This window comes from Drosophila navojoa, chromosome X (assembly GCF_054131105.1).
Source record: "Drosophila navojoa isolate 15081-1374.11 chromosome X, UAZ_NAV_1.0, whole genome shotgun sequence".
Lineage (NCBI taxonomy): Eukaryota > Metazoa > Arthropoda > Insecta > Diptera > Drosophilidae > Drosophila > Drosophila navojoa.
The window spans coordinates 8,560,157-8,670,841 of NC_142895.1; the positions used below are offsets into that span (position 1 = coordinate 8,560,157).

The following is a 110,685-nucleotide window of genomic DNA, read 5'->3' on the forward strand; positions in this document are numbered from 1 at the left end:
GTGGAGCTTAAATGCAGCTGCACGGATGACAGCGCCCGGATAGAAGAGCTACACATTGTAGGTTCATACGGTACAACTCCAAGGTTCCAAGGTTCCTAGCTGGGTGGTGTCTAAATCATACTTCACAGCCAGAATTTGGCGTTAAATTACACGACATTCATTCATTTTTCAATAATAATAATAATAGTAGTAGGAGAAAAACAACAAAATTATGTCCCATTTGCACCCGGCAATGTCTGTCTGCTCGCCAATGAGCCACGCGAAAATAAATTTAAATGTAACTAAAACTACCTCCGCCCAATATGGGAATCGAACCCCGGACCACACGTCGACCGTCATCGTGCCTACCAGCAGCGCCACCGCTCAGCTGTAATTGAGTGTGAACCAAATGCCATTTAGCAAATATAAAACACTTCATAATACATTTATCAAATACATTTTCCATGCAACTCTGAGCCCTGTGGCTCATGCATCATGTTGCATGATTTTTTGTTATCGAACCAGGCTCTCGCTGCCTATAAAAGGGCAGCCTTTTCAGTGTAGAATTCAGTCTGCCTCTGGTTAGCGCCGAGTGCAGACTCATTTTTGGAATAAATTTTTTTGGTATATTTATACCTTTTTGGTATATATAAATATGTTTTTTTTTTTGGGATGCATTTTTTTTTTATGTATTTTTTTTTTTAAATTTATTTTTTTTGGGATGAATTTTTTTTTGGGATGTATTTTTTTTGGGATGTATTTTTTTTGGGATGTATTTTTTTTTTTGGGATGTTTTTTTTTTCCATTTTTTTTTTTTTTTGGAGTATATTTAAATATATTTCTTTCCAGCCTTGGGCTGGGGCGACGGGATATGTACATTCTTGTGTCGCCTAATGAACGCAATTTAGTCGTACTTTTAATTCTGTTGTTGAACACATTGATTGTGTTTGCAATGAGAATTGGGATAGAAGACGTTCCATGCTTGGCGACAGGATATACATTATATCCCTGGTCTTTTTTTTTTTTTGTATTCCAAAGATTTTTCATTGGGGTTTGAGATCCTCATCCTCATCCCCGGCGGCAGTGATATTTTATATTCCTGTTTCGTCCAATGAATGCGATTTGGCCGCACTTAAAAAAGTATTTGTGTGAGAGCCTCCACGCTTTGGAAAGTATTTCTTTGGTAGCTGAGCACACTGTGTTCGCAATGGAGTTGTCTATAAGACGTTCCATGATTGGCGACAGGATATACATTATATCCCTGGTCTTTTTTTTTTTTTTTTTGTATTCCAAAGATTTTTCATTGGGGTTTGAGATCCTCATCCTCATTCCCGGCGGCAGGGATATTATATTCCTGTTTCGTCCAATGAATGCAATTTGGCCGCACTCTAAACACAGTACTTGTGTGAGAGCTGCCACACTGTGGAATGATGAGCACATTGATTTTGTTTGCAATGAGGATTGGAGGTTGGAGGTGTCTATAAGACGTCCTCATATGAGGATTGGAGGTTGGAGGTGTCTATAAGACGTCCTCATATGAGGATTGGAGGTTGGAGGTGTCTATAAGACGTCGTCATATGAGGATTGGAGGTTGGAGGTGTCTATAAGACGTCCTCATATGAGGATTGGAGGTTGGAGGTGTCTATAAGACGTCCACATATTCGGCGGCATCATTTTATTTAGTGGCTTTATTCGTATCCGTTGAGTCTTAATCTGCGTATTGCAAGGACAGATCACGAAGATACGGAATTGGGGGAGTTTTTAATGTTAAATGGTTTCTTCATCCAAAAGTTTTATTGGCTTGAAGTGTATTATATTTTGTCTCTTTTATCGGATTTTATTTATTACACATTTTTCCTGAATATAATTTTCGCTCCTGCGCCAATGCTACCAACGTACTTCAGATTGTAACCAACCCCACGGCATGCCGTGCCTTTTTGGCACGATACAGGTTTGACGAGCTTTCAATGTTAAATGGATTTGAGCGTATTTGTTTTTGGAGCGATTTATTTGGGATTCTCAACGTCTAAGCACATGTTCTCGGAGTATTTTTTTTTGGGATGTATTTTTTTTCATATATATTTTTTTTTTGAATATATTTAAATATATTTCTTTCCAGTCTTGGGCTGGGGCGACGAGGATATGTACATTCTTGTGTCACCCAATGAACGCAATTTAGTCGTACTTTTAATTCTGTTGTTGAACACATTGATTGTGTTTGCAATGAGGATTGGGATAGAAGACGTTCCATGCTTGGCGACAGGATATACATTATATCACTGGTCTTTTTTTTTTTTGTATTCCAAAGATTTTTCATTGGGGTTTGAGATCCTCATCCTCATCCCCGGCGGCAGGGATATTATATTCCTGTTTCGTCCAATGAATGCAATTTGGCCGCACTCAAAACACAGTACTTGTGTGAGAGCTGCCACACTGTGGAATGATGAGCACATTGATTTTGTTTGCAATGAGGATTGGAGGTTGGAGGTGTCTATAAGACGTCCTCATATGAGGATTGGAGGTTGGAGGTGTCTATAAGACGTCCTCATATGAGGATTGGAGGTTGGAGGTGTCTATAAGACGTCGTCATATGAGGATTGGAGGTTGGAGGTGTCTATAAGACGTCCTCATATTCGGCGGCATCATTTTATTTAGTGGCTTTATTCGTATCCGTTGAGTCTTAATCTGCGTATTGCTAGGACAGATCACGAAGATACGGAATTGGGGGCGTTTTTAATGGTTTCTTCATCCAAAAGTTTTATTGGCTTGAAGTATCCGTAGAGAATTTACCTGCGTTTTGCAAGGACAGATCTCGAAGGTACGGACTTTGGGGAGTTTTTAAGGTTAAATGGTTTCTTCATCCAAAAGTTGTATTGTCTTGAAGTGTATTATATTTTGTCTCTTATCGGATTTTATTTATTACACATTTTTCCTGAATATAATTTACGCTCCTGCGCCAATGCTACCAACGTACTTCAGATTGTATCCAAACCCACGGCATGCCGTGCCTTTTTGGCAAGGGCAGATCATGAAGATACGGAATTGGGGGAGTTTTTAAGGTTAAATGGTTTCTTCATCCAAAAGTTGTATTGGCTTGAAGTATATCTTATACATTTATCATCTATTATTGTCTATTTATTGAGCTAAACAAATATATCTGATTACCCGTGATTTTCTGGGTATTTGTTTGTACTTCCGCTGCATGAACCAATGAACGTTCGATATCCGTTGTTCTGGCGCGGAATCGTCTGTAGTTCCATTGGCATGGTTAGCGAGGAACATATTTGGGGGATCGTCTAGTATCCGTGGAGAATTTACCTGCGTTTTGCAAGGACAGATCTCGAAGGTACGGACTTTGGGGAGTTTTTAAGGTTAAATGGTTTCTTCATCCAAAAGTTGTATTGGCTTGAAGTGTATTATATTTTATCTCTTTTATCGGCTTTTATTTATTACACATATTTCCTGAATATAATTTACGCTCCTGCGCCAATGTTCCCAACGTTCTTCAGATTGTATCCACACCCACGGCATGCCGTGCCTTTTTGGCAAGGGCAGATCACGAAGATAAGGTTTCGGAGAGCTTTTGATGTAGTGAAGTTTGAAGTTTTTTTTTTTTTTATTTTTATTTTATTTATTTATTTTTTTTTTTGATACTGTGCATTATTGTCCATATATCCGTATTGTCCATAGTATCCGTATATAGCCGGTATAACCAAAACGGTTCAGCGGCAGACTTTTGGGTCTGGGGTGACTCGACGATTTAGTTATGAAAAGTGGAGAGGTGTTTTGATGTCTTCATATTGATTGAGGGAGACTATATATATTTTCAAATTGCTACATATATTTTTATTTATGCTCATAACGAAGCACTTAATTACGTTGCATTGATGAAGCGACCGACAATAGTATAAAAAGAAAAATCTTGATAGGGGGAAAAAGCATTTGGCTGCACTTGGCTGTCAGAGCGTGAAAAGATCACGGGTCGACTAGAATTTCCTGACGTTAAGCTGAGGTGAAATCCTGAGTAAGCTCTTTGGTTGGATTTGCGCAAATGCAAGTTGAAGCTTTCAGCTTCTGCGTCCTGGACCCTGACCAGCTTCCACACTGTGGAATGATGAGCACATTGATTTTGTTTGCAATGAGGATTGGAGGTTGGAGGTGTCTATAAGACGTCCTCATATGAGGATTGGAGGTTGGAGGTGTCTATAAGACGTCGTCATATGAGGATTGGAGGTTGGAGGTGTCTATAAGACGTCCTCATATTCGACGGCATCATTTTATTTAGTGGCTTTATTCGTATCCGTTGAGTCTTAATCTGCGTATTGCTAGGACAGATCACGAAGATACGGAATTGGGGGCGTTTTTAATGGTTTCTTCATCCAAAAGTTTTATTGGCTTGAAGTATCCGTAGAGAATTTACCTGCGTTTTGCAAGGACAGATCTCGAAGGTACGGACTTTGGGGAGTTTTTAAGGTTAAATGGTTTCTTCATCCAAAAGTTGTATTGGCTTGAAGTGTATTATATTTTGTCTCTTTTATTGGATTTTATTTATTACACATTTTTCCTGAATATAATTTACGCTCCTGCGCCAATGCTACCAACGTACTTCAGATTGTATCCAAACCCACGGCATGCCGTGCCTTTTTGGCACGATACAGGTTTGACGAGCTTTCAATGTTAAATGGATTTGAGAGTATTTGTTTTTGGAGCGATTTATTTGGGATTCTCAATGGCTAAGCACATGCTCTCGGAGTAGAAGACAACGCAGATGACTCGAGAGGATATATCATTTTGGATAGCATCGTTTTGGCTGAAAAGATCATCTACACTGACATCTTGGAGTATTCAAATGCTAGTCGCTGTAACAACAAACCGGAAAATTATTGATGTCTGTAATTATAGAGATTTATATAAAAATGTAAAAGAAAAATAAAATATAATATATATATAATATAAAATACAAAAACTAATGCTGACTTGGCTTATGTTTTAGTCTAAAACCGTTTAAAATTGTATCTTGAACTTTTTACAAATTACAAATTAAATGGCATATAGTTCTTGGGGTTGGGGCTTCAGATTGTTTGAAGCCACCCTTCTGCAGCTTGACTAAAAATTATCTCTGCTTATTAAAGGCGTGGTAAATTGGAAAAAAAACTAATAAACATGCATTAATAGAAATTATATTCATCAGAAAGTTTTATTTTATTTGAATGCAGCTACTCTGTTCTCTTGGGGGCTAATATTTTCAAAACTCTATTGATTGAATGTGGAAGATCTTTTTGAAGGCAATCATGTTGAAGAAGCTATTATTCAATATATGTATGTATATCTGTTATATATGATAGTAGCCTAAATGGGTATACAGTCTTATATTGCCAATCGAAATTTAAGGAAGCTTTCACATGGCTATCAGTCTTACTTAGGTTTGGTGTTTTGGGTTCGATGGGTGTGCTATTAGTGAACAATTTGCGGCCACACATTTTGCGTTCAGAAGGAAAATGGCAAATATTGAAACGAAAAAGCCGTGCAGAGCCGCAGTTGAAGTTGTGGGTAGCGTTCAGGTCTATGACAGCGGCAGCAAAAGTCGAGGGCAGCCACAGCAAGTAGGAGAAAAAGAGAGTGATATACATATGTATGTATATACATATATAGATATAGATAAACATACATATTGGTATATATGTATATGTGTGCGCTGCAAGCGTGCGATACGAGTGGGCGTGGCAGTAAGGCAACATGTTGCCTTACTGCATGTATGTGGCACATTTCCATTGTTGTTGTTGTTGTTGCTGTTGTTGCTGTTATATTGTTTCGAACAGGCGCATCAATTTCTGGCCAAGTTTAAACTAAATAAAAAGCAAATGCGGCTGGGTGGAGCAACGTCATGTGTACGAGCATAATATCAACTTTGAGTACACACACACACAAACACACACACACTTACACACACACACGTACACAGAGGCATGACTGAATGGAATGTGTTGCAGGCAACGGCAAGGATTCCCCCGTTGCAAGCGCTTAAGAAGTTTCAGACATGAAATCAATTTGTCTTCCAACTCCCACGAAAATAAAAACTGAGCCAAACGCCAGCGAACAGGCAAACGGGCAACGAACGAGCCAAACAACCAAAAGCCAAAACACAAAAAAAAAAAAAAAATAAAAATAAAAGTAAAAAAACAAAAAAATACCAAAATAGCCAAAAATTGCAAGCCAGAAAAAGCTAAAAAGAAGAGGAACACAACTGCAGAAACTTGGATGCTCTTTAACAGTAGATATATAGAAAATAAATATAAATAAGAAAAAATTAAAAAAAAATTTTAATTTAAATTAATAAAGTTATATCCATAAAAAATACTGCTAAAAAAAATTATTTTCCTTTTTAAACCATATATATATTTTCTATTATTTACAGCCAAATGTATGTATATATGTATATAGTGTTTGTAATACCTATCTCTTGTAATACCTAATGAAAAATAAACTTTAAATTTTCGAAATGTTTCTTTTTATTATTAATAGATAATCTATAGAATTTACTATCCAAATACAGGAAATAAATTGTTGAAATATTAATTCTTATAACTATAAACTTTTTTTTAGCTCTGGATTCAAATTTAATAGAAAATATCTTATCTGTTTAGCTAAAAATTTACTATGTGCTCAACATTAGATACTAAAAATTTTTACCAATTTTTTTTTTAAATTCTCGAAGTACTTTAACAAATTTTTCAGGCCTTTTTTCGCTTCCGAGTTTAGATTCTAACACTTAGCTTAAGGTATGACAGAGATATTTTTTCCACATTTATTTTATTAATCTTTTCCAGCACTTCACCGAAACATATTATAAATAGTTACTAAAAATATTCTTCAGTTAATCTAGGTTTTTTATGTATATTAAATGTGAGCTACTTTAAAGAGTTTCTATCTGTGATATATGAGTATTAAAGCGGGTGGGTAATTATGTCAGTAGAGCTAAATGTATGAGGAGCGCATGTAGCACTATTCATCTAAGTGCCTACAGTAGTAATTCGTTAACAAGAATACCAAATGTGTGGCTTAGCAGAGCTTTGCGCATTTTCCATGGCAGGGTATCAGATGGCAGGCAGCCAGCCAGCGAGCCAGCCAGGGCAGCAGTCATTGCCTCTACCAAAGGCAGTCATGTGGCAACACACTACACACACACACACACGCATACATAGACAGCACGTACAGCACATGTGGGTGTGGGCGGAAGGCGTGGCAGTGCAATAACTTGTATTTTAAGTTTACTCACTGCTGGGATTCGAAATTTAATTTCATAGTGCGATGCGTTGTTATTATTTTGCATAATAACATTTCTGGCAACTGCTCTGAAATACCCAGCGGTATCACACACATACCCAATCCGACTACGCCCCTGCGCCCCCACCGCCCCCCACCGTTTCAGCAGCCCGCACAGTCAACGGCCACTCTAACTATATCTAAGCATAGCTTATGCGTGCATTAGGGGTATTCCAGTGTGAGCTGATATACTTCACAGGTAGTTAAAGAGAGCTTGTCTTATGACCAAAAAAAAAAAAAGGTAATAGTTAGGCTGCTATTTTAATTTATAACTCAATTATTACAAATTTTTTATACCATGTTTTTCTGGTTATCTTCACTTTCAGCTAAATTCTTTCCAGCGAGTCACTAGAGTTCTTCACTAGAGTCACTAGAGGAAACGATGCGGAATCCATGCAATTTTGATGTCGATTTAACTTTTTGTAATCTTATTCAAATAATAATAATAATAATAATAATAATAATAATAATAATAGTAATAATAAAAATAATAATAATACTAATGATAAAATTGTTCATTAATAATAATGATAATATTAAAAAAAAAAAAAATAAATAATAATAATAATAATAATAACAACACTAATAAATACATAATAAAGTTTTTCATTTAAGTTTTACTTTAAACATATAATTTTCTAGTTCGAAATTAGTATATTAAGATTTTAAAAATTATTTTAGCTTTATAAATAAAAATAAAAATTTAAGTTCCCGATTTCACATATTTATTTTTTATTTTTTAAGTTATTGTAGTGAGCACCCTTAATGTTGGCTTGGGGTCCCTTTTTTTGGTTTTGTCATATTTTCTGGCTGCTTTTCCGGCTCAACGAAATGAGCCAAAGTTTGTGTGTGTGCGTGAGCTTAGCCGCCCCACTTGGGACTCTTCTCGATTGGGCAATCGCATCCGGGTTATTAGACGTGGCTTTGAGCCGATGGCCAACGATTAGAAGAAGGCTCAGCATGCGCCTTTTTGGCATTCGATTGGGCATTGGATTGGATCACAGCAAGACGTAATTAAGACGGAACTCCCCAACTAATTAAGCATTTGATTGGTTCAATAAACAGCGAAATATGAATGAGCCGTGTTAGGCAATCACTAAGACCAGACCAAAGCAGCTTTCTGAATTTTAATATTACTTGAACTAAATATGCGCTTCTTAAAAAGATCACGACGTCATTGGAATACAGATGTTGCTTTATATACATATGTATGTTTGAGAAACTTGACATAATGTTTTTGGCTGAAACAGAAAAACCCCAAAGCAGAAAAAGTAAGAAAAACTGCAATAGATTCCTATTTTAAGTGCAAAGGGGGTCACAAAACAAGCAACGACATGGCAGACACGGTCAGTGAAGCCAAGAGTCAGAGACGATAATAAAGCAAATGGGCTCCAGCACAGATGCTTCGCAGAGGCTTAGCGCGGCAAAAAGTGGAGCTTAAATGCAGCTGCACGGATGACGGCGCCCGGATAGAAGAGCTCCACATTGTAGGTTCATACGGTACAACTCCAAGGTTCCAAGGTTCCTAGCTGGGTGGTGTCTAAATCATACTTCACAGCCAGAATTTGGCGTTAAATTACACGACATTCATTCATTTTTCAATAATAATAATAATAATAATAGTAGGAGAAAAACAACAAAATTATGTCCTATTTGCACCCGGCAATGTCTGTCTGCTCGCCAATGAGCCACGCGAAACTAAATGTAACTAAAACTACCTCCGCCCAAGATGGGAATCGAACCCCGGACCACACGTCGACCGGCATCGTGCCTACCAGCGGCGCCACCGCTCAGCTGTAATTGAGTGTGAACCAAATGCCATTTAGCAAATATAAAACACTTCATAATACATTTATCAAATACATTTTCCATGCAACTCTGAGCCCTGTGGCTCATGCATCATGTTGCATGATTTTTTGTTATCGAACCAGGCTCTCGCTGCCTATAAAAGGGCAGCCTTTTCAGCGTAGAATTCAGTCTGCCTCTGGTTAGCGCCGAGTGCAGACACATTTTTGGTATACCTTTTTGGCAACTATAAATTTGTTTTTTTTTTTTGGGATGTATTTTTTTTTTTGGGATGAATTTTTTTTTGGGATGTATTTTTTTTGAGTTTTTTTTTTTGATGTATTTTTTTTCCATTTTTTTTTTTGGAATAAATTTAAATATATTTCTTTCCAGCCTTGGGCTGGGGCGACGGGGATATGTACATTCTTGTGTCGCCTAATGAACGCAATTTAGTCGTACTTTTAATTCTGTTGTTGAACACATTGATTGTGTTTGCAATGAGGATTGGGATAGAAGACGTTCCATGTTTGGCGACAGGATATACATTATATCCCTGGTCTTTTTTTTTTTTGTATTCCAAAGATTTTTCATTGGGGTTTGAGATCCTCATCCTCATCCCCGGCGGCAGGGATATTATATTCCTGTTTCGTCCAATGAATGCAATTTGGCCGCACTCTAAACACAGTACTTGTGTGAGAGCTGCCACACTGTGGAATGATGAGCACATTGATTTTGTTTGCAATGAGGATTGGAGGTTGGAGGTGTCTATAAGACGTCCTCATATTCGGCGGCATCATTTTATTTAGTGGCTTTATTCGTATCCGTTGAGTCTTAATCTGCGTATTGCAAGGACAGATCACGAAGATACGGAATTGGGGGAGTTTTTAATGTTAAATGGTTTCTTCATCCAAAAGTTGTATTGGCTTGAAGTATACATATCTTATACATTTATCATCTATTATCGTCTATCTATTGAGCTAAACAAATATATCTGATTACCCGTGATTTTCTGGGTATTGGTTTGTACTTCCGCTGCATGAACCAATAAACGTTCTATATCCGTTGTTCTGGCGCGGAATCGTCTGTAGATCCATTGGCATTGGTTAGCGAGGAACATATTTGGGGGATCGTCTAGTATCCGTGGAGAATTTACCTGCGTTTTGCAAGGACAGATCTCGAAGGTACGGACTTTGGGGAGTTTTTAAGGTTAAATGGTGTCTTCATCCAAAAGTTTTATTGGCTTGAAGTGTATTATATTTTGTCTCTTATCGGATTTTATTTATTACACATTTTTCCTGAATATAATTTACGCTCCTGCGCCAATGCTACCAACGTACTTCAGATTGTAACCAAACCCACGGCATGCCGTGCCTTTTTGGCAAGGGCAGATCATGAAGATACGGAATTGGGGGAGTTTTTAATGTTAAATGGTTTCTTCATCCAAAAGTTGTATTGGCTTGAAGTATGTCTTATACATATATCGTCTATTACCGTCTACCTATTGAGCTAAACAAATATATCTGATTACCCGTGATTTTCTGGGTATTTGTTTGTACTTCCGCTGCATGAACCAATAAACGTTCTATATCCGTTGTTCTGGCGCGGAATCGTCTGTAGATCCATTGGCATTGGTTAGCGAGGAACATATTTGGGGGATCGTCTAGTATCCGTGGAGAATTTACCTGCGTTTTGCAAGGACAGATCTCGAAGATACGGACTTTGGGGAGTTTTTAAGGTTAAATGGTTTCTTCATCCAAAAGTTTTATTGGCTTGAAGTGTATTATATTTTGTCTCTTTTATCGGATTTTATTTATTACACATATTTGCTGAATATAATTTACGCTCCTGCGCCAATGCTATCAACGTACTTCAGATTGTATCCACACCCACGGCATGCCGTGCCTTTTTGGCAAGGGCAGATCACGAAGATAAGGTTTCGGAGAGCTTTTGATGTAGTGAAGTTTGAAGTTTTTTTTTTTTTTTTATTTTTATTTTATTTATTTATTTATTTATTTATTTTTTTTTTTTTGGATACTGTGCATTATTGTCCATATATCCGTATTGTCCATGGTATCCGTATATAGCCGGTATAACCAAAACGGTTCAGCGGCAGACTTTTGGGTCTGGGGTGACTCGACGATTTAGTTATGAAAAGTGGAGAGGTGTTTTGATGTCTTCATATTGATTGAGGGAGACTATATATATTTTCAAATTGCTACATATATTTTTATTTATGCTCATAACGAAGCACTTAATTACGTTGCATTGATGAAGCGACCGACAATAGTATAAAAAGGAAAATCTTGATAGGGGGAAAAAGCATTTGGCTGCACTTGGCTGTCAGAACGTGAAAAGATCACGGGTCGACTAGAATTTCCTGACGTTAAGCTGAGGTGAAATCCTGAGTAAGCTCTTTGGTTGGATTTGCGCAAATGCAAGTTGAAGCTTTCAGCTTCTGCGTCCTGGAACCTGACCAGCTTCCACACTGTGGAATGATGAGCACATTGATTTTGTTTGCAATGAGGATTGGAGGTTGGAGGTGTCTATAAGACGTCCTCATATGAGGATTGGAGGTTGGAGGTGTCTATAAGACGTCCTCATATGAGGATTGGAGGTTGGAGGTGTCTATAAGACGTCCTCATATTCGGCGGCATCATTTTATTTAGTGGCTTTATTCGTATCCGTTGAGTCTAAATCTGCGTATTGCTAGGACAGATCACGAAGATACGGAATTGGGGGCGTTTTTAATGGTTTCTTCATCCAAAAGTTTTATTGGCTTGAAGTATCCGTAGAGAATTTACCTGCGTTTTGCAAGGACAGATCTCGAAGGTACGGACTTTGGGGAGTTTTTAAGGTTAAATGGTTTCTTCATCCAAAAGTTTTATTGGCTTGAAGTGTATTATATTTTGTCTCTTATCGGATTTTATTTATTACACATTTTTCCTGAATATAATTTACGCTCCTGCGCCAATGCTACCAACGTACTTCAGATTGTATCCAAACCCACGGCATGCCGTGCCTTTTTGGCAAGGGCAGATCATGAAGATACGGAATTGGGGGAGTTTTTAAGGTTAAATGGTTTCTTCATCCAAAAGTTGTATTGGCTTGAAGTATATCTTAAACATTTATCATCTATTATTGTCTATTTATTGAGCTAAACAAATATATCTGATTACCCGTGATTTTCTGGGTATTTGTTTGTACTTCCGCTGCATGAACCAATGAACGTTCGATATCCGTTGTTCTGGCGCGGAATCGTCTGTAGTTCCATTGGCATGGTTAGCGAGGAACATATTTGGGGGATCGTCTAGTATCCGTGGAGAATTTACCTGCGTTTTGCAAGGACAGATCTCGAAGGTACGGACTTTGGGGAGTTTTTAAGGTTAAATGGTTTCTTCATCCAAAAGTTGTATTGGCTTGAAGTGTATTATATTTTGTCTCTTTTATCGGATTTTATTTATTACACATTTTTCCTGAATATAATTTACGCTCCTGCGCCAATGCTACCAACGTACTTCAGATTGTATCCAAACCCACGGCATGCCGTGCCTTTTTGGCAAGGGCAGATCATGAAGATACGGAATCGGGGGAGTTTTTAAGGTTAAATGGTTTCTTCATCCAAAAGTTGTATTGGCTTGAAGTATATCTTATACATTTATCATCTATTATTGTCTATTTATTGAGCTAAACAAATATATCTGATTACCCGTGATTTTCTGGGTATTTGTTTGTACTTCCGCTGCATGAACCAATGAACGTTCGATATCCGTTGTTCTGGCGCGGAATCGTCTGTAGTTCCATTGGCATGGTTAGCGAGGAACATATTTGGGGGATCGTCTAGTATCCGTGGAGAATTTACCTGCGTTTTGCAAGGACAGATCTCGAAGGTACGGACTTTGGGGAGTTTTTAAGGTTAAATGGTTTCTTCATCCAAAAGTTGTATTGGCTTGAAGTGTATTATATTTTATCTCTTTTATCGGATTTTATTTATTACACATTTTTCCTGAATATAATTTTCGCTCCTGCACCAATGCTACCAACGTACTTCAGATTGTAACCAACCCCACGGCATGCCGTGCCTTTTTGGCACGATACAGGTTTGACGAGCTTTCAATGTTAAATGGATTTGAGAGTATTTGTTTTTGGAGCGATTTATTTGGGATTCTCAACGTCTAAGCACATGTTCTCGGAGTATTTTTTTTTGGGATGTATTTTTTTCCATATTTTTTTTTTTTGAATATATTTAAATATATTTCTTTCCAGTCTTGGGCTGGGGCGACGAGGATATGTACATTCTTGTGTCACCCAATGAACGCAATTTAGTCGTACTTTTAATTCTGTTGAACACACTGATTGTGTTTGCAATGAGGATTGGGATAGAAGACGTTCCATGCTTGGCGACAGGATATACATTATATCCCTGGTCTTTTTTTTTTTTTTTTGTATTCCAAAGATTTTTCATTGGGGTTTGAGATCCTCATCCTCATTCCCGGCGGCAGGGATATTATATTCCTGTTTCGTCCAATGAATGCAATTTGGCCGCACTCTAAACACAGTACTTGTGTGAGAGCTGCCACACTGTGGAATGATGAGCACATTGATTTTGTTTGCAATGAGGATTGGAGGTTGGAGGTGTCTATAAGATGTCCTCATATGAGGATTGGAGGTTGGAGGTGTCTATAAGACGTCCTCATATTCGGCGGCATCATTTTATTTAGTGGCTTTATTCGTATCCGTTGAGTCTTAATCTGCGTATTGCAAGGACAGATCACGAAGATACGGAATTGGGGGAGTTTTTAATGTTAAATGGTTTCTTCATCCAAAAGTTTTATTGGCTTGAAGTGTATTATATTTTGTCTCTTTTATCGGATTTTATTTATTACACATTTTTCCTGAATATAATTTTCGCTCCTGCGCCAATGCTACCAACGTACTTCAGATTGTAACCAACCCCACGGCATGCCGTGCCTTTTTGGCACGATACAGGTTTGACGAGCTTTCAATGTTAAATGGATTTGAGAGTATTTTTTTTTGGAGCGATTTATTTGGGATTCTCAATGGCTAAGCACATGCTCTCGGAGTAGGAGACAACGCAGATGACTCGAGAGGATATATCATTTTGGATAGCATCGTTTTGGCTGAAAAGATCATCTACACTGACATCTTGGAGTATTCAAATGCTAGTCGCTGTAACAACAAACCGGAAAATTATTGATGTCTGTAATTATAGAGATTTATATAAAAATGTAAAAGAATAATAAAATATAATACATATATAATATCAAATACAAAAACTAATGCTGACTTGGCTTATGTTTATTTAGTCTTAAACCGGTTAAAATTGTATCTTGAACTTTTTATTACAAATTAGACTTTAGACTTGTTGAAGCCGCCCATCTGCAATTTGCCTAAAAATTAGATGTATATCTTTGCTTATTAAAAGCGTGGTAAATTGGGAAAAAAAATACAATTAGAAAAAAAAAATTAGAAAAAAAAATAAAATTATTCTCTCTTTTCAGCTTTCTCTCTTTTTCAGCTTCTCTCTCCATATATCTTATCTTATTTCCTCTTTCATAATATTATTATAATATCCAAAGTAAAGCTCTAATTTTGTCCCGATTCAAAATCGTCATACAGCATTTAAGCGACTCGGCTCTAACATCACTTGCCAAAAAAATTAAATTTAAATAAAAATCAAAATAAATTTTATATTAATTTAAAGAAAAATTAAATATGATAAAATAAAAATAAAAATATAATAGAATAAAAATAACAACATGATAAGGAAAAAAATTAAAATAAAATAAAATACAATAAAAATAAACGAAAAAACGTATAAATAAATTTTATCTCATCCACTTTCTCTATCCATATTTCGGCCCTTACTCTCTGCGTTTTGCTGATTGGATGAGTGTTTCGATCTCTATACCTGCTGGCCACGTAAATTGCATTACGTATACGCAACGTTTGTCCATTAGAAGCTACTCTTGTAGGCCCACTTATTGAGCTCGGCAAATTGTTGTTGCAACTTCATTTTGTCGATGATTTAATATATTTTTTAATCAAACAAAAATATTGCCAACAAGAGGGCTTAGCCCGGGGTTGAGCATTTGTGGTGCTGTCTCAATATTTTATTGTTGCTTAAATCATGAAAACAAAATGTGCTCATAATAAAATTGAAGCAGCAGCAGCAACAGCAAAAGCAATGTGTAAACACATGTAATGCCTGGCCACATTGTTGCTTTCATTGTTGTAGTTGTTGTTGTTGTTGTTGTTAAGAGCAACTGCCGTTGTCTGTCTGGTAAACCAAAATTGTTGCTCGTTTTCCGCATGAATCACTTGCATCATCATCATCAGCCAGCTTCCTGCCCCTGGTCGGTGCAGCTGCTATGGCCTAGGCAAACCCTTTACAGTTCACATATGAAACCACAGCATTGTAATTGTGTGTGGGTGTGACTGACACACACACACACACACACGCACACACACATAACCGTTTCGCTGTGCACTTTGTAAGTAGCTTTTAATATATTTTGCCACAAGCCAGAAAATAAAAGCAAAAATAAATACAAAAAAAAAAAAGAACACAAATACATATATATAAAATCGAAAATAAATAAATAAAATATAAAAAAATATCGCTCAACTCTGCTGCCGTTGGTCTTTTATGTGTGCGTGTGTGTGTGTGTGTGTGTTTGGTGAAATTGGATTAAAATTAAAATACAAAATCAACAACAACAAAAAAACAAACAAAAACAAAAAAAAAGAAAGGAGAGCTGAAGAAGGATGAATAAAAGCTCACATGAAGCTGTTGCCAAAAGCGTAAAATTAAATGCAATAAACTATACACACACACACACCCACATATATATATGAAAACATGTGTATATAGGAAATGCCTTCAAGCCAAACTTCTGAAAAAATGTACAAATCTAAATAACCAGAATTAAATATCATTATTAAATATTCAATATACTGTTAACGAAGCTCATAAATATTGCAAAATAATAAATCAAAATAAATCAAAATATTAATATGAAACATTCTAGCAGCTTAAGGTATTTTGGCGCTTAGTTTATAGACGTTGGACGTACCATGGTGGTGGGCAGATGGGCGAATGGAGGGGCAGACATTGCACAGAACCAATATACTCTTTGCAGTTTGTATATATTTTCTTTCTACAATTACCACAAAATTTTCTGTACGCTGTGCGCTTCCAGTTCATAATTTATAGATAATTCTAATAATCTTTATCAAATGCTCTCTGTACTCTTTTTCTTTTTTTTTAGATAATCTTTGCATTCCTATTCTCTTCGGAAAATCTCAGAAGGGCATCAAGTCATAATTCAACTCACTTTTGTTGTTGAATTTCTAATAGTTTTTCAGGGACCGTCACGGTTATAATTTTTATAGCAAAAAATTAAAATATAAGAATTGTTTTTTGAGTGATTGAAAAAAAAAAAAAATATTTGTAATTATTAAAATTAATTTTTATGATAGAAATAAAAAATAATTTTTAGAGATTATTATATAAAAATAAAATCATATATTTTTTTTTTAAATTTGAATGATAAAAAATTAATAATAAGAGTTATGGCTTTATAAATAAAATATTCTACTGAATTTACCGTAAAAATAACCTATAAGTGTTTCCCTTCTCTTCTTGGGTCCCTGATTTTTTTTTACAACAAAAAAACTTTTTTTTTTAAGTTAAAAAAAAATTTCCAATATACAATAAATACAAAAAAAAAACTTTATTTATTTTATTTTTTCTTTACATAAATATGAATTGAAAATGAAAATAAAAAATTTCCAATATATTCTTATATTTTCTTTTTTTCTATGTAAATTTTTTAAGAAATTTAAATACCATAAATAAATATAAACACTTGCAAATAACAAGTAGCTATCGAATGTTTTGCTGTAATTTATTTCTTGCTCAAATATTTAATTTACACAATAATCATTATAATTATATTATTACACTCAGCTGAGGTTTTCTGCTTTCAATCCAAATTCGTATTTTAGATTCTTTCATCTGAGCTGAATAAAAACTTGATTGATTGACATACGATATTTGCGTCAGTTTGTCAAGTGTTGTGCTCACATTTCGCTTTGTCATTTATTTGAATAATTTGGAATACTTGTTGGCCTCTCTTGATAGTAGTATATCTGATATACATACATATATGTATATACATATGCATATGCCTATGATGTCATATTCGCAACTTATAATTGCCTTCATAAATATTGTTACTGCATTATTTATGCAGCGTGCGCAGGGCAAACAATAAAATAGTTTGGCCGGCCAGTGTACACTGTCAAACACCGACAAATATTTGCTAAATATTTGGGAATATCTGCAAACACAAATGCGAATATTGATTTGATTTATGATATAGAATATATTTCTGTGGCATCACGAGTGCGCGATTTCAGCTTGGGCTCGGCTCGATTCTGTTTGTGCAACTGTAGAGTTTTCTATCAATTCATATTTAATTTTTTTTTTCAATCAAATTTCATAATATTTCGTTTGATTACCAGCAACTGGCTCAACTAACTCTTTGATTTGGATTTGAACTCTGGCTAGTTAAATACAGTGAATCATAATATTAATATTATATATATTAATATATATATATATTTTTCCCGAACCCATTGTAAGTGGGAAAGCCGGGAATTATTATGTGTTTAAACTGGCTCAGAAAATTTTCGATAGGGATGATTCATATTTATTGATACGATTGAAATCTAACAAGATTATATTTATGGGTTTTGTGTTTGGTCCTGCCCTACACCTTAAATACGTCGGCTGTATTGTGTATTGTGGTATGAAGATCCATCTTCCTTTTTTTTACATATGATATTTTGTGTTTAGTTTTGCTTCAGCTACGAGTAGATTTCGATTTGAGGGCAAACTCTCTAACTTTACTTGGACTCATGAATCCAGAGTTTATTTTGGTTCTAGCTTTAGTGATAGAAACAAGGTTTTTTTCTTATAGGCAATTTTCAGTTTATCATTTTATGTGCTTCGCCTAGGCAAATACAACAGACATAAATATATACGTAATATTTATTCCCTGCCTTTATCTCTGCAAAATTTTCTATCCATAATCGATCCCAATTTATAAATATTATTTCATGCTCACGGAACTCAATCAATCAATAACAAATATTCTAATTTAATTTAAAAAAAAAAATCTCAATAAACTTCAATGTCAATGATTGATTGAATGACTGAGTCATAAATGCATTCCAACATTTGCTTTGTACTTGAAAATAATATATATTCAAATATGTATTTGAAGGCAAATATGGGTTAAGCTTAAGTTGACTCTGATTCTTAGCTGGAGTTTCTTATGCTGCTTAGGAGGTTAGCTTTGGCAGCGTAAGCAGTTTATATAGATTGTAGAGGAAATTCTTGCCCTATAAGCAGAAGATGTATATGAAATAATTTATATTAATTAAATATCTATAAGCTGTTAACCGCTAAAATACTGTTATATAATTTTTATTATTTTTTATTATTTTTTTATATATTTTTTTAAATTTTATTTATTTGTTTTTATTTTTTTTATTTTATTTTTTTTTATTATATTTATTTTTATTTTATTTTTTATTTTTTTTATTTCAAGCATACATATACTAAGACTTTTATCTGGGGTTTCTTGGGCTGCTTAGGATTTTAACGTTGTAATTCATTATATAGATTGCAGAAGAATTTTCTTCTCTTGCCTTAACTAGAATATTGAAAACAAAAATTTTTTGTATTCTCTATAAATAGTTAACCACAAAATAAAGTACTGTTACATGTTATTGTTATTTTTTGTTTCTATTAACTGTTTTTTTTTTGCCTACATTTACGCTCACATACCTTGACGCGAGAGCTGACAAGCGATTGAACCAATTAGAGACATTTCGTGGGTATTTCAATTGTTTTGGGTTTGACTTAATGCTGAGGCAGCTGTCAAACTGTCGGTCATTGCCATTGTCAGTGACGTTTGCACGTTTCGTTTTTTCCAGTGTACACACACACACACGCACACACGCACAACACGCAGCTAGGCAAAGTTTCTGCTGAGCTTTGCAGTTGCGCCACACAAAGTTGCGCTGACGTTTGCAACATTTTGTTGCTGTTTTTGTTGCATTGGCTCTATTAAACATTTAAACTAAGTGCAGGTCACGTCACGCACCACACACCATACTCCACACCAACACCAACTCCAACTTGGACGCCAACTCCTGCCACACTTAACTCCATCGAATCCCCCTAATTCGTCGCAATTACTTGCCAAATTGTTGCTGCCGCTGTCTTAAATTGTTGAAAATGTTGCGTTTGACGTTTGATCAGGCAGCTCTGATGGCCACATAAATTTTGATTTATGCCGCACACGCACACGCACATGCACAGATACATGCACATACGTACAGATGTATCCATCAGATACATGTGCGGCACGCGCTTCATTAATTTGTCATACGAAGCGATGCATAAAACAGATAGAAGTGCGGGTCAGGTCTATGGATATATCATTAAGCCAGCAGCCAGTTCATAATATATTTGCCCAGACATACACAAACAGTGAGCCAGCGAGGGAGGGAGACACACAGAGAGAGTGTAAGTGTGAGAGAGAGAGAGGGAGGGAGACACTCAGACGTACTCACAGGCACACACACACACACACTCTGACAGCAACATGCAATTAACAAGCCATTTGTGACATATTATATTTTATATTATATTGAATAAAATACTTTAATATGTTAAAAAGTTGCAGATAAAAATTTGCAAACATGCTTAAACAACTAAAATATCGAAAAGTTGTTCTTTATATTAAAGAAAATTTAAAAATAATACAAAAAAGCTTTAAAAATAAATAATGAACCACAAAAAAAAAAAATAACAAGGCTCAAATATATATATTATATTGAATAAAACATAAAAAAAGTTAAAAAGTTAACATAATGCAATCAAACTTAACGAATTAATAATAAGAATAAATAATAAGCTTAACAAATAAATAACATGTATAAAAATATATTCTATGAAAAAATATATATTAAGAAAATATTTTTAAATTTAAGAAAATTAAAAAATAATGTTAGCTAAAAAAAAAAAATCAATTAAAAATTAAAAATGATAATAATAAACATTAAAATGTATAAAGAATTTTGTTTGTTAATTTATGTTTTATTTGCAGTTTTTTATACTGTCAACAATAAGCGGAACTTTTGGGAAAGGTTTTGGTATTATTTTTAAACATTTTTTATTAAAAAGAAACATAATTAAAATATAAAATATGAGTGCTTATAAAATACATAAAATTGAAAACTTTAAGAAAAATATATGATATAAAATATATTCATTATTAAAAAAAAATTTTAAATATATATTGTGAAGCTATAAAAATAAATAAAAATAAAATAAATAAATAAAATTCAACAAAAAATAAGTAAGTAGACAAATTGTAAATATTTTAGTTTGATTACACAAAAAATGTATATAATATGATATTATATATCAAATTCTATTTGAAAGCAGAGAAAAAGTCTAGAATAGATCCTTCATATACCGTTTTCCTTATGAAGCCAACATATCTATAATCTATAATCTATGGGCAAACTCGGGCATAAATGTAAGCGTACAGCTGGGGTGGAAATTCTTTTATGTGCTGTGCTCTGTTGGACTGTTTGGGGGTAGGCGAGCAGGCTTGATAAGGAAGTTCGAGGGACTCGCTTCGTTGGCTCAGCTGTTGCTGCTCAGCATCATTTGAGTCGTTTTTTTTTTTTGGTTTTTGTTATTTTATATGTATTATTATTGCTCGCTGCTTGCTTGTGTTAACCTTGATGCCAGCGGCTGATCCGATTTCCGTTCAAGTTCCTTCCCCTGCCAGTGCACCCGCTGGCGCCTTGTCACTTTCACAATTTTCGCACCGCCGCCAGGGCAAAGCCGTGGGCGACAATTGAAATTATGGATTTTATGTGTCATAAGCTTTTATTGATGCAACAATCAAATATTTATGATGACAATTCCCGCTGACAATGATGACAATAAAAGTGCTTTTAGCAAAGATGAGCGCAAGTGCGAATATGTATGCAGCATTTGGCATTTAATATTGAGCAGCCGCTGAGTGCCTGGATACGATTTCCTCTCGCCTCTATTTTCTTTCAAGTTTATGTAATCGATGAGCATTTGATCTTTTTTCTTTCTCTTTTACTTTTCTTTTTGTATTTTCCATATATTATAATCAATTTAAAGATGCTTTTTGGGCATGCCGCGCAGCTTTACCTAGTTGAAGGCAGGTGTCTTTGGGGTCTTTGCTTATTGATTTTACTGTGCTTCTTCAAATGCTTCTCGCTTTAGTTTTTGTTATGCTTTGCTTTATTGCATTTTGCATTCGATTTTTTTGGCTCCACTTTTTCATTTCAAATTTACTTCTCTCTTTTAGCTTGGGCCAGTCTTTTTTGATTCGCTTCTCGTTTTGCTTCTTGTTGGCTCACTTCTCTCTATGCTTCTTGCTTTACCTTTTGCATTGTCGTCTGCCTCACAAGCTTTTTCCATTGAGCCTTGATATGTCTAAATTTCTCGAGTCTTCGTTTTACTTGTTACTTTCCTCTGATATGCTTCTCGCTCTCTCTCCTTTCCCTTTTGCATTTTTGCACTGACTTTAGGTTCGCTTCCTATTTAGTTTCTCTTCACTGGTCTTCCCACTTATTTTCAATTTCAGAAATTTGAGTTCAACTTCGCTTCGAGCTGCCTTTACTTCTCGTCTGGTACTTCTTGCTTTGCTTCTCTGCTTACTATCCCCATCTACATTTTCATCATTTTGCTTAAGTAACTCAACTTTACCTTAACTGAGCTTTACATATACTCCTGTAAGAGGTCTTAGATATTCCTCTAAAATCTTGCTCGACTACTATATATTTCTATTGAATATTTCTTTAATATGGCTTACATATTTTACGTCTATTACACATTTACGTTTAATTTAATGTATTGGATAGCTGCTTAAAGCACTCGGCTCAACGTGAAGCTCTGTTTGGGCTTTATTTTGGTACGGAATCGCCTCCCCCTGCTAGATTAAACAAGTTGCATGTGTAGATAAAACGCGCAGTTCCATATATATATGCTTTATATATACATATTTAGATATATAGTGGTATATATGTATGTACATATATAACTAGTTCGCACAGTCGCACTCTATAATTTATATAGACCAACACATATACACACACACACACACACACACATTCATGCGGCCACGTGGAGAGCGTGTCTTTTACCTGGCTTCCACAATTTAGCCGGGATTTTGCACATTGCCTTTGCCTGCATATCATGTAAGCGGACCCGTGTACGATTCCTTCCGCATACAGTTTACCAGTCTATCTGTCTGTCTGTCTGACTGTCCCTCTCTCTCTCTCCCTCTCTCTGTCTCTGTCTGTGTTATTCTATCCATATGCAGACAGTCAAATAGCGAAATATCTATGAGTGCATCCATTATCCTTAATACACTTATGCGCACTAATGTGCTCTACATTAATGTGGGAGAGCTGCTTGAAAATTTGGCTTCTATATTCTATTTTCTATTTTCTTTTCATACTCGCTCGCAAGTCAACAATGGGCATATTAGCTGCAGCAATTGTCTACCTCTCTTGGCTTAGACATTAAATCTTCTTAGGTTCGCTCAGCTATTCAAATAGGGGCATATTCTCTCAGCTTTCGGCTCTCTTAAATTCTTACCTGCATACTCGCTTACAAATAGAAGAAGGGTATATTAGTTCGTACAGCTGATATGTATATTATCGTTTGAGCCAAGTTGTTACTGGAAGAGGGGAAATTATTTGAGTATCATCTTTAAAGCTAGAAGTTCAGATAAATGTCGATAAATTATTGCTTATCGATTGGCTATCGATATACGAACATGGTATCATTAGCTTTTATAGAACTGTGAATGGGTATTACTTAGTCAGTAACATCAATCAAAGCAAAGTCTTTTACTTTGACTTGCACCCTCTCTCTCTCTCTCTCTTTCCCTCTATCTCTCTCTTCCTCTCTCCACCATTCATTCACTTGTCTCATATTCGGCCCACTTCAACGCCGACCTTTTGTACTGAGCATTTCGGCTTTCGGCGGAACAATAAGAAACAGCCGGTAGGGCAATGCATTGGCTCGATCTGCTTTGTGGCTGGGCAACATGTTGGATTTCCGTTTCCACTTTAGCATACCAGCTGGCAGTGGGCGTGGCTGAGCCCCATTGCCGCATAGACCGGCCGAAGTGCTTGGCAATTATATTGCGATATCCCAACTGGGCTGGCCGAGGCTCTGCCTGGGACTCGAGTCTCGATTCTCTGCGCAATTGCTTCGAAAATGCCGCGGTGCAACGCAATGTGCCGAAAGTTTTGAAAGGAGTTGAAGTTCAGGTTGCCGCTACAACTGGCCCCCAAATCGATTTGGCAAGAGCCGTTGGCCATTTGTGCAACCGTTTGGCCGCTTGACCTAAGATGTTGGCCAGCTGCTTGGCCTTAGCCAGCTGTGTGACAAGCAGTTTGATGACCTGCGGCTGGGATTATACATAGCTCTTATGTTGTTAGACAAACTGTTTGGCAAACCTACTGATCAACTCCTGCACTTGCTGTGGGTCTAACTGTTGGATAAACCCTTTGACAGCTCTTGAGCTCTAGTGAGGTTTTCAAATCATACTTTATGAAGTGATTCGCTGGCATATTTATACCATTTGCTACGACTTTTCTTACGGGTTAAGCAAACATTGTGAAGTAAATAAGCTTGAAAAACAATTTGACAAGCAGTTTGACCAACCTATCCAAATCTCACAACACTTAACGAGTTTGCCAACTGTTGCAAAACGCTTAAATATATTTGTATACCCTGAATTCATTGAAAAATGGGTAATCAGGGTATAATGGTTTTGTTAAAAGGATGTAACAGGCAGAAGGAATTATTGCAGACCCCATCAAGTATATATATTCTTGATCGACGAGCAAATTCGATAAAGCCCTGTCCGTATGAACGTCGAGATCTCAGAAGATATAGAAGCTAGAGAGCTGAAATTTTGTATGCATACTCGTGTATACCATACGCAGTATAAGTTTAACATATTTTTTCGATAACTCATTTAATAACCCTTTTATCGAGGATGATCCATAAATTGATGAAGTTTTTCCAGCCTAATTTGAACACTTTTAGACCTATAGACTTCAGATTTACTGTGTATATACATATGATGAATACAAACATTTTGCAGAAGAAATTATTCAAGAAATTATAGTATTATCCACTCTGGAGCGCAGCCCGTGCTCAGTCGCTGCTTACTGCGCAGTTAGCAGAGCGCGGGCTTATGCGTGCGTGTGGTTGCATATTGATGTATGTATGTGTGCATAAAAGAAGTGCAAAAGGATTAGAATATCAGCTTGAAGGGTTCAGGGTATCTCCTAGTCGAGCAGTCTCGGCTAGAGCCTTCTTACTTGTTCAATTATCAGCTTCATGTTTTGTAACTTTTTCCAAAGGGAAATACAAAAAAAAAAAGAAGAAAGAATATTAATTAAATTTTTGGTATATCGAATAACAATTGAACAAACGGTAAAACAGCGTGCTGGCTTTTTGACAAAAGTTACGCAAATGCTTGAAATTGATATTTGGCAAACGAAATCGGAGAGAGAGAGAGACAGGGAAAGAGAGAGGGAGAGAGAGAGAGTAGTGCAGGAAGATAGTGAGATGGCGCGCTGTAATTGCTTTTATAGCGATTCAGTTTTTATATTTGATATTTGCGTATTTTTATCATGCATTCGATCCAAAAATATTGTTGGCCCAAAGAGTTTGCTGATCAAACTTTTTGGCCAAATTTGTTGCCAACTGGCGAATGGCGACTGCAAAAACTGGAAATGCTTTAAACTGCATTTAAGCAGCGAAACGGGCGAGTAAATAAACCAGCAGAAGTAAAAAGAAGAAAAACAAATTAAATAAAATAAAAATAAAACGAAAGAAATTGTGAGCGTGGGGGCGTGGCAGGGCGTAGCAGGTGGCCTTTGTTGCAACAAAATTATATGCAGGCGCAAATATTTTAAATGTTAACAATAAAACATGCGCACAGTAAATAAATGCAGCACACGAGTGTGTGGCAGTGTCTGTGTGTGTGTGTGTGGCAGTGTGTGTGCACGTGTGTGTGTGTGTGTGTGAGTGGTGTAAACAGCGTTGCATGCAAACACAAACAGGCAAACAAGCGGCGCAGAGCCTAAAAGTATGCAACGCTTTTTGCTTCGCTAGCTCTCCCTTGACGCGCCCCTAACCCATGCCACGCCCCATCACACACTGGCCCTGTGCGGCCGTCCCAGCACGGGCGCCGCATTCGCATTCAAACAGCGACCGCTTAAAACACTTTACTATCGCATTTTGGAATTGTTCAAATATCTTTTGCCCACCTGCCCCAGCCTCTGCTTCGCCTTCTCCTGCTGCACTTGGTTGGGTGTGTGCGCGCCACGCCCACAGCTGTGGCACACGCCTTGCTACAAAACGATTAAAATTCTTAAATATTTGCGCCAAACTGACAGAAAAACAAAGAAGGAAACGAAAAAGTAAAACCGAAATGAAAAAAAAAAAAAAAAAATTCAAAAACACATTGAAGATGCGCCTAGAGCTGGGCTGATCGACAGGTCGATACCCTATAGGCATCAACAATCAACAAAACTTGGATTTGGCCAATGCCTATGATTGGTTTACTTTGATTATCCTGTTGAGCAGCAAGATCCCAATTTTCGAGCTCTACCTTTAAATAAATCTCGGGATCTACAGTAAAGCCAAAGCGTAGTCAGCATTAAATGGAAATGCTTAAAAATATATAAAATATTTTAAGTCTAGGCAAAGTCTAACAGCACATCAAGACTCCAGACTCAAGACTCCTCTTCTTTTGCCTAGTTTCACAAATTACAGGGTATGCAGCGAATAGAGGCAGAGATATATAGGCAAAAGATATATATTAAAGCCGGTCAGCATTTTTATAGATACTGCTCTACACACACTAACACTCACACACACACTCACACTCACACACACACACACACACATACACACACACTCACACACACACACATGTATATAAAAAGTATAGGATATAGTTTATATGAAGCTGCAGTTGGTCAACAACAGATCGCCAGCAGCTGGCGCTAAGCCGCAGTTTCTCTCTCTCTCTCTCTCTCTCTCTATCTGTGTGTTCATTGTTGTCATGTCAGCACACACACACACACATGCACACACATACGCGCACGCTTGTACAGCTGTGTTAATATTGACACCAAATAAAAGGGACTTGTTTGCCGGCTTTTGGGCAACTATTTAAATAAGGATCTGGTTACGCTTGCCTACAACAAAATGGCCAACAAATTGGCAAATAAACAACGGCAAAAAATTATATTTATAAATATGTGGCCAACAAATGATCGACTAAGTGATGCCCTGTTGAAAAGCGCAAGACGTAAGAATGCCGAAAGGCAAAGAAATCTTGGGATATGCATGGCAAAGGCCAATAGCTGTTGTAGCGTGGGAGTATCCTTGATGTCTTAGGAAGACTTATAAAATATATTATTCCACCTAATGTATTAGGTAAGAAATAAGTCATCCTCCACTCTTGCAGTCTCTGATTTCTATGCATTTTAACAGTTTATTTAAAAAATCTATGTCAAGGGAATATCCTTAATCTTTTAACAAGATTTCAAATTTGTTACCAGAGCTTGCAAAATGTTTTCAAAATCTTTCAGCTTCGGCGAGACCTTGGGGTCTCTTAGTTCGAGTTGATTATGTATACCCTTTTTTTTACAGGGTATTTCTTGTACCTGAGCCACTATTTGGAGACTTTAAATATATATATAGGGTATATAAAAGGGAAAGGAAACTTTATTAAATATTTTTAAACATTAAAAAAAAATTTTATATTTTATTTTTGAATTATTTGACCGCAGAAATTTCTGTATATAGAATGAAAAAGCATATATATATATATACATATATATATATATGCTTTTTCATATATATATTTTTTTTAGAATGTCCAGAATTAAATTATGATTTTTCATTCTATATAGAGAAATTTCTGCGGTCAAATAATTCAAAAAAAAAAAAAAAAAATAAATAAATAAATAAAATAAAAATAAAAATAAATAAATAAATAAATAAAAATTTTTGTAAAAATGTTTAAAAATATTTAATAAAGTTTCCTTTCCCTAATATATACCCTATATAACTTTTATTTTTGTCTATATGCTCCATCTATATAGCGAAAGTCTAGCAAATGTTATATGGACAGCCCTATCTCTCTATGCTTCCATTTCCTTTGAACGATGTCTCTATTTAGCCAAAAATGTGATAATAATTTACAGTCATCTCGTATGCCAAAAATCGCTCGAGCAACTCGATTTGCAGCTCAAAGATTGATGCAAATATGCGAAATTGAAAAAGTAAAAGGCTTGGATTGACGGCTGTTCATATTTGATGTGATGGAAGTCAATTGTGTCGATAAGTGTCGTTAGCAATCGGCTATGCACGACTGCGCCATACTCTGTTTGGGCTAGGCCAAGAGTTGAGAGTTAAGCGGGTATTCATGATTGAATATAAACATACATGGCATTTATTGGTATTGGTATTGGTATTGGTATTGGTATTCGCATAAAAATGGCAAACTAAATGAGAGCAAGCCCATAATCGAACAATGTCTATGAAGAGGATCTAATGCTGGGTCTCTAAATTTGAGGACAGCAGAGTTAAAGTCGTTTAGTCTGAAGAGAGGAAATCTAGTCGGCTATGCTGGAGACAAGTATGACAACCAATATACCCCATTTGCGCCTTGTCGTAGAGTGTATTATTCGGCAACTGTGCGTCAATCACCAAAAAATGTGCCCGTTGCAATGGCAAAAATGTTGCCAAAGGCTGCAATGAAAAAAAAGTGGAAACGAATTGCAACTGCAAGTTTTTACACATTTAACAGACACACACACACACACACACACACACAATGGACTGTGACAAACCATAAACACACACACACACATGCATATACACACGTGTCTTGATTATTGAAAAAACAGAAACCGCAAATGTTGTGGTAGGAGGCGACAGGCATTGCATGCCAGAACAATGGTCATTTGAGCTCGATTTGTTTCGAAAAACGTTATGTAAATACTCACACACACATATGCACAGAGAAATGCAAATCTACAAATCTAGCAACCAACAACAGCAACAACAACAACAACAATAGCAAAGAGAGCATGCTCTATACAAATATTCTACAGTATGTTTTGTTGGTCAAATGATGGTAAACAACAGCAACAACATTCATCTGTCTATCTACAGCAGATGTGCGAAATGGTGTGTGTATGTGTGTGGTTGATTGTGCGGGCGTGTGTGTGTGTTTTTTTTTATTTTAAAGTTGTAGCTACAAAATATGCACAAGTCTGGCAGAGTTATTTATATTGTATGTCGCACAAAGGCACAAATAAATATACTAGAAAGCTAAGCAGTGCGTTAACAGATACCCTGGAAATTGCTGTGTATTAGCTAGGCATGCGTTGACTAAGCAACAGCTGAAGCTGAGCTAAGGTAACTCCTCTTTTGGAGAGAGTGTTGCGATGCAGATGCCTTAGGTCTATGATTAATTTAGCGTTTTCTTGATAATTTCACATAGCCTCTAATACAAAACCTTATATTGTATTAGATAAGTTTAGGAGTTTTAGCAAACTGTAAAAAAATGTTTAAAATCTTACCTTCTTTTACCCTCGAGTTCAGTTTATTTACAATAATTGACTCGACTATCCGCCAAGTGAGGCTATATATCAACATTGCATAAAATCCAACGATCTGTCCCATGTTCAACGCTACTATCGACCCGTCTATAGTCTAAACAGCTCTAGTAGATCTCCATAAAATTTTTCTGTTTTGTATAAACACAATCATTTCCATTTCTAATCTCAAAAAATGAACCCACGCGAAGTTTAATGTTACTTAAATCAGGTTTGCGTTTTATAGGACATACATCCCAAGCTTGTCAGGTGTACCTCTTAAAGATCTTGAGATATGCAAAGGATTTCCATAGATCATACGAGATGAAGGCCAGCTTCTGTCACTCAAATCTTGTATATCAAGGCCAACACTTCCAAACAAACTCCTATTTAGTAATATTACCTCGCTTAATATTTCTTAGCCCACATCGCGTCAGCTTAATTTACAGGGTATTTCAGACGACAAGTGCAAAGAAACGAGTGCAAAATGAATAATTTGTGTGACAATGCTGCCTGAGCCTGAGCCGCAGTCGTTTCCTGTTTTGCTGTTGCTTTTCGGGCGAGAGAGTGTGTCCCAATGCAAATGGAAAAAATATCTTAACATTTGCATCTTTTACATTTCGCAATTGTTGGGCACGAGCAAGGGGAAATGGGGGGGTGGGACAGAGCACGGAGCTGGCAGTCAAAGATTTCACAAGAATGGAACCAGAGACAGAGTCGGAGTCAGAGTCAGAGAGTACTCGAATCTGAACCAGTTGGCTGAACTGGCAACTGGCAGCCAAATATTCAGAGAGCTAGTGGAAAAGTAGGCGGCATTTGGAGCATGGGCATGGCCTTAACTTGAAGCTGCGTCTCACGTTTGTCTAATAGTTGAAATTCATCTGCATAACCATGTGACTGAGTTAGCTATGCGTGTGTGTCTCTCTCTCTATGTGTGTGTGTGTGTGTGTGTGTGTTGATGTGTCTATGTGTGTTTGTGTGAGTGTCTGGTTTCACGCTGTATGCACTGCTAATGATTTGATGTCGTCTCCAGCGCAGCTCAAGCTCCTCAAACCACGCGGCCAGAGTTGCCACGGTGTCATGCGAGCGGGGTTGGGGGCACGAGCTAAATGAGAGAGAGGTGGTTGGAGTGCTGCTCAGGCTGGATGGAGTATGCCTTGCCGAAGACAACCTCGCCAACCATTCTGGCCTCGTCAACTGCATCAAATTGAAGTGCCTGGCAAGTCGGGACTTAATGCCAAAGTTGCTGAACTTTAATATAATCCAAGTTGATGGCAGCGCTGCCAGCGTTGCCAGAGTGTCAAATGTTTGCGCATGAAATGCTACACTCGGAGCAGAGCACAAAATAAGTTATATGTATACACACACACATATGCATATTACATACATATGTACATATGTATATGAAAAGAGTTGCATCTAGACATTTAATTGGCCTTGACTTTAAGGACGCTCTGGCAAGCTGTTCGCGAATTTCAACTTTTCGTTTCTATAAGACTTCGTTACGTGTCCGTGTCCGTGTCGAAAGCGCTTCAGCTGGTGCTTGAGCCAGTTCAAATGGAATTTACAAAGCCTTTTGCTAACAACAACTTGACGTTGTTCTCTTAAAGCGCATGCTAAAGTGTACATAGCCTATGGCTCATGTTTAGGTACATGTCAATAATGCTAGGTACATGTTAACATAATTATGTTAACGCCATGTTAGCGCTCGTCTAGCAGCTGTAGTTGTAGTTCATATCAAATAGCATGTCATATACAGTAAAGAACCATTAAGGCACATGCTAACAGTAAATGTTAAATAATAAATGTAATAAAGCCCACATCAAAAAGAATGTTAAGTACTATGTTACAGCCAGCTCACACCTAATGACTCTCCTGTTAGACTGTGTGTTATTTCCATACCATTTCAACGTAGTTCCATATATTTTTATCCATTGTAAATCAATCGAAATTCATGAATTGCCTAAGAAATTAATAATGAAGCAGCTTCCCACGCACCATAAATAATTCATTTTCCATTTCTTTATATATATATTTTTTCCATATTTATTTCTCATTTATTTTGCAATTATTTGTTTCAGTTTCAGTTTGTTCTGTTGTTGTTTATTTCATATTTGCTTTGGGTATTCGTTTCGCTACTGCTTGGGGCTGTGTTCATTGATCAGAGCTTACAATACAAATACAAACAATATTTTTTATATACATGGAAAATAGGCTAAAAATTAGAATTGTAAGAAGAAGAAGAAGAAGAGGAGAATTGCACCGATCTATGAATTGTGGCTGAGATTTTTAAGTATTTCTTTTAGTATTATATTTTTTTATTTTTATTTCCATTCATATTTTTATAGTTTTGTTAATTATTTTTTGTATCTGAGTATTTTGACTCTTGAAATGTTTTTTTTTTTTTTCGTTTTTTTTCTCTTTTAATTTTCTGTAGCGTAGACATTGAATGCATTACGTTTTTCTGGTATATATATATATGTATGTATGTATGTTTGTATGTTTCTGTGAGTGTGTGTGTGTGTTTGAGTGTATTTATATAGATAGATTTATCTTCTTTCTATGGATCTGTCACATGAAGAACTTAGTTAACTTTAACTTATCTTAAAATCGAGTATTTTTTTTTCAATTTCTTCGTTTTCAATTGTTGCTAAATTGTTGCTGTTATTTATACTTATATATGTAACTTTGATTTGCTATGCGATATCATTTATCTCAAAAAAAAAAAATCTTTATACATATATATAATATTGTATATATATGTCTGTATTGTATATATATTTAGTATATAAACTTGTTTTTTCTTAGTATTTGTAAAATGTATTTCTTGAACTCTCTCCCTGCCTCGCTGTGTTTCTCTCTCTTTTCAACTCTCACTCTCTCTCTCTATCTCTCTCTCTATCTCTCTCTCTCTCTCTTCCATTTCGCTAATACATTTGTGGTACGTATATTAAGTCAGAGTCAGGCTGATTTAACCGTTAGATTACTATATTGGGGCTGCGTATACCCTAGCGTATTGCCGAATCGTGTCACAAGAGTTTTGCATTATGTATTTCGAGTATTTTGCTATCCACATATATACACATAATATGTATCATGCATATACATATACATATATATATATATTTTTTTTTTAATGTAGGTATATTGAATATCGAACACACATACATACATTATCCATTGATATACATATATGTATATTTCTTTTATAATTGTTTTTGTTTTCTTTTTCTCAGATGCATTTTTGGCACATTTTCTTTACGTTTTACGGCAAATATTTTTACACAATATCAAACAGGGAGCTAAGCTGAAACACGCCTTAGATAGTCACACATGCACGCACACACATCTACACATAGACGTATGCGTGTGTGCATGTCCTTTGGGGAGAGAGCGAAGGAATTGGATTTGGATTGATTACCTAACAAAATAAAGCTGGGAGTTTCTTGGCATTTGCTCATGTCTCGATTGCACTGGTTCCAAATTAATTTCAGTAATTTAAATTAAAAAAAAAATCTTAAACTCGTACAATGTCCATACTAGTTCAGTTGGAGCAACTTAGCTGGTTCATTTAACATACTCTTTGATTGGCTTTTCGAAGAGCTGTCTTTGCGGTAGCTTGAGGTTCACTTGAACTTGTTCATTTGTATAGGTTGGCGCCATTAAATTTGTCAATTTAACTTGGTTCATATGAACTAGTTTTGATAAATTATAATATTTAATCCTGATAAAATAAAAAATAAAATAAAATAATAAAAATATAAATAAAAATTTATTTAGTATATTGAGTTTGCTCTTCGTAGTAGTTCATCTGGTGAACCAGTTCGCCAACTTAACAGTCTAACTGTCAAATGAAAAAATCTGAGCTTCAGCTAATGTAAATGGAACCAATTGCATTTCATGAACAAATGCGCGCAATGCGTTAACAGGATGTTAAGAACACTACAGGTGCGAATATTTACAATATATATCGTATCTCATAAATTGTATATAAATATTTATCATAAATATGATTTGAGCTGAACCGTATATATAGTATAACTAGTTGTATATACAGAGACCCCTAACCTACCCATTATGAAGTCGAACGAAAATGATAACAGAAATGCGACTTATAGACAAATATATGTATGAGGGGCTTTATGGGGCCAAGCTATGTTCGATTTTGGATTATCCAGTTGGGGGTTTTGTTTATCATATTCAAGATTATTTATAGTATGCATTTGATTGGGTCTTTAGTTTATTTTCGTTTTACTCTTGCAGAGTCTGTTGATAACTCAAGGGATACATAGGGTAATTGTACTTTAGAGAGATGTGCTGTTCGGAATGGTTTCCTTTGAATTGCTCTGATTATCGTTTATTAGTGTGAAGATACTCAGAGAAAATGAATCGGTGAGCAATGTAGCCTAGATCGTATACCAAGTACACAGCTGACTAGGGCTAGCCATATATTGAAATCCTAAAACACTTTTAGTGAAATTCTTCGCCACAAATCACCCACAGACAAATATCAGATAAGTATTTCAGACAACTCCATCGATTGTTTCTCAGCTCCAAGATCTGCAAATATTCCAATACACCTCTTTATATGATATCCAGTTGCTCTGCTAGAGTCTTTAAGCTTCGACGAGCCGAACTTTTGTTTGTTTTGCTTTGTAATACTTGAAGTAGCTAAAGCCTGTGGAACCGAGGGGAAAACACAGAGAGAGTAACATATGAACTTTGACATTTTCTTGCTGGTTTCGCTTTCTCATCTTATCTTAAATATTTAGTTAGCTTTTGGTTTTATTTTCTGTAACGAGGTAACATTTAAACGCGTTGTTTTTCAATTTCCATTTAATCTTAACTACTTACGTTTACATCAATTTCATTCTTTATTTATTCGTTTGTTTTTTTTTTTTCTGGCTTTCATATTGAAATATGACCAAAAACCTTGAGCCCCAAAAAAGAAAAAAATAAAAGAAAATATGATGAAACTCTTCAAACTTTTGTTCATGTTTGCCTGTGTGTATGTGTGTGTGTGTGTGTGTGTGTGTGTAGGGGGCGTGGCATATCCAATTTTGGCCATGCGTGTGTGTTGTCGTCTTTTGTTGTTGCCAGCGCATTCTTATAATTACAATTTAATTAAGCTATAATATGAAACGAGCTTTGCAGCTGCCGTCGCCGACGTCGACGTCGACTGCAGCCATTGTCCTTGTTGTTGCGCCCCCAGTCGAACCGTTGCCCTGCCCCCTTGCCACCGGCCCACTGCCATTTGCCAGCGCGTAGCAGCAGCAGCAGCCGCCGCAGCCGCAGCAGGAGCCGCACACATTGGCTGTGAATAATACAAATAGTGCCAATAGAAATGGCTTGATTAGCTGGCGCGCCGTGGCCGCTCCGCTGCCCATGTCCGCGTCCTGGCTGCGGTCCTTGTAGAGGCGACCGTTCTGATTGCGCGAGCCATCCTCGTGGCGGTTCTCCTTGAGCACCACCTCGTTCTTCTGCGGCATTCGAGACGTGGGACAAAAGCGTTTTGTTTCATTTCATATCAATATCATATGTTTGCTTACAAGTGTGTATGTGTGTGTGTGTGTGGTTGGGTGGGTGGGTGAACGTGTTGGTGTGTGCGTGAGTGTGCATTGTTTGCTTCACTTACCGTCACTTCGTTGAGATCCTCTTCGCGCTGCGCCTTTTTGCCGGGACGTTCCATTTCTGAGTTAAGGAAAAAACGCCAAAAGAAATGCAGTAAAAATCAATGAACTTGTTCAAGTGAACCGAAATAGTATTCATATATGAAAAAGCACGGCAGGAAACCTCTAACAAGCTAACTGGTTCCATCTAAAGATAATCTTAATATGATTCTGCTGGTGAGCTCAAAAAGGAACTAGTTTTAAGTTGATAGCTAAAGAGCTAAATACTTTATGAAAATGGAACAAGAACTAAAACAAACTAGAGAAGGTATCTGTCTAAGAAATCTGTCTAAGTAGACAAGGAACTAGAATGCAAATGAACTAGTTCCAAATACTAAGCTTATGCTATAAACTATTAGTTCTTCCACCTACAAAAATCAGTTAGACAGTGAACAGAGAACTACTGGAATCTTGTTCATGGCTACTCCACTAAAGAACTAGTTCTGATGGGTATTCAACAGCTGGATAGCTTACCGTATAGTCGTATGGTGCCTTCGGTGTCGCCAATGCTGTTCTTCGAGATGCATTTGTAGCCGCCAAAGTCAGTCGACTGCAGCCGTCGAATGTGAAGAATCATCTCGATGGCGTACATGTTGTTCTCCTTCTCGGTGAGGGCATACCGATCGCCGGCTATAATCATTTCGCCTGCAACGAAAGTCGAACATCAAATTGGGAATCGCCACATGCGAAATGCGAGGAAGCAGCAGCAGCAGCAGCAGCAGCAGCGAAAAGTTCACTTTGATGATGACATTTGTGCTGCCAGCGACGACAGCTCGTGCCGTGCTGTCACGTTTGCAATATACGTCAAATGCACTTGACAAGAGCCACACAGAAAAGCAACAAACAAAAAGGAGCAATACAAAGAAAAAAAAAATTGAAAATCGAGGGAAAACAGACGAACCGGCTAAGGGTTCCAGGCTCCAGAACTTTGTGAGCCAACAAGAAAATATTTGAGCATCGAACACGAACCAAATAAAGACAAATTGCGGCATTGAAGGGTTTATAAAGCTTCTGACTTCTTCCAATACTACTACACCCACTCTCCCTCTTCCTGTCTCTATCTCCATCTTTTTCTTGCTTTCTCTGTCTGGCCTCCAAATGGAAAATGCGCAAAAAACAGATAAAAGCTTCACTAGTAGAAAAAAATCTACAACCTAGAAATACCTTGTATATAGTTGTATGCCTTCAAGCATAATATATATTTATCAAATTATCGATATATCATGAGATTTATCGATTACAGTTGCTATGCAACTGAACCTAAGTTTATTGGATATTGATTATAATTCAACAGTTAATAAATCAATAAATAATATAAAATACATCGATTATTATCGATAAATATTATTATAGAGATTAATTGATATGCTGCTCATAGTCATATATAAATTGCGCTCTATATATCAAAATCGTATTAGATACAATTGTTTTCATGTGCTCGTGCAACAATCATCAATCAATCAATCACATTTCGATACTTTTTTTCCTAATTATTGAAATTGATCAACCTTACTTAATTGCTCGATAACTGCGTGCTCAGTCCGATAGACAATTGCTTTTAATGCTCACAGAATGGCAATGCTTGCCTGATCAGTGAATTACAGTGAGTTATCGATAAATTATCGCTAAGCTGCAAATGGTTTCGTGGCTTCGATGAGAGCTACCAAGTATCAGGCATTGCCCTCGTCAAGTTGCCCGTTTACAGGGCATGCAATGCGTAGCGAGTTATTTCGAAGAGCAAAAACAAAACAAAAGCAAAAGCAAAAGAAACAGAAGAGGAAGCGTAGGAAAATAAAGGAATAAAACGACAGCAGAGCAATAAGGCAGAGCCAAAGGACTTACCGTTCTCGCGCTGCCAGTAATTGATGGCCTTCGGTGATGCCTCCACGTTGCAAATTAATGTGACATCCGTTAGAACCGGGGCGCCAACCAATTGATTTGGCACTTGCACCAGCGGATGAACTGCAAAGTGATAGAGAGAGAGAGAGAGAAAGAGAGAGAGAGACAATGAGTAGTGAGTGAGTGTGAATGGGTTGGCTGAAACAAGTTGGTCAACATAATCATCGGGGCTGCCAATGGACTCCATCAGCTAAGCAACTAGTTGCGAGACCCTCGAGCGGCCAATTAACTGGCGAACTGGTTCCGAGCGTGAGCATCGCAATGCTGTGACTCGCATGCGAAATGCCGTTATTTGTTAATGGCAGCCACGTCAGCTGATACGTATTTAATTGAAAATGAATTATCTTGCTGTTAGCCCCAAACACGAAGCCAAACATTTTTTGTTCCTTTGTGCAGCCCTTTGTGCCGCTTGCACTTTGCTACTCGATGCAATCGAGCATATAAGCTGCTCTAGCGGTGGGTGAGAGACAGAGGGGCATTGCTTTTGAGTGTCCACCCATGCGATTCACATATTCAGCTAAGCTCAATTTGGTTTAACATACTGTTAACATTATATACACTGCTTAAGGCCCATTGCTAACATAGTTTATATTTAGTTTCAGCCACTTTTAGCTAACATAAGTCTAGCTTATGTTAAGCTTATGTTAACTAATTTTTCATTCATCGACACTGTTAATGTACTGTTAGTCACTTTTTGCTAACATACTGTTCAGTTCTATCAGCTGCATATAGCTCACATACTCTTAACAGCTTAACATGCTGTTACCATTATTTAAACTGTTTACGGCCTTTTATATAATATATTTAGCTTATATTTAGTTTTAGCAACTTTTAGCTAACCGAAATCTAGCTTATGTTAAGCTTATGTTAACTCATTTCTGGCATTCTTAGACACTGTTAATATACTGTTAGTCACTTTTTGCTAACATACTGCTCAGTTCTATTAACTGCATATAGTTCATAAACTCTTAACAGCTTTCAGTTAACATACGTATAGCTTCAATTGAGCATATGTTATTTTGATAACATTCGTAATATCCACTTCAACTAATGTTGATTTGTTTCTCACATAAATCGCAGTTGGTTAACATGACATTAACATTTGACTATGCAAGTCTTAGCTGCAGCTTACTCAGAGAGAATGTTAAGTTTATGTTAACTGTCCGCTATCATGCTGTTAAGCGGCCGCTGGCTCTACGCCAAATATTTTGCCAAATTTTTAATCCAGTTCTCGTTAACATTTACAACTTTGCTTAATTTTTTCTAGGGTATTTTCGTGCCCTGTAAATCTTTGCCGTTGCTCTGCTCTCTTCGCTCTTTTCTCCTCCCGTCTTCTCTTTTCGCTCGTGTCAGTTTGTGGTTTTTGCTTTGCAATTTTTCTTGCTCTTTTTTTTTTGTTACTCGTTTTTTATTTGTTTTCCGTTTTTTCGTGTTTGCCCTTTTGTTTTGTTGCTTTTGGCATTGTCTTGGGCTTTGCCGCTGACCATCATTGTTTTTGGCTTTTCAACTTTGGTTTTTTCATTTTTCTTGCTCTCATTTCGGCCAGCTGTCCGCCATGGCATGCCCAAATGCCCCCAGCCTGCCCCCTCGCCCCACTGCCCCGCCCGCTGCCGTCACTTTGTTAGCTGCGCCGTTGCATCGCTTGCGTTCAACCGTTCATTATTGGTCAATTTATTGGATTTGTGCATGCTTCAAGTGTGTGTGTGTGTGTGTGTGTGTGTGTGTGTGTGTGTGTGTATCTGTCATGTAGCATATGCCATGTGTTGTTTGTCTTGACTCGTGTTGTAATCCCTGCGCCATACTTGTGGCTCGCCGTTCCTTGTTGCTGTTGTTGTTGCTGTTTTCGCATTGCCCATCAACTTATTGAAAATGTAATTTGTTCTAATAGAGTTTTACAGCTGCTTCGACAGAGGCAGCAGCCTCAGCCTCAACTCCAACAACAACAACAACAGCAGCAGCAGCAACAGCAGCTGAAATTACAAAGGCTTACACGCGGCGTATGCGTAATTTGCTGTTGACTATTCTCAGTTATAAATTGATTATACGCGACTTGAAGCAGACTATGAAAAAGAGTATAAAGCAAGTGAAAGAGTAGAAATCAATCTTCTCTTTTTCAACAGAGTGAGAAACAGATTGAGAGATAAAAGAAAGCAAGAAGAGAGTTGTAGATAAAGATAGGGATTGAGAGAGTGAGAGCTAGAAAGACAGAGGGCAAGTGTGAGTGAGCGCTATATAGAAGAAGAAAGCAAAATGATAGAAATAAGCAGGTAAGGACAGTGGAAGAGGCAAGAGTAACGAGAGAGAAAACGAATGACAGACAGAGAGTAACGAAAAGTTTCGATATCTAGAGATATAGAGGGAGAGACAGAGAAAAAGAAAGTAAAGGGGAGACAGAGACAAGGAGAGAGAGACATAGACAGAGAGAGACATAGAGAGAGAGAGAGAGAGAGACATAGAGAGTGAGAGAGAGAGAGACATAGAGAGAGGGAGAGAGAGAAATGGAAAAAAAAGGATCGAGAGAGAAAGAGAGAGAGAGAAAGACAGAGAGAGAGAAAGATAGAGAGAGAGGTTGAACGAGGAAGTATAACAGAAAAATAACAGAAACATCATAAACAGGTGAGAAAGTCAAAAAATGTTAAGTAAGAGGAGAAGAGGGAGAGTAAAACGAACAGAGAAAGATAAAGAAATGACACTAAAATGCAGAAACGAATATCAAGAGAAAGCCTAAGAAGCAGAGGGGAACATGGAACACAGAAGAGCCCGTAGAAACCGTGAAAAAATGAGAAAGGAGAAAGGCAGATGGACACTGAAGAAAGCACTATCGAGGCAATAGCTCAGGCACCAAAGAAGACAACAAAGAGAGGTAAGGGGAAAGGGAATAGGTATATATTGTGGCATAAGCAATACATGTTTTTATTATATAAGAAGAAGAGCCAGCTGCTGTGGCAGCATGAGCCTAGCCGCTGTTAGAGCCATCAGTGGTGGGAGCATCGGTGGTGGTGCCCACACTCGTGCTAGATACAGTGGTGCTGGCGTTCGTGGTGCCACTTTCAGTGGTGCTACCTGCAGTGGTGCTGGCCTCGGTGGTGGTAGTGGAGTGTTTGCCGTGTCCGCCATGCCAACAATCTGGTCCATGACCGCCTGGACCACGACCACCAGGTCCAAAATACCCACCACGGCCGCCTGGACCACCGAAACCACCGTGGCTGCCGGGACCGCCGCGACCACCGCCTGAGCCACCTGGACCGCCTCGACCACCGCCTGAGCCACCTGGACCACCTGGACCGCCTCGACCACCGCCTGGACCACCGAAGCCAGCTTGGCTGCCTGAGCCACCTGGACCACCTGGACCACCTGGACCACCTGTACCACCTGTACCACCTGGACCGCCTCGACCACCGCCTGAGCCACCTGGACCGCCTCGACCACCGCCGTGTGCCGCGGCAACGGCCACCAGAGCGCACAGTGCTACGAGTATGTAGATGCGCATGCTGTCGCCTCTCCCACAGCTGGGAACTGACTTTGGGTTAGTCCAGCTCTACTTGGAGCTTTTATAGCATTTCTATTGACTCAGCTGAGCTGTGTGCTCAGCCTCTACAAGTTCAAGCTGTCCGTCTGTCCAGTTGGTTGACAAAAACAATTGCGTCACCGTCTCGCTTTCCCTTCAGACAGACATCGTCCGAGCTGCGTTGAATAGCACAGCTGCTCCCTCTGTTTGATCATCGCGATCTATTTGATCTAACGGCGATTGGCTAACAAGCGTAAATCGATGAAACTGCGTCAGAAGCAAAAATAGGTCATGCAATTCCATATGGGAACTATAAATTCTCATTATGATAATCAATAATAAATTGATAATCATAATGGATAATGATAATGATGATAGTAAAAGATAATGATTATAATAATGACAGTGCTGACAATCGCTGACTGCACACTAAATACTGATTAATTAATACCAAGTAAATACCAAAAATATACGCAATTTCTGAGCATGAGTTCCGCTGCTTCTGCTTGAGTCTCTGAGTAATTGGAGCCTGTCGAGTCGAATGGCTTTAAGGACTACAAGGCAGGCATTCAGGCACAGCTTCACACACACGTAAACACACATAATCTCTCTCTCTCTCTCTCTCTCTCTCCCCATTTACTCGCTGTCTCGCTCTTGCTCTTGCCATTCGCTGACAGGCTGTCTGCCTGTCTGTCTTGTTTGTCTGGTGGAAATTTAAAAGCCAAGGATCCACTTAATTTTCTGATTAAAATCAATCAAGCAAAGCGCTGAGCCAACTTAAGAAATCAAGCGGTAAATGTGCCCATGGGGGGCGTGGCCCCAGCGCGAGGGCGGAGGCGGCGTTTGGCGTTGTTGCTGTCAGGTTAAGACAAACAAGCAGAAGATGGCGACGAAGACGAAGATGAAGGCGAAGAGCAAAGCAAAAAGCAACGAGCAGAGACCAGAAGAAATCAGAAAAGACAGCAGCAGCAGGAGGAGTCAGGAGACAGGAGGGAGTGGGAGTGGGAGTGGGAAGCAGTCAGAGTTACGCCCATATGGGGTTTTTAAATTGAAATTGAGACGCAGTCGCAAAGCCAAAAAGCAATAAAGGGGAAGAGGGGACAGCAAACGTGGCCGTAGATGGTGGATGTGGACGAATGGCTGATAGACAAAACGAAGCAGAGATGAAAATGGAATGAAATGGCAGTACAAGATAACAAGAGACTGAGCAAGAAGAAGAGGAAGCCGAGGCAGCTGAGAGAAAAGCGGAAAAAATGGAAATTAATTTTTGCGGCAGGTTAAGCAGAGACGTGTTGACACCCAGTGGGTGGTACGGGCGCTTGGGGTGGGGAGTGGGGGGGGGGGGGGGTGGTTGCCTTCTCTAGAGATAAGCAGAGGAGACTTGCTGCTTCAGCTCTTGAGGTGCGAACATATTGGTCGTGTCAATATAAATTGCAGATAGAATCTTTTACCTACAATATAAGCACACACACACACGCACACACATGTATGTATATAGCCTTGCACATATTTTCAATTTAACGAAACTCTCCCTCCGGCATCCGACGGCTCGCAGCGTTTTTGTTGTCCCTTTGCAAAAAAAATTCATTAAGTTTAATGCGCTGCAGCAGCCGCTGGCACATCGAACTCCGGTGGGGCTACGGTTCGGTTTGTGGGCGTGTCATTTGCTGCCCGACACCCGCCCCCACTCACAATTACCACATCACATGATACCAGCCAGGCAGCCAGCCAGGCGAAGCCAAAAGCTGCTCAACTTTTACAACAGAAACGTGACGTCTAGACGAGCGCCCGCTGCGGCGCCCCTTTGCCAAACCCCCCTAATCGGCCGCCCGTTTCGCCTCCCATTCGCCGCAGGACACGCAGCTAGCCGCTGTCCTAATGCATTTGCAAAGTTTGCCTCGAGTAGGCGGAAGGCGGAAATCGAAACGGAAACACTTGCAGTTCGCGTTATTGCGTTTACGCTGCCGTGTTGCCCCGAGTCGTGCCGTGCCGTGCCGTCCCGTGCCGTGCCGTGCTTAATAGGGTGTACTGCAGTGAAGTGAGTGCGCTGTAGTGGAGTGCAGCCGAGTGCCGCTGGATGTGTGTGTGCGAGTGCGCGCTTACACAGCACGCACATCCGCCTAGGTGTGGGACGTTATGATTATTATTCGAGTACCGGGCGTTGGCTCATAAATCAAAGCAGTTATTGGCGACGCGAGTGCACGACTAGCAAATGCCCTCTACATAGTTTTATTTTATTTTAAAAGTCGTTTTCATATGTACACTCAGATCTACTCTAAGGAAAATAACAGATATTATTCATATACAAGCATCTATGCATATTGCTAGACACTAATTCTTGCATGGTAGCCCAGCATGCTTTACAGGGTATTTCAACTAACATGTAGAGTGTACGTATATACTCACAGTGCACCTGTAGCTTCATGCGTTTGCTCACAGTTGGTGGCACTCCGTTGGAGGCGATGCACATATAGGCGCCCATTTCCGATCGCGTGACTTTCGACAGCGTCAGCATTTCGCCCTCCACCAGTATGGCTAAGTGCGGCGAAAACAAAAAAGAAAAAAAAATAGGTTAACATTATGCCAAGTCTGATATGCGGTCGGTCACAAAGTTTAGCTTAGCAAAATGTTTCACGCTCACCTTTGGTCTTCTGATGGACGCCATTGCGTGCGATTATCTCGCGGCCATCTTCGCGCCGCCATGTGATCTTCGGCTTGGGATGGCCGCGTGCGCGACACACGAGCTTCGCAGAGCCACCTTCTGGTACCATCATGTCGCCGGAGGTCTCCTCGTTTATTATGTCCGGCGGTATGACCACCTCCAGGGTGGCTGTCTAAAAGAGATCAGAATTTATGTCAGTGTTAAGTAACTAAAAATGCGTATTTTTAATTTTGTTCTAGTTTTATATTTAAACATATTTATTTTAGCGAAACTAAATTCAGACGCCATCATTCACATGTCTAGCGCCATACTGATGCAGCCGCCATTTCTCTGCAGCCATAATAATACTCATGCCATCCCTTTTACTCAGCCTCATTAGCATTTGTGAAGCCGAAATGGCATAAAAGTAGCACAGATTTGTGCACCAATCAAGAATGGCTTATGAAGCGCAGTATGACAGTTTTTCGAACAGTTGCGTTAATAATTATTTTTCAAACAGTTGCGTTGATAATTATTGTGTGAAATTTATTCATCTCATACTGCTATGGCTTTGATATATAATTTCATTATCTTTATTTTCGCTGCTGTTTGTGCAGTTCCACTGTGCTTCTTATGTCTATGCAACTCCTTCGCTTTGGCCCTAATGGCCGCTCCAAGCAAATAGAACAAGAATTGTAGCACAATAGAAATGACCAATCGAATTCAGTATGATAGTTATTATAACAGCTACAGCCTCTTTCATTTTCTACTATGAGATGATGCCATGTTGCGGTACCTGCTGTACTATATAGTCTTCTCGCTCTCACATTAGCATTGATCGAGGCGCGCATTGTTGTGAAGGCGTGAGTAGCTCAGAATAGGATGAGCGAATCTGATGAGCTCCTCAAATATAACAGAATAAGCAACAGTAACATCTCTGCTTGGATAAATATTTTTTTATACATTTTTTAATAGATATTTAATTGCAATCTTTATGCAATTCTGTCAGCTTTTACAGTAAATTACTTTAATGTTGTTGCTGCTGCTACTGCTGCTGCTGACAGTTATGTCATAAAAAATAAAGTCAACGTCCCCAAAGGCCGCAATGGAAGAATGTAAAAATGAAAACAAAATAAACGAAAACGAAAAAAGAAAATTGCGTTAAAGGCTTAAAAGGCAGTCGAGTTGTCTGTGTCGAGCTTTTTGGCTGCCTGCGTGCAGCCTGTTTGCTTTTTATTTGTCTCATATTTGCATTTCACTCAATTCGCTTGATTTTATTGCGCTGCCGCTGCCGCTGCCACTGCCACTGCCGCTGCAGAGGACGGCGCTGCTCAGCGCTACGCAACGAGCTGAAACGGAACGGAATGAAATTGAAAACGCAAGCGTTTTGCACACGTCGCGCCGCATTTAATGGACGATTGCTGCAAGGGCTGTCAGCACACACACATACACACACATACACATATGGGCACACACATATAGCAAATGCAGCCTCATTGTTTGTTATTTATTTTTATCTTTAAAGCATTTCATTGTTTAAATATTGCATTTAAATGGCGGCAAGTGTCCTTGCTAACCGCTTGCCCAAACACACACACACACGCACACACACATACAGTAGCACATGTGCAGCCCTAAAGTAATCTCATTTCGTTAGGATTTCATTTTTTTAGTTCGCCCTTAAATCGAAAAATCAAATAATTAGTTTCCAGTCCAATAACTTATTCAATGCGATCAGCACGGGGTATCTATCAGTCGAGCAAGCCCAGCTTAGCTATATTTAATATTTCTTATTGAATTTAGGCTAATTTACTTGATTAACTTTCTCTGTCATTGAATTTGAAATTCGTTATGCTCTATTTCGATTATCTGCAGCTGGAGTATTTGAGTGAATCAACACAAGTTCTCACCAATTTTGTGCAGTGTATCAAAGCTGTTTGACCATAGCGAAATGGCGAATTGCAATCGTGTGCATTCGGCCAATTGCACAAGCATCAAACACATTTATTTAGCTGCAATTCTTTTGTTTTTGTTTATCTTGCTCTGTTTTCTCTGTCTCTCTCTCTCTCTCTCTTTCTATTCGCTGAGTTGGCAGCTCGGATCAACAATTCAACAGCGATTGCAATTATCGGAATAGAATGCAAAATCAACTCGGCCAAATAATTGAAATTCTTAAATTGAAAATGTTACGAATTTAACAATTTTTTGTGTAACTGGAACTCTAAAGCTTAAGCAGCGAAAATACCTTCTATATACTATTATATCAGCTAAATAGCTATCGATAATTATCGATAAAAGAGTAACGTGACGTGCTGAAATAGCAATTACACAAGAGAATACCTAGCAAGAGTCACATGTTGTTCCCTTTCATTTCATCAGGTTGTATATAATAATATCAGATTGGTTATCGATAACAGCAAATGCATGGAGACGAGCATCTCCTACATAGCTAATCAATCAGCAACACCATTTGCCTTACTTCATAGCTGCCTCCCTACTCTTAAGCCCTCTCACATAATATATTTTAGTTATCGACATAATCGATAACAGCAATCGATAGTATATTGCATATCTGTGACATACTCACTTGCATTTTCATGGGATCTGTGTTCACCTGGCACATATACTTGCCGGCATCCTCCATCTTAACGCCCCGTATGTTCAGTGTCCAGGTATTGTAATCGTTGTGCGTCACCGATAATCGATCATTGTTCGTGATCACATGCTCGTGTATGGCCAGAATGGCCTTGGCATCGGCCTTAATCCAGGCGACCTGAGCCGCAGACAGCGCACATTCCAATATTGAATATGGTTGATCAATCATTGTCATTAGCATTGTCATTGTCATTACAGCACATAGTCAATGCCATCGTTACATCGTAGACGAGTTGTTGTTGTTGTTGTTGCAGCAGTTATTGGTCCATTGGCAGCGCCATCAATGCCGCATTCACCAATTTTCGTTGGGTTTTCCCCATTTGTTTCCATTTTTTTACCCGATAGTTTGTTGAAATCGATTTGCGGATATATTAGAATTTAGTTGAAAGTTTCGTTTGCGGTGAAGCCAGTTGGCGTTTTGTTATGGATCGAGGGCGGTTGTTTGGACAGTGGGCGGGGCAGGGCGGGACGGGTAAGTCAAAGTGTTTTTTTTTTTTTTTTTGTGAACGATACAAAAGTTGTCGTTTGTTGGTGTCGATGTCGTTGTCGTTGTCGTTGACAATGGAGGAGCCCAGTTTCCCAGTTCCCAGTTCCCAGTTCCCAGTTTTCAGTTTTCAGTTTTCAGTTTTCAGTTGCCAAATGACGGAGCCAAGCCGAAAAAGCCGGTTGCAGGCGCCAGGCGTTTCGGTGTTGTCGTCAGATGTCAGCGCAATTTGACGCCATTTTCATTGTTGTTGTTTGTTTGTTTATTTGTTGTTGTTGTTGTTGTTGTCGGTCGTTGGTCGTTGGCGCAAGTTTTTGCAAGTTGTTGGGTTTTTGGCCAAGGATATGAAATCGGGGTGTACGGATATTTCAGGAGCAATTAGTTGGAATTGGGTTTTGCGGTTGCCCATTGCATTAGATTGTTGTGAATGTGTGTGTGTGTGTGTGTGTGTGTGTATGTGTGAGGAGGAAGAGATAACATTTAGCAATTAGTTAACATTTTTGGCTGCTTAAGCTGACTCTTTTCATTTGTTATATCAAATATTTTGATAGCTGGAAACGAACAAAACTAAAGAAAATACATCGAAAAAGAAAATGTATATATGTATATGTACATATACATATATGAGGTGGATGGGGATGGTGGGTAATGTGGGCGGGTGCTGGTGCAGGTGCAGTTATCTAGCGGCTAAAGCATGCATTACACAGCAAACAAACAGAGAGATTGCAGTAAAAAATAATAATAAAGAAATATATATTTGAAAAAGGAATGATCGACTGAGAAGCTGTCCTTCAGCGGCAAAAGTTGATATAGAAATGAAATTTAGAAACGTGTTTAGTTGAATTCACATACCAAATTAAGAGCCATCCACGTGACTTCAAAAAAATCAATCAAAAATTCATGTTGATCGAAATATACTTAAAATTTTAGGTTTTTAGCAGCCAGCTGGAACCACCAAAATGTAATCGATAGTTACCGATATTTTCACATACTGAAACGTATGATAGAAACTGCTGCGCATACCTTACTTCCATTATTTCAATGGGTATATAGATATTAAAAAAGTGTTGCCTACCTTAGTGGGCGGTGCAGCTTAGCAGTCACTGGACAGTTTTCATTAACGTAATGCCCAATAACAGCAACTGGCTCTGTTTACTCCACACACACATACACAGAAACGCTCTACTAAATGAGAGTAAGCGTTAGAGGGGGAGAGAGAGGAAGAGCAAGAGTGTGTGTGTGCCGACTAATCGCACTATGAGCTCGTCTGTCTCTGCCCTCTCACACTCTCTCTCTCTCCATCTCTCTCTCACTAGTTGAGTTGAGCTAAAAGCTTTAAGCTACTGCTGCTGTTGCTGCAGGCAGACAAACGGTTTCTAGCCTCTGCCGGCGCGCAGCTAGAGCTTAGCAACAAATATCACAAAGTCAAATGCAAACACAGCGAGCAAAAGAGAGATAGCAAATTAAACGCTTCGCTTCAATTTCTGTTATAATTAAAGTTTTTGTTTTGCTTTCTTTGCGCGTGTGAGTGTTATTTTTTTTATTCCGAGTAGCCATTTTAGTACAGTGGTTGCGAGCTGCTGAAATCTGGCTAAATCCATTTTGAGCTGTAATTGGAATACTGTATAGGATTTGAGTTCATATTTCTGCAGAAGCTGAACACATTATTAATGTAAAGTCTAAATTCATGTGTCTATAGCAGAAGCTACTAGCCATGCCGGCTAGGCACATGTACTAATGTTTGCTCAAATTCACTTGAAGTGTTGTAAAATGCAAACATAACCCAATTGGCAATTGTAAAGATCCAAAAATTGAGTTAAAAATCGAATATGGACTCAGCTGCTAGCTATATAGCCAGAGCGCTGCGAGGACGAGGGCTGGCACAGAAGCAAACAAAGTAAATGCAAATGCAGCTGGGACTACAGCCAGCTGGCGTGCCCCCATTACCGCGCCGCTCCGTTTGAGCCGTGTCAATAGTAGCGCCGAAAAATGCTATAAACCAATAAATAGCGATTCAGAACAGAACCGAACCGAACCTGACTGAGCGCCCGGCCTGGCCTGGACTTTGCCGGACTGTCACTTTATTTATTTACCCAATAAAGCAAATTTATTGAGTAATACAAAGGAGGCGAGGGAGGGGGCTTGCATTTCGATATACAAATTCAGATAGTGTATGTCGGAACCAACATAAAAAAAAAAAAGAAAATCATACAAATAAATGCAAACGACACAAAGAAATTGTTAATAAAAAGTGGAATTGTGCTCTGTGTAAATGCAAATACAGCAAGCAAATGTCATAAAGTCAGGATACAGTAGCACTAAGTACAGTACTACGCCGCTAAGAGGGCTACGCAACTACAAGTACGCATGCAGCAGTGAAGGATATATACATGTACATATTTACAATACGTATACTCTATATATAGTACTCTACATATATAATATTTATATATTGAATATGGTGCAAAGTTTGTTTCGGTTTTAACTCGGTGCGCTTGAATTAATTTTTATTAAAACTTTTTCTCTTTATAAACAGAAAGAAAACGAAAAATCGAAAAAAAATAATGTAAATCGAGATTATATTTAAGACAAAGGCAACAAACAAAAAAAATTCGTTGAAAATAAATGAAAGTCGCGAGCAAAAACAATGCGACGATTATGTTTCGATTCTTTTGTTCAGCTCGATAGGCGAGAGCTCTCGATAAACTTGTTGTTGTTGTTATTGTTGTTGCCTTTTGCCTGGGGGAAATATAAATCTTAAAAGTAATACTTATATATATATATATGTGTATATCTGTAATAATACAATCAGTTCTCTATAGGTCTCAGATATGTATGCCATGGACGAGGTTTGTTCGAGAGGAACGCGAATCTGGGTTACACATAGTCGATGACTTTTTTTTATTTTTGCTGTTATGTGGGTACTCCGGTTACCCATTTACCTCTATGGGTTTCGTCATTTTGTATGCTCAGTTTTTTTACAGTTATATATTATGGAGTGGGTTCTGCTCCTCTTGAAAGTTTGTCTCTTTCTTCAATGGGGTCTATGGGTTCTGTATCAAATTGTAGCAGAATTATGATGATACGGGTCTAGATTTGGTCCCCTCTGAACTTTAGCTTTACCAGAAACTGAAGACGACCCCTAAAGGAAGGTATTACACTATGTTTTGGGATAGAGACAAACCTGAGCCTGGAATGCTGAGAGATGGGTGTTAATGAAAGGCCATAAACTATTTTATATATGCATATCTATATATGCATTCATGAAATTAGCCTATTTGAATTTGATTGAGTTTTATTAATGCAAATGAAGCGAATCCATTTCTAGAATTAACAAGTTAAATTTATATTAATTTACTGAAACTAGCCCTAGACTGAGAATGAACGAATTATATATAATCAAGCTAAGAACTGTAAAGCTAGACCTACTTTTTATGTAGCTATATGGAATCTACCTTATAGGCTCTAATAATGAATTTAATGAATCCAACTGCGAATTCTAATGAAAGCTTAATTTTTTTAGCATGTGTTAAATGAAGCCTTAAACTCTTTGAATTCAAATAATTGCTTTATGATTTTTGCATGTATTAAAATTAGCTCTAAATTCCATAATAGTAGTAGAAATAGTAAATATGTCTAATCTCGCTTTAGCTTGAAGCTGTACAGCCAATCTATAAGGCCCAGGTCTATTAGATCTAGATCCAGCTACACAGCTAAGTTTACCTAAAGCTGAATAGATAATTTAGCCTGAAACTAGCAATAATATTAATTTTTAATAGCTGTTTTTTTATTTTTAATTTAAACTCTAAATTCGAAAAACGAAATTTAACAACTTTTACTTTTTTTTTATTTTGTTGTGCTATCGAGTAATGGCCGTGAGGGGGTATACGGCAGTCGGTAAAGCCTGACTGCAGCTTGTTTTTGTTTAATTTTGCTTATAAAAAAGCGTTTGGCCTAGGGCAATTCAAGTCCATTTGAATTTTCGCAGTTTATTATTTCAGTTGGCTCAACATTTTTTTTTTTGCTGCTGTTGTACAATGCAATTTATTTTATTATGTTGACAATATTTTATTTATTGTTTAAATAAAATGAAATTGAGTATTGATCTACCTCGCTCCCTCACTCCACACACGCCTTCTCGCTCTATCTAATTGTTGTGCTGCTCCTGTTTGATTGAAGCATCATAGGATTTATCTGAAATTGTATTTTTATTTATGATGCCATTTCGTTGATTAACACTCTTTGACGTGGCGCAAAAAACAGTAAAAAAAAAGTAACACTGGCACGACTGCAACCAGACACACACACACACACACACACACACACACAGTTACACTCAGTCATACTCGCCTGTTTGCAATGTGCAAACAAAATGCATTTCATTGTGCGAAAGGCATTAAAAATGAATAAAAAAAATATATATATGTATATATAGAAAAAAAATTAAGCAAACTATACAAACAATAAAAGAAAACTGTATATATATGTAGCACTGTTATTTACATTTAAGGGCGAATTTGATGAAATCCCAACAATGTTTGACTCGACTCCACACTCTGCCATGGCGGGCCAGAGCCATCTATCGAGATTTGACTTACTTTCAGTTGGGCAAACACTTTCGGCTATTTCGAGTTGGCTTTTTGATTTATTTTTCGCCGCTTTTAGAATCAATAAAGCTTATTTGAATATAGGAACTAGCTCTAGAAATTTCCCGGTAAAAATATTAGTTTTAGCTTTGATATGCTTATCTAGCCTTAGCAGGATTTCTGATATTTTATTGTAAAATGCAATTACGAGAGCTTAAGCGGAGGTGACTAGCATATACCCTGGCAAATGTGTATATATATGGAGTATATTCGTTTTGTGCAATGTTCGTATGAATTCAAAATGAAGCTAGAGACTTGAAATTTGAAGTATATATTCGTGTATATCTTTAGTTATATTGTCAAGAATTTTAGGATCCATTGAATAGGGATTATTATAAGATGGATTGTGTTTGAGCATTCTGCCCGACTGCTTAAACTAAAACCTCACACTAATATCTTCATATACGTAAAGCCAAACTAAACTGTACTTTAATTTTAATTTTAATTTTAATTTTTTTTTTTTATAAAATTTTATTGATTTTATTTTTAGCTACTTGCTTTTCTTCAACGAATTGAATTTATGAACGAAAAACATGAAAATTTGTGTGTTGTGAGAAATGAAAATGGCTTTATTACAAGTCATTCAAGATGTAAAGTTTTTGCTTACACCATTTTAATTAAATGGTTTTTCTTCTAGCCGAGTCGTCAGGGACTTAACTGCCAGGGACGACCCATGGACTGAGATAAATCTGAGTTTCTTAAAGCACTCGAAACGGCCTACCACGGGCCGGCAGCTGTTCGTGCGGCTGGCATATTTGTTGCTAAGCTTGTTAGGGCAATGATTGCATAACTGGCTTAAGCGATTACGTGTTTTCAATTGAGTTACGAAACCTTTTAATTGCGGATCAATTGCGCCTTTGGTGTATGCTTTATTTTCTCTCTTGTTATTTTATTTAAATTACTTTTTTTCTCTCTCCTTTTTTTGGCTGCATTTGTTTTTCTGGTTTTGCGCTTTATGAAATATGCCGGGCAGTCTATTGGCATTTCAGCTCCATCTCTTGCTTTCATTGTGTTACCAAGTCTTGTTGCATAAATTAAATGTGGGCGCCAATGATAATACGATGTGATAAAAACAATATATAGAGTATCATATATTTATATATACATACCAATTAATATGTAAATACAATTTTTTTTTTTTTTAGTTATTATACATGTTATTCAGATTAACCAGTTGGTATTTATTGTATATATTTTCACATATGTGCTATATATGAATATATATAGGTATAACTTATTTATTTTGGGTATTTCTTTATACTCGTTCACAATGAATAACTTTGGTTGTGAATTTGTGCCCTACTACTGACGCCTGGGCACTTTTTAAGAATTTATACCAGGACTAAAACTACCTCTTCAAGCTTAAGTCGGAAATCAGATCAGTGCTGTAATACTTAAAATTTTTAGTATTTTTTAATATACTAACTATATCTTCCACAATTCCCAAGTTACTTTAAAGTATCTATGTCAGTATATACCAAATCTTGAACTAAAATCTCCATTACTTATGGTTGCTCAACTATATCTTTCACTTCTCTAGACTTAATCCTCAGCTAATGCCATATCTTATTTAGTTTCTGCCCACATTTAGTTCTCTATTGCGAACGAGTATTGTGCAGTCGACTAAGTCCGAGAGCCAAACATTCTGATACGCTATATTATGATTAGTTTTTGCTGTAGTTATTCAATTCTTGGTTTTGGTTTCGGTTTTTGTTGTTGAGGTGCATTTGGTGCTTTGAGTATGCAAAGTGCTATTAATATTAATATTATTAATATTATTGTTAACATTATATAGTAGCATATAGTGGGATATATTTACTTATACGGTATATATATATTTAGTTTCATATGTGGTAGTTAGGTGCTCTTTATATAGATATTTGTGCTTCTTTATTCGTTAGACTCATTTCCAAAAGAGAAAAGAGAAAACTGAAAAGATTTTTTGTGCACTTTCAACTGTGAAACTTTGGTGCGAATCGTGAACGAAAAAACGTACTGGGCAAATGAAACGTTAAACGATATACGATATACGACTTGCTATCGTCTGGTTAATAACTCAAAACGCTTTGGATATTAAAACCGATACATACCTTGGCTGGAACTGACGCACCGTCACCACTCACCCGATGACCGCCCAAATTGTTGACAACACACGTGAATGTCGCGTCCCGGCCCTGGGCGATGGTCACGTTCTCCAGCGGTATGACAAAGTCCGGCTCGAAGGCGCCCACTGAGGAGATTTTGTTTGAAACGGAATTATCTTCATTTCAATGAAGAGAAAAACATTGATTGAACAATTAACGTATTTATATATGTATATGTATGTGTCAGCGTGTGTTGTGCGATGGTATTTGTATTTGAATTTGTGTGTATGCGTGTGTGCTGAGTGAGAAAGTTATCGAACAAGATTTAAAGAACGATCAACATCAGGCAAGCGCTATATCGATATCCGTTCTCTTGGATTTTGCTATCGATGGCGCCAAAGCAAAGCTAATATTTCATTTGTGTATCGATAAACGATAAACAACCTATCGATAGTCAAGTCATTTTGAAAAATATCGATACATTTATAAGAAACAGTAAAATAGAACGGAAAACCAAGTATTGATCCTTTCTTAATAACCAAAAAAAATCGAGCTATCGATATAAATATATATACCCTAAAATAAAAATAATATATTGTTGCTATGAAAAATAATAGATATCGATCATATCACTGGCGACACATATTGATAAATTTGTATTTAAATTGAAAAAATTAACTAAAATTTAATTCACCTTAACCTAATAAACAATATATTAAATAATCGATAAATAATCAATTAGCAAAAAGAAAACATTTGTCAATTGATTTGACAACCAGCTATGGCTGATTTATGGCTCTGATTAGGTCTGGACTATCGATAGTTAGCTGAACGATAATTATCGATAAACGATTAGCAGGCAAGCGAGATATTTTTGCGCAACGCTTCGATACATGCTCCGTTCCACTTACCAATGCAATTGCAAATCAATAACAGCAGCAACAGCTGCAGTCGTCTGCAGCCTCCATTCGCCACACCCACACCCAGGCCAACGCCCACGCCTACGCCCACGCCCACATCGGCAAATTGAAAATGCGCCAGCTTCTGTCTAAATATAGATTGATTGGTCTGCCTTCGGCTAATGGTCTCTAATTGTCGCTGTTGCTGTCGCTGTGGCTGGGTTTGTTGCTGTTGCTGTTGTTGTTGTTGTTGCTGTTGTTGCTGTGGCTGTTGTTGTTGCTGGTGTTGTCGTTGCTCCTTCCAACTGTGCTTCTGGAAGTTTAAGTTCTCGGCGCAATTCAGTTTGCTTCGATTGCGAGTGCTGTTGGCGCTTCGGTCGCCGTTATGTGGGGCCAGCATTATCATCATGATATGCCTGATGCACTAGTTCCCATTAGCATTGCTTCACTGTAATGATGGTCTCTGCGCTCGCTCGCTCGCTGTGAATTGGTTAAGTGAAAAATTGAGTTATGCAAATGCAGCCAGATGGACAGCAGTCGATGCTTAATATTTCCTATGCATAGACGCAGCTACTCTACAAAGAGAGATGATCCTAGATAAGCAAACTCTTCAACTTCCTCAACTCTTTCGCTCCCCTTGACATATTCGCCCCTCATTTCGTTGGCTTTGCCCAGCGAGTGAGCAAAGCGAGTGCAAACTGTTGGCTTTTATTGCATTTGCGTTACAATCGAATGCACTGAGCCGCTAAGCTGCCAAGCTGCTGCCAATGCTTTCAGCTGTCCCGAGCTGAGCCATAGACAGACCATTGATGATGAGTGATTCGTTGACAGCTTGAAATTGGCCTTAAGTTGATTTCAGTCAGTGGCCTCAACACACCAAACCTGCTGTGATTCCAAATGCATTTTTGCCAACAGTTGCTGAACTTGAACTAATGAAGGAAATCTGCATCCCACTAATTTCTCATTGATTACAAAATGATTTTTATTTGGCTCAAGAATCGATGCAATTTCGGGAAAACTGCTAAAGAATTTCATTGCAGTTCAATAGGTTTTAGGACTAGAACATATAAAGTTAGATCTGGGCAATATTGAGAGCATGTTTTTATGCCGTTGAAGCAACAATAAACATATAAATATATATATATATATATATATATATATATATATATATATATATATATATATATATATATATATATATATATATATATATATATATATATATATATATATATATATTTTTTTTTTTAATTTATGCTTAAATATATACGAAATATACTTTCTAGCAGCTCAATTATGAATGATAACGCAAGTTGTATTTAGGACCTTTTCCCTAGGTGGAGTGTTACGAATTTTACTTACATATACATAAATGGGGCATTTTTACTATTATTTCTATTTTTAAAAAATGTTTTTATATTTTTTTTATAAGCGACATGAAATTAAAATAATAAATAATAATATATTTGTATTTATTTTTTTATTTATATCCCATATAAATAAATAAATTAAGAAAAAAAATATGTATATATATATATATTATTTTATTTTCATGTCGCTTATAAGAAAAATATAAAAACATTTTATTTTTTTTTTATTTTATTTTTTTATTGTTATTATTTTTTAAAATAATTTTTATATATTTTTTATATTATATGTCGTTTATATAAATTAAAAAAAAAAAAAAAAATATTTGTATTTATATATGAATATGGGACACTTTATTTGTAATAACATTTATTTAGTTTTTTTTATTTTTTATATGGAATACCTTTTTTTATCGTTATAAAAAAGTTTTGTGTTTGACATTTTCCTGTTAAAACCTAATCATATACATATAAACTGGAAATTGAATTCTGTGAAAATTAACATATGCACTAGGAGGTAAATCTTATTAAAAGAAAGAATATAAGCGTAACTTAAAAAATAATCTTATTTGCACTGAGAATATGTAAAAATAAAACTTTTAATGGGTGGTTAACTGGAGCCTAAACATCTCTTTATAAAGTCGAAATGAAGCTTTTATGCTAGTGTAATCCCCAGTGGTGTAATAGCACGGTAAATTATATATCTATATATTTATAAATTAGTTGAGAATTCACTTGACTCGTCTTACTCGTGGTAAGTAATTTGAATTGACTTGCTTTAGCTCATCAGCTAAGGAATTTGTTGCTGTCAAATGTTAAACACTTGAGTAGAAAGAGAGAGAGAGAGTGAGAGAGAGAGAGAGTGGGAGTGCGAGACGGTGCAATAAATTTTTGCATATTGTGGCCAAGTCATGAACAAACGCCAAAGTATCGTGTATCGTGTATCGTGTAACGCATATCGTGTAGATGCTTTATCTATTGACAAAGCGCTGTAAGCAGATACAGCTGTATGTGTGAGTGTGTGTGTCTATGCCAGCTTGCCAGCTTGCCTGCATTCGCCTCGCCTTTGTTTGGCGACGACAACAATTTTTATTGGCATCATCTTGCCACCGGCTGCGGAGTCCGAGTCTGGCTGCAGTCCGCGCACGTGCCGCTATTTACATTTGCACGTAATAAATTCACATGGCCGGGGGACAGGGGACACAAGAGAGGATGTAACTAGAACGATTCGCAACAGGAAATAATGCTAAGGAAGTGCATTTGCCAGCCGAGCAACGAATGCCAATGGCAGCGACGTGTTGCATGTCCACTTCAAGTAGTCAACAGACACACACACACACACACACACACACACACATGCACACATATTTACATTTGACAGCATTTAATGAGCTTAGCAGCTGAGCTTCAGAGCGAGAGCCCTGTATCAACAGCAGATCGAAGCTTGCTTCTATCCCATTAGGCAATGTCTCTCCATCTCTTTTACTCTCTTGCTCTCTCTCTCTCTCCCACTCCCTCGCTTGACACACACGCGTGCTAGCCATTTTATTAGATACGTGTCCTATCTATTGCAGTCATTCAACAAGCTAAACACAGCTCACAGTCGCTCCAGCCAGAGGGGGCAGGAGCAGGGGGGCAGTCGTGGCTGACCTGATCTGCACTCGTTCGAGTTTTTGTATGCAATGGTTGTTTTATTTTTTTTTTTATGCTGCTCTCAGTCATAATTGTGCCCTGGTTTGCTTTACTATTCCCCATCATTTTCCACTTTTCCTTTTTTGTGGCATTACGAAGCGGATTACGAAATACAGTTGACTCATCTACTTAGCCCAGTGGATGCCTGGCGGGGCAGCCGTTGGGCATATGAAGAGCTGAGTCTATGGCTGGCCCAAATGGGAGCAATGGGAAAAGAAATTGCAGTGCAACAACAATTATTCGAGATATTTCCTTGCATTCGGCCTTATTTAGAAAGGCACACTCATATCATGGCAGCCGAAGCGAGGCATCGCTCAACTGACCCAATTTCGTATGACTTTAGTCAATGCCTGCAATGTTATTCGGTTAACATTGTGTCGAAAGTTGAGCTAATTTCTGTTAACTACGGCGCTGATGTTGCATCAGGGTGAGTAGTAGTCGAGCAGTACCTAATCACTTGATTGGCATATCAAGCCAATTGATGTTCCATTGCGTACAGTTCTCTATTTCTGTTTAGAGATGGCGTATCGTCGAGTCCTTTGCAACGGGATTGGAATTTCATTATCAAATGGCAAATAATATTGAGTAGTGCAATCCCGATTTGTTATCGATATATAAGAAATCGAAATATAATGGCAGTAAAGCTTCGCCTGGGAAAATATTGGGTTATTAAAGAATATATATTGGCTTCTCTTTGTCAGGCTAAATTTACGATGAAATCTATGAATCTCTATAAAGCTTTTGACATTTATTGTATATTTTAGATTCTTCTGCTTTCAACATTTTCCTATGAAATCGTTTATCGACTCACCTAAGCAATCAAGAAGAAGAATTATAGTTAGCTTACTAGAGTATCACAACTTCTGTATGCTCAAGCTAATATAAATTTCAAGACTTTAGAATTTCTTTCCATTGGAATGCAAGAAGTGCAGAGAGAGAGAGAGAGTGAGAGGATGAAAAAGAAAGAGATACAGCCACATAGACAATGAGAAGGTGAGCGAGAGAGAGAAGAGAAACGAATTACATTTAATTGAGAAGGAAATAAATTAAATTGAGCGTTAAGGGGCTCCAGGTCTGTGCGGCAGGCATTCATTATGTTCCGTCCGAGCTGCATAGCAGCAGCAACTGCAACAAATTGTTGCCAGCGAGTTGTAATCTAAATATTTGAATATATTTTTGTTCGGACTGTTTGTGAATTAAATTAGCATTTGCATATTTCAAATTATACGTCATACTCAAATGTCAGTTCAAGCTGAGTAAATGCAAATGGAATTTCCAGTTTTATTGCTTGGCCCAGCAATCACAGCAATTTGCAGTATATTTTGTCGAATTAACTCTAATTTTTTATAGACTAAATACTAAACTATATATCATATTAAATATACCTTTACAGTGTGATTTTTTTTCCATCTTATTTTTCCTTTTTTTTTTTTGTTTTCTTTAACTTGGAGCATCTAAGGAAAATTGACCAAAGCAGCATAGGAAAATTGTTGAGCTGCTTAAGACGTGTATCTAAGCATGTGTGTGCGTGTTTGTTTAGTGGTCTGTGTGTGTGCGTGTGTGTGTGTGTGTTTATTGTTGCTGACATTTAAAATTACACACTTGGGAATGCGGGAGAAGTTTTGCTTGAAAGTAAACTAAATTAAACAAAGAGCCAGAGCTTGAGCGAGGGCCACGACCAGCGTGAACTGGTGACAGACATTCGAAGAGCTAGAGAGGGCGTCAGAGAGAGAGAGGGAGGGAGAGAGAGGGAGCGGCTTGGAAGTCGAGTAAATAAGAACGGACCATCGCATGTGGAGATACGTGCTAAGCCCGGCGGCGCTTCCACCACGCACCACGCAGCACACACGCTGCGCCCCACCAGCCCCACCCACCGCACTTTAACTAGCTGCACAATGACTTAAGGGGCTGTGCCACGCCTTTATTTTATTTCGTTCTCTTCGTTTCTTTTTTTTTTTTCTTTTTTGCTCTCGGTAAAGTAAATTTTTTGGTCAGCAAAAGCTGGCAAACGTCTACTAACTGTATTTGTTTAACCTCACCCGCACACACACACACACACGCACACCCATACACACATGTGTGATGCATATACATATATAAATATAATAGACTAGCTCCACAATCAGCCCCACTCTCACGCCCGCTGTCAGCTTTTGTGTCCATTTTCTGCTGATGCGACAGATTTTGTACACGGGACTCGGAGCTTCGGGGCATCGGGTGCGGGTAGGGGTGTGGGTGTACGGGTAGGCGTACGGGACGGACATGTGTGTGAGCAAATGTGTAAATGAGCAGTCATAGCCAGCGGCACGCTGGTCACACTTGCAATCACACACGCTCACACACACACACACAGACAGACAGACTGAGTCGTGCATATGCATAAGCTATGTATGTAAGTCGCTCAGTTCGCGTGCTAGCCTTTGAGCCTTTCGCAACACTGGACTCTGTCATATTTTTATTTGCTTTGGCACCGAGTAGACTTCAGCCCCTTCGGATTATATGAGCAAGGCGTAGACGTCATATGGGATATCATATAAACCTATACCAGAGACGAGAGACGAGAGACTTTATATAGAGTATCATATAGGATTATACTAGAGATAAGGCCTGATAGTGGGATAACCCTATGGGGCTTATCTTAAGCACTAGAGTTCACATGGAATGTCATTTAAACGTGCAGCAAAGATTAGACTTTGTATAGGGTATCATACCCACTTATACCAGAGACTAGACTTATTATAGAGAGAGCGTATCAGGGTCTACCAGAGAAGGATTGCAGACAAGCGTATTCCAGAGACAAGATGTGATATAGGAGCAGACCTGGCATGGAGTATCATGTAAGCTTACACCAAAAAAATCTTTGTAAATGGTGTCATATAAGCTTATGCCAGAGGTAAGACCTTACATGGGATATCTTAAGGGCTCGCCTCAAAGATTAGACCTTAAATGAGGTGTAATATAAGCAGCAAACAGTAGGCTTTATATAGAATATCATAAAAGATTATACTCGAGACAAGTTTTCATATAGGGTCTGATATAAGCTTCCAACGAAGACTACATCAACGTAAAATATCCTAAATATCATGGAGAGTTGTCCAATGGACTAGACTTCATAAGCCTTTACTAAAAATAAGACTTTGTATAGGGCAACATATCCACTTATACCGCAGACTAGATCTCATATAGCTAGATCATCATATAAGCTTGTAGCAGAGTGTAAGGACTAAGTTTTTCTCGAGTATCATATAAGACTCCAGCTAGACTTCAAATAGGATCTTTTAAGCCATGCTCCCGAAACTATACTTCATAAAACTCATCGTTAAAGCCTGGGATTTTCCGCAGAACTGTATCTATATACATATGTATGTATATGTCGCGACTCGCTGCGTTCGAAGTAAGAAGATTATTGCTGTTGTAATACAAATTTATCATGGAGAAAAGTAACTCTGAGCCATCTCCGACATATACATATCTAATACCTTGGCACAATCTGAGCAATCGTTTAACCATCATCTACATATCTAGAAACAATTGCTTCTTGATGCCGGCAAGTGCATTTGCTTTTCTATGCTTCGCTTTTTTGCTTTCGTTACTTTTTTGTTTTGTTCTTTTCTGTTTTTGTTAGCCTCCAGTCTTTGCCAAGCAACGCCCCCCTCTGCATATGCCCCCCCTCCCTCCCCACGCGCCCTAAAGTCCATGTGCTGCTCTAATTGGAGTGCTTTAGCTAGAGCTTAGTGCCCAGCGGATATTTCTGACGGTTTTTTACTGCGACTCTCCATTCTCCCACACTCTGTGTCTGTCTCTGTCTCTCCGTGTCTCTCCGTCTCTGTGTCTCTGTCGATTGCTTCGCCATTCCAGTGTAGCTGTGGGGCAGAGAGTAAGGTTTAGTCGAGACCTTTCAGTCTGCAGCTTTGGCATCCGTTGATAACTACAATTCCCGCACTGTTCACTCACAATTGTCCACTTGATATCCACAGATTCATTTCAATTGGGTTTCTGTTATTTTTTTTTTTTTTTTACTTTTTTTTAAGCTGCGCTGTGATTTTTGTCTATGTCAATTCAATTCCTTCAATTCAAGATGCAATTCGAAAATTTAGCGTTAGCAACTAAATCGTGGATATCTGAAGTTGGGATATGAGATAGAATGAAATGGAATACGATTCGGATAAGAGTGTGAATGAGGAAGACGTTAACTGAAACTAAATGAGAGAATTTCGACATGAAATGTCAAGCGCAGGACCTACTAGGGGGCAGAGCTCCTAGCTCTAATAGGATAATAAAAGGGAAGCATGTTAATATATCTAAATTCAGCTATGAAAAGTGACAGTCGAAGCATCCCCAATCACTTTTTCATACCACTCAAGCAGGAAAAGCGAATCAATCAAAAGTGAAAATGCAATTTCGAATATCAAAGCGATTTATGAATGCCTAATATTTGAGTTACTGTTGACATTTTGCATTTGGCAGTGTGGGCGATTAATTATTTTGCCTTTGTCTCTTAATTAACTCATCTCTCATCGCTGGGCTCTGCCAAGGGCGCACTCGAGAGGCGATTTAATAGGCTGCATCGATGGCTCAGTCTATTAATGTCCGATTCACAATATGAAGGCGTCCAAGCATTTATAGTGAAGCTGCCACTCTCTCCCTCTCTCTCTCTCACTCTATCTCTGCCTGTCTTCTCATCTGACTCTGTCATCGAGTGACAAATGAAGGCATAACCCGACAGTCAACAACCCAAACTCAAACCCAGTCAAAAGGCCAGCGACCCAATGTGAACCAAGCTCAGCTGCGAAGGGAAAGGCAAGAGATTGAATAGAACAAAGAGAGGGAGTGAGACAGAGAGAGAGAGAGACAAACAGTGAGTGGAAGAGAGAGGAAGCAAGGCAATGCTTGTAACTTGTAAATGGGCAAATAAAATGGAAATGAATATTATAAAGCTGCCTCCGCCCGGCCGTCAGTCCTTGCTTACCCTTCGGCTGGACTGGCGGACTGTGGGGCCCGGAGAGGCAGCCGGTTAGCTGTAAAGTGAAAAGCTGACAAGTAGCTTACGTAAATAATGTCAACGGAACAATAAAAATAATAAACGAATTAGCTGCTTATGCGGGTGTAAAGAGATACCCATGACGACCCCCTCCCCAGGCGGCCAGCTCGAGCAGAGCAGAGCCGGAAAACCCATCTACGCTGCCAATGAAAGCGAAAGCTGACACAAAGAAAAGAAAAAAACATAATAAAAAAAAAAAAACAAGCGCTGCTCAAAAGTGAGCGAAGCGGACACGACAAACATTCAAATCGACTTTTCAGTTGCTTTTGTCGTTGAAGTTCAACCTTTGCCCCCTCCCTCGTTAAGTGCCTCCTTCTTTTTAACTCGCCTGCCACCCGCTTAGCCCAGTCGACAAATCTCAAAATTGTACACTGCCAGAAATGGGGGATGTACGCACATGTATAGGTATATACAAATGCAGTTCTTACATAGGCAAACTTCAGTAGGAGCACTTATATGAATTTTAAATCTGAGTTGATGCAAATGCCAGGATATGAAAATATAGATAAAATCGGAGCCCACAAAGGGGTTATTGGAGTACGTCGTAAGGCTTTCATAAATTTAATATACAAAACAAAAAAATTTGCCATTAGGAGATTTTAATATTTCTAGTAGAAATGAAACCCACATTTTTCAATATATGCCCCATCAAAAAAAAAAAAAAAAAAAAAAAAAATGAAAATAAAATAAAATAAAATAAAATAAAATAAAAATAAAAATAAAAATAAATAAATAAGTAAATAAATAAAAAAAATAGAAATAATAATAAGAATAATAATATAGTAAAACTGAAACCCACATTTTTCAGATTATGCCCCATAAAAAAAAAATAATAATAATAATAAATAAATAAATAAAATAAAATAAAGTAAAATATAAATAAAATTAAATAAATAAATACATAAACAAATAAAATAAATAAATATTTAAAAAATAAATAAATAAAAACTAGCCCTCTTTAAAATAAAAAGCAAAAATAAATTAATAATAAATAAATAAACATCTAGCCTGGTTGCAAATAAATAAATATATTTAAGAGAAGAAAAAAACAAAAACAAAATAATAATCTAGCCTTATATTAGAAAAATTATAATTGTATTTAAGGGAAAGTTTTATTTTACAAAATATAGAAAGTATCCTGCTTAATAAGATTTTCTTCTATATTGTATGGAGCAGGCATCTTAGGCAATTGATTTATATCGAAATCGGTATGAAAATAATCGAAATTTGAATATTCATCGCATCTCCATTACAATGTGAAAACTCCATTGACTCCAACTACAAGATTCTCTCTGCTAGTTTAATGGAGTATTGATGGAGTATGATAGAACGCTGTAGCTCGATCATCTGGCTGCTCTACCTCATCCATAAGTTCAGTATTGCCCATAAGTTCAGGGTAACCCATTCAAGCCAATAAGCTAGATACAGAGTATTTAAAGCTATCAGTTGATAGAGCATTAAATATGCAACGGGATATGGTATGTACATATATTTTGTGCCGTAGTTAGTTTGTGTTTTTTCGTAGTGTTGCTGGGAGCGCACTCTCTGACTGTGGTCCATTTGTCGCTGTCGTTTTGGCTGAGTGCCTGGCCATGTCCTGGGGCAGGATGTTGGACCTGGCGACCCGGCGACGTTAAGATGTTTATGGCTTGTCAAGGATTATTGTTATCACCAGCTAGCCAGGTATGCAAACAGCGCCGTTATGAGCTACCCTCACTCCCTCTCTCTCTGTCTCTGTACCTCCAACTAACTCTCTCTCTCTGGCTCGCTTTGTGATGCTGCAGCTTGAGCCTGTCATGTAATTGTCGTGTAACTGTGCGGCGAACAGTTTTGGTTTTTTGGGGTCTTCTTTTATTTTTTCAGTTTTAGTTTTCAGTTTTCGTAGTTTTAGTGACGTTTGCTCTTTTGGGTGTTTCGGGCTTTACGGTTTCCGGTTTTCTGCTCTCGCTCTCTCTCTCTCTCTCTCTCTATCTCTCTCTGTTGTTGTTGCTCTAATCTAGTTCAGCCTCGCAAAAAATGTTAAAATATTATCAGCGACAAAGGACAATATTTTCGTTTCTGTTTTGCAGTTTTTTATATGCATACTTTTTTTTTCTTTTGCGCCAGCTGCTTTATATCCCATCTATGTATGGCGCTGACCGTCTGAAATGGAATTCGTGAGCCGCGAATGCTGCCAGGCTTTTAAGTTTTATGTGTCTGCTACCCATTAAAAGTGCAGTAAGTATAGCTAGGCGGTGGGTGAGTTGACTATTTGTTGGGGACAAAAACAAATCACCTTAACTGATTTTTAATCATGTTTAATCAAAACTAATAAATATAGAATAATTTGAAAACTGTTTAGGCTTTACTCTACTGTAAGGTCTAAGTCAAACTTTGAGTGTAATCATCCTTTTTTTTTTTAAGATAGAAGCTTTGTCAACATCGATATATGTAAATCGAAAATTTGCTTAAATCTCAATGCATTGCAATAAAAATCTTTCTTCTTTTTAGTATATAGAGCAAGTTTTGAATACAAAGCCCTTGCCTAAACTTGATTTATGTCTTTCGACTTTCAAGCTTAGTCTCTAGATAACAAACACTGTGACAGCTGAGATCGATAAATATCGATTATTATATTTTGCAGGGTAATGGCAAGTCGTTCCTTCCTCATTCCATCTGGCTTTGGTACAAACATGGAAAGCTGCAAAGTCATGAACTGTGACAAAAGGATTACCACTGTCTGCTAGCCAGCGCGACTTGTAACTCCCTTCGCCTCGCCCCGCACCGTTTCACGCCCACCGCCCTGCACTGTCCCACACCCCGATCTGCTCTCTCTCTCTCTCGCTCGCACTCGCTTCACATTGCTGACTTTGCAGTTTATAGGCTAAATAAGATTAATTTAGAGATTAAGCTGAATTCCCGTTATAGTCGTCAGTGTGCACAACTTACCTGACAGTCGTACACACACACACACACACACACACACACACACACACAGTCATACGCTCTTTCACTTTCTCTCTCCAACACACTCAGTGTCTTTCTCTGCCCATCTGTCCGGCTCGCTTTGTTTGATTGACCAACATAATGCGTGTGTCTATTAAATGCGTTTTGCCACATGTATTTGCCTGCGTCACAGCCGCCCGGTAGACGCACGCATCAGTGTGTTCCGTGTCCTTTCGATCCGAACAACGTGCAAATTTATTTGATTAACAACAAATATCAAATAGGAAATTAACTGTCGTCTGAACATGGACATCGACTGGGAGCGAATCGCACGGGCTGCTGCCAGTGCATCAAGCGGATGCTGCACAGTTGTCCGTCAACTGTCTGTCCAAACACACACCCACACACACACACACACACACAGAGACTGAGTGTGGTACAGCTGTTATGTCAGCCTCGCACCTGTCCGCGTGCCTCAGGTCTCCCATTGTGGCCGGGACGATTCGATTGTCCTCGTTGAAATGTGCAGCTGAAAGTTGTCAACGTTTTAAATGTCACATTCATTTGCTGTCACGTCCAACCATAGAGACTTCACATTTGATGAGCTTATTTCTGGCTCTCATCGAAAAATTACAAATTTCGCTTCACTTCCCGCCTCTCGCACTCGATTTTCATTCAGTGTTACCACAACATTTTGTAATCAATTAAAGAATCGCTTGATATTCCACACGACTATATAGGTTAGTTCATTTTGATCAATTTTAATTGCAATTGCCGCTGAACTAGTTCTGAGCTAGTTCACAGCGAACAAACGGAAGCCATCTGAGCGGGAATATCTCAACATATATCGTGATATATTCTGATTAACTAGTTCCAAGTCACCTGGCTTTGTAGTCACATTGTTGAACCAGTTCACAACTGTCAAATTTATTCAAATTTATATTGTGATATATTCTAGTACTCATAAGCTCCATTCGCCTAAGACACATGACAATCTATCTGATCTGATACCAGATCCTAATCACACGGCTTAGCCGTTTTTGAGCTAGTTCACTATTCATTTAGCTATTAATCAAAAACTTCGTATACACAATCATAATGAACCAATTTTTAGCACATATGAACGGTTGATCACATTGATGAACTAGTAATGAACTGGTTCAAAATGAGCATGAACATGCTTAAGCAAACTTTTTCTACACTCCACCAATTCTAGGATAAAAACAACTGTACTGCGAGCACTGAGAGTCCAATGTGCGAAAGCCCAAAGCCAATAATATGGAACGAGTCAGGGAGCGTAGGGAGAACAGGAGGGGGTAGGGGGAGGAGGGGGATTACAAATGACACAATTGCATTTGGCCAATGAATACCTAACTTGGCCACAGTTCGTCTGACATTTGATGCTTCTTCTTCTTCTTCTTCTTCTGCGTCGTCTACTTCGCCTTCTTTTGCTAGCCGTTGTTGTGGCCGGAACGGACTTGGCCAACAATTTGTATGCAATTGTTGTTGCATGTGCAGCAGGTGGCAAGTGGCAAGTGCCAAGTGGCAAGTGGCAAGTGCCATAGTGAGCTGCTCAAAGGACACGCACAGGCTACATGCTGCATGCAACAGACACACACACACAGACACACGCAGAGTATGTGTCTGAGCTAGCAGTCTCAGTAGTGCCAATGGGGTAGCTTGTTGGCTGAGATCATCCAGGAGTGGATTGCAAACAGCTGGTACTAGGAGAAGTTACTAAAAGTGACTAAGAGTTGAGTGGTTCACACTGCGTATACGCAATGCTAATGAAGTTTGCCAAGCAATTTACTAATAGCTGAACTATACTTAGAATAAAAGCAATCTTATATGGAAATACCTAAGCTGAACTGGCTATACATATAGTTCCAGCTGACTGCATAAGTCCTATATACCCCACTAATGCAGTCAAAACATGCCTCAGTAAATCAATGACAATAAATCTCAAATTTATAGTCCTAATACATCAAGCACTATTCAAGTTGAATATCGATTATTATCGATTGCTATGAGCTCGATAACTTTAATTTTCTAATACATTTAAGCGGCTTACAGGGTATCTATCAGTCTCTCTCTCTCTCTCTCTCTCTGTCTCGCTCTTTCCCTCTTTTAACTAGCTGCTCTCCCATTTGTGTGTTTTGTAGATTTGCATTCAAATAAGAAATGCAACAAATTGTTGCATAGCATGCAAAAGACAAAAACATGACAGGCAGAGGCGTCGTCAAAGAGGGCCAGACGAAGCCGGAAGGGCTACAGGGGTAAGGGGCTGGGGGCTGGGGGCTCGCGTGCTGCGCCATGAGTCAATGTCGCCGAGGCACATCCTTTTGCATGTTTGCCTGACAAATGCATGCGTATGCGTGTGTGTGTGTGTGTGTGTGTGCGGGCGGGCGTGCTCCTATCTAGCAAATGAAAGGGAACAGAGAGGGAGAGAGAGAGAGAGAGAGAGGGGGTGAGAGAGGAGTGCGTATGTAGTCAGCCCCTACCACATGAGCGCAGCTTCAATCATTGCGTGGCATTTGTCGCCTGGCAAAATCCCAAAATGAAAGCAACACTTTTATGCCACAACACACACTCACACCCACACACACACACACATCCACACACACACATCCACACACACACATCCATGGCTCTGGCGTGTGTGCATATTTTAGGCGCTTTTGGCAGTTGAAAAGGGTTGACAAATTTTTAAATTAATGATAAAACGAAACCGAACGCGCAAAAGAATTTCAATGTTGAGCAGAGCGGCCCCCTCCTACCCCTACCCCCCTTCGCCCATGGTCACCCACTTAGTTACTCTTAAAGCCTCTTTTTGATATTTGAAGCACATTTTCATCGTGCAGCTGATTTGGCTCCCCTTTGCCATCGAGATATGCGTTTTAATTAAATTTCATGGCCAGATGCTGCAACAACAGCAACAGCAACAACAAGAACAACAACAACAACAACAGCAACATTCGTTAACAAATTGTTGCATGTTCGGTATTATTATCGGAGCTCAGAATCCGTTCAACTGAACTCGAACTCAATTCGATTTGTTTTGCAATTGAATCAGCAAATTCTCTAATGGATTTTTCAACATTTACCAACTCTGGCAACTTCATGTAGTGCATCTAGTTCGACCTGGAACTAGTTCAAGCTTAAAGGTTTCACTGCGGAATTAGAAAAGTTTCCAGTTTGCAAAGCAATTTGTGATGCTCAAACTTCGTTTGTGTTTGAATAAGCCAAGTTGAAGTGCTTGAATCAATTTTGATTTAAGCAAACATTTATTAAAATATTTCCGAAAAATATATGAAACTATTCAAATAAAGTTTCAATTTGAAGTGTTAAATCGGTTGGCATGTAAACAGCAGAAAAATCTAATATTTGAAACAAAGCAATGCATCTTCCTTCTGCTATGTTTTCTCTCCTGGAAGGGGAAAACTTAAGAGATGAAGAATAAACAAGGAACTGCTAAAGAAAATTTAAAAATTGACGACTCTATAAAATATGTTGAGTATTATTTTGAAGACCAAGAGAAATCCATGAATCATACATAAGTTATTTTTGAGCGAACAATTTTGCTTTACTTTATCAGGAGACATTATTTTCTTACTCTCAAAATCAATTGCAGCTATTTTACTTTTGGTATATCTCACATTTTTTTTTTTGCCATTTCCCAACTGCAATAAATATTTGCTGAAAGGTAAGCAAAGCTTTTCACTTGCATCAAATTTCATTATTTTGTTTGCCAGTCTTTTTATAGATATTTCTGCTATTATTTGTATGCCTAATATATTTGTTAGTACTTGGCTCTGTTTATGTACAATTTTATGGGCGCACTGAAGGCTTTGCCTGTGATGCGCGTTTGATGTATGCGCTATGCAGATACCCTGTAAGTGCATAAGCTATGAATAGATGAATTGTAGTTGGAAATTATATCTTTTTTCCCTTGCATGATATGTGAATACTTCTCCTCTGTGTATAGAATTGTGTGTGTGTGAGAGAGAGAGAGAGGGTGTGAGAGAGAGGGAGAGAAACGTAGAGAGAGAGGGGGCAAGAGAGAGAGAAGGAAAGAATTGAATATATATGCCGTGTGCTCTCTACTCTCTCTCAAGAGATAATACAAATATTTCATATCTGAACTCTTCTCTGTTCGCTCCTCTCTAATAAAATATTGGATTCGTAAGCTTTACCCTCCTCTAATCTCTCCATAGAAGTTAAGTATCTACTATACGAGCTCCTGCCCTTCTCTCTCTCTCTCACACACACATTCAAATGCTCAAATAAGAGGTATTTGCTAGTCAATCATCTGGATCGCTTGGCGCTCAGTTTGTTTGTGTTGAGCAAATACACATAGGCCTCGCGCTGACATGTCAGTTTTGATTAGCTCACATGTCGTGTGCGAGGCATGTGAGCTGCTCGAGTTGTGGCTGGTGCATGTCTAGTTGCAATAAGCACAAGTTGAGCCAGATCATTTACACAACATTTGCATTGGGCATAAGAGTGTTTTTGTTTTGTTTTGCTTTGTTTTTTTTTGCGTGAATTTTGTGGCATCTTGCTTGCAGCACGCACGCAGCGCACGACTTGGGCTGGCGAAAGAGAAAGCGAAAGCCGTTTGGATTCCTGCATTTTGATTAGGCACTCAAATCTATGTATAAACAATAATAAAAAACAAGCTGACAACAACTTAATGTGCCACACACACACATACATACATCTATATGAAGACACATGCCGCATGCAAGTGCTGCCAGCTGAAGCAGCAACAGCATAAAGAACAAGAACCAGAACAAGGACGAACTCAAGTCAGGCAATATTTTAACAATCTTTCGTCAGATACGCCAGAGTCAAAGTTTTTGACAATATTCGAACTACAAGTTTGTCATCAATTTCGAGAGTTTTAAATGAATTTATTTAAGTCTGACTTTGTTTGTGGATATGCTCTATTATATTCAGTGGAGAAAATCGTCTATAAAATAAGTGAGAATTAGTCTTAAAAGTACTTGAAATGAGTCAAGCACACTGAACAGTGAAAAACAGTCCCAGAACAGTAGAGTGCTGTAATGTGGCTTAAGGATGAATTGGGAATAATGGGAGACCAAATAAATTTAATAATGTTTTCTATAGTTTAATTGCAGCAACTATTAAAACTATCAATAATATATGATAATGATAATGAAGGCCACAATTAATATTTGCTATTTCATCATGAATTGCTTTAGGTCTATCGAATTACTGAAAGTCAATGGATTGTAATTCCAAGCACTACAATAACAAAAGTTGTGAAGCAGAATTGGGACTCTGAGCTCATATGGAGAGAGATCAACTGCTGAGATGCGCCAATCGAGTAATCAACGGTTCTTCAATTAATCTCTCTCACTTTCTCTCTCTCTCTCTCTCACTTTCTCTCTCTCTCTCTCTCTATCTCTCTCACTTTCTCTTTCTCTCGTTTTCACTTTTCTCTCTCTCTTTCTTTTATGTGGGTAAGATTTTGGGCAAGATCTTGTTGCAAACATTTTACAAAGCAATATATACCCTAGTTTCTCATTTAACAATATTTGCAATAATTTTCAGGAGACAATACCTATATGAAACAAATATTTATAATTTTCCCAAGTAAATATTAAAAAACTTTTAAGGCTGTTGTGTTTTTCAATTCAGTAAGTAGGTGTTAAAAAAAATTGAGTTGATTTAAAGAAATTTTTTAGCTAAGTTTATCAGATTTTTAAAGTAATATTTAAACCTAAACAAATAATATTAAAAGATTTTTATAGCTTATAAAAAGAATGTTTTGCAAAAAAAAAAAAAAAAAAAAAAAAAAAAAAAATGAAAATTGAAGGACTAAACTTAGATGTAAATTTTATAAAATAAATTTTTTTTTATCCACAAAAAATAATAATTTATGTGTCACAAATTTTACAAAAAAATTGCATTTAAATATAAAATATTAATAAATTTATTTTAATAATAATTATTAATTTAATTTAAAATAAAACATAAAATTAGGTTTAAAAAAAAATATAGTCAATAAATTTAATACATCCTTAGATTGTACAAAATTGAAGTAAAGAGATTAAATTAAAAAAATTAAATAATTAAGTTAGGTATTATATTATATTATTATTATTATTATTATATTAAAAAACCTATATAGTAAATGTAATAAATTCTTAGGTATATGTAATACACCCCTAGATTGTACAAAGTCTAAGTCAAAGGAGTTTTCAAGAGATATATTTAATAGCATTTGGAAGCTTGGTGGAATTAGCATTAAATGGGGCAAACAGCTTCAACAGTTGTCAATTTTATGCAGCTCTGAGTTCAAATTAAAGTTCTGAGCTGAGCTCAGGTGGCGCTGGTGCAATAGCAACAGTTGCGATAGCTTGAAAGGGCTTGCGAGCTGAAGCCATTTACAATTCTTGTGGTCAAGAGTTTTGCAGTTGAAATAAAAAAGCAAAGGCGGCAAAGGTAGAGGGAGCGAAAGAGAGGGGGAGAGGGAGGAAGTGAGAGCAAGGTATGCAGTTCTTTACCGCGATTTTGCAATTTGTTAAGGTTGAGGAGGAACATTAAAACCGTAGAGCTGGCCAAGCAATTTGTCGGACCATCCGCAAGTTGAGTGGAGTCGAGCTCTGTTTCTTGGTCTCGCCATCTCTTTGGTGGACTGCTGGCAGCCACTCGCTTGCACATTACGCATACGTCGCGTTGCGCCGCGTCGCGTCGCGTCGCGTGGTGCACAGAGCTGAAATGCAATTTAAACAGTAAATGCGAATGGCAAGACGAGAGCCGGCGTGGCCAGGTGGACGGACCGAGTCCATTGAGTTCGAAGCTCGAAAGCGCAGCGCAGCCAGTCACAGACCCAACCAGTCCATAAAATGCATTGCGAGTGAGGCGGTCCGCTCCCTCTTATCCTCATTCCAAATGTGTGTGTGTGGGTGTGAGCACATTTATATAACAGTCCGAGTCTACAGTGTATTAAATCATTTCATTTTTATGTACTGTTTATGTAATACCTCGCCTCTGTATCAAACGCTGCTTCAATTGCTTTTGAGAACTCATACAACTTCCTGCCAACTGTGGGCCCTAGTGTTGCTCAACTTTGCTCAAACTTAACTGGTCTAAGAAGCCTCCGAGCTGACTAAGCTGCAGTCGGAAAATGCTCAACTGTTGAAAGAATCGAAGCACAAATGGCTGGCTGAGTAATTGAAACATGCTGAGAAGGCGAGTCACATCAATTACACACAAAAACTCTCGTCTCTCAGGCATAGGCATATTCATACAGTATATGAGCACTTGGAAATCACTTTTGATAGCTTTATTTAATTTCATTGAATTCCTGGATAGCTGTATGGGCTTAATTTTTCGTCATTCCATTTGTTAGGACTGCTTCAATGGCATTATAATTATCAATTATTATAATTATAGTTTATATGATAATATTTTATGTTGAGTTCTTGGGGTATTTTTTAATATACTCTATAAGTAAAGTGAAAATTAAAGCCACATACACATATAAAAATATAAAAATACGCAATTTACTGGGTATATTCAAGTCATGTACATTAATTTGCTTTGGCATCTTTGGAATCTTTTTTATAAATATATTTTTTTTCTTTTTATTATTTTTATTGCAGCTTTTGTCTTAAACTAATTTATATTTTTTTATTATTTTTTTTTTTATTAAAAATATTGAAAAAAATTAAACTTTTGATTAAACATATTTACAGAAATTAAGTGAGTAAAATGTATTTAAAAAAAAATTATTTTTGTGCTGGGTATGCTCAAGTCATGTGTCTTAGTTTTGGGCATTATCTCTGAATTTCTGTTTCGGAATTTTTTTTTTTTATTTGATTTTTTCTTATTTTTTTTAAACAAATATATTCACAACAAGTAAGAAAGCTCTAGTCGAGACAGCTCGACTACGAGATCCCCTGAACCCTACAAGCAACTGATATTTCAATAATAATTAGCAAACACACACACATACACACGCATACAAACAAACACACGCACACACACGCATACAAACAAACACACGCATATACACACACTCACATATACAGGCGATTGCGCTTGGGTTGCGCTGCAGTGTTGGCAATATTATGAGAATTTATTTGTTGAATAATTTAATTTCTAGACGTACGATCGTAATGAAACTTTCAGAACGTAATCATAATGTTAAAATGTATGTGTATACCGAAGCACAAGTCTCTAGTATTTGATATACGACTTTTACAAAGATGAGGGTGAGGGGGTGGATTTGGGGGTGGGGGGTAAATTTTAACAAAAACCGAAATTGTATGACATGCGTCTTAATATACATTTTAAATTTGGAGACTGTAGCTTGAAAGATGTAGGAGATATAATTTTTAAACTGTTCTTCGATAAGGTTTTTTATCGATAAAAAAATATCGGAATGAGTTATCGCTTTTTAGTGATAAACTCGATATCCGCGTGATATATACGGACATTTTAAAAAAAAGTTGAAGTCTCTAGCTCTTGTATCTTCTGAAATCGACGCGTTCAAACATACGGACAGACGGACGGACGGACGGACGGACGGACGGACGGACGGACGGACGGACGGACAGACAGACGGACAGGGCTAAATCGACTCAGCTCGTCGCCCTGATCAAGAATATATATACTTTGTGGGGTCTGCCACGCCTCCTTCTGCCTGTTACATACATTTTAACAAAACCATTATACCCTGATTTCCCATTTTCAATGGGTTCAGGGTATAAAAATAAACTTCTGCATAAATATATTTACAAAAATAATACATATATATAAAAAGAAATATTATCAAAAATAATTTCATTACAGGGTATACTCAAGTCATTACTGAATTACAGTTTTCTTGAATAACTTGTGTCAAATATTTTCTTTTAATATATTTTCCCCTCTACTTTACTCTGCCATTCCATTGCAGGGTATCTTCTAGTGGTTCAATTAACAGCTTGTGGCAATTTCTCCTTTAGGTTAACTTTGGTTAAATGTCGCTCTCTAAATTCACAAATAGGAGTTCGTTGGGCATTGCGGTGGGTAGTGCTCCAAAGGGGCTCTGTGGTTAGGGCTATTCCCAGCCACATGGCGCACGGATCATCCCCAACAATGCCACAGAGTTTTCTCTGTGTGGCCTTTCGTCGCTGATGCGTTTTTAATTGTGTTTATTTCCGCTTCGCTGTGACACGTCATTTATTAGCTAGCAATGCGTTGCCTCTAACTAAAACTGCAACGCCCCCTCCCTCACTCCCTGCCTCCCTTGCTACCCCCTCCATGCACTCGACCTCAGCTACTGCCTATGCCCGCTGCCTTTTGTTGGCCTAGGTCGTTGTTATGATTTATATGCACTCGACATATGCCAGGTGCAGCAGAAAAGGAAGCCGAGTCCACTCGACGGCATGCTGCTCGCTCAGTTCGTTTTGAGAGTGAAGTTTTATGGGTTATTGGGGAGAGCAGTTCTAGACTTTAATCTTGGCCTACAATCTGTATGAGATACAGTATTCCCTAGATTCGCCATGCCTATCAGCATATGCATATATCATCTATCTTCAATAAATATATAACCAATATATACTTTTCACCATATGAGCGTGCATTAAATTCGGGCCAAAACCAACGTACAGCTCATATTACGCATACGCTGCGTAAGCATGAAATGCTAAAAATAAAAATAATACACCATATGCACAGCTTGATCAAAGTGGTCTGAATTTAGTTGAACTTAAATCCGAGCAAGAATTAAACTACTTGAAATACACGATTTATGCTTCAATATATGCACAGATGAACATAAATAAATACTTAAAAAATAATATGATATATATCAAAAAATAAATATTTGTATATCGATTTGCTATGATTTGTGCCTCACTAAGTCGAATATCTCAATAATGCGTTAAAACTGTAGAAAAAATTTGTATATTTGGAAAAGAGGAATATATTTCATGGCAATCGTTAATTCGTAGTATTTTTCCAGGCAAATAATATTTGACCTCTTCAAAATTGTAGTTTTGTTGGAAAATCTTTGGAAAATCGTGATGCTAAGTGAAATTATCGTTGGGTTTAAGCAGATAGTTTAGTGGAACATGGCAAGGAATGACTAATCGAATAAAACATGCGTAAAAACTTAATCCCTCGACAACTCGAATTATCTGAACTCGAATAAATATTTTTGTTCAGGCATGAACATATGAATATACGAAGATCGTATACATGCCTCCGACGCACTCAAAGACTATGAAAAGATAAGGGTCACATGTACGGACTGTATAAATAGACAAATGAAGACCAACCCTTGCAGCCCCAGAGTCAGATTACGAAGGAGACGAGCGATAGGATAAGAATAGCTAATAGACCAACGCGGAGTCTTACACACTCAGCGATAAGATAAGAATATGTAATAGCCCAATGCTGAGCCTTACACGCTCAGCAATAGATGCACTAGATTTAAGGCTTGAAAATATGCATGGGTATATAAACCCAGGCTCAGAAGAATAAAGATCAATGCAGAACTAAACACCATTATAGTCAGGTGTATTTGTTCAACTTTGAACTGCAAAAATATAAATATATAAATATATTAATTAATAAATTCTTTAGACATAAACATGCAGTCCTTATGCACTCAACAGCAAGCAGATAGATGCAGTAGAAATAGATAAGGACTTTAAAAATGGACAGACGAATGCAGACTTTTACAGGCTTCAGCAATTAATGAGATACATAATGTCAAAATACCAAACCTGAGAGAGACTGAAGTTTATGCCAGAGCCTTGGTATTGAGAGCTGCGCTCAGAGGAATTAAGAGTAATATAACTGAACAACAAACTGAACAGCAGCCTGAGACAAGTGTGAATTTATGCACTTGACTTGAATAATGTGCAGTTGATATTGACTCTTATTCCTCTGTGTCTGAATAACATAAATCTAGCCAATAAATATAGAGTGAATAATGCTGACTGTTTAAGGCTCAGCAAAGGTCTATCGTTTATTCTCAATCAATCGCTGAGGTTCGGCGCTCATTTGCCTATTTTTAGAGTCCACAAGTGTATTTATAAATATTGATATATATTACATTTAATATAATATAAAATATATAAATATATATATATATATATTCAATATGTTTTATTCAATTCTGTTCATTGCAGACTGAAGATAAGACAAAAAATTAAGCAGTTTTAGTTGAAGTCAAATTCTAGGTTAAACTTTTTTAGCATTTGAGGTCAGGCTAAAGTCATCTCCATTTGCCATGCCCTATAGACAACTGCATTGTCTGTGACTTTACTTTTCATGCCCATTATAAATACATCAGTTCGATTTCTAGATCTAAGCCAAATAAATATTCAAATAAATCTGCAATCTTGGCTAAAACTCAATCAGCTCTGCGCATAGCCAAATCTGTGTTTAGGCCAAGTTAACACTGCTCTGCGCTTGGCTTGGCCCTCGCAGTGTCAGCAGGTCATACAGCTGGCCATATTTCACTGCAGTTCTTCATCTTCTGCAGCTGCATCGTCGTCTGCCTCTGCTGCTGCCTTTGCTGCTGCTGCTGCTTCTTCTTCTTCTTCCGCTGCATCGCTTATGTTATGTCACAATTTTCATCTTAATTAGAGTTTCAAATTCTTTTGTTTTGCTCAAATAACCAGCTGCAGCGTCCACACATACAACTTTAACTGTTCAGCGGGCGTGGCTGCCGCCTCCTGCTGTGCTCCTAGCTGTTGTTGTTGTTGTTGTATTTGCATTGGTTGCCTTTAAGCTGCGTTGCTTGCATTATGCGTTTCACAAAAGGCTTAAACGAACGAGCGGCCCGCACAAAATTTATGCTAATTTGTTTTTAATGCTTGTCGGATATACAGCTTAAGGCAGCAATAGAAGCAAGCAGGAGGCGGCGGAAGAGGAGGAGGAGGAGGAGGATGAAGAGGAGCAGCAGGAGGTGGAAGGCCTCATAGGCAGCAGCAGCAGCACCAACCAGGGCTGGATTAGTTGGCCTTTTGACCAAGACCCAGCCACACACATATGGAAAACAACTACAACAACAACAATTTGGCTAATAAAGCAAATGCAACGCAATGCATTCATTGACCGCATTATTCAAGACGCGATGCGGCATCATTCATCGTTCGCAATTTCTAATATGTGCAGCGAATAAGCGAGAAGGAGCCCATAGCTACATATGTGATATAGCTGGAGAATGTAATGGAAAATGTTGGATTCGATGAGTGCAGAGGAAAATGAGATGAAAAATAGTTCGATGAGAGAGAGAGAGATAGACGGAGAGAGAGAGAGAGGGAGAGACAAAGAGAGAGAGAGAGGGAGAGAGAGAGGGAGAGACAGAGAGGGAAAGCGGAGAGATATGCTAGGAGAAAGAACTAGAGATCACTAGATTGATAGAGGAAAAAAGATAGAGAGGGGAACAAGAGAGAGAGAGAGAGAGAGAGAGAGAGAGAGAGAGAGAGAGAGCAAAAAGAGAGAGATTTTATTATATACATTTTAATCAGCTTCTTTAGCTAAATTCAAATATTTTTATATCCGACAAATACAATTTTTAGTTAAATAAAATTTCAGCATTTACATAAATCTGTTTTGATCGCATTAAATTTATTGTTGTTATTTCAACTTATTCAGAGTCCTAATGCAATAAGGAAATTATAATATTTGAGCTGACAAATTTGAGCCAAAGAATGCAAATTGTATTACAAACTTTCATTCGAAACACAAAAAAAAAGAAAGCAAAGTGAAAAAGAAAAGTTTTGGAATTTGCATTGCACAAAGGGAAATGCGGCGAACGAAGAAGAGCAGTCAAAGGATGCCGAGTCATAATATTTATTATGTAATTTAATAATAATGCACTTACACACACACACACACACACACACACACAGTGTTATAGTAGCTGTGTGAGAGATTTTTGCAAGTGGCGACTGCGTAAAAAATGATTTAATTAATTAATTTTCATTAAAAAAGGACGAGAGATAGCAAGTGGCGCAACCGTTGCCAGCTCGATGTCCTGCAACAGTGACAAAAACAACAACAACAACAACAGCAACAACAGCAACAACAACAGACACAACTGTGAAGGAGCAGCTGTTGGCTGACTTCAACTTCAACTGCAACGGCAACGGCAACTCCTGCGTCAACTCCTGCCTCAGCTCCTGCCTCGCGCCCCAGCTACCCGGCTACAGGTACAGCTTCAGCTCTTTTGGTCCTGTCCTGTCAGTCTGGCTGTCATTTACAATTTTAATCTCGTTGTTCAGTTTAGCTTAAGTTGGCAACAGGATAATGAGCACAAGGATAACGCATCTGTTTCGCTTCGCCTCCCTCCGCCTCCATACGCTGCCCCCTGCACCACTGCACCACTGCCACGCTGCAACATGTCTGTAATTAAAGAGGCGTGGCGCCAGCCAGCAGCGAGCGAGAAAAAAGCAGACTACCTGCAGGACCTGCACCTGGACCGGAGCCGACTGGATGCGCAGGCCAAGTTTTTTAAGCCAGCGAAAATTTTCATGGCTAATAAATCACTTTTAATATTAATAAAACATAAATCACAGCGACTAAAAACTTGACAAGGGCTCAAGACGTGGGCGGCGGGTGGCAGGTGGGGCTGGTGCGCTGTGGTGCGGGCGCCGTTTATAGTTTGACTCTTTGTGTCAGCGAACAGCCAAGCAAAAAAAAAAAAAAAAAGAAAAGAAAAAAAAAGAATTAGAGAGCGAAACGCGAAAACTTTTTCGCGCTGCCTTTGAAATTCGCGTGGCTGCGGACAAAACGATCTCTACAAGATGATCCAAAAGTTTTTGACTTTTCACTTTGCAAGGTGAAACTTTAATCTGTAGCCAGTGTTGAGCAATTTAGTTAGAATCTAAATGCATGCCAGATGAAAGGGGCCCAGAAGGATGAAAAAATGTGGGGGGGAGGGTGAGTAAAAGAGAGAGAGATATATATCTATAAGGCCCCTTAACAGAGCTAATGCGTAAATGTAATGTGATATCAGTGTTGGGTAATGCAATTCGAATTTAAGCGAATGCCAGTTGAGAGGAGTCAAGTGAAATGCGAGAGAGAGAGAGAGAGAGAGAGAGAGAGAGAGAGAGAGAGAGAGAGAGAGAGAGAAAGACAGACAGAGAGAGAGAGAGAGAGAGAGAGAGAGAGAGAGAGAGAGGAACTAATTAATTTACCATAAAATACAAATTTTACATAAAATCGGAAGCCTGTGTTGGCTAATGCAATCTGAAACAAAATGAATAATAATAATGCAGATAGCCAACTAAAGGACGCTAATACTCAAATAGAAATGAAATATCAATTTTATCTAATTATTCGCAATATTCAAGTCTTTAAAATGCTCAACACAACAAAATGGAGCTCCTATATTATATTCAAAGATTTTTCATATGTCATATACATATATACGAATATATAGTTTTTCAGTGCCTTGACAAATTTGGAAGTGGTACAAAAAGTTGGGAAAAGATATTTATATTCACAAAATTTAGTTGATATTATTTTTTTTCTTTCTTCTTAAAATGACATAAGGTATAATTTTTTTAAGACATTCTAGTCAAAAAAAAAAAAAAAAAAAAAAAAAAAACCAAATAGATTCTTTGAAATATCATTAGGAATAGAATAGACAAAGTAATAAAAAGATCTACAGAAATTGGCATATTCCAGTAAAACTAATCAGTTCCAGATCTCAAAATGGCTTTAAACTAATTCTGTTCCAACTCTACGTTCTTATGCTTCAATTTTGTTGGCCCAAATCCGCACAGAAATACCATTAAATTTCCACTTTGCAACACTAAAAAAGCAAGTACATTCGATCTCTCGCACAAAATTAGAATAATTGATCTGAAAATAATACCGATTTTTAGTTACCTTTTGCGTGAATACCACAGAGAAACTACAACTTTTTCCAACACTTTTTTTCTGTTCACTTGCAACGTTAAATCATTTTTGAAAAAAAAAAACACCTTGAAAAACACTCAAAAAAATTATTTTTTAAACTGTGAAACTTTGCAACGTTTGCAACACTTGTTAGTAATTCCTTTTAGCACACTTCCTCTCTATCCTCTCATTTCCCTGTTATGTTTTGATACTATCAAAATTAATTTTCAAATATTTTGCAACGTTTTTGAAAACCTTTTCGTAACGGTCGCCGTGGAAGCGATTAACGGCCAACGACAAACTGTAAACGTCGAACGACAAACGGCAAACGGTAAACGATAAACGTCTAACGGCAATTCGCTCGTTTTTTTGCCGTTTCTCAAGTGAAGCTGGCAGAAGTGAAAAATTCCTGCTGGCGCTTGTTCTCACCGACCGACCGACGCGCTAGGAAGTTGCCCGAGCACTGAACGAGGCTCGCATTGGGCCAGCGAACAGCGAACAGCACAGAGCCTAACTCAACTCGCTTGGCCTTCGGCCGGCCCAACGAGCCGCTGCCAAAGGAAGCACACGAACTCCGCACGACTCGCCTGAACTACTGAAGCCGACACGAACGAACGCCAAGGCGAACGGCACGCGACGGCCCGACTGGCAGCACGAGGGGCCCAGCAACAAATGTTGCTGGCTGCCTGGCTACAAATGCTGCCAGCGCCTTCAAATGTTGCCAAGCTACATCGAAGACTCTGCGAATGAACTGGGCAAAGTAGCTGTCATAATTATATGCTGAAGCTCCTTTCAAATGGGTGACAAGCGAAAGTAGGCGTGGTCGTGATGCTGATGATAGAGCATTCCGTATACCCAGCCAGCACAATGAACCCCAGCGATGTAGCCAAGTTCCATTTGTAGCTGTCATTAGGAGAAATTTTAGACAGGCTAATGCTCATAGACTTTGACTGGGAGCTATATATATATTTGTATAGTAATCTATATGTATTTTAACATACTCCTGCATTTATCCAGATTATATGCAATGGATACTTATAGATCTAATATACGAGTATATATCTATATAAATATATATATTTTTCATCTAAGGACTAAAAACATATAGAGTACATATACATATGTTTATCATAACTCTCGAAGACTGCTCAATTTCCATATATCATATCATAGTTTATATAACACAAACCTAATGCTACGATTTTGAGGAAAATCTCTCACCTTATGAACATCTCTACATCCATATATACATTGCTATTATGATCTATTGTTTAGAGTCCAAGACACAATGCTTTGATGCGGCTGAACTGGTTCTCTGCTGGGCTCTTCGATCGAACCATCATAACCACATTACCTTTTAGCGTAACATGTTTCAATTAAGTTTCGCACATGTCGAAGTGCGAGACGAACCAACAAAGTTCAAAGCTAAGTTTCGATTGCTGTCGCTATCAAAATATAATTAAAAACGCTGCACTTAGCTAAGAATGAAAATATGCGCGCTTGAATACCCTGTACACTACATGAAGTATAAATATAACAAGGGTATTCTCAAAAAAAAAATCTTTAGATAGGCAAATTTCAGTTTTAAGTCTTATAGAATTACTCTGAAATTTATCAGCATAATTCACAGAGGCTAAGGCTAATGAAATTCTTGTATAGACTAGGTGGGAGAGAGATAGTCTCATAAAGTCTTATATGTATACGCTTTTATCTAATTAACCTTTTCCAGCTGCCCATATACCCTCTAGCTGTCATATATTTCCAGGCTCGAGAGTTTTATAGTTGCGGCTTTTGCAATCAAAGACACTTTGCATCAGGCACTAAAACAAATCCCGCCTTCTCGTCCCCCCCAACCGCCTCGCCCGCACGCCCTTAACAATCCATTTAGCTGTAACCCGTTCCTTTTCGTAGTACTTATTCAGTGCATCTTTCAGCACATCACTTACACAAATCAAATAGACCAATAGACCCTGTCCCTCCGCCTCCTGCTCTCCTCACCCGTTTTCGTGTGTGGTAGAGCGCTTTGGCTGCTTCTTCAAAATGAAACTCATAGCGTCGCAGTCGCGGTCGACGTCGCTGCTGGCTGCGCTGTCTTTCATGAAATGAACACGAAAATGTTGCGTCAGTGCAAAAGAAGGCAGAGGGCTTCATATATATATGGGTATCCAAAAATCCAGCAGCCCAAGGAGCTGGCTGCCCTCTTTCGGCACTCACTTTCATGCTTCATAAGTAAAATTCATTTGCCACGCCCCTCCGCCCGTGCCGTGCCTCTACGCAGGCTGCGTTGATTTTAATGAAATGTCATCAACTTTGAGGTGTTTATTGCGCTGACAAGAAGACAAGAGCCCAGAGGGGGCAGCAGCCGGCGGGAGCAGGAAACGGGCGAGGCAACCCTTTGAGACAGCCCCAGAACGAGGCAACGAGGCAGCAAGAGAGTAAATTTCCCGAAGCATCTATCGAAGTTGAAATACACTAATATAAAATTTATTGTATTTATATGTATACAAATCCTTTTCTATGTACCTCAATGTAGTTCCCATTTCTCAACACTTGCTGTAAGGGGAGCTTAGGCCGGACAAGCTGCATGAGCCACAGCAAGTGCCACAGCAAGCGTAGGGCATCAAAATAATCTTTGAGTCTTAATGTCAGCCCACGCACAGCTTACTCGAGCAGACTGAGACGGTGGCTAGGCAAAAATGGGGCCTGGCGGCGGCAGGAGGCTGGGATCAGGTGTCTGCTCTGCGGGCTGGCAGAACATTTTCATGTATCATAAATTGTCAAACACTTAAAAAGTGATTACGTGTGCGACAACCCCAGCCCGAATCGGTATATCAATTTATAGACACCAACCACTCCTCTGCAGGCCCTGGAGCGGCTGGTCGAGTGGGGAGGGGCTAGGCTCAACTTTGTAGCTGGGGTTAGTTAGTTAGCACTTTAGATAAACAAATTTTGTGCAAGTTGTTAACTTTAACGATGACTCATTAATTTTGTAGAGTTAACACGCGTTGTCTTTTATTTATAGTCTCCTGTTTATATCCCTTGCCTGAAGCGCTGTGTTTGCCTAGCCCTAAATTTCATATCAGACTCGAGCTCCCGTTTGACTCGAACTCATATGTACGTACATATAACTACATATATACATATGTATGTACATATGTATGTGTGCATATATGGGATGTTGTTTGTGTATCCTAAATTTCAAATTCAAATTCCCCTCCAAGTCCCCAAAGAAGACAACAAAAGCTTCATTTATTGTTTTTTCCTGCGCTTACCAAAACTTTTGTAACGAGTTGTTGTTGCTTTGTCTCCTTGTGACACAAATTCACAATGCATTGCAGCAACAATTGTGAACTGAATTGTGAAATTAATGACAGCCATAGAGAAACCATTAGAAGAACCAACTTTGCCTGCTCATTTCCTTTTATAGACAGCCATTTGCAGGAAGACCCTGAAGCTGTGGATATAATGTGGATTATCTAAGTAGTCTTTATACCGATTCTCATTCTCCCATTGTCATTGTCATTGTCATTGTCATTGTCATTGTCATTGTCATTGTCATTGTCATTGTCATTGTCATTGTCATTGTCCATTGTCATTGTCATTGTCATTGTCATTGTCATTGTCATTGTCATTGTCATTGTCATTGTCATTGTCATTGTCATTGTCATTGTCATTGTCATTGTCATTGTCATTGTCATTGTCATTGTCATTGTCATTGTCATTGTCATTGTCATTGTCATTGTCATTGTCATTGTCATTGTCATTGTCATTGTCATTGTCATTGTCATTGTCATTGTCATTGTCATTGTCATTGTCATTGTCATTGTCATTGTCATTGTCATTGTCATTGTCATTGTCATTGTCATTGTCATTGTCATTGTCATTGTCATTGTCATTGTCATTGTCATTGTCATTGTCATTGTCATTGTCATTGTCATTGTCATTGTCATTGTCATTGTCATTGTCATTGTCATTGTCATTGTCATTGTCATTGTCATTGTCATTGTCATTGTCATTGTCATTGTCATTGTCATTGTCATTGTCATTGTCATTGTCATTGTCATTGTCATTGTCATTGTCATTGTCATTGTCATTGTCATTGTCATTGTCATTGTCATTGTCATTGTCATTGTCATTGTCATTGTCATTGTCATTGTCATTGTCATTGTCATTGTCATTGTCATTGTCATTGTCATTGTCATTGTCATTGTCATTGTCATTGTCATTGTCATTGTCATTGTCATTGTCATTGTCATTGTCATTGTCATTGTCATTGTCATTGTCATTGTCATTGTCATTGTCATTGTCATTGTCATTGTCATTGTCATTGTCATTGTCATTGTCATTGTCATTGTCATTGTCATTGTCATTGTCATTGTCATTGTCATTGTCATTGTCATTGTCATTCATTCTACTACTGCTTACAAAATTCTCACACCACATGCAGCAAATCCTGTTGAGTTCATTGTAATTACATTTTAAATTATTGTAATTAAAAGGGAACTTGAAACAATTTCATGTACCACTCAGCTCAAGTGGGTCTTTCTACAACACTGCAACATTGTTTGCTTTACGCCCCTGTACTCAAACTCCCCTTCGCATCAACACACACACACAGAGTAAGCCCCACTCTTCGTCCATGCGTTTCGTCGTTTTGTTTGCCAGCTTTTTGGTGTTGTTCGACAAATCGCTACAAAATGTAACTACTTAACAGCGTCAACAATGCTCCAGCAACTGGGCTGAGGAGGCGTAGCAGGTCTCAGAGGGGGGCTTCGATTGTCTGGCGGGCTGGCGGGCGTTCGGTCAGCCTGGCAAATTAAGGAATTTTCAGTGCAAACACAAACACAAAGCGAGAAAGCTGCAAGTCACGCAACAATCATTTGCCCCAGGAGGGAGCCGAAAAAGGGGGCGGACTGGGGCTGAACAAGCTGCACGGTGCACCTAGTCCCACCTAGAGCTAAGCAGCTCCAGTGCCCACGCCCAATCCCAAGTCCAACTTCAATTGACGTCGCGTCGCATCGCATGTCCATCAATGAAAATATATGTTCAACAACGCGACGTTCCCGGGCAAGCCAACCACCTCCAGACCCCCGTCATGGGCGTCCGCTACTTTATTATTTCTTATTGAATAATTATGGCTCATTTGGGGGCGCGAGTTGCCAGTGGGCGTGGCAGCGATAACATCACAAATGGCCGCAAGCGCCGGGCAATGAATGGGCCAAGCGTCAATCGTCACCAGCCCAGGGGCGGAGGCCGCGTAAAAAAGTGTGTGGGGCGGGGTCGGGGTCGGGGTCGGGGCGCGTCGTGGGGGTCGGTCGTGTACGCTTCACGTGCTTATCTCGTTTCCGTTGCTTCATTTAAAAGTTAATGACTGCTTTCAGTGCCCAGCTGCGCCGGACGTGCCACCCGGACCACACAGAGGACATGACCAGGGCCCGAGTTCCAGTTCACAAAACTCATCCAACCAGCCCCCAGCCCAGTCCCATTCAGTTCCTCTCAACATTGACATTGGTTCGGGCCTTTGGCATGTCACCAGACAGCTAAATTGATTAGCTTTTCACAAAAAAAAAAAAATAAAATAAATAAATGCAAAAAAAAGAAGTAAATAAATAAAAAAAAAAAAAATACTCTAAAATGATTTTTACAAAAATATCGCTGCATACATTTGGGGCGTTTCGAGCAGGAATTTCGTGTTCGCTTTTCGGCGAGTTTTGCATTGATGCTGCTCTACTTTTAGGCTTCGATTGGCTATGGACCAGCCGAAAGGGGAAAATTGGAAATGGAAAATGAACTCTGTAGAAGAAAGTTAAAGGAAATTGATAAGTTAAGAGTGCTAGATAAAGACTGTCATGTTTCGGCTTGGCAGCACTATAAAGAGTTTCAAGTACCTTCAAGAGCGCTTTAGAGAGAATTTCTTATATCATATGCATATGGAGTCTGGGGAGTATAGCTCGGGAGATACAAAATATTCCACAGAGGAAAGCTTGAGGCGAGTTTCCAGTAAGGAGCTGAGATATATGGACGAAATATTAATACCTAATGGAATCTAGAAGAGCCTAGAATTATTTTATCTCGACTTCCCAATCAAGCGCTTCAAATTGCTCCCAGATCATCAGCATATGGATTCTGGGAGCTCTAGTTGTTGAGCTCAACACAGCCTCTTGATTACTGTCTGGAGGGAATCGTGCAGTCCATGGACTAGTTCATAAAATGTGAGCACAATGCCTCTGTGACTGCAACGGCATGTAGAGCATTTCCGCTTCGGCTTCATGGGCTTTGGCATTTCGCTATTTCAAATTGAAAGTCACGCAACAATTGACTAGCTGTTGGCTTGAGTCCTTGGCCACATTTCCTGTTTTCAACCGAACGCCTGCTTGGCCCGCTTGCTATCTGTCCATCGCTCGGTGTCTCTGCTGCGACCCCTGAAATGGAAAGTAACATTGTTGTGGTCAGCTCAGCCCCGACTTGCCTCCACTCGCATTAATGTCGCCTGTCTCGCCTGCTGTTGGCTATTAAAGGCAAATGTTATTGAATCATTAACACCTTAGTGGCCTCGCCCCGCCCACCGCACGATTCAAAGCAGAAGCCACAAGAAAAAAATAAAAAAAAATATGCCATAAAGTTTATTAGAAGTCGCTTAATGGCAACGGATGTGCAAGTTTATTACAATTTGTAACGAGAGCTCTCAAAAGCTGTTGATTTACATACAAACACACACACACACACACACACACACTCAACTGCAGCTGGGCTGGGCGACGGCTCGGCGTCCCACTGGGAGGAGCTGACAGTGGAGCACTTATAAAATATGCAGCACTCGCGTGTCTATTTTCAATAAATATCTGCCAAGCGCCTACCTCAGCCAGTGCTCATTAAGTGGAGCGAGTGCCTAATGCCAAGCACGACTACGCGCTACCCTGTAGTGCAGTAAAAGGCATTTGGCTTTAGCTTGAGGCAGGCCTAAGAGAGTTGCAAGACTTTTCGTAATGAACCCATGCATAGATAGAAGTATTCGAATGCCAGGCGAATCTTATCCAAGTTAGCTGTAGAAAGAGGTGCAGCAATCGGCTATGCCATACCCCGTAAAAACTTGAAGTCTTAATCTGAATGTTAGCTAAATGGAATAGAAGTTAAGGATAGTATGCGAATTGTGACTGGAAATCGAACAAATGATCCACAAATGATCTATGAATGCTACAAATATATATTCTATTCTATCTATCTCGAGATACCCTCATTTTTCCCTTGCGCAAGTATGTCAATGTTAAGTCTATTAATTCACAAGCCTTTACCTTTTCCTTTCTAAGCATATCCCTTGCAATATTGTAAAACTATATATACCCCTTGCCAGCAAGTGACTAGGGTATACATTTTAGAAACTAACAGCTATGCTCTTGGGGATAGTTCATACTGTTGACTGAACAAATCAAGGTGCTTCAGTGGGAAATTTACGCAGCAGTCAAAACAATTATTTAAATCAGAAATAAAAAAGTTTTTTGAGCAAATCCTTTTAATCTAGCCAGATAATAGTCAAATAAATAACAGATATAAATGAAGTTTACTATAGTCATAGATAGTGTTACTATTCAGTGTCTGAATAGCAAATGAATGAGCTCCACTCTAAGCTAAGTTTCTCAATAAACAGAGTCTCAAGGCGGATCCCCATAATAATCTATTTGGGCGACTAAAAAGCGAATCGAGACCGATTCGAGAGGCTCATACATTATGGAATCCTAATACACGACAAAAGCCAACTTAGGAAAAACAAGATGCATGACTAAGTCGTCCGCTTGCCGAAGGAAGGCAAAACAAGCCGAAAGCCCGTACCGGATTAGTTGAACCTAAGCTGAAAAATGAAATCGGATGTCAGGTCTATGCAAGGACTTTGGCAACCTTTTCGCCACGAATCACAGCCGAATGGAATGTGTTGACGTCATGGCAATGGGAAGCAGTAAATGGAAAAATGCTGGGAGTGGCCGAGGGGGGCCCACGGCGGAGGTCGTACCACTTGGCCGGGCATCTCATTGGGCAGGGTTATGTATTTTGATGAGCCATCACGCGGCAAGCGCGTCGCGACTTCCTTCGAGGAGCCGGCAACGTTCTTAATGTTGCCCAACAATTTTTAAGTAGCGCCAACTGACACAAGGCGGCCAGCGGGAGGGGCAGGCGCCAATGGGGAGCCGGCGGCCCGATTTTTGCAGGACTTGGGTCGTCGACGACGACGACGCCGACGCACGCTTAAGCATAAGTACTTCCGACTTTAAAAGGATGTCACATCCGGTTTTGCCTGTCGAGCGTGAAGCGCAGTCCGGCGACGCGATAAGAGCCCCCACAGACAGCCAACGGCAGCACGAAACTTGTGGCAAGTGCCGCAAACTGTGGCCGAGGCGCAGGTCGAGTTGAAGGGCTGGAAAGGCGCTGGCGAAACTTCTTTTGGCCGAGGCAATTGAATTGCTCGCACAGCTGCACAGTGTGACCAAAAGAAAGGCGCCAGTGTTGGGTAGTGACAGAAATATTCCACGGTTCAATCAACGAAAAACTATTGAAACCAAATTGAAATGAGTTTATTTCGCCTACAGCGTGACCAAACTTGATCGGATTCAGTGTTGAACAAAAACTAAATGCAATTGCTCTGCTGATTGTCATTGGAGTTTTTAATAGATCTCGTTTGACTAGTCAACCAACCAGCCGTATTAGCCTAGTCATACGGCCGGCATAGTGTTGCGAAACACGAAAGTGTTTGCTTGGTCAGACAATCGATGTAAATCTCAAATGAAATCGATGCAAGTCCAAGCCGCATAGAATTGAAAACAGTAATTTGAAGCACTCAGCCGTCGAGTGTCTGGTCACACTGGCGCTAACAATGTGACCAGTGTTGACAAATGTCAACTTGTTGGCTGACAGCTGGTAAATCAAAAAAAGGCAAAGACAAACCAAAAGGAAGTCGTGACTAATGATGATGTTGAACGAGCTGCGGCTAGGATGGGAATACGGAATACATGTAGAATACAGTCGACGGAATACGGAATACGGTGTACGGTATACAGTTTACGGAATATGGAATACAGATTGGGGCATACGGGATTTGGGGAACGAGCAACAATGGCTGACAGGGCAGACAATGCCTGATGCTGACATTTATGTAGACATAACAACTGCAAAATTGTTCTAAGCGGCGACAATGACAATAGAAAGAACCCTCCGGCGCACCGCACTGCACTCGCTCCGCACCGTCTCGAACACCCGCTGAACGGGGCTTAGGCCATAAAAGCGGGCAGCATGAGAAGCGACCAAGATTGATGAAAAAGCGCCAGCAAAAACAATAAAATGTATCTGAGGCATAACACACACCAAAAAAAAAAACACACACACACACAGAGAAAAAACAGCAGCTATGTGTGTATCTTTGTAACTGTATCTGTATCTTCGCCTCTATCTGTATCTGCATCTGTATCTGTATCTGTATCTGCAGCGTGCATCTGTGACAATAAGCGCAAAAGAAACTGCAAGGGAAAAAATGCGATTGCAATGGAGATAAAAAGAAGCGCAAAAGAAGAGCAAAACAACAAAGGAGCTGGGCAGAGTGCATGACTTGAAAATACCCTGTATATGAGCGGGAGCATAGCTGCACATGCGACAAGCTATGGTCTGCCTCTACGAGGTATATTCGAATAGGTTAACGTTTCATAATCGATATTTATCGATAGGTTTTCTTTGACTGCGAGCGAGATCTACCTATAAATAAAGAATGAAGATTTACTGAAAGACAATTATGGCTAAATCGCTTTGTAGACTATAAGTTGAGCAGACTAGCTCTGCCCTTTTACAGGGTATATGAAAACTTACCAAGCCTTGATGAAAGCATATCGAAGCTTTTGCTAGATCGTCAGCCCCATCACTTGTCCTGTTAAACTGGTTTCAACATTTTTTACAGGGTATGCAAAATATATATATATATAAGGGAGAGCAGGAATCAGCCGGCAACAGAGCATGGCGAACGATGGCAGTGGAAATCGTCACTCGGAATGAGCATGGGCGTTGCCTAGATGGCCTGTTGGGCTGCTGGGCTGTTGGGCTGTTGGGCAGTTCGGGAGCGGATGCTGGGAGGATGCTGCTGAGATGGCTCCTGATTGTAGCTTAAACAATACATTTGACAAAAAGTGGAGTCAACTGCAACTGCAACAGTCACACATTGCACAAAGGCTGCATATCGAGCCAAGCCGAGAGCCGGTTGCCGGGTGCCGGGTGCAGGGAGCATGGGGCAATGTCGCCGCATAATATGTGTTAAGCCAAAAGGATTTGCTATTCGAAACCGAGCGAAAAGATAAATAAACAAAAGCTGCTGCTTGACTCCTGCTTCCCCAACGAGCCACCGAATGCCCAGCTGCCCCCTAGCGGAGTGGGGGGAGGGGGCGGGCGTGTGGTATGTCCGGCTGTGATCCCAAGGATGCGGCAGCCACAGCAACACCACCATCAGCAGCAGCAACAACAAAAAAGAAAATAGGGAACCAGAAAATTTTTAATAAGTGCCACAATGCAGAAGGACAAAAAAAAGAACAGAAAGAGAAAGAGAAAGAGAAAGAGAAGGAGAAAGAGAAGAAGGAGCCAGGCAGTGAGGCAGTCAGGCAGTCCTTGCAATAATGAATGCTCGGACACACACACACACATACAAAGAGTGAGAGAGAGACCATGTGTGTGTGGTTGTGTTGGGCATTAGATGGCAGCCAGAGGCCAAACCCCAATCCCGAAGAGCATTACGTCAGCCAAACGTTTGACTGACATGAAATGCGAGCACAAATTCAAATTGTTCCCAAGGCCTGTGCGAACAATTAAGCAAAGCAAAAACAGTGAATAGATCACGATTCAAATAAATTCATATGAGTATTTATATAAATCAAGCTTTTAATCACGGCTATAGATCAGAAATAAACTGGGCAAGTGGAAGGCTGTGCCTTGAGTGAGCTGCCAGTGAGGCGTTTATGAAGTGAGCTGAACTATTTGGATAGAATTTTATATTTAGAATGAGCTCACCTCAGCATTCAGTCGTATTCAGTTCGATTTACTGAACAATTGAACACTTACAAATGAGGACTCAAAAAGGAATTCCATAAGCTTGGCTAGAATGGAGTGAGCGTATGCAGCCAATCTATGGGAATCTAATTTTCTATGGTCCAAATGATGGAATGGGCAAAGAAAAATACAAAAAGTGTCTTTCTGTTAAGTAATCGATAATGTATATCGATCATGTATATCGATAATATGCATGCATAGCTTAAGCTCGCATGTTGAGTGAAAAGAAGAAACCAAAGAATGTTCAGAGTAGCAGAGATAGGGAAATGTTTGCGAATGAAGCACAGAGAGAGCGAGAGAGAGAGAGAGAGAGAGAGAGAGAGAGAGAGAGAGAGAGAGAGAAAGACAGAGAGAGACAGATAGAGAGATACAGAGAGCAAGAGATAGAGAGAGAGAGATGTAAATTGAATAAGCCACTTCAAGTCTGTTGAGCGAATAAAAGCGCATTTCAAGCGTGGGGGTCAAGCTGCTGACCCCCACAAAAAAAGAAAAAAAAAAAATTATAAGAAAATACATATATTTATAAGGAAAACGGGAAAAAGAATAGAAGAAATCGCGCAACGGCAAATGCAAAATTCAAATAACAATGAACGAGGAAATGCGCCGAGCAGCGACAGCGGCAGCTGCGGCAGTGCCAAGCGGCGAATGGCAAACGGAATTGCAAAATGAAAACAATTTGTGCACAATTTTAATAACTCTCATTCTCATTCCCAATCCCATTCCCATTCCTATTCCCACGTCCATTCGCATTCTCGTTCCCATGCCCAATCGCATTTTGTGGCCACGTTTCGACCGGCACTTAAATTTGAAATAAAAAGGAAATAAGAGGCCACGAGACGACAGAAGAACAGCCAAAAGCAAGTGCAGGAGGAATCAAGTGCGAAGTGAGCAATGGAAGTGGGCGTGGTCGCGACACGTGAAAACACCAAAATCGAGCCTTATCGATAAATTCGTTTCGTTGTGCAACTCTGCTGAAGATTTCGATGGTATTTATATGGGCTTTCGGGGGCGTTTATAATTATTCTTATTATTATGATTATATTTATAAATATTCTTAGGATTATTATTATTAGGGACTTCATTTTCCTGTACCTCAGAAACCAAGCCTAAAATATACATATGTATGTAAGTATTTTCTACATTAATAAACTCAAAATTCAACGACTAAGTTAGAGTTGATATGCTCTTTTGATTAGCTCAAAAATATTATATGTGCATATACATATAGCAAGAGTAGGGAATGGTAAAGCAGACCTACAGTTGGAATAATCTCTGAAACCAATAACAGATACTCTGGCAAAACTTGTCAATAAAAGCAAAATATTAAATAAGAAGAAGCAGAAGATATAAAGTGGCGATCACCATCATCATCATTATCACGTACATACATATATGAAATGCCGAAATTAAACATGAAGTAAAAATAGGTCCCACTGAAAAATCTAGTTTTAATGCTGATAACTATGATGATGGGGATGATGATGAGCGCAGTTCCCTACTATTTATACCCATTGAAAGCGTGGCACACGGGAAAATGTACAAAATTTTTCACATATAACTTAGAAAATTTATGTGCGCGTAATTCATGGAGCAAACAAAAAGCCATATTTTTTCATAGAATTTTCTACAGTCCTCAATTGCAAAATTATTTTTTCAAATATCAACAAACTTTTTCGATCTAGACCTCAACTTTCATACAAAAAAGGTTTTGCTGAATAAATAAATAAAATCGTTTTTTACCCAAAAGAAAATGGGTGCGTCTAACCTAGGACCAGCAGTGTTTCTGTGTCAGTGTTTGGCCCGTATCCTGAAAGTAATTATAATTTGTAACTTGAATATAATTTCAATCAGAAACTAATGAATATATAGATCTATTTTATGAATACTCATACCATCACGAATGTAAACAGTCTAACGTAAAATAAGAATTATTTGCATCTATGTTTTCTTTCATATATCTTGTAGTGATATATTTCGACTATAGGGTATTCAAGCGTCGAGTGCTCTCTCTTTTTGTTTCTCAGTCAACGTGTTTGGCTGTTAATGTAAACAATTAATAATTTTTAAAAATTAATAACATATGAAATGCCCTGTAATAATATTGTGATTAATGCATGACACAACCAATACGCATGCACACACACACACACACGCACACACACACACACCGACACACATGCGTCCATATGCTGATTGCATTTATTTCCCGAGGTCCTTGGTAATTTTGTAAATTTATACAATTTAATTGGACACGAGAGCCGCAGAGGCAGAGGCGGCAGCAGAGGCAGCAGCAGAGGCAGCGTCGAAAGAGTCGATCTGTTATTGACCATCAAGTTAACTTTTTGTGGTCAATCACACTCGGCGGGTGTGCATGTGTGTGGGTGTGTGTGTGTGTGGGTGTGTGTGGGCGGGGCACAGCCAAGTGGCAACAATATTCGCAATAATTGTGCGGCTCTAATGATGCGCGCTCGCAGTTCGCTTTAAATTTAATTAATGCGCAATTTTCGCTTTTAGCTCACACTGTTCACCTGGCCGGGCCTCACCTGGCCACCTCCGCGTCTCTCCGTCTCCTCCTTCTCCTCCTCCTCCACTCGAGTGCGCGGCGCGTGTCGGGTTTGTTGTTTTCGAAATTGATGAATTACGTTTAATTAGCTGCGCGTAAGTGTACCACACGCTGATGTAGCTACCGTTTTGGCTAGCCACTGTGCCACGCCCACATGTCCAGCGGCCCGCCCCAAACTGCCGCCAAGCGACACAGAGAAGGTCCTCTGGCTGCGGTCGCGCCGATAAGCAGCGTCAGAAATTGTCCATTTATGTCCGCATTATGTTCAGCTGCAGGTGTTTATAATTTTCTACCCCTCTATCACCCACTCACTCTCTCTCTCTCTCTCTCTCTCTCTCTGTCATAGTGCCATCTCTTTCTGCGGTGATGGATCATCGGGATAATGACTGCTGGCAATTATCCGAATGAGCACTCGGACTTGCATAGTAACTACATTCTCTTCTCGGCTAACGCCTAACGCTGTGAGAGTCTGACTAAAGTTAGATACCCTGTAAAATGTGGAGAGCTCAGCATGCCGAGCGTGCATTAGACAAGTGAAATATCAATTTAAGCTAAAATTGAGATAAGGTTCGACTGTATACTGCATATCTAGAACACTTACGTATCGTTATACCCTGTAAATTACTTCAGCTACAGGGTATTTTGTGCTAGCTTAGCTATGTATGTTTTCTCTTATCAATTATTTAGCCCATGTTTGGTTAAACGAAGCGTTTCACTTTTAAAGCTACGTAATACCCTGTAAATTGTTCAAGTTGAGTCTGATAGACTTGAATATTATCTACCTATAAAATGCTTTCCCGAATTTACTGAGAGTGAAACTATTTAGCACATATGCCACAAGCTATATACCCTGTAATTAAATTGTATCACAATTTGACATCTTGTATACCCTGTAAATAATAGGAAATCGATTTAATTTACTATAATAGCCGACTCTATTTATAGAGCAGCAATAATACTTAGATATTATGCATGCAAATTATTATTATGACTACTTTAAATTAGCTAACATACCCTGTAAGTCGAGCTCCTGCCCCCCAAGCACTCATTTCAGTAGCCTTCATAGGCATTTGCAAGGCTCCAAGGCAAAATGAAATGCCCGAGTCTGTTCAGGCAGAGTCGATGCCACGCATTTGAGAGGGTTGGTCAGCGGGTGGGTGGATGGTGGGCGTGGCTGGCGAAAAGGGCGCCTGGGAGTGTTTTGTAGCGAATGAAACATTCATTTGAAATCATTTAATAAATTCGCACTAAATTTCAATTCCATTTTCATTAAATGCCACATAAATTATACGCATCGAGGGCCACTGAGGTGTAGCCGCTCGCTGCCAGTGTTGCACAGCAGGGGTGCAGCTTGTGTGTGTGTGTGGGTGTGTGTGTGTGTGGGCTGGGGGTGGCTTAGAAGCACGTCTGCTGGTTGAACCAAATCGCGTGTTACCATATTTCGTATTCATTTTAAATGGTTGCGCGCCATTTGCGCATAAAATGCTTTTAATTTTTCGTACATTTGTCGTTGCAGGCCAAAAGCCCCCCGCCCCCCTTGCCCACTCTCTCTCTCTCTCTCACTGTCTCACTCTGGCACTCTGGTAGTCTCCCATTCTCTTACTCGCTTCTCCACTGCCACTGGGGCACATTCTCAGTTCGACCTCAATAAAATTTAAACAGCTTTCAAAGGCGGGCGCAAGTGAGAGACAGAGACAGAGAGAGAGAGAGAGCAACAGAACGTGTGAAAGGGAGGAGGAGAGCAAAGGAGACCGCGAAAACGCGCGAAAGGGAGGACAAGGGAAGGGAATCACGCGACAAGGCTATGCAGATAACCAAATGAGTAGCAGGAGCCGAATGAGCTGCAGAATGCAATGCGCCAAGGATCTTCCCGCTGCACAGATACCCTGCAAGAATAGGCTAGCAAAACACTGTGATAAGAAATTATTTTTAATTTTTATTTCCAACAATAAGTATGTTGAATAAATATAATAATTTGTGTTCTAGTGAATTTTCTGTTTATATATAAATCTGGAGAAACTTCTGAATAGCATCACGGAAGAAATGTTTTTCAGCTCATACAGCTTAGCAGCCAGTAAAACGTTTACGAAGGCGTTTTTGGTTGAAGAATTGGCAATTTTGGTCTGTAATTTTTGTAATAATATTTCATATTTATATATGAAAATATTTTGTTACTTTCATCCCATTAAATATAACATCATTTATTTCATAGAGTCGAGAATTTGTGCTTCAAATTTTATGATTTTACACATTTAATTTATAATAATTAATAAATATTTATTCATATATTATATGAAGCAGGCAGAGGGCGTGTGGGACCATGAAGCATACATATTCCTGATCAGGGCGACGATCTGTGTCGATTTAGCCATATCTGTCTGTCTATCCGTTCGTCAATATGAACGCAGCTATAGGGTAAACTACAAATGATACGGATTGGAAGAGTGGAATGTCAATATTCTGCTGAACTAAGGAGATCTCTCAGTCGAGCAATGTTCACTAGAGCTCTGTTGGGTACTTTAATTGATCTTATATTATATATCAGTTATTTTTTAAATATATGTCTAAGCGTAACCAAAAAAATGTGTCTTTTTGAGATTTATATATGTATATCATATATACCTAAGATTCCCAAAAAAAAATTACTAAAACGTTTTACTCTATTTTTCTTCAATCTTGACTACTTCATTTAACAGCTATCTCTTGTGGGCTTCCCTTTGACTGATAGTTTAAGCTATGCTAAATCTGTTAATAAAAAAAAAAAAAAAAAAAAACAAAAAATTGTAGCATAATTCTAGTGAAACTTTTCGCGCTGACCTCGTTCATATACACTTATATTTATGTTATAGGCAAAGTTTTCATATCTCTAGACATTCTCTTCAGCTCATCTGAGTATTTAAAGCTCTAATTGCCAATAGCAAAAAATAGGTAATATTACAGCTGTCCCTTAACGGTATATATATATGTATATATATACATATATATATATAGTCTTTCTGGTCGATGCACAAAAAATAAAAGGGGTTAAAAAAAAAGATCAGAAAAGTTCATTTCCTTTTGGGCGTGTTATCATCGGCACTTCCGCTGTGGCCGCTGTAGGACGACATTGAATATGGACTCTGTGTATGTGTGTGTGTGTGTGTGCTCGTCTGCTGAAACTGGCAAATGGCAAATCAAGTTAAGCAAATGCTTAAAGTCAGCTGAAAATGAAATGAAATTAATCGAAATGAAATTAAACAAATTGAAGGCAAACTCTTGACTCTTAAAGTTGCAAAGTTTGGCTCGAGCTGTTGACCTTGTCATAGGGTTTGCCCTCGCATTGCTCTGTGACCCGGTCGAGTCAAAAGAAAAGAAAAAAAGAAGCGAACCCCTACTCAAATTGGGCCACCATCACTCTTGGCACGCCCGAATGCAAATACAATTTTCTATGTGGCAGCCAATCGACTAGAAAACCTTTGCCCAGCAAGCAAAAGTGGGCAAAGGAGAGGGTGGGGTGTGTGCTGGGTGTTGGCATGGCTAAACTTTTCACTTAATCGCTTTTGCGCTGCGTTCTCAAAGAAAACAAACACAGCTAATTTGAGTTTATCTCCTTGCCAAAAGTTTTTCCTGCCTGCTTTGGCCAAAAAGTGCGCAAAGTGCAAAAGCTGAAAGAAAATTTTTCCGCAAAATGGCTCGGACTACAGCGAGAGGGGGTAGGCGGGTGGGTGCTGACTGGCTGGCAGACGTTGATCATGTATTCAGCATTCAACTAGTGTTTTCACTCTCCATTCGAGTATTATCAAGTGTCATGCATAAATTACGAGCTGAAACAAAATGCAAATGAACATTTTCTGGGCTCTGGCTTTGGCTTTGGCGTTGGCTTTGGCATTGGCTTTTCTATTTCTTTTATTTATGGCCGGTCTATGGAGGGGCGAACAGGTCAGCATGCTTGCATAAACTTGCGCTCGAAGCGAGTGTGATACGGTCCACTTAAGAGCCAAGCTTATAAGGTGCTTAGCGAGAAGCGAATCTGATTCACAGGTGAGCTTAACTCAAACCCACCGAATTAGCGCCATCTGTGGCTGAGTAGCTGCAGACTGAGTGGGGGCGTGGCATAACTAGGGCTATCCCTGGGCGAAACACTTTCTTTATATAGCTTACTTGGAGTGCTGTCTGTGACTTTGCCAAAGGGGCGTGGCAGTCTGGGAGCTCTGGCATTTGCTAGTTTGCTAGTAGAGCTCCAGCTTGAAGACTGAATGAGAGGCAGTCTATGAAACCGGAGACTTTTGGTAAGCTGAAATGCCGTCAGAGTGAGGAATAATTCCAGATTATGGAGATAGTATTGCAGCTAATGGTAAAAATCATAGACTCTTTACATAGACTTGTCTGAAAACATTAGAGTATCATGATCTAAACTTAGTGAAATTGAAGATTGCTCAACCTAGAACTTGCTGACTTCATAGGAAACTAGCTGAATTCGAAGTACTCTAGATTAGCATAGATTTAGTATTGAATACTAAATAGAAAGATTACAATGTAAAACAGGTTCAATCATTATAATGCTTAACTATCATTATCATTGACTAAAGTTAAGGCTTATAGCTGCGTCTGGGGTAATAATAATATGTCATAATACAACTAAATTATCATTAAAAAAAAGTAATAATAATAATAAGTATAATAATAATAATAATAATAATAATAATAATAATAATAATAATAATAATAATAAATAATCAAAAATAATAATAAATATTAATAAAATAATAATCTATATATAATAATAATAAATAATAATAAAAATAATAAAAATAATAGAGAATAATTTCTACTGCAAATAGATCTCCCTTAGTCGAAAGCACTGCCTGTTTCTAGCTTAATGAAATCAGTCATTAAATCAATGAGTCGTTTGATCATCCGATAGCTTATGCCATTTCATATATTTATTTAGCTTCAAATTGAGGCCTTCAATTCTTTAGAACACTTCACTCTCACATAAAATTAGGGCTGTCAAATATTTTTAAAAATAGGTATTAATGATATTTTAAATTTTGAAAAATATCAATATGTTATATGATATGCACTTTTTGATATATTAATACTTATCGAATTTTCTTATAATCTTTTTCCCACAATAAATGTAAAATCCATTCCAAAAATCAAGAATAAGAATAAGTATTTTTTATTTAAATGAAAAATACCACTTTACTCCAGTATTCGGTACTCGGAAGCATCACAGTGCTGGTTTTTCATATGCGACGCCGTATTTAATGTGTTAGCATTTGTTTTTTCATTACTTTAAGCCACAAATTGCATTTGGCTATTCCATTATTAAAGTCAGAACTATTATTCGTATATATTATTATATACGATATATATTAAAATATACGTTATTATTATAATATACGTTTTCACCATATTCAATTTTTGTAAAAACGCAAATATATCAAAAATATCACACAAAAATTCGATATTTGTGAAAAATATATCCCTATATATATATATTCTTTGTTCAAAAATATATCGATATATTGATATTTTGGTGTATTTTCAACAATCCTACATATAACATGGCAAATTCATAATGTGTGGGATGCGAGAATGTGACTCGGTTTCTAAATCAACTTTACTGCAACGAGTGCTTGGTAGCAGCAGCAGGAGGAGCAGGAGCAGGAACAGGAGCAGGAGCAGCAGTGGCAGCTGTCGACCTTTGGCGCTTTGCCGCATTTCCGCACCTATGCAGCAATGCACAACAATAAATACAGCAATACAGAATACACACACACACACACACGCACACATACAGACACATATATCTGTTAAGCGGCTGCCCTGCGTTTTGCTCTTGCCTTTGGCTTTGCCCTTGCTTTGGCAAATGTTTTGTGAATTTTGTAGCCGCGTTTTTGAAATGCATTTGCGACATTTGACAGCTCCGACTGACCATTTATTTGATTGTGTGCATGTGCATGTGTGTGAGTGTGTGTGTGCATTCCACTGTTGCATGTTGATTTTTGGACGACGCTGCCTGCTATTCATTCACGTGGCGCCCCATCAAAACTTCTCCTCGGCTGCTGCAGAGTCGTAAATAAATTTGCATTTTTGTCAATTTTGATGGCGTCTACACGCACACACACACACTCGCGCACAGCAAAAGTATGCAAAGTTTATTCATTTACATATGTGCGTGCATGTTTATATGTTTGCACAATCGGAACATTGGCGCTGCGACAGTAAATCTGTCAGGGATCTAATGCAATTGAATTTGAGAGAGAGAGAGAGAGAGAGAGAGAGAGAGAGAGAGAGAGAGAGAGAGAGAGAGAGAGAGAGATAGAGAGAGAGAGAGAGAGAGAGAGAGAGAGAGAGAGAGAGAGAGAGAGAGAGAGAGAGAGAGAGAGTGAAAGAAAGGAATGGAGAATGAGGTATAGGTATATATATAAATGCATATGGAGAGAGAGAGAGAGAGAGAGAGAGAGTTGAAGAGGAGAAAACAAACTCAGATGAGAGAAGATAAATATGTGATAGACTGAGGTGCAAATGAGAGAAGAAGACAGCGATTAGCAAGAACGAGAGGCAAAGGAGGTAAATGGTATGAGAGTCAAAGTTCATATGTGTAAGTGATAGAGAAGTAGAGATAGGAAGCGATAGATGAAAATGATGTGAGAAAGTAGAGAGACGGCATAGAGAAAGAGGGAGAGAGAGAGGAAATAAATAAAAGAGTGAAACAGAAAAAGGAGATGGAGAAAGATGAGATAGAAGAGCGAGCGAAAAATGGAAGAGAAGAGAGCCGAAGGAAAGCAAATAGACGAAGAGGAGATTGCGAAGGAAACAAGAATGAGGGTGGGCACGAAAAGAGATCTAGAGAGAGATAAAATGAACGTGAGAGATCTGAGAGACGACATCGGGAACAAGAGGCATAGAGAAAACGGGAGAAAAGAAACAAATAAAGTTTCTTCACAATTGAAATTAACATTAAAAAAGAACGAGAAGAATTCAAGGAACATGCAAGCGGAAAAACAAAACTTGTAAAATAAAATAAGTAAAAGAAAGGGAGAGAGAGAAAAAGAGAGAGACAGGCAGAGAAAGACAGAGAGAGAGAGAGAGAGAGAGATCCAGACGAAGAGTGGGAGAGGAGAGTAGTTGCATCGCTCTCGCACCCGAGTTTTGTCCACCGTGGAGCCATCGCATCGCATCGCGGTGCTGTCAACTGCGTCTGTTCCATATGCTGCATTCCATGTACCTACCTCTCACTTAGTCGCGTCCTCTCACTCTCCCCCACTCCCTCTCTCTCTCTCTCGCTCTGCTTGCAATGCCATCAAATGCGGTTATCGGCAGCTGCGCCTCTGTCGAAATGTGGAATCAACTGAAAAACGGGAAACAGAGGCTGTTGGGCTTTTGGCATGAGTGGAGGGGGCCACTGGCTGGAGGGGGTCTAGGTGCTGTCTGTAAATGTTGTCGTTGCTGTTGTTGTTGTTGTTGCTGTTGTTGTTGTTGTTGCAATAGTTGCATAGTTGCTGACTGCGTTTTCGGTCATCATTTTCGTTGACATTTTTGCGGCTGTGAATTTTGCATTGTTGCTGTTGCTGTTGTTGTTGCTGTTAGCCCTAAACACTATTATCGCTGCGGCTAGAGTGTGTGTGTGCGTGTTTGTGTGTGTGTGTCTGTGTTGGTATGTGTGTACTGTGTATTCATGTGGTCATCTTTCTCTTTATTGTTGCTACCAAAAATTAATTTGCATAATGATACACACACACGCACGCTCAAATAAAAACGCTCAAATACACACACACACACACACACACGCACACTCTCATCACACACATTCAACATTTGCAAAGCATTTGCTGGGCCGCGGGGGCGCGCATTGTTGGCATATTTGAGCGACTGCCGACGAACAGCAACAATTGCACGGCAATTGCATTTGTAATCAAATTAAAGTAAATACTAGAAAAAAAAAAAGAAATAAAATTAAACAATTCGAAAATGATTAAATTAATTAATGATTAACTGCTTGCGATATTATTTTAATTGAAACTAAAAAAATCATTCAAATATTTTAATCAATATAGCAACAGTTGATGATGATGATGATAATGACGAATCATAGACTGAATAGCTCTGGAGAAGCGAAGACTAAAATTTCCATGTAAATACAGATGATGATCCACCATGTAGTTCCCAACTGATTATAGCTTAGCCAGAGTAGCTGAAAGGGAAGCTGAAATCTGCAGATGATAAAGACAAATTGGTCTTGAAATATTTTCATATATAATAATAATAATAATAATAATAATAATGACGATATTTGATTAATGTTTATTTATTTATTAGAGAATACAATTAAGACTAGCTAAGAATTAAGCTCTGGCTTCATTCTCTGATTTAATATGATTATTTGTATTATATGGAACAAATTGAAATTGAGGACTTGACAATAATCAACAAGACCTGTAAAACTGACCAAGCTAAATACAAAAAGTTAAAATTTAAAACAGTTAACAAAGTACAAATTGAAATTATCACTGATATTTGAGCTTAATATTATAATCAGTATCAGTAAAAATATTAATTATATTGGTAGATCTAGATTTTCTACCCTTTGAACTGATCTCATACAGAGTGAATTATATTAAATTTTCCATTCCCTTCTCTTTCGACTTCACATTTCCTTTCCTCTAGATCTTCTAGCCCCTGCACTAATCTCGTATAGACTTGATTAAATTAAATCTTCCATTCTCTCCTCTTTCGACTTCTTATTTTTTTTCTCGATCTTCTGACCCTTGAACTTCTCTCATATAGACTGAAACATAGTCAATGTTCCATTCTTCTTTCTTTTGATTTTTTAATTACTATTTTATTTATATCTTCTTCACTGCTCCCCATATCATATTATCTGCGTTATGCAACATATGTCTATCAAAAGTTAAAAATCTGAGATAGTTCAATCTAATTTTGCTTTCAATAAAGAAGTAACGTCATCTAACTTTCTGGATATACTTTTTTTATTTAACATAATTTGCTTAAATAATCTTTAATGACTCCAAAATACTTGAAGTTTCTTGCATCTTTATTGATTTTGGTGGTGGGTTTTGCATGGCTCATCCAGTTTTATTTCAGCGCTGATTTTACTCCATTTTTCGTTTCTTTTCGGGTAATTTTTTGTTTCTGTTAGACTAACAAATTTTATGATAGTTGCAACACAATTTGCCAAGTTATTTCAATTAAAATGGGGCCACTGCCGACACAGGGAGGGGCGTTAACCAGCAGAAGTGGAGGCGTTGCTGGTAGCTGCTGCTGGGCGTGGCAGCTGAACAAGTGCAGTAAAATTTTCATAAAATTTTTCATAAGTTTTCGTTTCGGTTGCGCTTGAGAATGTTGTAAATATTTTTGCAGCATGGCTCTCTATGTGGTCATTGTAGCAGCACAATATTCCAGCAAACACAAACACGTACACACACACACACACACTTACCCAAATATATATGCATAAATATATATATGTTTATATATATATCATGTGGCAAGAGAATTTCTTGCTGCCCTTTTCGTTCGCCTCGCTCGCATTTTGCTTTGGCTCAAGCATAATTATTTGTAATGCGGTCTGCAAATATTTTCCAGAAAACAGAGGAATCCCAACAATAGATCTGGCGTTCAACTAACCCTAACCCCAAGCCACACCCATGTATGCCACCATCCAGTGGAAGGCAATCCTCGATTTGGCAATTCCACAAGAATCTGTTCGGTTGTGAATATTCTTAGTTTTTCTCTGGGTTATTTTACTTTCGCTTGAATTCTTTATACGAAATCGATTGGAATTTAACTAATTTGCTTAAGGCCTTGAAACTTAAGACGATTTCTATGAAACTAAATCTGATAATTTCTCACATATATATATAATGTGATTATTGAAGAAGAAACTTTTGGTTAAGTGAAATACGAATTATGTGATTTATAATAAATTCGGGATGTATTTCTGCTTAAATTAATTTTATGCCTAATTATACAGAAGTATTTTTAAGAAATCTTAAGAAGCATGCATATAAAAATACATGCCTCGTATGGCTTAAATAAAGTTCTTAACTTTTAACATTAAATAATTATTTCCGTGCGCCTTAAACTATGCAACAAAATTTATGTCACTGGAAAGAAAACAGAAATTGCATATTTGTAGATCTAATTTACGGACATGTACATACATACATATATATGAATTTATTATTCTATATAAATCTTTCATAAATACAGACTAAAAATTTACATCTTTTTATTATTATTTATTTAATTAGTAAATTCATTTTGTGTGTGTAAATAAATATGTATATCACAGCTTGTTTACTCTCTAGTTTAAAATCAATTTATATAAAAACAAAAAATGAATAAATTTTATCAAATAAAAAATTGAATTGAAAAAAAAACTCTATTAAATGTCTAGAAAAAAAAAATAATTTAAATACATGTTTAAAAATACAACTTTTTTGAAACTTAATTAATTAATTAATTTTTTAGGTACAATTTACAAATCGTCAAATTCTAAAAAAATATATAAAAAAAAATAAAATTACAAATTACATAGTCTTGTATAATTTCTAGAAATTATAACAAATATTATTAAATTTATTTAAAGCTTAAAAATATTTTAAAAATAAATAAAATCATGAAAAATCATGAATTAAAATATCGCAAAATTGAAAAAAATAATAATAATAAATATTTTTTTTAACAGCTAGTGGAAAGTTGTAAAGCTACCGTTAATTATCATAGGACTTTAGGCTAAGCCTAAAGCTGATTCCACATCACAATTTTTTTTATATATACACAGATATATAGTCTTTGTTTTGATTTGATTTTGATATCTGTTTTACATCATCAATAATAATATAAACATATATATATTTTTTGGCAGCTAGTGGAAAGTTGTAAAAGTACCGTTATCATAAGATTTTAAGCTAAGCCTGAAGGTGATTCCACATCACAATTTTTATATACATAGATATATATATACATAGATATATATACATAGATATATAGTTTTTGTATTTTTGATTTGATTTTGATATATGTTTTACATCATCAATAATAATATATATATATATATTTTTTTAGCAGCTAGTGGAAAGTTGTAAAGCTACCGTGAATTATCATAAGATTTTAGGCTAAGCCTGAAGGTGATTTTTTGTTTTGATTTGATGTTGATATCTGTTTTGCACAGTTTTGATATCAGTTTGTGTTTCTTGTCTATGTCTTCTTCTTCTTGATACAGCGCTCACGATATTCGTCTAGGGAAATCTTCTTCTTTCGGGGATTTGGAATCGTCGTCTCGCACGGCTTGCTCGGGGTGTCAGTGGCGTCGGCAGGAGCTGTAACTGTGTCAGCAGTGAGTGGGATTGATTGGCTGATTGGGTCTACTCACCTGTCGACGTCGTGGGCAGATAGCGTCTGTAGCACTCCATGGGCTCCACCAGGTACTTGATGTGCTGCGTGGTGCTCGGCGGTGTGGCAGTGGCGGTGCTGGCAGCTGCAAGTGCGGGCAGTTTGCTCTCGATAAAGCACTCCTGCTTGTGCGTGGGCTTAACATCGCGCAGCTTCTGCTGCACGCGGAGATTGGCGTTGACCAGGGCCTGATGCTTCTGTTCGACGAGCCACTTGTTGGGCAGCTCGAAGTGGCAGCTCTGCCAAATGTAACGCCATTCGAGCAGCTCGCTCCGCTCGTAGTACGCGTTGGCTAGCTGCGTTAGCGGATAGATGCGCGGATTGCTGCCAGTGCGCAAGACCAATGTGGGCTCGCTGCTCGGCTGGGACTTGACGACGCTCTCGATCTGAGCCACACGATGGCCGTGCTCCAAGCGAACGCGCACGAAGCAGCCCCTGACCAGCCACTGGAAGTCCGGCAGCTCCGACAGCAGCTGCAGAGTGCGCCGCGGCAGAAACAGTTTGCGCAGATTGCTCGGATCGTCCAGGAAGGTGCTGAAGCTGCAATTCTCGACCAGCTGAGGCGGTGCTATCCATCTAGCATGCACCATCGCCAGCTGTGGCATCGTATTTTCCGAATGTGGCTGCTTTAGTTGCTCGGAGTGCTGCTCATTCTGCTGCAGGTGATGTTGCTGTTGCTGTTGCTGTTGCTGTTGCTGTTGCTGTTGCTGCTGTTGCTGTTGCTGTTGCTGCAGCTGTTCACGCAGCTGTTGCTCCTGCTCCCGCAGCTGCTGCTCCTGCTGCTGCTCCTGCTCCCGCAGCTGCTGCTTCTGCCTCTGTCGGTGCTGTTCCTGCTTCCTTCGCTGCTGCTCCTCTTCCCGCAGCTGTTGCTCCTGCTGTCGCTGCTGCTCTAGCAGTTGCTGCTCACGGTCCTGCTGCTCCCGCTTCTGCTGTTGTTCGCGTAGCTGCTGTTCTTGTTGCTGTCGCCGTTGCTCACGCAGCTGCTGCTCCTGTTGTTGTCGCTGCTGCTCCTGCTGGAGCTGCTGCTCACGCAGCTGCTGTTCTTGCTGCTGTCGCTGCTGCTCACGCAGCTGCTGCTCCTGCTGCTGACGTTGTTGCTCCCGGAGCTGTCGCTGCTGCTCCTGCTGCTGGCGCCGTTGCTCCCGCAGCTGTAGCTCTTGCTGCTGACGCTGCTGCTCCTGCTGCTGTTCTTGCTCCCGAAGCTGCTGCTCCTGTTTCTTTCGCTGCTGCTTCTGCTGTCGCTGCTGCTTCTGCTGCTGTCGCTGCTGCTCCCGCTGCAGCTCCTGCTCCCGCACCTGCTGCTCCTGCTGCTGCTGTCGCTGCTGCTCCTGCTGCTGCTTCTGTTGCTCCCGCTCCTGCTTCTCCCGCTCCTGCTTCTCCCGCTTCTGCTGCTGGCGCTGTTGTTTCCGCAGCAGCTGCTGTCGCTGTCGCTGCTGCTGTTTCTGCTGCTGCTCCTGCTCTCGCAGCTTCAGCAGCTGCTCCTGACGCTGCTGCTCATGCAGCTGTTCCTGCTCCAGCAGCTGCTCCTCCTTTTGCTGTCGCTGCTGCTCAAGCAACTGCTGCTCCTGCTGCTGGCGCTGCTGCTCACGCAGCTGCTGCTCCTGCTGCTGACGATGTTGCTGTCGGAGCTGTCGCTGCTGCTCACGCAACTGTTGCTCCTGCTGCTGTCGGTGCTGCTCCTGCTGCTGGCGCCGTTGCTTCCGCAGCTGCTGTTCTTGTTGCTGTCGCTGCTGCTCCTGCTGGAGCTGCTGCTCACGCAGCTGCTGTTCTTGCTGGAGCTGCTGCTCACGCAGCTGCTGTTCTTGCTGCTGTCGCTGCTGCTCACGCAGCTGCTGCTCCTGCTGCTGACGTTGTTGCTCCCGGAGCTGTCGCTGCTGCTCCTGCTGCTGGCGCCGTTGCTCCCGCAGCTGCTGTTCTTGCTGGAGCTGCTGCTCACGCAGCTGCTGTTCTTGCTGCTGTCGCCGGTGCTCACGCAGCTGCTGCTCCTGTTGTTGTCGCTGCTGCTCCTGCTGGAGCTGCTGCTCACGCAGCTGCTGTTCTTGCTGCTGCCGCTGCTGCTCACGCAGCTGCTGCTGGCGCTGCTGCTCACGCAGCTGCTGTTCTTGCTGCTGTTCTTGCTGCTGGCGCCGTTGCTCCTGCTGCTGGCACTGCTGCTGGCGCTGCTGCTCACGCAGCTGCTGCTCCTGTTGTTGTCGCTGCTGCTCCTGCTGGAGCTGCTGCTCACGCAGCTGCTGTTCTTGCTGCTGTCGCTGCTGCTCACGCAGCTGCAGCTCCTGCTGCTGACGCTGTTGCTCCCGGAGCTGTCGCTGCTGTTCACGCAGCTGTTGCTCCTGTTGCTGGCGCCGTTGCTCCTGCTGCTGCTGTTCTTGTTGCTGTCGTCGTTGCTCACGCAGCTGCTGCTCCTGCTGCTGGCGCCGTTGCTCCCGCAGCTGCTGTTCTTGTTGCTGTCGTCGTTGCTCACGCAGTTGCTGCTCCTGCTGTTGTCGCTGCTGCTCCTGCTGCTGGCGCTGCTGCTCCTGCTGCTGGCGCTGCTGCTCCTGTCGCTGCTGCTCCTGCTGCTGGCGCCGTTGCTCACGCAGCTGATGTTCCTGCTCCTGGTGCCCTTGCTCACGCAGCTGATGCTCCTGCTCCCGCTGCTGTTGCTGTTGCTCCTGCTGCTGTTGTTGCTGCTTCTGCTGCTGTCGCTGATGACGCTGCTGCTGTCGCTGCTGCTTCTGCTGTTGTCGCTGCTGCTCCTGCTCCCGCTGCAGTGTCTGCTGTAGATGCAGCTGCAGCTGCTGCTCCTGCTCCCGTTGTAGTTGCTGCTGTAGCTCCCGCAGCTGCTGCTCCTGCTCCCGCTGAAGTGTCTGCTGTAGATGCAGCTGCAGCTGCTGTTCCTGCTCCCGCTGCAGTTTCTGCTGTAGCTGCAATTGCAGCTGCTGCTCCTGCTCCCGCAGCTGCAGCTCCTGTTGCTGATCCTGCTGTAACTGCTGTCGCTGCAGCAGCTGCTGCTGCTCCTGCTCCCGCTGCAACTGCTGCTCCTGCTCCCACTGCAGCTGCTGCTGCAGATCCCGCAGCTGCTGCTCCTGCTGCTGTCGCTGCTGCTCCCGCAGTTGTTGCTCCTGTTGCTGTCGCTGTTGCACCTGCTCCCACTGCAGCTTCTGCTGTTGCTGCAGCTGCTCAAGGTCCCGCAGCTGCTGCTCCTGGTCCCACTGCAGCTGCTGCAGTAGTTGCTGTTGCTGTAGCAACTGCTGTCGTTCCTCCTCCTGCTGCAACTTCTGCTGTTTCTGCAGCAGTTGTTGCTCGTGCTCCTGTTGCTGCTGTTGCTCCCGCTGCTGCTGCTCCTGTTGCTCCTGCAACTGCTGCTGTAGCTGCGTTTGCTGCAGCTGCTCCAGTTCCCGTAGCTGCCGCTCCTGCTTCTGTCGCTGCTCCTGCTCCCTCTGCAGCTGCAGCAGCAGTTGCTGTTGCTGCAGCAACTGCTGTTGCTGCTTCTCACGCTGCAACTGCTGTTGTTTCTGTACCAGTTGTTGCCTCAGCACCTGTTGCTGCTTTTGCTTCCGCTGCTGCTCCAGCTGCTGCTGCTGCTGGTCCCGCTGTAACTGCTCCTGTATCTGGCGTTGCTGCAGCTGCTGCTCCTGCTCGTGCTGGACTTGCTGCTGTTGCTCTAGCTTCCGCTGCAGCTCCTGCTGCTCCTGCTGCAGCTGCTCTTCCTGCCACTTGTTGCACAAGCGTTTGCGCCACTTGTAGTCCACGCTTTTCGCCATTTTCCACTGAGCTCCACAATGATCCACACACTCGTAGCCGACGACTTGTTCGCTGCACAGCTATCTGATCTCTGAATGGCCTATCGCGCCTCAAGCTCGAGCTGGAGCTAGATAATTTGAGCAACTTAGTCCCCTTCTCTCTCACTCCCGCTATCTCTCTCTGTCTTTCCCGCTGTGTCGCTCTCAGAGCCAACTTCAAATTGCAATGATTGTTATTGATTATTTTTATTATTTATTTTATATTATTTTTGTTATTATCGGGCGCCAAGCTCTTGGCTCTGCTGAATTCGCGTGCATATAGAGTTCGCTGTACACAAATTATATCTGTTCTAGATATACGCACGGCAACAGCATTCACTTTACGTAAATATTTATCGCAACTCTGAAATACATGCAAATATCCTGGGTTTTCAATGGTCGTTGCAGCTCCAAGCTCTTAGCCTAAAACAGATATAAAAAAAAGGTGGATTAGTAGTAGAGAATAGATTATTAATAATATGTATATATGGGCTCATAAATCGAGCTAATTTATAGGAGTGCAAGGCAGGAGAGGGAGCTGAGGTAGATGAAGATGAGAGCTGAGGGAGAGAGCTTATAGAGACATAATGCTTGAAGAGGACAGTGAAGGAGCACATGAAGAATGATGATGGATGCGCAGTTCCTTTATTAACTATCTGCCCTCATTATAAGCCTAAGATCCTTCGAACCATTCGTTCTTCCAGCTCACCACCTTTAAGAGTCATCAAATCGATTATTCATACTTTACAGCAATCGTTAATCGAGTATTATTACCATGAAGTGAACAATTGATGAATATAAATCGAGTGTCCCAGGGAAAATCCGCTTAAAATATGAATTATTAAAAATATATAATAGGTATCTTCTAGTCGGGTTTGCTCGTTTGTAGGCTGCTTTCCTTGAGCAAGTGTATGTGTGGGTATTTATGTGAATAAAACTGTCACGAATTCGTGTCGGTTTTCTCTCTCTCTCTCTGTGTATGTGTGTGTGGGTGTATGTGTGGGTGTGTGTGGGTGTGTGTGAGTAATAGAAATAAAGTCAGCGGAAATGCAATTTTTGGGCTGTGAAAGAGTAAGAGAGAGGAGAAGGAGTAGAAGGCAGAGAAGAAGAAACTGAAATTAAGAAGGTCTACGTTCTGTTGCTTAGGAATTGTGCGTGTCAAAGTCAGAGAAAAAGTGAATAAGCACAACTATGAAATACCCTATGGAGTAACTGCAGTTTAAGACTAAAAAAAAAAGAAAAAATAAAATAATATAAATACTTTTCAATTTATACCATTTTATCAACTTCTTATTTTTCATCGTTGCACTCCTCTACTTTTCTCATCTCTGCCCTTATAATAATCACTTTCCATATGATTCTCTTCCTCATTTACTTATCTTAAGGTCTATTCTGATATATCTGCCTGATTACAGGATATGCTGAGCAGGGAAGAAAGATAAACTCCTTGGGGTTGCAGGCAGAAGACGACGCTGCTCCACATAGACCATAGGCATCGGCTAGGAGGACGAGGAGCACGCACATATGTTGCTGACATCGGCAAGTGTGTGTGTGCGTGTGTGTGAGTGTGTATAGCTTTTGAGGTTTTAGTTTTTGGCAACGCATTCAGCCAAGTCAGAGGCGGATAGACAGAGAGCAGCGCGCTGGGAGGGGAGGGGAGGGGCGCGTTGGAAGGCAGCTGCAATGCCGACGTCTGCCGCAAAACATAGTAAAACGCGCGCATATTTATAACGAAATGCTCAATTTAAATTCCCATCAATCTTGGTAGAATGCCACACACACACACATATGTATATATACACACAAACACACATACGCAACTATAGAGCTATGGAAGGGTTTGGTATTGTCTGCTGTGCGGGCAGAGCTATGCATTCAACCAATTGTAGTTGGCACACACACACTCGAACATATCAAACGGAGGCGTGGCAAGGGCTTTAAAAGGCATCTCTGCTCTTGTTAAATCGTATGCAATTGGAGCAGAACAGAATGAAAATATCTATAAAATCGGAATATATGTAAAATTAAAAACAAAAATAAATAAATTTTGGTAGTTTAAATAAAATTGAGAATCATATTACTCAAGTTATTCCTTGAAAAAACAGAACTGTGAAACACAACCGGAAAATTTAATGAAAAGAGCGCACAGAAATATTTTTCGATTCTACCCATAAAAAATAAAAAGCACCGTCTATGCATATACACGAACAAATGAAGCTAAAAGAATCTAAAAATCTGAGAACAGCTAGCTAGACCTAGAGCTAACTAGACAGATATTTATTCTAAAAACTACGAGATCTATATGGCTTGATAAATATCAATATAGCAAAATTTTGGGTGGCAAGTGAAATCAAAGCATTCTAAAGCTCCTATGCGAATAAGACTGAATTTGGATTAAATAGCTGAGCCAAGCACAAACTAAAACTTTGAAACTCTATCCAAAGCCACTCAAAGCAGCTTAGATAAGCCACTTGCGTAATGGCAATTTCTCTTAAATAAATATGCATGGGTTAATCAACTATTACAGCTACAGCTAGCCGGTAGCTGCAGTTGAAATTGAAAATGAAGTGGCATAAAAGAGAAACAACGAGGAACACGCGTGCATTGAGGAGTACCGAGT

At 39.1% G+C, this 110,685-nt stretch overlaps 3 protein-coding genes across 8 annotated transcripts; all 3 read right to left on the minus strand.

Moving 5' to 3' along the window:
- Positions 1-32,078: 32,078 nt before the first annotated feature.
- Positions 32,079-79,835, minus strand: DIP-beta (Dpr-interacting protein beta). 5 transcript variants are annotated; one of them, XM_089263608.1, is made up of 10 exons: positions 79,257-79,835; positions 53,376-53,839; positions 52,504-52,610; positions 45,183-45,368; positions 42,596-42,788; positions 42,361-42,489; positions 36,390-36,509; positions 35,022-35,192; positions 34,514-34,569; positions 32,079-34,358 (listed from the first exon to the last, which is right to left on the minus strand). In XM_089263608.1, the coding sequence occupies exons 2-10, from the start codon at positions 53,770-53,772 to the stop codon at positions 34,008-34,010; spliced, it is 1,710 nt and encodes a 569-aa protein (XP_089119734.1). In that variant the 5' UTR covers positions 53,773-53,839; positions 79,257-79,835; the 3' UTR covers positions 32,079-34,007. The 5 variants fall into 5 exon arrangements, with proteins under 5 accessions (XP_089119734.1, XP_089119731.1, XP_089119732.1 ...); XM_089263605.1 differs by having other exon boundaries at positions 32,079-34,355; positions 52,471-52,640; XM_089263606.1 differs by having other exon boundaries at positions 52,471-52,610; positions 79,257-79,834.
- On the minus strand, positions 39,311-39,978 carry LOC108658312 (uncharacterized). Of its 2 annotated transcripts, none has more exons than XM_030388951.2 (2): positions 39,717-39,978; positions 39,311-39,686 (listed from the first exon to the last, which is right to left on the minus strand). In XM_030388951.2, exons 1-2 carry the CDS (start codon positions 39,934-39,936, stop codon positions 39,403-39,405), a joined length of 504 nt encoding a protein of 167 aa, XP_030244811.1. In that variant the 5' UTR covers positions 39,937-39,978; the 3' UTR covers positions 39,311-39,402. The 2 variants fall into 2 exon arrangements, with proteins under 2 accessions (XP_030244811.1, XP_089119735.1); XM_089263609.1 differs by having other exon boundaries at positions 39,311-39,800; positions 39,858-39,971.
- A 24,274-nt stretch (positions 79,836-104,109) lies between the features above and the next one.
- On the minus strand, positions 104,110-108,297 carry LOC115565003 (uncharacterized). The gene is made up of 4 exons (XM_089263556.1): positions 107,946-108,297; positions 104,950-105,050; positions 104,285-104,844; positions 104,110-104,231 (listed from the first exon to the last, which is right to left on the minus strand). The coding sequence occupies exons 1-4, from the start codon at positions 108,045-108,047 to the stop codon at positions 104,110-104,112; spliced, it is 885 nt and encodes a 294-aa protein (XP_089119682.1). The 5' UTR covers positions 108,048-108,297.
- Between the last annotated feature and the right edge of the window lie 2,388 nt (positions 108,298-110,685).

Coding starts and splice junctions, on each gene's coding strand:
- LOC108658312 (XM_030388951.2), bottom strand. CDS start 39,936: ATGCGCATCTACATACTCGTAGCACTGTGCGCTCTGGTGGCCGTTGCC. Junction 39,687..39,716: donor AGGCGGTCCAGGTGGTCCAG/GTGGCTCAGGCG, acceptor GAGGCGGTCCAG/GTGGCTCAGGCGGTGGTCGC.
- DIP-beta (XM_089263604.1), bottom strand. CDS start 53,772: ATGATGATAATGCTGGCCCCACATAACGGCGACCGAAGCGCCAACAGC. Junction 52,641..53,375: donor ATTGATTTGCAATTGCATTG/GTAAGTGGAACG, acceptor ATTGAAATGAAG/ATAATTCCGTTTCAAACAAA. Junction 34,570..35,021: donor AGGCACCATACGACTATACG/GTAAGCTATCCA, acceptor TCCTTAACTCAG/AAATGGAACGTCCCGGCAAA.
- LOC115565003 (XM_089263556.1), bottom strand. CDS start 108,047: ATGGCGAAAAGCGTGGACTACAAGTGGCGCAAACGCTTGTGCAACAAG. Junction 104,845..104,949: donor CACCTGCAGCAGAATGAGCA/GCACTCCGAGCA, acceptor CGAGAATTGCAG/CTTCAGCACCTTCCTGGACG. Junction 104,232..104,284: donor TCTGCCCACGACGTCGACAG/GTGAGTAGACCC, acceptor ACACAGTTACAG/CTCCTGCCGACGCCACTGAC.